Source organism: Nerophis lumbriciformis, linkage group LG21 (assembly GCF_033978685.3).
Source record: "Nerophis lumbriciformis linkage group LG21, RoL_Nlum_v2.1, whole genome shotgun sequence".
Taxonomy (NCBI): Eukaryota; Metazoa; Chordata; class Actinopteri; order Syngnathiformes; family Syngnathidae; genus Nerophis; species Nerophis lumbriciformis.
Genome location: NC_084568.2, coordinates 43,406,046 through 43,550,224, shown reverse-complemented (window position 1 = coordinate 43,550,224; position 144,179 = coordinate 43,406,046). Strand labels below are relative to the sequence as shown.

Below are 144,179 nucleotides of genomic sequence, written 5' to 3'. Positions count from 1 at the left end.
CACGACGCCGCCATCTTCGCCTTCAGCGGGTCCTCCCACGACGCCACCATCTTCAGCGAGTCCTTCCTCGACGCCGCCACTATCGTCTTCAGCGGTCTTTCCACCACGCCACCGACATCCTCTTCAGCGGGTCTTTCCACCACGCCAACATTGTCTTCAGTAGGTCCTCCCATGACGCCACCATCTTTGTCTTCAGCAGGTCTTCACATGACGGCACCATCTTCGTCTTCAGTGGTTCCTCCCACGACACCGCCATCTTCTTCTTCAGTGGTTCCTCCCACGACGCCGCCATCTTCGTCTTCAGCGGGTCCTTCCTCGACGTTGCCACTATTGTATTCAGTAGGTCTTTCCACCACGCCACCGACATTCTCTTCAGCGGGTATTCCCACCACGCCGACACCGTCTTCAGTGGGTCTTTTCACGAGACCGACATCGTCTTCACCATGTCCTCCCACGACGCCGCCATCTTCGCCTTTAGTGAGTCCTCCCGTGACGCCGCCATCTTCGTCTTAAGCGAGTCCTTCCTCGACGCCGCCACTACTGTCTTCAGCGGTCTTACCATCACGCCACCGACATCCTCTTCAGCGGGTCTTTCAACCACGCCGACATCGTCTTCACCCTGTCCTCCCACGACGCCGCCATCTTCGCCTTCAGCGGGTCCTCCCACGACGCCACCATCTTCAGCGAGTCCTTCCTCAACGCCGCCACTATCGTCTTCAGCGGTCTTTCCACCACGCCACCGACATCCTCTTCAGCGGGTTTTTCCACCACGCCAACATTGTCTTCAGTAGGTCCTCCCATGACGCCACCATCTTTGTCTTCAGCAGGTCTTCACATGACGGCACCATCTTCGTCTTCAGTGGTTCCTCCCACGACACCGCCATCTTCTTCTTCAGTGGTTCCTCCCACGACGCCGCCATCTTCGTCTTCAGCGGGTCCTTCCTCGACGTTGCCACTATTGTATTCAGTAGGTCTTTCCACCACGCCACCGACATTCTCTTCAGCGGGTATTCCCACCACGCCGACACCGTCTTCAGTGGGTCTTTTCACGAGACCGATATCGTCTTCACCATGTCCTCTACGACGCTGCCATCTTCGCCTTTAGTGAGTCCGCCCATGACGCTGCCATCTTCGCCTTCAGTGGATCCTCCCACGACGTCGCCATCTTCGCTTTCGGTGGGTCATCCCACGACGCCGCCATCTTCGTCTTCAGTGGGTCCTTCCTCGACGCCGCCACTATCGTCTTCAGCGGTCTTTCCACCATGCCACCGACATCCTCTTCAGCGGGTCTTTCCACCACGCCGACATCGTCTTCAGTGGGTCCTCCCATGACACCACCATGTTCGTCTTCAGCGGGTCCTCACATGACTGCACCATCTTAGTCTTCAGTGGTTCTCCCACGACGCCACCATCTTCGCCTTCGGCGGGTCATCCCACGACACCGCCGACATCGTCTTCAGTGGGTCCTCCCGTGACGCCACCATTTTCGTCTTCAGCGGGTCCTCACATGACTGCGCCATCTTCGTCTTCAGCGGGTCCTCCCACGACGCCACCATCTTCGCCTTCGGCGGGTCATCCCACGACACCGCCGACATCGTCTTCAGTGGGTCCTCCCGTGACGCCACCATTTTCGTCTTCAGCGGGTCCTCACATGACTGCGCCATCTTCGTCTTCAGTGGTTCCTCCCACGACGCCACCATCTTTGCCTTCGGTGGGTCATCCCACGACGCCGCCATCTTCGTCTTCAGCGGGTCCTTCCTCGACGCTGTCACTATCGTCTTCAGCAGGTCTTTCCACCACGCCACCGACATTCTCTTCATTGGGTATTCCCACCACGCCGACACCGTCTTCAGTGGGTCTTTTCACGAGGCCGACATCGTCTTCACCATGTCCTCCCACGACGCCGCCATCTTCGCCTTTAGTGAGTCCTCCCGTGACGCCGCCATCTTCGTCTTAAGCGAGTCCTTCCTCGACGCCGCCACTACTGTCTTCAGCGGTCTTACCATCACGCCACCGACATCCTCTTCAGCGGGTATTCCCATCACGCCGACACCGTCTTCAGTGGGTCTTTTCACGAGACCGACATCGTCTTCACCATGTCCTCTACGACGCTGCCATCTTCGCCTTTAGTGAGTCCGCCCATGACGCTGCCATCTTCGCCTTCAGTGGATCCTTCCACGACGTCGCCATCTACGTCTTCAGCAGGTCTTTCCACCACGCCACCGACATTCTCTTCATTGGGTATTCCCACCACGCCGACACCGTCTTCAGTGGGTCTTTTCACGAGGCCGACATCGTCTTCACCATGTCCTCCCACGACGCCGCCATCTTCGCCTTTAGTGAGTCCTCCCGTGACGCCGCCATCTTCGTCTTAAGCGAGTCCTTCCTCGACGCCGCCACTACTGTCTTCAGCGGTCTTACCATCACGCCACCGACATCCTCTTCAGCGGGTCTTTCAACCACGCCGACATCGTCTTCACCCTGTCCTCCCACGACGCCGCCATCTTCGCCTTCAGCGGGTCCTCCCACGACGCCACCATCTTCAGCGAGTCCTTCCTCGACGCCGCCACTATCGTCTTCAGCGATCTTTCCACCACGCCACCGACATCCTCTTCAGCGGGTCTTTCCACCACGCCAACATTGTCTTCAGTAGGTCCTCCCATGACGCCACCATCTTTGTCTTCAGCAGGTCTTCACATGACGGCACCATCTTCGTCTTCAGTGGTTCCTCCCACGACGCCGCCATCTTCGTCTTCAGCGGGTCCTTCCTCGACGTTGCCACTATTGTATTCAGTAGGTCTTTCCACCACGCCACCGACATTCTCTTCAGCGGGTATTCCCACCACGCCGACACCGTCTTCAGTGGGTCTTTTCACGAGACCGACATCGTCTTCACCATGTCCTCTACGACGCTGCCATCTTCGCCTTTAGTGAGTCCGCCCATGACGCTGCCATCTTCGCCTTCAGTGGATCCTCCCACGACGTCGCCATCTTCGCTTTCAGTGGGTCATCCCACGACGCCGCCATCTTCGTCTTCAGTGGGTCCTTCCTCGACGCCGCCACTATCGTCTTCAGCGGTCTTTCCACCATGCCACCGACATACTCTTCAGCGGGTCTTTCCACCACGCCGACATCGTCTTCAGTGGGTCCTCCCATGACACCACCATGTTCGTCTTCAGCGGGTCCTCACATGACTGCACCATCTTAGTCTTCAGTGGTTCTCCCACGACGCCACCATCTTCGCCTTCGGCGGGTCATCCCACGACACCGCCGACATCGTCTTCAGTGGGTCCTCCCGTGACGCCACCATTTTCGTCTTCAGCGGGTCCTCACATGACTGCGCCATCTTCGTCTTCAGTGGTTCCTCCCACGACGCCACCATCTTTGCCTTCGGTGGGTCATCCCACAACGCCGCCATCTTCGTCTTCAGCGGGTCCTTCCTCGACGCTGTCACTATCGTCTTCAGCAGGTCTTTCCACCACGCCACCGACATTCTCTTCATTGGGTATTCCCACCACGCCGACACCGTCTTCAGTGGGTCTTTTCACGAGGCCGACATCGTCTTCACCATGTCCTCCCACGACGCCGCCATCTTCGCCTTTAGTGAGTCCTCCCGTGACGCCGCCATCTTCGTCTTAAGCGAGTCCTTCCTCGACGCCGCCACTACTGTCTTCAGCGGTCTTACCATCACGCCACCGACATCCTCTTCAGCGGGTCTTTCAACCACGCCGACATCGTCTTCACCCTGTCCTCCCACGACGCCGCCATCTTCGCCTTCAGCGGGTCCTCCCACGATGCCACCATCTTCAGCGAGTCCTTCCTCGACGCCGCCACTATCGTCTTCAGCGGTCTTTCCACCACGCCACCGACATCCTCTTCAGCGGGTCTTTCCACCACGCCAACATTGTCTTCAGTAGGTCCTCCCATGACGCCACTATCTTTGTCTTCAGCAGGTCTTCACATGACGGCACCATCTTCGTCTTCAGTGGTTCCTCCCACGACACCGCCATCTTCTTCTTCAGTGGTTCCTCCCACGACGCCGCCATCTTCGTCTTCAGCGGGTCCTTCCTCGACGTTGCCACTATTGTATTCAGTAGGTCTTTCCACCACGCCACCGACATTCTCTTCAGCAGGTATTCCCACCACGCCGACACTGTCTTCAGTGGGTCTTTTCACGAGACCGACATCGTCTTCACCATGTCCTCTACGACGCTGCCATCTTCGCCTTTAGTGAGTCCGCCCATGACGCTGCCATCTTCGCCTTCAGTGAGTCCTCCCACGACGCCGCCATCTTCGTCTTCAGCAGGTCTTTCCACCACGCCACCGACATTCTCTTCATTGGGTATTCACCATGTCCTCTACGACGCTGCCATCTTCGCCTTTAGTGAGTCCGCCCATGACGCTGCCATCTTCGCTTTCAGTGGGTCATCCCACGACGCCGCCATCTTCGTCTTCAGTGGGTCCTTCCTCGACGCCGCCACTCGTCTTCAGCGGTCTTTCCACCATGCCACCGACATCCTCTTCAGCGGGTCTTTCCACCACGCCGACATCGTCTTCAGTGGGTCCTCCCATGACACCACCATGTTCGTCTTCAGCGGGTCCTCACATGACTGCACCATCTTAGTCTTCAGTGGTTCTCCCACGACGCCACCATCTTCGCCTTCGGTGGGTCATCCCACGACGCCGCCATCTTCGTCTTCAGCGGGTCCTTCCTCGACGCTGCCACTATCGTCTTCAGCAGGTCTTTCCACCACGCCACCGACATTCTCTTCATCGGGTATTCCCACCACGCCGACACCGTCTTCAGTGGGTCTTTTCACGAGGCCGACATCGTCTTCACCATGTTCTCCGACGACGCCGCCATCTTCGCCTTTAGTGAGTCCTCCCATGACGCCGCCATCTTCGCCTTCAGCGGGTCATCCCAGCACGCCGCTGACATCCTCTTCAGTGGGGCTTTCAACGACGCCGACATCGCCTTCAGTGGCTCTTCCCATTACGCCACCACCTTCGTCTTCAGCTGTTTCTCACACAACGCCACCATCTTCGTCTTCAATGTTTCCTCCCACGATGCCACCATCTTCGCCTTCAGTGGATCCTCTCACGACGCCGACATCGTCTTCAGTGGGTCTTTTCACGAGGCCGACATCGTCTTCACCATGTCCTCCCAAGACGCCGCCATCTTCGCCTTCAGTGAGTCCTCCCACGACGCCGCCATCTTCGTCTTCAATGTTTCCTCCCACGATGCCACCATCTTCGCCTTCAGTGGATCCTCCCACGACGCCGCCATCTTCACCTTCAGTGGGTCATCCCACCACGCCGCCGACATCCTCTTCAGTGGGTCTTTACATCAAGCCGACATAGTCTTCATTGGGTCTTTCCGCGACGCGGACGTCGTCTTCAGTGGGTCTTTCCACGACGCCACCATCTTCGTCATCAGCGGGTTCTTCCGCCACACCTCCAGCTTCGTTTTCAGCGGGTCGTCCTACAACGCTGCCATCTTCATCTTCAGCAGGTCCTCCCACCACGCCGCAATCTTCGTTTTCAGCGGGTCATCCCACCACGCCGCTATTTTCGTCTTCAGCGGGTCTTTAAACGACGTCGACAACGTCTTCAGCGGGTCTTTGCACGACTCAACATTGTCTTCAGTAGGTCTTTTCATGACATTGACATCGTCATCAGCGGGTCGTCGCACCGCTACGCCATCTTCGTTTTCAGCAGGTCGTCACACCACGCCGCCATCTTCGCCTTCAGCGGGTAATCCCACCACGCCGCCAGCTTCGTCTTCAGCGTGTCCTCCCTTGACGCAGCCATCTTCATCTTCAGCGGGTCCTCCCACGGCGCTGCCATCTTCGTCTTCAGTGGGTCCCTCCGCCACTATCGTTGCATTACCCTGTAAATGTTTTATTTTTAATTTTTACAGCCACCCACGGCTTGCCTTAGATTGTTCCTCCGTGCTGGTTCCAACTTGGTCACTTTTAGACATATAAGAAGATATTTAACCTCTTTGTAAAAATCAGCATCCGTATAAAGCTCCTTTTTTATGATTGTTGCAACTGTGGACTTCTTTCTTCCGTATTTGCTAACCAATCCGTGCCGCATACTCAGGATGTGATGTTTGGGGGCCGCCCCTTTTCAAAATGGCCGTGCCCGCGTGTACAGGGAGTTAAGTCATGGAAATGACAGCCCCCATGGGCTTCCAGTGGCACACAAAATGAATGAATGAAGCGTTCGTACGCCAAGACATTATTTGCACACAGAGGCATCTAAAAGTTCGTAGATTGAAAAGGTCTCATAGAGGCATTTGCAAATCAAGGTTCCACTCTACTGTATAGTTGAATAGATTTATAAAATGTATTGAGAATATTGATCATTTGTTTTAAAGAAAAATATAACTACTGCTCTATGCAGGTTGTTTTTTTTGTTTTTTTTAGATAGGTTCCAGCACCCCTGCAACCCTGAAAGGGATAATTGGTAGAAAATGGATGGATGCAGCCAGAATTGGGATTAACACAATTGAGGAGCATGACGTGGAGGGTGTGACGTCAGCGACCGCTTCATCAATTCATCTGGAAAGACTACAACCATCTCTTCAAACAGATAAGACAAAAATCCAACTACCCGCAGGGTTTCTCCTAGGTTGCCATGACACCTGTGGCGGTGGGGGCATGACGTCATCACATTTGGTGTGATGCATATATTTTCTCTAAAAAGGCAAAATAAAACGTATACCGTATATTTCGGACTATAAGTCGCAGCTTTTTTCATAGTTTGGCCGGGGGTGCGACTTATACTCAGGAGCGACTTATGTGTGAAATTATTAACACATTACCGTAAAATATCAAATAATATTATTTAGCTCATTCACGTAAGAGACTAGACGTATAAGATTTCATGAGATTTAGCGATTAGGAGTGACAGATTGTTTGGTAAACGTATAGCATGTTCTCTATGTTATAGTTATTTGAATGACTCTTTTTATTTATTTATTTATTAGCCTTTATTTAGCCAGGTAAAATCCCATTGAGATCAAAGATCTCTTTTCCAAGGGAGACCTGGCCAAGAGGGCAGCAGCAAGGTTACATTAAAAACAGTAAACAAATACATAAAACATCACATTTACAACATTAAAACTTGCTCACATGACACATGTGCATACAGACAAGGTAGACTGTAGTCCTTTCACAGAAGCTTTAAACTCATTCAACGTAACTAGGGTTTGAAGTTTAATGTTCGATTGTAGGTTATTCCAAGCCTTCGGTGCTGAAAACCTAAATGCTTTCTTGCCCAGTTCAGTTCTTACTTTGGGGACGACAAATTGCAGAACATTCATTGAACGAAGATTGTGACTTTTACCATATGTTACGTTAACATACCAGTTCAGTTCTTACTTTGGGGACGACAAATTGCAGAACATTCATTGAACGAAGATTGTGACTTTTACCATATGTTACGTTAACATACCAGGCACGTTCTCAGTTGGTTATTTATGCCTCATATAACGTACACTTGTTCAGCCTGTTGTTCACTATTCTTTATTTCAAATTGCCTTTCAAATGTCTATTCTTGGTGTTGGGTTTTATCAAATAAATTTCCCCCAAAAATGCGACTTATACTCCAGTGCAACTTATGTTTTTTTTCCTTCTTTATTATGCATTTTCGGCCGGTGCGACTTATACTCCAAAAAATACGGTACATGCATTTAAAATAATAATTTTTTTTATCATAGTATTAACATATAATATTTTACATACTGTTTTGCTCTTTTGACTAATCTGTACTTTGTTGAGATTATTTTCTTTACTCAAGATTTCTCCAATCTTTTTAGTCATTTGTTCTTTATCAAAAACGATTGGCAACATCTATTTCTGCTGTTATTGTAGACTGTACTTGTTTCGCGGCATGTCCATGACGCGAAGCGAGCTGCTTCGTGGTGCTAGCTGCCTACCTCTCAATAAAAGCCGCCAGTGCCAATAATACACTTTGAAGATCGTAATATATTGTCCATATAGCGAACATGCTGCCTCCAATTCAGACAACCCTGTGCGTATTGCTTACGTCATCACATTTCGTTTCAGCAGCGCTGTTCCGGTGATCAAACTACCGGAAATTTACGGTGCATCATTAGTCAATAGTGCGCAAATAGTAAATATTATATTAGGGATGTCCGATATTTGCCAAAAAATGCGTATCGGCAAGGCATGGGAAAATGCCGATCCAGTTTAAAAAAAAACTCCGGTCCGTGTTTTCCAACACACCTATTTAAATAATACATTCCACTTTTCTGCTGCTCCCTAATTTCCGTTCCGCATTTTCCAGCACACCTTCAACACATCCACAGGTCTGTGGATTCTCACGCAGTTGCTATAAACTGCTGGCATTACACGACAGGCTCTTCTCACTCTTTTCTGTGTCTCCCTCTCACAGACAGCAAGCGCACCTTCTTATACACGTCACATACTGTCACATCATACGTCATATACTGTCACGTCACACGTCACATACTGTCACGTCACACGTCACATACGTATACGCCCTTTCCCAGCAGAGAGGTAGCAGCATGGCTAACGTTAGCTGTGATGGTAGCGCAGCCGTGTGACCAACGTTCCCTCTAAGGTGCGCGCCTGTGCAATTGCGCACTGCTCAAGCGTCCTCTGCGCATAGCAATTATATGCCACGCACAGACTCCATACCGCAGTTGAGGAGCGCAGGGGAGACGTTACTCCAGGGCCTATGTACGTCTTCGGCGCTAACAACCTTCACTTTACCCGGCAGTGGGTCTTTACAGCTGAGGGTGAATGACAAGACCGGCGGTTTGTTGCAACTTTGTGACTTTATTGGACGCAGCCATCCACCAAGCTAGAGCACCTGCACGCACTCACTGTCGCCGGTCCCTCACCTCTCTTGCCCACTCACTCACTGACGTCACTCACCTCATATGCTGTCATATCTTAAAGGGCCACACACACACACATACGCTACTCTCATAACAACTAACAAGACATCATGGCGAAGCCAGAAGTCGAGTTTTTTAACATGGAGACATTCTCAATACTTTTCTTTTGTTGAGCACAAAGAAAATAACATTTTAGTTAAATGTAAGTTGTGTCTTGGATCAAAGATCCTATCTACTTACAGTTAAAGTTAAAGTGCCATTATGTTGCAGCTATTTAAAATAGTTTTGTCAATTTGTTCTGGCCTGAAATAAATTGGCCCTTTGTAACATATCTTTGTCTTTGTGTGTTGTATGTAGACCACATTGCTTTCTGAGTTCAGTGATGCAAATGCATGTCAAGTTGATCAACACATTGTATTATTCTCCAGTGCAATAACAGTACTGAAATGAAGGCTAAAAGGGCATTAATGGGAGCCTTAAAAAAAAGGGGAAAAAAGAAGTTACTAAATAGTTACTTTTCACAGTAACGCATTACTTTTTGGTGTAAGTAACTGAGTTAGTAACTGAGTTACTTTTGAAATAAAGTAACTAGTAACTGTAACTAGTTACTGGTTTTCAGTAACTAACCCAACACTGCATATATATATATTCATACTGTAACTACCTGCTGGTGGTAATGTTTATGTGAACACACACAGAATGAGGAAGTGTTGTGTGTCTAGAAGTGAAGCGCCTAGACGTGTGTGCACGGAGGAAATACTTGTTGGATTTGGTTCCGTTGTTAGCATTAAAAAGAGTGTCGGACTTAGTGTGTCTTTTTCTGGACGCTACAATACATTATATTTGTTTTGTTTTCATATAAAAAAAATTTTTTTTTGGTGTGGCGGCTAATATGTTGCCGAGGTGCACCGCTACTATCAAACACGTACTTAATTCAGTCACTGAGGCTACACAATTATTAACACTTAATTGTTTACAGTTCGATGTGTAAATTATATAAAAATATAAATTATTGTCTATTTTGCTCTGAAATATTTTTGAGGTGTTAGAAATGGTTTTAATATGTATAAATAACAGATGTTAGTGTCTAGGTGTGGTGAAATTTGTCCTCTGCATTTGACCCATCCCCTTGTTCACCCTCTGGGAGGTGAGGAGAGCAGTGGGCAGCAGCGGTGCCGCGCCGGGGACTCATTTTTGGTGATTTAACCCCCAATTCCAACCCTTGATTTTGAGTGCCATGCAGTGAGGTAATGGGTCCCATTTTTATAGTCTTTGGTATGACTCGGCCGGGGTTTGAACTCACAACATACCAATCTCAAGGCGGACACTTTAACCATTAGGCCACTGAGTAGGTTTGGTAATCCTATTGATCATTTTGCCAAACATTTCACCTTTTGGGCTGTTGACCAGGTCACTAAGCGCGTTGATGACGTCATACTACCGCCGTGTAGCTCGTTGGGGGCGGCGTGGCTCAGTTGGGAGAGTGACCGTGCTGGCAACCTGAGGGTTCCTGGTTCGATCCCCGACTCCTACCACCCTAGTCACATCAGTTGTGTCCTTGAGCAAGACACTTATTTGATGGGTTGTGGTTAGCGCCTTGCATGGCAGCTCCCGTCATCAGTGTGTGAATGTGTGTGTGTGAATGGGTAAATGTGGAAATTGTGTCAAAGTGCTTTGAGTGCCTTGAAGGTAGAAAAGCGCTATACAAGTACAACCCATTTACCATGACGTCAAGCCACACAATTTTTTACCCCCTTACCAGAGCGGCAGAGACTGTCGCAGAGGGTCAAGACAAGGACAAGTTTTATCCAACTCATTCTGTCAGCCTCCCTCTAAAGACATCAGGTTATCTATAGCTGACTATCAGGACACTTTTTTTTAAAGACGAGAGCAGCAAGTCAGTCCCAGCCATTTAAATCTCAAGCTTCAGCGGGTCTTCCCACAATGCTGCCGCAATCGTCTTCATTGGGTCTTTCCATGGCTTTGCAGCCATCATAGTCTTCAGTGGGTCCTCCCACGACGCCACTATCTTCGTCTTCAACGGGTCCTCACATGACGGCGCCATCTTCGTCTTTAGTGGTTCCTCCCACGACCCCGCCATCTTCGTCTTCAGCTAAGCATCCCACGACGCCGCCATCTTCGCCTTCAGCGGGTCCTCCCACGACGTCGCCATCTTCGCTCTCAGTGGGTAATCCCGCGACGCCGCCATCTTCGTCTTCAGCGAGTCCTTCTTCGACGCCGCCACTATCGTCTTCAGCGGTCTTTCCACCACTCCACCGACATCCTCTTCAGCGGGTCTTTCCACCACGCCGACATCGTCTTCAGTGGGTCCTCCCATGACGCCATCATCTTCGTCTTCAGCGGGTACTCACATGACGGCACCATCTTCGTCTTCAGTGGTTCCTACTACGACGCCGCCAACTTAATCTTGAGCTGGTCATCCCACGACGCCGCCACCTTCGCCTTCAGCGGGTCCTCCCACGATGTCGCCATCTATCGCTTTCAGTGGAAAATCCCACGACGCCGCCGCCTTCATCTTCAGCAAGTCCTTCCTCGACGCCGCCACTATCGTCATGTGAGGACGATGCCACCATTTTCGTCTTCAGCGGGTCCTCACATGACGGCGCCATCTTCGTCTTCAGTGGTTCCTCCCACGATGTCGCCATCTATCGCTTTCAGTGGAAAATCCCACGACGCCGCCGCCTTCATCTTCAGCAAGTCCTTCCTCGACGCCGCCACTATCGTCATGTGAGGACGATGCCACCATTTTCGTCTTCAGCGGGTCCTCACATGACGGCGCCATCTTCGTCTTCAGTGGTTCCTCCCACGACGCCGCCATCTTCGTCTTCAGTGGGTCCTCACATGACCGTGCCATCTTCGTCTTCAGTGGTTCCTCACACGACGCCGCCATCTTCGCCTTCAGCGGGTCCTCCCACGACGTCGCCATCTTCGTCTTCAGTGGGTCATGCCACGACGCCGCCATCTTCGTCTTTAGCGGGTCCTTCTTCCACGCTGCCACTATCGTCTTTAGCAGGTCTTTCCACCACGCTACCGACATCCTCTTCAGCGGGTCTTTCCACCACGCCGACATTGTCTTCAGTGGGACTTTCCACAACGCCGCCATCTTCGTCTTCAGCGGGTCCTCACACGACGCCACCATTTTCGTCTTCAGCGGGTCCTCACATGGCCATCTTCGTCTTCAGTGGTTCATCCCACGACGCCACCATCTTCGTCTTCAGCTGGTCATCCCACGACGCCCCCATCTTCGTCATTAGCGGGTCCTTCCTCGACGTCGCCACTATCGTCTTCAGCAGGTCTTTCCACCACGCCACCAACATCCTCTTCAGCGGGTCTTTCCACCACACCGACATCGTCTTCAGTGGGTCTTTTCACGACGCCGACATCATCTTCACCCTGTCCTCCGACGACACCACCATCTTCGTCTTCAGCAGGTCCTGTCACGACGCCACCACCTTTGTCTTCAGCAGGTCCTCTCACAATGCCATCATTTTCGTCTACAGTGGTTCCTCCCACGACGCCACCATCTTCGTCTTCAGCTGGTCATCCCACGGCGCCGCCATCTTCGCCTTCAGCGAGTCCTCCCACGACGTCGCCATCTTCGCCTTCAATGGGTCATCCCACGAAGCCGCCATCTTCGTCTTCAGCGGGTCCTTCCTCGACGCCGTTACTATCGTCTTCAGCAGGTCTTTCCACCACGCCACCGACATCCTCTTCAGTGGGTCTTTCCACCACACCAACATCGTCTTCAGTGGGTCTTTTCACGACGCTGACATCGTCTTCACCCTGTCCTCCCACGACGCCGCCATCTTCGTCTCCACTGGGTCCTCCCACGGCGCCACCATCTTCGTCTCCACTGGGTCCTCCCACGATGCCACCATCTTCGTCTTCAGCAGGTTCTCCCACGATGCCACCATCTTCGTCTATAGCGTGTCCTCCCACGACGCCGCCATCTTTGTCTTCAGCAGGTCCTCCCACGACGCCGCCATCTTCGTCTTCAGCTGGTCCCCAAATGACCGTGCCATCTTCGTCTTCAGTGGTTCCTCCCACGATGTCGCCATCTATCGCTTTCAGTGGAAAATCCCACAACGCCGCCATCTTCATCTTCAGCAGGTCCTTCCTCGACGCCGCCACTATCGTCATGTGAGGATGATGCCACCATTTTCGTCTTCAGCGGGTCCTCACATGACGGCGCCATCTTCGTCTTCAGTGGTTCCTCCCACGACACCGCCATCTTAGTCTTCAGCGGGTCCTCACATGACCGTGCCATCTTCGTCTTCAGTGGTTCCTCACACGTCGCCGGCATCTTCGCCTTCAGCGGGTCCTCCCACGACGTCGCCATCTTCGTCTTCAGTGGGTCATGCCACGACGCCGCCATCTTCGTCTTTAGCGGGTCCTTCTTCCACGCTGCCACTATCGTCTTTAGCAGGTCTTTCCACCACCCCACCGACATCCTCTTCAGCGGGTCTTTCACCACGCCGACATTGTCTTCAGTGGGACTTTCCACGACGCCGCCATCTTCGTCTTCAGCGGTCTTCCCACGACGCCACCATCTTCGTCTTCAGCGGGTCCTCCCACGACGCCACCATCTTTGTCTTCAGCGGGTCCTCCTACGACGCCACCATTTTAGTCTTCAGCGGGTCCTCACATGGCCATCTTCGTCTTCAGTGGTTCCTCCCACGACGCCACCATCTTCGTCTTCAGCTGGTTATCCCACGACGCCGCCATCTTCGTCTTCAGCGGGTCCTTCCTCGACGCTGCCACTATTGTTTTCGGCAGGTGTTTTCGGCAGGTGTTTCCACCACGCTACCGACATTCTTTTCAGCGGGTCTTTCCACCACGTCGACATCGTCTTCACCCTGTCCTCCCACGACGCCGCCATCTTCGTCTCCACTGGGTCCTCCCACCACGCCACCATCTTTGTCTCCACTGGGTCCTCCCATGATGCCACCATCTTCGTCTTCAGCAGGTTCTCCGACGATGCCACCATCTTCGTCTATAGCGTGTCCTTCCACGACGCCGCCATCTTTGTCTTCAGCAGGTCCTCCCACGACGCCGCCACTATCGTCATGTGAGGACGATGCCACCATTTTCGTCTTCAGCGGGTCCTCACATGACCGTGCCATCTTCGTTTTCAGTGGTTCCTCCCACGACGTCGCCATCTATCGCTTTCAGTGGAAAATCCCACGACGCCGCCATCTTCATCTTCAGCAGGTCCTTCCTCGACGCCGCCACTATCGTCATGTGAGGACGATGCCACCATTTTCGTCTTCAGCGGGTCCTCACATGATGGCGCCATTTTAGTCTTCAGTGGTTCCTCCCACGACGCCGCCATCTTCGTCTTCAGCGGGTCCTCACATGACCGTGCCATCTTCGTCTTCAGTGGTTCCTCACACGACGCCGCCATCTTCGCCTTCAGCGGGTCCTCCCACGACGTCGCCATCTTCGTCTTCAGTGGGTCATGCCACGACGCCGCCATCTTCATTTTCAGCAGGTCCTCTCACCACGCTGCTATCTTCGTTCTCAGTGGGTCGTCCTACCACATCTCATCACTTCTGAAGTGCTTGTTTTAGGACTGAGCTCCATAGATGAGAAGTTTGTGTCTCGCCGCCACTATTGTTTTCAGCAGGTGTTTCCACCATGCCACCGACATTCTTTTCAGCGGGTCTTTCCACCACGCTGACATCGTCTTCAGTGGGTCTTTCCACGACGCTGCCATCTTCGTCTTCACCCTGTCCTCCCACGACGCCGCCATCTTCGTCTTCAGCGGGTCCTCCCACGACGCCACCATCTTCGTCTTCAGCTGGTCCTCCCAAGACGCCACCATCTTCGTCTTCAACGGGTCCTCCCACGATGCCACCATTTTCGTTTTCTGCGGGTCCTCTAATGACGGCGCCATCTTCGTCTTCAGTGGTTCCTCCCACGACGCCACCATCTTCGTCTTCAACGGGTCCTCCCACGATGCCACCATTTTCGTTTTCTGCGGGTCCTCTAATGACGGCGCCATCTTCGTCTTCAGTGGTTCCTCCCACGACGCCACCATCTTTGTTTTCAATGGGTCCTCCCACGATGCCACCATTTTTGTCTTCAGCGGGTCCTTACATGACGGCGCCATCTTCGTCTTCAGTGGTTCTTCCCACGACGCCACCATCTTCGTCTTCAGCTGGTCATCCCACGACGCCCCCATCTTCGTCATTAGCGGGTCCTTCCTCGACGTCGCCACTATCGTCTTTAGCAGGTCTTTCCACCATGCCACCGACATCCTCTTCAGCAGGTCTTTCCACCACACCGACATCGTCTTCAGTGGGTCTTTTCGCGACGCCGACATCATCTTCACCCTGTCCTCCGACGACACCACCATCTTCGTCTTCAGCAGGTCCTGTCACGACGCCACCACCTTTGTCTTCAGCAGGTCCTCTCACAATGCCATCATTTTCGTCTACAGTGGTTCCTCCCACGACGCCACCATCTTCGTCTTCAGCTGGTCATCCCACGACGCCACCATCTTCGTCTTCAGCTGTTCATCCCACGACGTCGCCATCTTCGCCTTCAGTTGGTCATCCCACGACGCCGCCATCTTCGACTTCAGCGGGTCCTTCCTCGACGCCGTTACTATCGTCTTCAGCAGGTCTTTCCACCACGCCACCGACATCCTCTTCAGCGGGTCTTTCCACCACACCAACATCGTCTTCAGTGGGTCTTTTCACGACGCTGACATCGTCTTCACCCTGTCCTCCCACGACGCCGCCATCTTCGTCTCCACTGGGTCCTCCCACGACGCCACCATCTTCGTCTCCACTGGGTCCTCCCACGATGCCACTATCTTCGTCTTTAGCGTGTCCTCCCATAACACCGCCATCTTCGTCTTCAGCGGGTTCTCCAACGATGCCACCATCTTCGTCTATAGCGTGTCCTCCCACGACGCCGCCATCTTCGTCTTCAGTAGGTCCTTCCGCCACTATCATCTTCAGCGGGCCTTTCCACCACGCCCCCGACATCTTCTGTAGTAGGTCTTAACACGACGCAGACCTCGTCTTCAGTGGGTCTTTCCATGACACCGACATAGACTTAAGTGGGGCTTTCCACGAGGGCGACATATTCTTCAGTGGGTCTTTCTACGACGCGGATATCGTCTTCAGTGGGTCTTTCCACAACGCCGCCATCTTCGTCTTTAGTGGGTCGTCCCACCATGCCGCCATCTTCGTCTTCAGCTGGTCGTCCTACCACGCCGCCATCTTCGTCTTCAGCTGGTCGTCCCACCACGCCGCCATCGTCTCCAGCGGGTCCTCCCACGATGCCGACATCGTCCCCAGCGGGTCCTCCCACGATGCCAACATCGTCTCCAACGGGTCCTCCTACAATGCTGACGTCGTCTCCAGCAGGTCCTCTCACGATGCCGACGTCGTTTTCAGCGGGTCCTCCCACGATGCCGCCAGCTTCGTCTTTAGTGGGTCTTCCCACCACGCCGCCAGCTTCGTCTTCAGCGGGTTGTCCCACCACGCCGCCAGCTTTGTCTTCAGCGGGTTCTTACACCACGCTGCCATCTTCATCTTCAGCAGGTCCTCCCACCATGCCGCGATCTTCGTTTTTAGCGGGTCGTCCCGCCACACTGCCAGCTTCGTCTTCAGCGGGACGTTACACCACGCTGCCATCTTCATCTTCAGCAGGTCCTCCCACCACGCCGTGATTTTGGTTTTTAGCTGGTTTTCCCACCACGCCGCTATTTTCGTCTTCAGCACGTCTTTCCAAGACGCTGACAGCATTGTCTTCAGTGGGTAGGCTCACCACGTCGCCATTATTGTTTTCAGCAGGTCCTCCCACCACGGCGCCATCTTCGTCTTCAGCGTGTCCTCCCACCACACCGCCATCTTCGTTTTCAGCAGGTCCTCCCACCACGCCGCCATCTTCGTCTTCAGCGTGTCCTCCCACCACGCCGCCATCTTCGTTTTCAGCAGGTCCTCCCACCACGCCGCCATCTTCGTTTTCAGCAGGTCCTCTCACCACGCTGCTATCTTCGTTCTCAGTGGGTCGTCCTACCACATCTCATCACCTCTGAAGTGCTTGTTTTAGGACTGAGCTCCATAGATGAGAAGTTTGTGTCTGGCCAAAATAGCCACTACACTCAGGGTTTTCCCTTACATTGCCACGATATCTGTGGTGGTTAGGGGGCGTGGTCACCATGACACCATCGTATGATTTGCATTATTTGCTGTATGAATTTCTTTTAAAAAGGCTCAAAAAATGTATACATACATTTAAAATCATATCTGTGTTAATATTAACATACTGTATATATTCATATTATATCATTTTGCTATTTTTTCAATTGTTGCTGCTTGTTGTAAAATGTGCTTTGTTGAGAATTTTTCAAATGTCTAAGTACTTTATTATTACAAATAACGAGCTAAAAATCTAATATTTTCCTGGTGTCCTGCCGTCCGCCCCAGTGCAGCTGGGATAGGCTCCAGCCTCCTGTGACCTTAAGAGGAACAAGCGGCAGAAAAGACTACTAATATTTAGAGACTCTACTTCTGTCCTTCGATGTCTCAGACAAAAAACGAGTATGACGTTACACACTTTTTCTAGATCGCTTCAATCATATGCATCTTGTTTACGTCATCACAACATCCGGTTTCGGCAGTGTTGTTTTCGGTGATCAAAGTTTTTTTTGACGGTCAAACTTCCACCACCATCAGGTACACCTTATTGTGCTTTATTGTCGAAATAGACGCAATGATATCCTGATGTCATGGTTCCCATTCACTCTATTGTAAGTTAACTTTTATTTACGTCTATCTACAAGTTAGAATTCATCAAAAAAAAAAAGGTGTGTTCTTGTCTCATAGGGATTGGGAATTAAAGGCAACATCCCAAAAAAAGTGCAGTTCCCCTTTAAGAAATATTGCTTTCTAGTAGTCACATTAGAAAGAGGGCAATTGTGGCACAAGGGATAAAAACATCCACTTTTTTGACACATTCAAGAGGAGAATAGAAAATACCTTAAAGTATTTTGTATTCTCACGTGTTCACATTTTGATATTTTTCAGTTTATTATGGGACTACATGTTGAGGGAGGATGAAAGCTGGCCGGTCAGTTTGATGACAGATGGCCTTTCTTTTCTGCCACATTGCATGCTGGGTACCTCTTTAGCCTTCTTACTGAGGGTACCAGACGCTCCTCCAGACTGACGACATGTTTCATAACATACATCTGCCTGCAACCGTCAGCACACTTCCTGTGTAGGCTCACACTCTGCCTAAACATAGCCTGGACCACGCTCACTTTCCTTAGCTACAAAGCTGCTAGAAATAGGCCTCAATGTATTGTCACATTCAAATGTAAACATGTTATTTTAGATAATGTAATGATGTTTGTCTCTTTTGAATGTAGACCTGTTGTGTTTTAGATAATTTAATGGTGTCTGTCACATTTAAATGTAGACATGTTGTGTTTTGGGTCATTTTAGTGCCACGTCAGCTCACAAGGGGATTTAGAGACAATACTGAGCAAAAAAGTGTAACCAAGAACTGTACGCGATGCAGAAAGTTGCCAGAAGTATGTGTGACAGCCTGACCACACATGACATCAGCTTAGATATTTCTAAACTTGAACAGCACTCGCTATAGCACAGAAGTCTGCCAAGGCCAAACAATTCTAATTTGGATTGGTGCGTCCTTCCTGAATATTCCTAAACTTTATCATTATTTCTGCGGTATTTATTTGCTGACAAACATAACACTACATAAGCAGAAGTGATGCAACAGTTGTAACGAACAATACTGCTGATGAGTTTATTGTAAATAATTATACAAAATCAGTTCTATAACAGCAACATTTTAAAGCACATGCAGAGTCAGTTATAGCTGTTGCCTTCTTGTACAGTTATTTACAAAAAAAAACATCAGGAGATTGCCAACAGCCACAGCTGGTAATGTTAAAGATTTTTGACCTCACACTTATTAGATCCCCCACGAGGTTGGCACATTTTATAATGGAAAAAATAAAATGTAATTATTTTGAACGGCCCTTAAACAAGCTGTTAGGTTTGACGACAAACCCTTAATACGAAGTTTCAAACAAGGTGGTGAACATTTAGGGATTCCGCATCAACCATTTCTGTCGCTATGTGTATGCGTAGGTATATGAACTTTGCCTACCTGGGTAGCGCCTGCCTGAACATGATTGATCGAGTCAGAGTGTATTTGTTCTCACTGTGCCTAGACTGTCATTTAAATGGAGCGTGTTTTGACAAGTGTTTGACTGAGCATATTTCTACAGAAACAAGCAGGGATGCGTTTGGCAAGTCTATGCAATTTGCATACTTGGAGTTAATGCACGTCAGATCATGTTTGGACCGCCAGTAGATTGGCGCTGCGCCTCGATTCAGCCAGTCAGTCTATCTTGGGCAAGGGATGGGTGATCATCTTGTGATAGCAGGTCTTTCCACGATGCCACCATCTTCGTCTTAAGCGGGTCCTCCCATGGCCGCCATCGTGTCCAGTCGACCCTCCCACGACATTGCCATCTTCGTCTTCAGCAGGTCCTCCCACGACTCCGCCATCGTCTGCAGCCGGACCTCCCACGCCGCCATCACCTCCAGTCGTCTTTCAATGACTGCCATCTTCGTTTTCAGCTGGTCCTCCCACAACGCTGCCATCTTTGTTTTCAGCTGGTCCTCCCACAACGCTGCCATCTTTGTTTTCAGCGGGTCTTCCCACGACACCACCACTTTCGTCTTCAGCGGGTCTTCCAACGACGCCACTGCCATAATCTTCGGAGGGTTTTGCCAAGACGCCGCCTCGTAGTATTCAGCGGGTCCTCTCACAACACCGCCTTTGTCTCCAATGGGACCTCCCATGACGCTGACATCATTGTCTTCAGCTGGTTTTCCCACCACATCACCATTATTTTCAGTGGGTCCTCCCACGATGCCGCCATCTTAGTCTTCAGGGGGTCCTCCCATGACCCCGCCTTCTTCGTCTTCAGCGGGTCCTCCCACGACGCTGCCATCTTCGTCTTCAGTGGGTCTTTCCACGTTGCCGACATAGTCCCACATCGCTGCCATCTTTGTCTTCAGCGGGTCTTCCCACGACACCACCACCTTCGTCTTCAGCGGGTCTTCCAACGACGCCGCCGCCATAGCCTTCAGAGGGTTTTGCCACAACGCCGCCATCATAGTATTCTCACGACACCGTCATTGTCTCCAATGGGTCCTCCCACGACGCGGCCATCTTAGTCTTCAGGGGGTCCTCCCACCACGTCGCCATCTTCATCGGGTCCTCCCACCACGCCGCCTTTTTCGTCTTCAGCGAGTCCTCCCATGACACCGCCTTTTTCAACTTCAGCGGGTCCTCCCATGACGCTGCCATCTTTGTCTTCAGCGGGTCTTTCCACGTTGCTGACGTCGTCTTTAGCGGGGCGTCCCACCACGCCGCCATCTTCCCAGCGGGTCCTCCCACGACACCGCCATTGCCTCCAGCGCGTCTCTCCATGACTCTGCCATCTTTGTTTTCAACTGGTCCTCCCACAATGCTGCCATCTTCGTCTTCAGCGGGTCCTCCCACAACGCTGCCATCTTCGTCTTCAGCGGGTCTTTCCACGTTGATGACATCGTCTTTAGTGGGTTGTCCCACTGCGCCGCCATCTTCAGCGGGTCCTTCCACGACCGCCATTGTGTCCAGTCGATTCTCCCACATTGCCATCTTCGTCTTCAGCAGGTTCCACCACGGCGCCGCCATTTTTGTCTTCAGCTGGTCCTACCACGACGCAGCCATTGTCTCAAGCGTGTCTTTCCATGACTCTGCCGTCTTCGTTTTCAACTGGTCCTCCCTTAACGCTGCCATCTTTGTCTTCAGCGGGTCCTCCCATGACACCACCACCTTCATCTTCAGCAGGTCTTCCAACGACGCCCCAGCCATAGTCTTCAGAGGGTTTTGCCACGACGCCGCCATCATAGTATTCAGCGGGTCCTCCCACAACACCGCCATTGTGTCCAATGGGTCCTCCCACGATGCTGACATTGTCTTCAGCTGGTTTTCCCACCACGTTGCCATTGTTTTCAGTGGATCCTCCCACGATGCCGCTATCTTAGTCTTCAGGGGGTCCTCCCACCACGCCGCCATCTTCATCTTCAGCGGGTCCTCCCACCATGCTGCCTTTTTCGTCTTCAGCGAGTCCTCCCACCACGCCGCCATCTTCATCTTCAGCGGGTCCTCCCACGACGCTCTCATCTTTGTCTTCAGCAGGTCTTTCCACGTTGCTGACATCGTCTTTAGCAGGTCGTCCCACCACGCCGCCATCTTCCCAGCGGGTCCTCCCACGACGCCACCATTGCCTCCAGCGCGTCTCTCCATGACTCTGCCATCTTTGTTTTCAGCTGGTCCTCCCACAACGCTGCCATCTTCGTCTTCAGCGGGTCCTCCCACGACGCTGCCATCTTCGTCTTCATCGGGTCTTTCCACGTTGATGACATCGTCTTTAGTGGGTTGTCCCACTACGCCGCCATCTTCAGCGGGTCCTTCCACGACCGCCATTGTGTCCAGTCGATTCTCCCACGACATTGCCATCTTCGTCTTCAGCAGGTTCCACCACGGCGCCGCCATCTTTGCCTTCAGCTGGTCCTACCACGACGCAGCCATTGTCTCAAGCGTGTCTTTCCATGACTCTGCCGTCTTCGTTTTCAACTGGTCCTCCCTTAACGCTGCCATCTTTGTCTTCAGCGGGTCCTCCCATGACACCACCACCTTCATCTTCAGCAGGTCTTCCAACGACGCCCCAGCCATACTCTTCAGAGGGTTTTGCCACGACGCCGCCATCATAGTATTCAGCGGGTCCTCCCACAACACCGCCATTGTCTCCAATGGGTCCTCCCACGATGCTGACATTGTCTTCAGCTGGTTTTCCCACCACGTTGCCATTGTTTTCAGTGGATCCTCCCACGATGCCGCTATCTTAGTCTTCAGGGGGTCCTCCCACCACGCCGCCATCTTCATCTTCAGCGGGTCCTCCCACCATGCTGCCTTTTTCGTCTTCAGCGAGTCCTCCCACCACGCTGCCATCTTCATCTTCAGCGGGTCCTCCCACGACGACGCCGCCTTCGTCTTCAGCGGGTCCTCCCACGACGCTCTCATCTTTGTCTTCAGCAGGTCTTTCCACGTTGCTGACGTCGTCTTTAGCAGGTCGTCCCACCACGCCGCCATTATCCCAGCGGGTCCTCCCACGACGCCACCATTGCCTCCAGCGCGTCTCTCCATGACTCTGCCATCTTTGTTTTCAGCTGGTCCTCCCACAACGCTGCCATCTTTGTCTTCAGCGGGTCCTCCCACGACGCTGCCATCTTCGTCTTCAGAGGGTCTTTCCACGTTGATGACATCGTCTTTAGTGGGTTGTACCACTACGCCGCCTTCTTCAGCGGGTCCTTCTACGACTGCCATTGTGTCCAGTCGATTCTCCCACGGCATTGCCATCTTTGTCTTCAGCAGGTCCTCCCACGACGCCGCCATTGTCTCCAGCGCGTCTTTCCATGACTCTGCCGTCTTCGTTTTCAGCTGGTCCTCCCACTACGCTGCCATCTTTGTCTTCAGCGGGTCCTCCTACGACACCACCACCTTCGTCTTCAGCAGGTCTTCCAACGACGCCTCGCCATAGTCTTCAGAGGGTTTTGCCACGACTCCGCTATCATAGTATTCAGCGGGTCCTCCCACAACACTGCCATTGTCTCCAATGGGTCCTCCCACGATGCTGACATCATTGTCTTCAGCTGGTTTTCTCACCACACCGCCATCTTTGTCTTCAGCGGATGCTCCCACCACGTCGCCATCTTCGTCTTCAACGGGCCCTCCCACCAAGCCCCCATCTTCGTCTTCAGCGGGTCTTTCCACGACGCCAACATCGTCTTTATTGAGTTGTCCTACAACGCCACCATCTTCGTCTTAATCTTATTATATACTGTACTCTTGTTTAGATACTCTTAGCTTCTGTCCCTCCATGTCCCTGGCTGGAGAGGTTCACTGCTGTGAGCATGATGTCACACTTGCTTGACGATGTTGCTCCAGTTGGACTTTGTCTTCTTAAAAGATGCCACTGTCCTCTTAATATTTGCACATTTTGTAGATGGCTGTTCACGGGTATATCTGTACTATATATAAAAACTATGTCCACAGCACTCGAGACAGTCACAATGGCGTGCGTTTTATTCACATCTGGTTTTGGTAGTGCGGTTTTTGGTCATCAAAATCTTATATCGGTGGTCAGGTTTTCGGTACATCAATAGTGCGCAAACAATAGGCTATACACAACAATTCATACTGTAACGACCAGCTAATGTTAATATTTTATGTTCATGTGGTTTGGATCTGTCAGTTTACAAACACACCGTCCATGTTTGAAAGGTGATTTGTCGGAAAATGAAGTGTTGTTGTGTGTCCGGGAAGTGCGGACTCACGAGACGAAAGTAAAAAATATCGTTGGACTTTGTGATTTCTTCTGGGGGCTACGAAATATTATATTGCTTAAATTTGTTTTCAAGTAAAAAATAAAACCCTTATTTTCAATGTGTGGCATTAATAAAAATGTTGTGTTACATTAATGGAAACCTTCGATATATTTAATTTGGATCAAATTTTTACTACTCCTGTTTTTTTTGTTTTGTGTTATTTTGATGGTATTTGTTGCAGTTTCATTTTTGTTAACACGTCTCAGCGCCATGTTTTGAATAGCACAATTAAAAACAAATTGCACATGCACATCTAACTTCTGGGTAGTAACTAATCATTGGACACGGCTTTGTCAGACGTATGATAATCCCACCCTCTGTACAATCAATAATCCAAATATACAATTTAGAACCCTTTAATACATCCTATTGGCAAACAAACATCTATACATCTTATGCTGCGCTTTCCGTTGTGCATTGTCTCATGTTACGTTTTACAGGAAAATGGGGTACATACTGTATGATATTTTTGCTTAAAATACGATCATTTTACGCTTCTGGTACAGTCATTTCTCCTTTACCATCTGGCATTTTGGTCTTTAAAATAATACACTGTAGAGGTGCATATTGTGACTCATTTTCAACCTTTATATGTACGTCGGTTGACGAGTAAAACTTTTGCAAGTTTCAGAAATGTATTACATTTTAGGACGGATGCGTCTCTGGTACATTACCTCACGTTTTCGTTATGGTCTTCAATTTCCGTATGTGGATGCTGGCAGCCCTCGCAGAGTAAAAACTGGAGGAGAAAGACAAGACTGTTCACTCTGTGTCTTTCATTCCGCTACAGATAACGCAATAATTTATGGGTGTATGTTCGTTTCACTTTCAGGAAATGTGATTAGATTTTGGGGCTTATTTGATCTCTTCAGTACGTTACCTTACGTTTACTTCTGTGTGCACGCTTGCATTCCGACCTCCACCCACGGAGACGGAGATGTGAATGACTGACAAGAGGGCTAACTCTGTTTCTTACATACCGCTGTACTGTACAGTGGGTCTGGAGGAATTTTTGCCTCATTACTGTGAGAATCCTGCGTGTGACTGAAGCATTAAGGAGTGATGGTGGGTTAATTTATCGAGGACAAGCTGCAGTGTGCTCAAACAACCACCGTGTAGCATCTGTGAGCAGATAATACTGCATCATCTCTCTCTTTTGGACTTAACAGTTCTTTACATTGAGGAAAGGCCATTCTTCACTCATGCTTTAAGTGAGTAATGAGGCAAAAACTAATCCAGACCCACTGTAGATAGCTAAAAAATGTATGAGCACATTTTTATTAAACTTTTAGGACTGTCAGAAATGAGAAGTGATTTAATTTTGGGAATGATCCAGATCAAATCTGCCTTCAGGACTTTTTTCTGTTATTGGGAGGTAGGACCTGGTGGAGGTCTGCGTTCTTTTTCCTCACATTTTTAGAGCCTTTACATTTATAGACACTTACCAAAGTCTGCAAGCGCATCAGGACTGATACAAATCATACAAATGTTTCATGATTCAGGGTTCTTGAACAGGGATCATCAAAAGTCACTCAGTAACACCCCCTTCACATACACCATATTTGATGAAAATAATATTTGTATACAAATGAAAATTATTAAGTTGTAAAACTGGAATGTAGAAAGCAATGCAGATGTTGCGTGTAAAAAAACAATCAGATCTAAAATGGACAGATGCTGTGGTCCGACGGGACAGTACACACTCAGAAATAATGAAACCGAACCCACGGAAGTGCGGACATCTTAAAAGAACACGTTGCACGTTAAGCTGTTCTGTAATCATTTGGCTAACTTAAACACAGGCCTCCTCCGAGAAGTGTGCGGCCCGGCCCTGAAAGGGCGGCGGTTCTGGACGCTTGTGGTTAAAAAGTTCCAGCTTCTCTTTCATGGCGGCTGCAAAGGAGGAGGGGGTGCAGTCAAAGAGGAGGGGACTAAAATATCCTAAAAGTTTGCATCTATAATTGGCACTGCTTTTTATGTGTGAGTGCAGAATGCACCACGAAACCCAACCCCCCACCCACCGCCATCACTGCTGCCACCTTCCCTTGTCCCCTCCTACTGTGTGCAGACCTTCACAAACTGCCTTCAACTCATCTCATCTGCACACTGGATTTTGCACTCTGGACTATTTTCACCCCATGTTGTGCCTCTTTAGAGCAGTTTGGGTGAAGATGCTGAGGAGCTGCTGATACGGGTGCTGATAGGGGCTGGAGGCAGGTGGGCGCCAAACCTCCAGTAGACGCTGATTGACAGGTCATAGAAGTAAGCATCTATTTCTTTTAAAGCAAACGTTATGTACATTTACAGTCAGTCCATCATTAGTTTTTTCATCTGCAAGTTAGTTTTCTCTCATGACGACCTGTTTTCTGCATTTCACCAATTATAAACATGCTTCTGTTAAATGCATCTTCACTGTATTCCCAAGTCTACCCTTGACAGAGAGAGGAAGTGGAATGTTACACAGCAGCAAAACAACTCCATTATGACTTTAGCATATTGTCTGCATGTAAAAAAGGGAGAGTAGCATTTTACTGGGCTGACTTTCTCGGACAAATTGCTGTAATTAGTGACTGCCCACTCCCATGAATAGCACCAGTGAAAGCACAAGGCAGAAATAGTCGAACGAAAGATCAGATAAGAATGTTTTTACTCACAGAAAATAATACAGACTTCACAGTACTGAATAGTCCACTTTGTAGAACATTAATTAAAACTGTCTAGGGAGTAAACTTATTTCCAACCTAATGTCATTAAATACAATCAATACTAATTGTCATGGGATTGTTTTGTATTTAACAAGGTATTAAGTTAGAAAATGTCTGATTTGGTCAACAATTCACACAAGGAGATAAGCTATTAGCATTTCTAGGTTAAATTAGCAGTTTGAAAGCATCATTTGTGTAAAACAAATAAGTTTGGCCTCCTGGTGAAAAAGAATACATGGCTCAGTTTTAAAAATTTAGCACAAAGAGAGATTACAAGTAGTTATTTTCGCCACTGAAGATTAGTTCAGCAGTTAACAGATCATTTATTTCATCAGTTATCAATTTTTTTCCTCCCCACATTTACAAGTTTACACATTTAAAATGCATTAAATGCGGCCTACGGTCAAAGAATGGTTGATATAAATTTCTAGTAATAAATGGCTTAATTTTTAGCTCCTGCAGTTGATTAGCTTAGCAGTTTACTTTTTGTTTTGCATCGGAAATCATTGTTTCCAAGTTTAAAATGGATTAAATGCTGCCTACAGTCAAAAAATGTTGGTAATTTGCTGCTGCTGAGGGTGAAAACATTTTTGTCATCATCTCTACGCTGCTGACCCGTCTCCGCTCGGGATGGTGTCCTGCTGGCCCCACTATGGACTGGACTCTTACTATTATGTTGGATCCACTATGGACTGGACTCTTACTATTATGTTGGATCCACTATGGACTGGACTCTCACAATATTATGTCAGACCCACTCGACATCCATTGCATTCGGTCTCCCCTAGAGGGGGGGGGGGGGTTACCCACATATGCGGTCCTCTCCAAGGTTTCTCATAGTCATTCACATCGACGTCCCACTGGGGTGAGTTTTTCCTTGCCCTTATGTGGGCTCTGTACCGAGGATGTCGTTGTGGCTTGTGCAGCCCTTTGAGACACTTGTGATTTAGGGCTATATAAATAAACATTGATTGATTGTCATTAATTGCTTGATTTTTAGCTTTCACAATTAGCTTAGCTATTGAAGATTAGTTTAGGGGGGTTTAGCAAATAATTGACCTAACCAAGTAAGCATATTCTTCTCAGCAATTCCTTTATTTTGCATTCAAAATCACAATTTGTAAATCCAAACAAAAATGGTAGATTTTGGTACTAAATGGCTCAGTTTTAGCATAACATTAGCTTAGCCGTTGAGGATAATTGTAGCCAATCAGCTTCAGCTAAATTGACTCAAAATGGTTGTGCCTGTTGTGGATCTAAAAACATCAGGTGAAAGATTGTCCTGTAACACCATCTGTTCTGCATGGAAATGTGCTAAGTTATTAGGTGAAATGTTGCAAATTGACAAAACATCATTTTAACAACTTAATGCTTATAGTCAGCCATGTTTGTTTACCTGGGATGTCACAACTAGTAAGCTTCATGAGGGTTATGGCCTACCGTAATTGACCTGCAGTTGGTTCATAAAGTTCATAAATAATATCATGAAGCATTACATTGAAGTCAATGTAACTAGGGCTTGACCGATGAAACGATATATATCGCGATAGACACATAATATCAATATAAAATGTGTTCGATAAAACATTCGATATATATTAATATTTTTTGGTCAAAAGAAACCAGAAATTATAAAGCAAGATGCGTTTCATGAAGTCACTCGCGCTCTGGGACCCCAGGAAACAGGAAGTATCACTTAACAATATTTATTGAACATTCGGAGGGACACGCTAATCGCCAATAACGTAACAGTCTCGACTGCCAGGTGTGGTTGCGCCGTCTTTCTGTCTAGCTGTGGATTCTTTGCATGGAATGAGAAGAGAAACCGTCTTTCTGTCTAGCTGTGGATTCTCTGCATGGAATGAGAAGAGAAACTATAATATTTTGAAATTAACTCAATAACAGAATCTTGTCTAGTTTTTTTTATTTTAATGCAGACAACATCCTGACACTTCCAATGGTCGGTTTAACGAGTAGCTTCCCAAACTACTCTGTGTAGTGTTCAATAGCTTACACACTACTGCCATCTAGTGTCTCAAAACTGCAACTACATTCAAATATTTTAATTATTTCATTACTTTAGCCGCGCTTATCCTACCTGGCTACCAGACACCCTCTCCACTGATAAATAGCACCCTTGGTTAGTTGTAAATTGCTTTACTGTATTTATTGGCATGCTTAAATAAGTCATAAAAAGTACCAATTATTGATATGTATCAATATAAAAAACTTATTGTGATATAGTTTTAAGCTTCATCGCCCTAAACGGCACTCCTGTTATTTTTGTATACCTCCTATTAGGGTTGTACGGTATACACATAGTATAGTATAGTATGGCTGTACTAATGAATCAAAAACGGTACTATACTCTGTTTGAAAAGTACTGGTTCCCGGGCATGACATCACGTGGTGACATTGCTGGTTTTACTAGCAGAGGAGCATGTTTGGCAGCGCACACACACACAGAGTACTTACAAGCAGACACAGTGTCTAGACAGAAAAGGGAGAATGGATGCATTTTGGTGTAAAAAGTAAAGATAAAGGTAAAGTTATAACTCTGAAACACCCTCAGGAAGAGCTGCTTTAAGACATGGCTATCTAGCTAGCAGCTAACATCCCTCCGCTGTCTGCAGTGTTTTAGCTACTTCTAAATCACTAATCCTGGCCTCCATGGCAACAAATAAAGTACATTTCTTACAAGTAGCATTATCACTGGAGGTCGAGGAATAGCTAAACATGCTTCACTACACACCGGAGGAGGATACAATAGCTCACCGGCGTCACAAGGTAAACAAATGCCATGGTTGGATCTACACCTGACACCCACTGTATTGATACCAAGTACAAGAGTGTATCTAGTCGACACTACTATGATTACATATATATTTTTTATCGTCACAAAATCTTTTTTCTTTAAAAAAAAAAAAATAAAAAAATCATATGTTTATAAAGTCAGTAAATATGTCCCTGGACACATGAGGACTTTGAATATGACCAATGTATGATCATGTAACTACTTGGTATCGAATCAATACCTAAATGTGTGGTATCATCCAAAACTAATGTAAAATATCAAACAACAGAAGAATAAGTGATTATTACATTTTAACAGAAGTGTAGATAGAACATGTTGAAACAGAAAATAAGTAGATATTAAAAGTAAATGAACAAGTAGATTAATAAACCATTTTTACAGCTTGTCCCTCATAATGTTGACAACATAATAGAGCGATAAATGACACAATATGTTACTGCATACGTCAGCAGAGTCTTTAATTGTTTACTTACGACGATGTTCACTATTTTATTTAAGGACTAAATTGCAAAAATATGTTTAATGTTCCCTAAGATTTTTTATTAAAATAAAGACAATAATGCCATTTTTTGTGGTCTCCTTTATTTAGAAAAGTATCTAAATAAATTTTGGTACAGGTACCAAAATATTGATATCAAGACAACCCTACCTCCCATAGTGTTTGAGGCACTTTTTCTGTTTAGGTGATGACTGTATATTATGGCTAGGACCGACCAGTCACACAGCCACTTGTGTACAATAAGGCCAAACAAGGTTTTGTGTTACAATAAATAGGCTCCTACTGTATAACAATGATCTCAGCCACTGTGGTTGTCCTCTGGGACCTGTGACTTTTGAGCTGTAGTTCCTCTGCAAAACTTCTTCAAAGACCCTGTTTTGAATCCTACTGTCATTTTGAGAGCATCAATCGAGCCTAAACAACTGCAGTCATATTTTTTATTTATGTAATCATAAAACTAGTTTGGCACATTTTCCCAACCATCTCTGGTGAGTCTCATTTCCTTTCGGAGTGTACTTATTGTATTTTGGTCTATTTTCAGAGAATAGAGGACCTCCATTGCCAAAGTCTATAGTTGAAACCAGATATCTGCCATGGATACCGTTAATTGTTGATCTTTCCGCAGACCGGAGAGTTGGATGGTGGTTTTAAACTAGGAAGAACTGACCCGAACCAAGACCAATATGGAATTCCGACTGGGATTTAGGATCTTCTTGGTCTTGGTCATCCTGACTCTTTCAAGGGAGAATGTGGATGCTCAGAGGGCAGGTAAGACTTAAAGATTTCGATCAAGTCTAAGTCCACATGGGACTACATTCTAATGTCTCATTTTTTCTGTCTAGGGTGCAAAAACGTCCATTATGACCTAGCGTTCATCCTGGATACCTCGTCCAGTGTAGGCAAGGAGAACTTCGAGAAGATCAGGCAATGGGTGGCCAACCTCGTGGAGTCCTTTGACCTGGCGCCAGATAAGACTCGAGTGGCTGTTGTACGCTACAGCGACCGGCCCACCACAGAATTTAACCTGGCGAGATACAGGACCCTGGAAGACGTAAAGCAGGCCGCCAGAAACATACGCTACCTTGGAGGGAATACAATGACCGGGGACGCTATCAGCTACACCACCGACAACATCTTCTTGGAGCAAAACGGGGCCAGGCCATTGGGAGCCAAGGGCATCCAAAGGGTGGCTATTCTGCTCACCGATGGCCGGAGTCAGGATTACGTTCTTGAGCCGTCCAAGTTGGCCGCCAGAGCTGGTATCAGGATGTTTGCAGTGGGCATCGGCGAGGCGCTGAAGGTGGAACTGGAAGAGATCGCGGCGGAACCGAAGAACGCTCACGTCTTTCACGTGACGGACTTTAACGCCATCGATAAGATCCGAGGTCGGCTCAGGAGGAGGCTCTGTGAGAGTAAGTCTGTCTAATTACCTTGTATTATTTGTTCATCGTACGTCTTCACCACACCCCAATTGTGGTCAGGTAGACCAGAGGTGCTCACACTTTTTCAGCAGGCGAGCTATTTATCAAATCACCAAGTCAAGATGATCTGCCATAAGATATACATACACACAGATTATTAAAACAGAAGTTTTTTGTTAACATGTTGAAGGTGTTTAATAAAAATACCAGTATGTTTAAATGCATACAGAAGAGAATAGTATAGGTTGTGTATTATCTTATTGACTTGCATTGATGCAGGATTTACAGTAGTGCTGATAGCCAGGATGGAGCAGCACTTTTATTGTGAAGACAGGGACTGTCTTTACACCTTTGACATCAGCTACGGCGAGAGAGTGTGTTGAAATGAAGTGTTTCACGTTCCTGCCGGTCGCTTTTTTTTTCTTCATACATTAGCTCAGTGCAGCCAGCTTCATCCCACAAGATCCTCGGGTGCTGTGAATTTCAATCAAGTGACAAAAAGATTGATGATCGCTCATTTGTAGGTCTATTTTTTTGTATGCCGAGGAGATGAAAGCCTCTCAAAGGTTAGTTTATTAGCTTTCTCTTTCAGTCCATAAAGTTATAGGTATAGAAATTACGTGGGATTATAATATCTGTCTCCATATTTGAAACAACTATGTACATCCTTGCAAGAATATTGCATTATATGTACCTGTTCATCTCATCTACAGTACATGTAGTGTAGGTAAGCTAATGCTACAAGCTAATATATTATTAATTTAACCAATCTAATGTTATTAGACTTACTGTTTCATTGTATCCGTCGTTGTAATAAATTAGAGAACCTGTCTCCGCAATTAAATTTAGTTTTGTGTAAATCCTTCTGTATTGCTGGAATGTTACCAACATCACGTCCAGCTCACGTCCCACCCAATGAATATGCTTGGTGGTTAAGCTTACTCTGTTTTCAATGGGTGCTGGGGAGCCATTTAGCCTTTCTCAAAAGAAAAAATGCCCTATGCTTGTGTTGTTTTCAGCTTTACGAAGCGTTCAAATCGTGAAAAGGATAAAATTGTTACGTGTACAGGGGAAGAAGACGGCACAGACAGCAGGGACGTTGTTTTAGCTCTATTTTATTTATATATAAAATATGCAATGAGGTGTCTAACTAAACCAAAATGTATATGTGTGCGACTATTTGTCGTGATTATGTGTTGAGTGTTACCGGGAGTTGTTGAAGGTGCGTGTTGAGTGAGAAGCGGAAGTCCAAGAGGGGCAAGGCAGGCTCGGAGGTCCGTGAGCAGGCGTGAAGTCAAGGGCAGGAGAGACACGCGTCTCGTGCCCGTGTCCAGGCGTCATTGCGTCCTAGAAGACGTAAGAGAGCGGGATATATCGCTTAAAATACATTGGAAAGTTAGTGCCCTCTACGTATCTGTGTAAATGTTGCAAACAGCCCCTTTATTCCATTGCCTTTTTCCCTGAATCAGAAAGTGATTTTACACTTTAAAACTAACCAGCCAATATAGACTAGTGATTTAATTGCATATGTTTTTCTAACCTCTATGTCTCATAATCATTACCATTCAAACAGCCTCGTAGGCTTTTCTGGTGCCATTTTTAATTGGCCATTTCCATGGAAAAAACAGTACTAATTAGACCAGGGATGTCCAAAGTGGGGCCCGCGGGCCAACTTTGGCCCGACGTGTCATTTAGTTTGGCCCGCCGAAGGGTGGCTACCAAATGTAATACACATTAATAACTAACTATTTCAAGCTGTAAATATATTGATGGTATGTCTGCAAATTTGCACTGCAGATTTTACTGTAAAAACCTGGCAGCTCAGTCACCAGAGATTTACCGTAAAATCATTAGTGGTACCATTTTTCCATCTACAGTAATACACTACAAAAACAGGGAACATAGCAATTACGGTAAAAAAGTAGCTGCTCAGTCACCAGAATGTTGTGGTAAAAATAACTGGTACTGTTTTTCAATTTACAGTAATACACTGTACAAAAAATGGCTGAAGATTTTATGGAGGAAAAACAACGGGCAGCTCAGTCACCAGAATTTTTACTGTAAAATGTATAGATTTTTTTTTTTCCCAGGTTACCTAGTTGTGTTCGAATTTGAGACCCCTGCTCTACTAAAAAAGTGTCACTTTTTGATACTCCATGGAGAAGCACAATCTTGGTTGCCATGCTTCGCCCACGTCCTGAAAACCTAAACGTTTGGAAATTTAGCATTCTCCATACATCTAATCTGTCTGGGTACATTTTGAAAGCAATCGGATAAAATATCTAGAACGAACTGGTTACAGAACACCTGGAAATTGCGATAATCTGCAGAAAACTATATTTTGGGATTTTTTTTTTAGGTTAAAATTGTACTTAAAAGATGCAGCATGCTAACTGAATTGTGTGACAATTTCTACTACCTCATATTTACACATGGCGGTATGAGGTTATAATTCCTTACTCGTGGTGCTGTTGCATGGTAAAAATCTCTTTGGACTGCGGCCCATTGGCACAGTTTCACTTTGGCCCTTGGAGGCAAAACGTTTGAGAAAACCTGAACTAGACCTTAATGCATATGGAGTCACACAACCAAAGTTATAGTCATGAAAAACGACAAACCAGTCCCAAAGGGTTAGGTTAATTACCAGGAATATGACTCATTAGGTATGTCAAATGTTTTTTAAAGATTGTTGCTGTTTGTTTTATTTGAATACACAGGAGCATGTTCATGGTATGCAGCCTATACCCAAGTGCTTGTGCCATACTATTTTTTCAAGATATAAATACGCCATGAGAATGATGGATGTTCTCAACTCCAACACATGAAAATTCCATCCCAAAATATCTTTGAAGGCAACAAAATGACCCCCTGCATTCGTCATAGACAGGAAATCCGTTGCATATTCTATAGGATGGTGTTACTAACTTATGACTGAAAAAAAAACAGTACATTGGACCTTTGACCTTGTATTACTGACCCCCTGGGTGGTATTGTTCCATAAATGTAAACATCCACTGTCTGAGGAGGCTAAATTTCCCCCTGGAAGGAAAGTTTTTATTTCAGTAATCTCTTGAAGGACCACAAGTGAACCAGTGGTCAACTGAGTGAGCAACTCCGGCTATTTTCACCCGGAAAATTACAGCTCTCATGTTTGAGGTGCGTCCAGTTTAGCCGCTCTGATGTCAGCGTTCAACTATCTTCACCTTTTAATCAATACGTGCACAAATAATAAACAACCTTAAGTGCAATGCTTTCAATAAAAGGTAGTAGAAGCTGAGAAAGTGTCAGTGATCAAATACAACGATGGTAAAATGGATGCAAAAAAGTATTTTTGAAATAATTTTGCTAATATGAAGTGAATTATATTTATAAAGCGTTTTTTTCCCTCCAGACTCAAAGCGCTTCACACAGTGAAACTCATTATCTACATTTAAGCTACATTTACACAACTGCACTGAGTAGATGGCGGAAGCTGGAATCGAACCTGGAACCCTCAAGTTGCTGGCACGGTTGCTCTACCGACTCGGCCACGCCACCCCCTAGAAACAAATGTGTGTTAGTTATTCCTTTCCACAGTGCAGCTTTTTTGCGTCAATTCCATTTTAACTCACAGCCGGATCCCTAAATTATAGACTTGAGGGCCACAAGTGCAGGGAGTAGCTAGGCTACCCAGCATGCCGAGTGTCATGGTAGCGCAAGCTCTTAAAAAAAAAACATGACGCACAGCCGCTGTAATTTCTCCTGGGGTTGTGGTCTTCAAACACAAAGACCGTCTCCCATTATTGTTTAGAAAGAAAATACTTCCGGCTAAAATAGACACAGACTTGAGATTTATGTGGAATTGGCTGAGTAGTCTTGGGTTCAATCCCGGGCTCGGGATCTTTCTGTGTGGAGTTTGCATATTCTCCCCGTGACTGCGTGGGTTCCCTCCGGGTACTCCGGCTTCCTCCCACCTCCAAAGACATGCACCTGGGGATAAGTTGATTGGCAACACTAAATTGGCCCTAGTGTGTGGATGTGAGTGTGAATGTTGTCTGTCTATCTGTGTTGGCCCTGCGATGAGGTGGCGACTTGTCCAGGGTGTACCCCGCCTTCCGCCCGATTGTAGCTGAGATAGGCTCCAGCGCCCCCCGCGACCCCAAAAGGGAATAAGCGGTAGAAAATGGATGGATGGATGGCTGAAAGCATGGTTTAGCTATTGAACACTTTTTAACGGACACAGCTGCCATCTTAATGATTGTTCAGCTGTTTTGGTGGTATTTTATATTGTTATTAAAGGTTATTTTCCTAACTGCAACTGACCAAAAAAGAGCCCTGATTCTATATGGATTTCAGATATCGGTCAGATATCAGCAAAAAAACGTACTTACATGTAAAATGTGATATACTGGGCGATACAAGCAGCACGTTTACTTGTGCAAAGCTGGACAGCCGGTTGACATCTAAATGTCCTCCAAAGGGCACAATATTTCTTCAGTTTTGCTAGTTATTTAGAAAAGGTAAACATGCTCAGCCAGTGATTCTCAAACTGTGGTACGGGTGCAACTAGTGGTATGCTGGCTCCATTTAGTGGTACTCCAAATGATTTTTTCATGAATTATTGTAATGACGTGACCCAGGTGGTTATCAAAGGTTTATTAGCCGTCTGTAGGCCGTAGTCAACGGCAAAATAAGCATTTAAGACACAAACAAAACCGTGTTACTGTCATTTATGTCACTCAACAGGCGTGGGGAGCGAATGTTCTCCACATTCTCCGCTTACGTCTGCCCTTTTCCAGCCTCCCAGCCAATCAACACGCAGAACACATGTAAAGAAAGACGAACATTGGCAGAGAAAGCTGCACGTAACGTTTGTGCATTCAAGGCCATGGGAAACCACAACATCTGTTCAACTTTGACTAAACTACACGTGGACCCAGTCCGTTACAATATAAAAACATATTTAAAACAGGAAATACTATTCAAAATAATCCCAAAATGTTAAGTGTATTTGAGAAAAACCTGCTTTGTTTTGAATGAATACTTAGGCTCACTATGCTAATGTATTTTAATGTTGGTCATTATGGAGGTTCTTGGACAGCCAAGTGTTTTCTGAGGTGGTACTTTGTGAAAAGGGTTTGAGAACCACTGTGCTAGGCTATTGCGTATTGTACTGAAAACAACACGTTGTACTTGTGCAGTGACAAAGAGCCATTCGTCGTGTTCAGTGGGCGGGACGTGACGTCGGTAACATCCCAGCAATTGGCTACTAGGAGCTAGCAGCTACACAACAGCTAAGCCCACAATAGCACAAAAGCTTGACATACGTACAGTACATCTGGGAAATTATTCCCAGCGCTTAATTTTTTCCAGATTTTATTATGTTACAACCTTATTCCAAAATGGAATATATTCATTTTTGTCCTCAAAATGTAAGTCAATGCTCTCAGAATACTAAGGAGAAAAAACTGAACATGTGACCATAACAAACCGAGCGGGTAAGCAGAATACATCTATATTTTTTTAATTCAATAATTGTGCAGATTATAATTATTTTTGTATGGTTTAACTAAAACTATGTTCTAATGCAGTATATCACGTTTGTTGTATGTAATAGATTTGATAAAATAACATAATAAATGTCATTAAATTAAATTAAGATCTGATCATCTTAAGTATAAAACATGCAATCATTTCTGTCCTGTTTTGAATGCTTCCACGTCAAAGTGATGTTGACATCATTTTTTGAAGGGGAAGAACCAACAGGATGTGTTCTTAGTAACACAAACAGCACACTTGATGGTGTTGTCTTTCTTTCTGTCACCACCATCTTTGAAATATGTTAGTGTGGAAATATTAGACTGTTTGCATCTCTGCCTGCTGGAAGAGGCCCATCTCACTTTGGACCAGCGACAAGCCACACGTTGACACACTTTCCCCTGACAACATTTGTTTGTCTTCTTCCCATCCTATTCATGTACAAAACTTTCCACCAGAAAGTCTAATAGTACGCCCAGTCAAGGTCTTTTATTTTGCCTTCTTTTTTCCTCAGATGTGCTGTGTCCAAATATGAAGGTGCAACCTGATCGCTTTCAACCAAGCAGTACCAGCTACGGCCTGCAGCAGGTTCCTGGTATGTGCAAACTCTTTTATGTTTTTTCTTCTCTCAGCACCACACAAAAAATAACTTATTTTATATTTCTTTTTTGTATTAGCACATGGATTAAGTGTTTTTTATTAGGGGGGACGGCGTGGCGGAGTTGGGAGAGTGGCCGTGCCAGCAACCTGAGGGTTCCTGGTTCGATCTCCAGCTTCTACCAATCTAGTCACGTCCGTTGTGTCCTTTAGCAAGGCACTTCACCCTTGCTCCTGATGGTTCGTGGTTAGCACCTTGCATGGCAGCTCCCGCCATCAGTGTGTGAATGTGGAAATAGTGTCAAAGCGCTTTGAGTACCTTGAAGGTAGAAAAGAGCTATACAAGTATAACCCATTTACCATTCGTTTTTTTAGATTTTTATTTTTATTTTGTTTATTTATTTTTCCAATTATAATATTATGCTTCATTTGGGTGGCAAAGGGATAAACAATTCCTGCAAACTTTCCCAAGGAAGTTTAGTGGGTGAATTTGGGAAACATTACAAATGTTATACTTTGAATTGGAATGAATGATATTTATTTTTTTACTCTTTCAATCAATTCACTGCTCGCATGCGTCATTCCAAAAGGTTGTACACTATAGTAAAGGATTTTGTTGGCCTCAACAAAGATCATTTTGAAGTATGTAAGTATAATTTAAGATACATGTACGTCTTCTGCCACAAATCAATTTGCAATTTACACAAATTCTTGCTAAATTATTTTGTTAATTACCCCTTTCTGACAAAGAAATGCTGGAATGTTACAACCCTACAGTTTAATCATCTTCACTATTTAGATATACTATGTTACCATTTTGGTAACAATACATAAAAGTACAGTATCTCGCAAATGATATTTATTGTGTGAATGCTGATAAGTCATTGTTTTATTTAATTCACACATTTCCAGGAATTCCACAATTTCCAGGACATTTTTCCTATTGGAAATTAATGGGCAATTTTTCAAACGTCCCCATTTCTCAACCAATTCAACGCATTTCACTCATATTGAACAAACAATTTTCAGTTTCATATATTCCTGCTTTTTAAAACCACAGTTTCCACCCTTTTTTCTTTTGACTATTTGTCAGAAACATTCTACCTATTCAGAAAATCCAGGTGATCTATTTCTTATGATTTAAAAATCCCAGTCATGTTACCTGACACCATCTGGCTAGTGTGCTAGCTGTTGCATTTTAGTTTGACTTTAGAAATACAACTTTCATATAATAAAAGTAGTCTGCGTTCAGCTTGTTGAGAAGTAAATATTCACTCACCATCGAACATGACTTGAGCGTTAGTGTCTAAATAGCTGCTTTGTCTCCGGTCAAGCATGGTGGCCGTAGAGCGTCATGGCTTAGGGCTGCATGAGTGCTAGTGAGCTGTGGTTCTTTGAAGGGAAACATGAATTACATTCTGTAACACTGTAGCAAACCGTTTGAATATTTTAATGAATGTACCTTATTTTTCAACTGGCAAAATATTAGAAACAGACCCCAGATTACAACCATAGCGATGAACATATTTCTACTTGGCCTAATGCTTCATTAAATTGTGCAGGTGTACCTACAGTAGAGCTGTTAAACGTCACATGGACTTAGACATATCAATCCTCATGTGACCAACTCCACAGTGATTGAGTGCACTTTCCAAACAATGTCATTCATACGCAATTTGGGACTGTAAAGTGGTCTGAGCTTATCCTAAACTATTTTCTTGAACTGGCCTTGTCATTTCCCTTATTCTGTTCACCTTTTCTCAGAAGTCTTGGATAGCGTTTATCCAGACAGTTGGGATGTTGTTACAAGAGCGCCAATCGGGGATCAGAGTTCCTGTCTAGTTCTCCCACCCACACGCATCGCACAGACAGAGAAACCAGATGTGTGTGGACTGTTTGTCCAATCAGAGGCGTCAAGGGCTAAAGTCAGACTTTTTTTCACCACCTTCAGTGTGCTTCCCTTGAATTGCATGAATTGGGATTGGTCATTTAGACTTGTCATTGGCAAACATGACTCCTTTACTTAGAGACTGACTGTGTTTATAGAAGCCAACAAGTTTAATTTACTCCTCTGAAGCACAACCTGAGCAGAACCCTCAGTACAGAGGTGTCCTAAGTGTGGCCTGGGGGCCATTTGTGGCACACAGCTTGAGTTTGTTAGGCCCGCGGTACATTGTTGAAATAACATCAAACGAAACAAATTAAAAAAGAGCAAAAAGACACATTGTAGTGAGAAAAAGCTTAATTGTTGATACTTATAACTCCGGGTGTTTCCATGTGATATTGATATCGGATATTGATCCGATTAAAGCCAAAATATCAAGTATCAGATTAGCGCAAGCTCGACATGCATAATTAGTGTACTTAATTGACGAGAGCTAAGCACACAAGCTTGAAATACAATGCATCTGGAGGAAAGTAGTCACAACGCTTCACATTTTTTATGCTACAGCCTTATTCCAAAATAGAATACATTCATTTTTGTCCTCAACATTCTACACACAATACCCCATAAGGACAATGTGAAAAGGCTTTTTAAATTTTTTTGCAAATGTATTAAAAATAATAAACTAAAAAAATCACATGCATATAAATATTCACAGCATTTGCTCAATACTGTGTTGATGCACCTTTGGCAGAAATTACAGCCTCAAGTCTTTTTCAATACGATGCCACAAGCTTGGTGTCCTCATCACTCCACTTACGATGTCATGAGCCTTATTGTGACCACTAGGTGTCACCAAAACACTATATCCACTCCACTTCAACTTAAAGACAGTAAAAGTCCATTCCAGAAGGTTAATAATAAATGTGTTAGTGTTTTTCATACCAACCATTGTTCTCTGTTTGACTCATTTCACTCGATCAAACCTTTTCTAACATTTCACACTACTAAATAACACAAGTATGTATGATTCCTGCTGATATAGTATTGAATTGATATCAGTATCGGCCAATACTCAGTGCTCAAATATCGGTATTATATAGGAATAATAATGCCACCTAAAATACAAAGCTGACGCTAAGTTCTATATTTAAATGTAATTTCTGTTTTTGTCATTTTTCACAGAATAAAAACATATTCAAATGGCCCCGCTTGCTCTGACTTTTCAGTATGCGGCTCTTGGTAGAAAAAGTTTGGACACCCCTGCTCTAGTTGAAAAATGAACATCAGGACGTGACCGCCAAGACAACTATGCTTTGTTTCACGGTAGCAGCCGGTCTAGTCCTCTAAACACAAATCTGCTGCCATCAAAGGAATCTTGTCGTGGTCGCCATCTCTTACAGTCCTTGAACTCATCTGGTGTTTCACCTCCCCTACTCCTCCACACCATTTTTTTGGAGCGCTCAAAAATAACTTTTGATTATACGCCGCGCATTGCTAGTCTAAATTACAACTCTGGTGCAAAGATGGCCTCCAAACAACCGCATGGTGCACAACACAAGCTGGCGGACCGCGGGGGGAGTCAGCAGAGCTCATAGCACCAGTGTTATGTCTAAACAAATAGGAATGAAGTCAAATTGTAGCGCTCAAGACCTTTATTGCATGTGTATTGTGCCAAATAAGGTTGTATTTGCAAGTACAAATTCATGTGTTTCAAGAAGACAGACAGTTTAGTTTTTTGTGCACAGAACACGAGTCACAGCGGGGTCATGTTAAAATGTAACGTGTATTCAACTACATTTCCTTCTCTCTTCACTAATCCTCTTTTGTACATTCCGACCAATTTGCTGCTTTTAAGGACCTACTGCAAAAAAGTCAAGAGTCAAAGATCATCTATTTGAGAGCGCTTCAGTGTTTTTAGGAATCTGCTGCAAAAATGTTAGTCTTTTCCAAGTTTTTTTCAAACTGAATCTGCAAAAGTTAAGCAAGTCGTGGCGAAGCAACGGTGGGCACGCCAATCAGCTGTGGCTGCCACCACGCCTTGTTTCACATTTGCAATTATATTTTGTTGTGCCGTTTTCTTTTACACGTTTATGTGTATTATGCCACATATTTGGAGGCTCGTCCGGGGACACGCAGCCAGAAGTGGATGCTTTAATTACCCATCTCTTCCTGGTGTACATGGGTTGTCACATAACGGTGCAAGTAACAGTTGTGTTAAATACCTTTAAAGAAGGTAATGTTGTGATCCCTCATTTGTCTTCGTTGTTTGTTACCAAGTCTGCCATGATTAAAACACACAAGCGTTTGTTTCTGGAAGTAGAACACATTTGTTGCTGGAAGTCAGACGTGTGTTGCTATGGAAACGGAAATCAATGCGCAGAAGAAGTCAGTCCCGTAAATGATTAAAATGATCAAAATATGGTAAATATTGTACATATTACATATTGTTATGAAGGTGTCTGTTACTACATTATATAGATATTTACAGTGTGTATATTGTACATATTACATATTGTTATGAAGGTGTCTGTTACTACATTATATATATACTTGCAGTGTGTATATTGTACATATTGTTATGAAGGTGTATGTTACTACATTATATATATATATACTTGCAGTGTGTATATTGTACATATTACATATTGTTATGATGGTGTATGTTACTACATTATATACATACTTGCAGTGTGTATATTGTACATATTACATATTGTTATGAAGGTGTCTGTTACTACATTATATACTGAATACTTGCAGTGTGTATATTTTACATATTGTTATGAAGGTGTATGTTACTACATTATATATAGACTTGCAGTGTGTATATTGTACATATTACATATTGTTATGAAGGTGTCTGTTACTACATTATATACTGAATACTTGCAGTGTGTATATTTTACATATTGTTATGAAGGTGTATGTTACTACATTATATATAGACTTGCAGTGTGTATATTGTACATATTACATAATGTTATGAAGGTTTCTGTGACTACATTTTATATAGTCTTGCAGTGTGTATATTGTACATAATGTTATGAAGATTTCTGTGACTACATTTTATATAGTCTTGCAGTGTGTATATCGTACATATTACATATTGTTATGAAGGTGTATGTTACTACATTATACGTATATATACTTGCAGTGTGTATATTGTACATATTACATATCGTTATGAAGGTGTCTGTTACTACATTATACATATACTTGCAGTATGTATATGAAACGTTAATGGAGGGTTTTAAAGTTGTCTTAGAGGACTTTGAAGACCACAACGGTGACTTTCATTTTCCACATCTTCCAAACACTTTTTTTTAATCATCTTTAAAAAAAAAATCCAATTTCAAAAAAAGGACATATGGGTTCTTGTCTCATAATGATTGTGAATGATGGGCACAATTCCCCCAAAAGTGCAGTTCCCCTTTAAGCCTTTGGGTGTCACACACTCCCTGTTGAAGATTTAGACTGTTCCACTTGGCCAATGTGCGTCCTCTTGCCTCTAAAACGCATCCTGGTCTCTGGTCTTCTCCAAATGAATCTAGGTGGAAGAAGAAGAGTTAAAGATGAGATGACAGCCAGCATTGCGTCATGTGTGCTAGTTGCAGCCTCTCATCTTGGCACCGTCACCATAGCGACTCCATGTGTTTATTGAAGAAGGGAGTGTCACGCCACATATATACAGCACACCACTTCATAGGACTGGCAACATGTGCACTTGACCACTTTTGGGAAGTCTACCAGTGATAGTCACTTGTTTTTTCCTCTCACCAACACATCTTTCAATAGCCCAAATTCGGGCCCAAAAACCATTTTTAACACCTTTTTATTTATGTTGAACAATGGTTATACTTTTATAATACAACTAATTGTATTCATGTTTTGTTCAATCTGCATGGAACCTCCATTTATGAACTTTTCTATTTGCCAACTTTTACATCGAGCCAAATAAGCCTTTGTGTGCGAACCATGTCTCGGTGTACAAATGCATCATTCTTTTTGTGTGAAGAAGCCGCCATTTTGGAGACGTCCTGTCCTGTGCCGTACAGGACACACAGGGTACTGCCGTTTTGGAGAGGCGGAGCCCCCTACGCCAAATCCTGTATACGCAGCCCACTCAGTGCTCCACTTTTGTCTATTTTGCTTACTCAATATGGGTCCAACAAGCCAACCTGGAAAGAAAGAGGGAATTGCTGTGGACTTAGAGAGGAGAGGGTACCCACACACACATCCCTCCTCCCCGCCCACTTCTCTTTCTACCTGCCCTCCCTTCTCTGCCTCGTGTCTCGTGGATGCCACAATCATCAACCTACTCAGTGGCCTAGTGGTTAGAGTGTCCGCCCTGAGATCGGTATGTTGTGGGTTCAAACCCCGGCCGAGTCATACCAAAGACTATAAAAATGGGACCCATTACCTCCCTGCTTGGCACTCAGTATCAAGGGTTGGAATTGGGGGTTAAATCACCAAAAATGATTCCCGGGCGCGGCCACCGCTGCTGCCCACTGCTCCCCTCACCTCCCAGGGGGTGATCAAGGGTGATGGGTTAAATGCAGAGAATAATTTCGCCACACCTAGTGTGTGTGTGACAATCATTGGTACTTTAACTTTAACTTTTTATTTGCCGCCGGCAAGTTAAAAAGGGTTTTATTTTTTCCATTTGTCTTATTACTGTAGCAACATGGTTGTTAATGTTTTTAAGAGCAACAAAGGCATTTGTGTGTGTGCAAGCAATGTCGTTATGTTTTGATAATAATTTTGTTATGTTTGGTTGATATATATTCAAGATTCAAGATTGTTTATTGTCATATGCACAGTTAAACAGACAGTTTGCCGTACAATGAAAATCTTACTTTGCTAGTCCACCCTTCAACAAGTCACACGGTACTTAGCTAAAATAAAAATAAAAATGTATATACAAGGCACAGTAAGTAACATTACATTATTGCACATTCTGATTGACAGTCAGCAGTATAAATATGGAGGTGACCTTGGGTCACAGCAGCAGTTAAAGTGTCTTTAGTGATCAAAGGTGAAAAGTGTCTACAGTGATGGTTCACAGTTCGGGGGTGGTTATGGTAGCTGTCTTTTGTTCAAAAAGATAAAAGTAAAACGGGGTGGGGAGCTAGCATTCACAAGCCTGATCGCCTGTGGGTAGAAACTGTTTGTCAGTCTCGTAGTCCTGGATTTCAGGCTCCTGTATCGTCTGCCTGATGATAGGAGGCTGAAGAGACTGTGTACTGTCCTTTATGATGTTGTGTGCTGTCCTGGTGGCCCTGGTAGAGTACATGTCCTGTAGTGAGGGGAAGGCTGCTCCTGATATGTACTGAGCAGTTTTAATCACTCGCTGGAGTGCCTTCCTGTCCTTAGCAGTGCAGTTTCCATACCAGACCGTGGTTGAGCTGGTAAGGACACTCTCAACCGTACTTCTATAGAAGTTGCTGAGAATTTTGGGTGGCATGCCGAATTTTCTCAGCCTTCTTAGGAAGTACAATCGCTGCTGGGCTTTCTTTATTGTTTGTTGGGTGTTGTGATCCCAGGTGAGGTCCTTGCTGATGTGGGTCCCGAGGAATTTAAAGGTTTTCACCCTGTCCACCTCTGTTCCCCCTATGTACAGAGGTGTGTACTGTGCACTCCTTCTCCGTGGGTCTATATATATATATAATTTATTGTTACGTGTACAGGAGGAGGAGACGGCACAGACAAGGATTTATATATACATAAATACAAAATAATAATATTAAAAAACAAGAGAATGGAGTGTGACTAAATCCAAGAGTGTGTATTAACTGAGTGTTACCGGGAGTGTTGAGTGCAAGGCGGAAGTCCAAGAGAAGAAAGCTAGCTCGGAGATCCGTGAGCAAGCAGGAAGTCGGAGGCTATAGCGAGGCATCGAAGGTCTGTGTCCAGGTGGGAGGTCGAAATCCAAGAGGCAGTCAGGGAAGCAGAGGGAACGTGGGAAGACGAGAGACACAGCTCGTGACGCATGAATGGAGGTCTGCTGTTGGATCGACAAAGAGGACACGAGACAATAAACACGACGGGGGAGAAAACAGAGAGCAAAAGAGTGCGCATAGAGCATGACGTGTCGGCTTGCTGTACTGAACAGGTAGCTACGTTCTGGCCCGGGATAGCAGGTTGTGCAGGCTTATGAAGGCAGGTCCCCTGATCAGCCACAGGTGCACTAATTGCTGGCAATTGATTGCAGCTGCTTGTTTCTTATGGGGAACTGTCACAATCTGAACTTTTCCATTTAAGAACCATATTCACAAACCAATTAAGTCCATAAATCGGTTTCAACTTAAGTCCTAACACGACCTTACTGGAGAGTCCCACCAACCTGGTTTCTTTCTCATGCAGGATTTGACCTGATGGAGTACTTCAGTGTCAGAGACATTCTGGGGAGCAGACTTGATGAGGGCCAAAGTGCCTACGTCCGTCTTGGCACCATGCCAATTGTGCAGCAGACTGAGTAAGTCACACGCCAGACCCTGGTACAGTGTATTGGAAAAATACAATTCATTATTAATTAGATCTATTCTCCCTAAAATAAGTTTATTTTGTCTGAATTATACATTTTGAGGGGAAAAATATATTCCTTTTACGCAGAACACAAATGTCTACTGCAGAGGATGCTAGTTTTCAACAGGATATTAGCTATTAGGCTAATTTGCTTTGTCAGCTATATCACAAAGCTAAGATTAAGACATTTTGTTTACTTAGTTTAGATTATATTGACCTACTGTACATTGGATTGCTTCTAGCATCTTTAATGCACAAACTGTATACGTTTTTTTTTTATACTTAAATGAAATGTACTCCTAATATGTCATTTTTAAAGTTTCCTATGGCCTCATAATTCTGCACAGTAAGGCAAGGCAAGTTTATTTATAGAGCAAAATTTGTGCATAGGGCATTTCAGAATGCTTTACAGAAAATTACAAGAAGGCAAAAATAAAGAAATATTAAATCATAAAAATCATAATTCAAATAAAAGCAATAAAATCATTAAACAATCATAATTCAAATTAAAATCACAATGTAGATAAAATACTGTACTTTGAGTTTTCATATGCACAAATAAAAGTGGATCTGAACATTGCCAACGTTGAGACCTGTCTCACATCTTCTGGAAGACCAACCCAGATTTTAGGAGCATAAAACTGAAATGTGGCCGCACCATGTTTGCTCCTGATTCTGGGCTGTACTGTAACATTTATATTTAATACTTGCATAAAGCAGTTGGAATACTAAAAAGCCTGGCCATTTTTTTCCCAACTGCTTCGGGTGATTTGTTACTTTAATTTAGACGCTTCCTTTAAAACGAGAACACGCCTTTAATAATCCCTCAGGGACTCATTAGACATGTTGGTCAGAAACAGGATCCACCCTCTGAATATATATATTATAGTAGAATTGCAGTATTTAGGTAAGGATTTAGTATCCTTGTTAAAAATCATTTTAATGGGACACGCTGTTGAACTATTTAGTAGTGTAAGCAATTGAAAAACGCCCAGTTGTATACATTGTGGTTATCGACCATCATATATTTGCAGTTTTGATTTTTAGTATTTATAGTATTGAATTTGTTTTGGACATGTTTAACCGCAAACAAAGAAGAGGAAACAAAACAAAGTATTGAAAAGAACAATATACTCTAGTCATGTGTTTTGAACATACAGCTACTGTACAATGTTTACATTTTATCTTTACATTCTAATACGTCTGAGGAGGAGTAGGAAGAAGCAGAGCTTATTTAAATAAACATATTTATTTTGTATATTACAAAATAGCCCTTATTGTAGGCGTGGGGCTTAGATAACGTCTTAATATGCATCAATGAAAAAAATATTGATTCAAAACAAACTATATAAACTAAACGTATACAAATACTACATAAAACAGAGAATATAAAATAACGTAATACAATATGATTTACAACTAACACTTTGATTATATGAGTGTATAGTATGTCATATTTACATTTACAATCAAACATTATCCAAAATATATACAATATATCCTCAAGTTGTGTGGTACATATACAGTATAGGTTTAATTTAAATGCTGTAAAAATAGGACCTTAAGGCAAAGTCTGCTGTCTTTTTTTCCGCAGAGACGTGTTCCCTCAGGGCTTGCCGGATGAATACGCCTTTGTCACCACGTTTAAGTTCAGGAAAACCTCAAGACGAGAAGATTGGTACCTTTGGCAGGTCTTTGACAAATATGGAATACCACAGGTAGGTCAACAATAAATGGAGTTATTTTTAGTTCATCTGCTGCCAAATGAAAAGGTCACTAAAACCTCTTTAATATTTGGCTGTTATCAGGCAGAAGTCACTTTTCATATGGATAAATGAAATGATTTGATGATGTTTTGTATGTGCCTGGTCAGGTGTCCATCAGGCTGGATGGCGAAAACAAGGCGGTGGAGTACAATGCCGTGGGCCTGACCAAGGACGCCGTGCGAGCCGTCTTCAAGAACTCTGAAGTGGACAACCTATTTGACCGCAACTGGCACAAGATTGCTCTGAGCGTGGAGGCCAAGAGCGTGTCTCTCTACCTGGACTGTAAACACATTCAGACGCTGCCCATCGGGGACAGGGAGGACATCGACATCCAGGGGAAGACGGTCATTGGGAAGAGGTTGTATGACAGCGTGCCAATTGATGTGAGTCTTTTTGCAGAGTGTGTGCGATTAGTCTTCAATGTGCACTGCTTGACCAAGTGTGTGTTTGTTTGCCCCACAGTTTGACCTTCAGAGGATGGTGATTTACTGTGACTCCAAACATGCCGAGCTGGAAACCTGCTGTGATATACCCAATGGGCCTGTGAGTACACCTTACATTTACTTTTCACCACTTTTAACTACAACATAGGGGTGTCTAAATCCATTGATATCAGCTACTGTAGCATTCATATCATGTGCGACACAAGCAGTCCTGCAGTGTGTTTACTTGTGTGTGATATCATGTGCGATACAAACAGTCCTGCAGCCTGTTTACTTGTGTGTGATATCATGTGCATACAAACAGTCCTGCAGTGTGTTTACTTGTGTGATATCATGTGCGATACAGTCATGCAGCCTGTTTACTTGTGTGTGATATCATGTGCGATACAAACAGTCCTTCAGTGTGTTTACTTACAGGTATGTGTGATATCATGTGCGATACAAGTAGTCCTGCAGCGTGTTTACTTGGGCATCTGAATAAGCAAACCATTTCTTCTATTTTACTCAAGTCATTTATAAAAGGTTAACATGCTACTAGGAAATAGCAGGTACACAACTGCTAAGCACACAATAGCACACTAGCGAGACATACGTAATAATAATTGAACAATATTTCAGTGTAAAACTGCCCACGTGTCAATATAAACAAGTATCAAATAAGTATACTTGCATATTACACATACAAAGTCTCCAAGGCAGAGGCATATTAGCAAGTATTCAGTAACAAACGTTTCCGTGTCATTCAACTTACTGTGTCATGAGCTTAACTTCATGAATTATTGTGACCACTAGGTGTTGCCAAAAAAAAAACAATAACCCCTCCACTTCCACTTAAAGACAGCATAAATCCATTCCAGATAGTTAACAAAAAAATAGGTTTGTAATTTTCATACCTACTATTGTTCTCTTTTTGACTAATTTCACTTCATCAAACCTTTTCTAGTGTTCCACACTACAAAACAATAAATAAATGTATGCTCCAATATCCGTATTGTATTGGAAATGAAAAGATGTGTGTACACATCTACCAAAAATATTGCATTATATAATATTAAAATATGCAACCATGACTTACATTATTTGAACCTTTTACACGGCACCATTGAATTAAGAAAAGATACAAATATTTTAGTGTATACATTTTTTTTATTTAGTAATGTCTAGAAAAAAATATGAATATTGTAACATTTTGAAAATATTTACTTTTTTTTCCCAATTATGTTTTCAATTATAACTTTAATCAACATTACAGTCGGGGGTGTAGCACCCCACTCTGGTCCCCCATGCACAAGACTCTTAAAGGGCCCTAAACCCAACACACACTTGGTGTGTTTACATGCACTAACACACTCATTAATGCATGAACCATCTTTTTAAAACATATCAAAACCTTATTTAGGTTTTTGACTTTTTAAAGATGGGATTAACATTTATAGATAAACACCTCTTTAAATAATGTGTTAAGTGTTTTTAACCATAAAGTGGCTTAAATATACATTTAAAAACAATTATATAACGTGTGTGTGAATGTGGAAATAGTCTTAAAGTATAACACTTTTATCATTTTTACCTTAGAGTGTAACATGCAGATGATCTGATACATACAGGATTATCATCAGTGACTAATATGTATCATATATAATAGTAATCATTAGCCATTGTGTAGTTACACATAGTATCTTATTCATTATTCCCTCTTATTTTTCGTCCACCTTGTTCGGCTCATCCATGACACACACGCTACCATTTTAGTTAAATGATAAATGATAAATGGGTTGTACTTGTATAGCGCTTTTCTACCTTCAAGGTACTCAAAGCGCTTTGACACTACTTCCACATTTACCCATTCACACACACATTCACACACTGATGGAGGGAGCTGCCATGCAAGGCGCTAACCAGCACCCATCAGGAGCAAGGGTGAAGTGTCTTGCTCAGGACACAACGGACATGACGAGGTTGGTACTAGGAGGGGATTGAACCAGGGACCCTCGGGTCGCGCACGGCCATTCTTCCACTGCGCCATGCCGTCAGTTAACAAAAATCCCACATTTTCCGGGACATTTTTTTTCCATTCAAAATGAATAGCCAATTTTTTCAAAACTTAACATTTTCCATAGTTTTTCAACCCATTCAAATCTTTCCAAAGTCCGAATGCTCCTTGCTAATATTGGTCTATTGCTAGCATACTAACATTATATTTTGGTGCCTGGCGCACGCTAACAGTTAGCATGCAAGCTTTTTCAAGCTTATTTTACAAGTGTCATCATTTTGTACTTGACGCATTCTGCGTGTTGACGTTAGCATGTTAGCTTTTTTAGTTAATTTTGCAGGTATACACCTCAGTCTGATATTTTTGTACTTGACAGATGCTAACTGTTATCGTGTAAACATTCTAAAATTAGCATGCCAGCCTTGTTGGCAATTGTTTAGCTATACACCTCAAAGTCATTTAGTTTGACACATGCTTACTGTTAGCATTTTTTTTGAAAGTATGCACCTCGAGGTTATACATTTCGGTACTTGATGCATGCTAACTCGGGATGTCCGATAATGGCTTTTTTGCCGATATCCGATATTCCGATATTGTCCAACTCTTAATTACCGATACCGATATCAACCGATACCGAAATATACAGTCGTGGAATTAACACATTATTATGCCTAATTTGGACAACCAGGTATGGTGAAGATTTTTTTTTAAATTAATAAAATAAAATAAGATAAATAAATAAAAAACATTTTCTTGAATACAAAAGAAAGTAAAACAATATAAAAACAGTTACATAGAAACTAGTAATGAATGAAAATGAGTCAAATGAAGTGTTAAAGGTTAGTACTATTAGTGGAGCAGCAGCACGCACAATCATGTGTGCTTACGGACTGTATCCCTTGCAGACTGTATTGATATATATTGATATATAATGTAGGAACCAGAATATTAATAACAGAAAGAAACAACCCTTTTGTGTGAATGGGGGAGGGAGTTTTTTTTGGATTGGTGCACTAATTGTAAGTGTATCTTGTGTTTTTTATGTTGATGTAATTTAAAAAAAACAACAACAACAAAAACGGTACCGATATTAAAAAAAAACGATACCGATAATTCCCGATATTACACTTTAAAGCATTTATCGGCCGATAATATCGGCAGGCCAATATTATCGGACATCTCTAATGCTAACTGTTATTTTTTGTTACCTGATGCTATCCGGCTTGCATGCTAACTGTTAGCATTTCAGTTCGGCTTCAGCTTTTCATCATTCACACGCAGATTCTGAGGAAATTGCTAAACATCTGTGATAGCATTGTAAAAGTGCAGTAGACTAGCTGACCTTCTCCATCCATGTGTGCTTGCAGTGCCCCCAGAAGGTGGTGACAGAAGCTCCTCCAGTGCCCATCCCCACCCCCACCCCCACTGTGGCCGAGCAACAGCTGGGCCGCCATACCAACTGCTCCTGCCCTGAAGGAGAAAAGGTGAATGACACCTTCTTCTACACTTTTTTTTTTCCTGCCGGGGCGCCAATCTTCTTCCGTCCTGACTTTTCATTTCCTGGCAGGGAGCGACTGGAGCACCTGGCCTCGCAGGTCTCAAGGGTGAAAAGGTCAACTGACGCTACTTTTAGTTTTGTGAGAGCATAACACAGCTTTTTATGGCGTTGGCTTCATGTGCCGACTGCTTTCACAGGGTGATGCCGGCGCTCGAGGTCTCGCCGGGCTGCAGGGCCTGATGGGAGAAAAAGGAGAAACTGTATGAAAACATTCAAACGTAGAACAACACACAAGTCATTTCAGACTGCATGCTTCCCTTCCATAGAGTCTCTTATGGCTTTCTGCCGGCCTCGATAATAATTAATCCTTGTTGATTAATTATTTGCAGGGCAAAGTAATCTCTGTCAGAGGTGAGAGAGGGGAGAAGGTAAGTAAACCTGTCGCTAACGACGCTGCATTAATTAACCGCTACATACTCACTGTGTGCATATATTCATCAACTGATGCTACTTACTGTTGCTACTACTTAACAGTTATATGGATAGATTGGTCGCTAAATAGCTCACTAGATAGGTAGATGGATTGCTTGCCTGATGGGAAAATAGGCAGCTCAGTTGTTAGCTAGATTGGGAGGTAAAAAGCTAGCTAATTAGATATGTAGGTCAATTGTTAGCTAACGAGATAGGTAGATATAAAGCGTTCCAATTAGATAGCTAGGTAAATTATGAGCTAACCAGATACTTATTTGAAACGTTAGCTAATTAGATAAATAAATTATTTGCTAAATAGGTTGGTAGGTAAAAAGCTAAATATTTAGATGGGTAGGTAAATTGTTAATTAAAGAGTTAGGTGGGTAGATGGTTAGTGAACTACATAAATAGTTAGATTTTTAAATAGCTAGCTAGTTACATAAGTAGGTATACTTGACTAGCTAGATAGTTAGGTAGCTAAATAACTAACTACCGGTAGCTACAGTACTACCCATGCACTGTAAATACTAGAGGTGGGAGAAATAATCGATTATTAGATGAATCGCAATTCGACATGGACAATTGTAAAATCGATTGGTAAACATCGATAATCGATTTATTTATTGTAAATAAAGTATTGCAGACAGTTGTAACATATGGCTGAGTGCAGCATTCAACCTCACTGAGCGATTCGACCGGCTCCTTTAATGTAGGGCACTTATGTTCCAGTTTTGCACACATTTCAATAAATTTAATAAATGTGATGGGAATTTCTTATTAAAAATGCACTGTATTTAAAAGTTGCAAGTGTTAAACACTTATTTAGTGAAAAGAAAATACATTTAAAACTGAATCAATACACAAACATTTAAGATGCATCAATAGTCGATTTGTATTTGAATCGTAATCGATTCGTAAGGTGGCATCTAGTAAATACCCAATGGATACAAATAGCTAGATACTGTATATTGTTAAATAGTTAGCGAGCTACTCTAGATAGTGCGGTGCTAGCGAGCTACTTAGATGGGTAGGTAAATGCTAGCAAGATAAGTAGATAGGTAGGTCAATGATAGCTGGATATAACTTAAATAGTTAAATGTCTATAGCTACATTTCTAGATAGTTTTCTAGGTAATACTAAGCTAGCTAGTTTGATATGTAAGTTGATAGATATAAGTAGCAGCCGATTTAAGCAACGTGATTACGCGGTGGCCGTCTTAGCGGGCACCACACTGAAAATCTTAATTTGCTTATTTCTCTATCAATTTTTATGCAGTTTACTGTATTGACAAGGTAAACACATGACTAGTATTACATGGTTGTTTTGTTTTGTAAAAATAAAGATTCCTATCATTGAAATATTCCCAGTGTCCAAGTTTATGCAGCATTCTTGTTGCTTTGTTGTCTGACGTAACTACCTCGATAGTTTGTCATAATAGTCACTTTTGGAAGACTTCATGTAGCGATAGTTTATTTCTCGCCCACTCATGTTAAAACTGTAATGTTTGTTTGTTTGCATGAATCATCTGTTCATTTGCCAAAGCTGACTGTACAATTTATTGCTTCAACTTGACGCAAAAATTGTGACCTAAGCCAGCAATGCATTGTGGTTTAAAGTGTCAATGCTGTTGCATGAATTCTTCCCTCTAATTGCACCTTCAATGTTTCTGTGTTCTCAGCATCGTTAGCGGTTGCTTTTGCTACGCAAGCATGCTAAGCCTTTATCCTAATCTAAGGATGAAAGAAATGACGTGTGTTGGAACGATCCATGGTGGAATTAGAATAACCAAGTCAACTAAACCTTTTTTGTGACAGCACGGACGTGGTCTCGCCGGCCATCCTGCATGTGTGTGTCGCCGCTCACGTCCAACTAAGTAACACAACTTTGTGTTCACAGGGTGATAGAGGCACAGTGGGGCTGACAGGTGCCCTTGGACAGAAGGGAGAGAAGGTGTGGCACACCTGAACCTGGCGGATTAGTTTTTTCTCTGAATCCAAACAGTTGGCTAATAGTTAGTGAGTGTGTTTTCTTTTCACCAACAGGGAGTGTCTGGTATTCCTGGTATTGATGGGCTATCTGGAGACAGAGGAGACAAAGTAAGAACAAATACTTTTTAATTTTGTGCAATTTTTGTTCTATATCATTGTTTTGTTTTTTTTAATAGGGGGAGGCAGGACGGGCTGGCACTCCTGGACTTACTGGTCTGACTGGATCAAAGGTGGGCAGTGTTTAATTTTTTTTGTACAATAAAAATAGTAGAAATAAAAACACGTTTTCGAATGGAAGAAAAAAAAGATTTCACTCTATTTAAATACATTATTTTAAGATAAAGCAGGAATGTTACAAAATTCAGTCATTTCACTTGCACTAGTTGATGCTAATTGGGGGGTTTTGACTCCGCTATTATTTAGCATTAAGCCAAGCAGCTGTGTGCGCGTCTACGTATTTACATGTTATGTATCTACATGTACACAGCAGGGGAGCTGGTTAACTTGTGAGATTAGTGTGACGTCAGTGAGTGAGTGGGTGAGTAAAGAGAGAGAGATGTAGCGAGTGCACTGCGCAGTAGAGTGATGAACGGGTCCGGTTGTGTCCTGCAAAACTAAAAATAAAGCGATTGTCACGAATCGGCGGCCTCGTCATTCTGACCCAAAAGTGGAGCTTAGCAGACCCATTGTAAAGTGAAGGGTGTTACACCCCCGACGAAAAAATCCGCCCTGGAAGGAACGTCTGCCCTGTGCTCCTCGTCTACGGTCTGCACGGGAGCAGAACTGCAGGACAAGTGTAACAACTACATTACCTGTCCCTCTTTATAACTCCTTGTGCAGATGTGAATGTTCGTTATTTAAATGTTTACTAAATTTGAAGCAAAGGTGCTAATACTAATCGGCACATTTGGCCAGGGTGTTTTAAAGCAACACTTGAAGCGCGGCGCTTCCTTGTTTAAAGTGTCACCTTTATTGTTAGTTTTGAAGTCCAAATACCTCCATATTGTACTTCACATACACTCTTTATTAACCAGTAGAATAGTAGTTTTTATTGTTAGTTTTGAAGTCCAAATACCTCCGTATTGTATTTCACACTCTCTTTATTAACCAGTAGAATTGTAGTTTTTATTGTTAGTTTTGAAGTCCAAATACCTCCATATTGTACTTCACAAACTCTGTATTAACTAGTAGAATTGTAATTTTTATTGTTAGTTTTGGAGTCCAAATACCTCCATATTGTATTTCACACCCTCTATTAACCAGTAGAATTGTAGTTTTTATTGTTAGTTTTGAAGTCCAAATATCTCCATATTGTACTTCACACCCTCTTTATTAACCAGTAGAATTGTTGTTTTTTTCCATTCTTCCTCTCCAAGATGTTATTGTTTGTATGCACTTTGTGTGTGTGTTTTGACACACACAACATCATGCGCCTCGGCTCTGTGGTCACCGCCGCACAGCAGCATTCAGATGAAAGAACGGTACCGGTACTTTTCAAAGGCGGTAGAGTACCGATTTCAATTCATTAGTGTTGCGGTACTTTAGTAGTACCGGTATACAGGTCTTTTGAATCTTTTCACCGGATTGTTACCTCTGCTTAATAAAGAGATTGAATGTGTTTCAATGGCTGTCGTATCTTCTTGTCAACAAATGGGGTATTGTTTGGATGGCAAGTTTCACTTATGACGCTGTCTTGTCGACATAAACCCATCAAAACGTTACATCAAGTTATCGCTAATGGTGTTCTAACGAACCTAAAAGTAATTAATTAGATTACGATGTTATGAACGCAGTTATCATGAACACAGATAATCATAAATGTATGAGTCTTGGCTTATTGTATTGGATCAATATCGGACAATACTCAAGGCTCAAAAATCAGAACCGGAAGGGAAAAAATTTGTATCAGGACATCCTTATTTTATATTTTATGCTCATAATTGTTTTTATAAATGAAAAAACGATGTAATCAGATTTTCACTCACATTTTTTGTGTAGTCTTTAATCACAAGTGCCTCAAAGGGCTTCACAAAGCACAACCACCTCTCCTGATCTGAACCCACATCACGTTTTCTGTGATGGATGGAAAGTTGTTCTAAAATGTACGGAAAAAACTATTTAATTGCAAGTTAACCAAAAATATTACTTTATTAAAGTATATATTTACTGTCATTAGATTTTCTGTCATTTATTTATAGTAATTTGTTACATTTCCTCCAATAAATTGATCCATTGGGTCCAGTAATAAAGGCTCCTGTGACCCTAGTGAGGATAAGGGTAAAGAAAATGGAAGGATGGGTGCAGTAATGACAATAACACATAATCATATAAATATCTCCATTTGTACATTTCAGGGAATTCAAGGTGATACAGGATATGCAGGGTCACCTGGACCAAAAGGTGTCGGTGTGAGTGTCTACTGTACATCCACCCAGTGCTGACTTGGTCGTATTCATTCTTCACTCATTGTTCTCTCCTACAGGGCGACCGGGGAATAAAGGGTGAAAAGGGAACGACGGGACCCAGCGTAAGTGATACCATGACCAAACTTTTGTTTGTATGCAAAATGTCAACATGCTTATTTTATGATGCGTAGCGAAGCCTACTAGTCTTGATTTTTTTTTTTTTCAACTAAAATGTCCTCAGTGAAGTGGTGAGTGTACACACGACCTTATTTATCCAAGGCAGGTCAGAGGTGGTATCATGTCCACAAGGAAGGAGGTTTTTCCTTCATGGAGCTTTAACAGCAAGTATTCAAGCACCTCTTCTCTCAAAAGTCAAGTTATCAAGAGGAAATAATTGGTATTTCTTGTGTTTTGTGCTCATAAACCGCCTCATTTTATTGTTTTATTTGCACACACACAGAAAGAGATAAAAAGAACAATATACAATGTAAATCAATGGTGGCCATTACGCGGATGGCGAGCTAGCGGTGGATGGTGGAGGGTGTGTCAGTCTATCGGCATCCAGGCATTAAAAAAATACACCTAAAAATGAGCGATCATCAATCTTCACTACGACGTCACTTGATTGACATTCACGGCACCCGAGGGTCTTGTGAGAGGACGCTGGCTGCTGCCAGATCATTATTAAGAAAAAATGACCGATAAGAAGGCGAGAAACACTTTTTTTATTTCAACAGACTCTCGTGCCGTGCCTGCCGTCAAAACTCTAAAGACTGACTGCACAGTTCCTGTCTTCACAATAAAAGCGCTGCTTCATCCTGCCTGCGCTGACCGAGTCATACCAAAGACTATAAAAATGGGACCCATTACCTCCCTGCTGACACTCAGCTTCCTAGTGTGTGTGTGACAGTCATTGGTACTTTAACAAAATAAGAGTCTCAGAAAGCCGGCGCTAGCAAGCTCTAACGTATTTCTTGTAAAGTGTATAAAAAGGAGTATGGAAGCTGGACAAACAAAAAGCAAGCACTTTCATGTGGTATTGGACAGAAAGGAGGACTTTTATTCTCCTCCATTTGAAAATGTGGACGTTATTATCACTACTGTCTGATTCCAATCAATGCAAGTCATCACAATCATACCAACTTATATTCTTGTCTTCATGAAAGAAAGGAATGTTAAACATGCTTGTATTATCATTAAACACCTTTAACTTGTTAACCTCTCTTTTATAAATAAATCAGTATAAGTGATATATATGAATGAAGTAGATCCCCTCCACTTGGTCAATTGAGAAGTAGCTCACCTGCAGAAAAAGTGTGGGCCCCCATGATGTAAAGCAAAAATATGTGCAGGACAGGTTAAGAGGACACTAAGGTCTTGCAAAGACACCTGCCCCAAAACGTCACAATTTACACAGCAACAAAAAAATAAAATAAAACATTAATAAGATGAGGTGGTTCGGGCATCAGTATGCCTCCCTAGGGAGGTGTTTAGGGCACGTCCGAGGGGTAAGAGGCGACGGGGAAGACCCAAGACACGTTGGGAAGACTATGTCTCCCGGCTGGCCTGGGAATGCCCCGAGATCCCCCGGGAGGAGCTAGACGAAGTGGCTGGGGAGAGAGAAGTCTGGGCTTCTCTGCTTAGGCTGATGCCCTCGTGACCTCACCTCAGATAAGCGGAAGTAAATGGATAGATGGATAAAATAAAATAGCAAACATCAATATCATAATTCCAAAGTAGGTGTCCTCTGTATTTGAGCGTACAATTCTTAGTTAATGTTCTACATACTGATAGAACAATGTTAAACATTTTTCACGAGGGCAAATTTAACCTCCTGAAACCCCCCCCCAAAAAATGTTGCAATTTTTCTTTGCATCAAATAATTGTTTTTTTGGTGAATACAATATACCACAGTATTTTTTTTTCATAAAATGTTATTATTTCGTTATTTGATGTAATGTCCTTTGCAGTGGACACACGTTTCTAGTGAATAATCATATTTTCTATTACAGTATGAATATCAATCCTATGATGAATAGTATGCAAGTACCGTATTTTCCGCACCATAAGGCGCCCTGGGTTATAAGCCGCGCCTTCAATGAACGGCATATTTCAAAACTTTGTCCACCTATAAGCCGCCCCGTGTTATAAGCCGCATCTAACTGCGCTAAAGGAATGTCAAAAAAACAGTCAGATAGGTCAGTCAAACTTTAATAATATATTAAAAACCAGCGTGATGTGGGCGCGCATGGAGTCGTATATCAACATGGACGGAGCTGCATGAAAAAAGCCACCCGGCCTCTTCGCGTAAACTTACCTTAACCACTCGCTCATCTTTTCTTCATCCATCCATCCTTTCAAGTTAGCTTTTATGATGACGCCGGCTGGAAAGGTCTCTTTTGGCAAGGTCTTCCTTTTGAATATCACCATGGGTGGAAGTTTCTGGCCATTAGCATGGCAAGCTAGAACCACAGTGAAGGATGACTTCTCATTCCCTGTGGTGCGAATATTCACCGTACGTGCTCCCGTTGTATCCACAGTGCGGTTCACAGGAATATCAAAAGTCAGTGGAACCTCGTCCATGTTGATAATGTTCTCTGGCCGGATCTTTTTTTCAGCTATCTTGTTTTTACAATATGCACGGAAAGTAGCCAGCTTTTCTTGAAAGTCTTTAGGCAGTTGCTGTGAAATAGTAGTCCGTGTGCGGATGGAGAGATTGCGTCTTGGAAACCTGTCGCTTAGTAGGAGCCATTTTGTGGTCTTTTCAGATGTAAACACACAAAGGAAATGAAACGTAATATCCGCGCGCTTCTTCTTCTTCTACGCGGGCGGGTGGTTGCTTACAGTAGAAGAAGAAGCGCTTCCTGTTCTATGGGGGCGGGTGCTTACCTTGGCGGTTGCTTGCGTAGAAGAAGAAGCACTTCCTCTTCTACGGGGAAAAAAGATGGCGGCTGTTTACCGTAGTTGCGAGACCGAAACTTTATGAAAATGAATCTTAATATTAATCCATATATAAAGCGCACCGGGTTATAAGCCGCACTGTCAGCTTTTGAGTAAATTTGTGTTTTTTAGGTGCGGCTAATAGTGCGGAAAATACGGTAGTAGTTTCTTTTATTTAACATGTATTTTCACGTTTTAATGCAGGGCCGCCCCTCTCTACAGGCAGATCCCACGCTGTGTGAGGGCCCCGTTTAGTAAATGTCAATGGATACATATTCCTAGCCCCCTCCTGCTCAGTCCCTGATGATAATAATATAATAGCACATTTCCTTTAACGTTGTCATTGTCCCCTGTGACTTGAATGCACTGGTCTTGCAAATACTGGGTTTGATGCCTTAGGCAGGAAGATTTGCTCATTAATTATAGAATAGAACATTTTATTGTCACCATTATTCACTATGAAAATCAAGTTTAGCAGTTCACATAACCTAAAGAGTACAAACAACAATGAATAAAAACACAGAGTTTAACAGTTTGGGTTTTATAATAATGTTACATTTGTTATTGTACATTCAAAATTACTGTTAATTAAGTCCAAAATATGCATCTAATTAACTTCAAGTTTGGGTCAAATAGCCTAAAAATGGCTTCCAAAAAATTCTGCTTATTGCCCCAATTAAGGCAAGGCGGCCATTTCTGTTGAAAAAGTCATTGTAGTAGATCCTTGTGTCTACCTTTTTAAAAACTGCAGAAATTGATGTCATGATGTCCTCCACAACACAACCAATTTTATTTTGTAGTTTTTTGCATTTGAAATAACGCTTACAGAAGACAAAAATGCATTTCTGGTTTTTAATCCTAATTTAATTATATCTCTTCTGAACATCTAATTTCTAAAATGTTTTTCATTACACAAAAACCAAAATCTTGTTGGCACCTAGATCAAGACATGCACCAACATTTGTTCTTCGATGATCCACCCTCCACATTTGTGTCGACCAGTGGTGTCCAAAGTGTGGCTTGGGGGCCATTTGCAGCCCGCGGTTTATTTTTTTACAGTCTGCGGAACATTCTAAAAATACTACTAAAATAAAAACATTAAAAAGTGCAATAAAGAGGCAAACAGGTGAAATGTAACAAGAAAAAGTTGGAATGTTGACTCTAATAATAGTTTGTTTCTGTCATTGCTCAAAAAATAACAATGAATGAAAATCAATGTTATGAATTATTAACCTTTTCAAGGCTCTAATTACTTCACATCCAATATTCCATTTTGACACATTTGGGGGGAAAATATTGTACATATTAGTTTGTTAAATAAAAAACATAGTTTTCTTTGACAAAAAGGGCATAAAAGATAATAAAAACTCAAAGTTGACAGATCTAAAGTTGATATAGGACAGTGGTCCCCAACCACCGGTCCGGGGACCAGCGCCGGTCCGTGACGCATTTTCTACCGGGCCGCACAGAGACATTAAATCATTTATAACAGACCGAATTTCTTCTACTTAACTATCGCCAGTCCCACCAGACACATCAATAAGCTTGTTCATTGATGTATTATAAAACTCCTGATGGGAAGTCACCATTTGCTATATTTGTTACATGAGAAAATGCACATTAATAAACATATAGTATGTAAAGGTGCCAAATTGTAGCCAAAAGCTAGATTCCATCTGCAGTCCACGGCAGGTTGATGACATAAGATCAGGCAGATCATGAACAAAGTGACCAAGGTAGTTAAAGATGGAGAAGTGCTAAATTGTTGCATATAATAATTGTGCTGAAGGAAGTAAATACACATTTCCTTTGGCCTAGTAAGTTAAAGTGATGGTATTATTGCACATAGTCCTATTATATGAGTAGTTAGCAATAACAGATGTATTTACGAAAGGAAAGTAGGACCGAAAAAAGCTAACCGTCTATCTACGTATGAAATATTGCACAAAATATGAATACATAACTTTTAGAATGGAAATAAAAATCCACAGAAATCTATTGTAACTAATGGCAAGTATGTCTAGCTTTATTATATATCCATGGTCTTATCAGATACTTAAGCCAAAAAAATGCTTACTACTAGCAGAAATTAGTAAAAAACAAGTTTATGGAGAACTGTTTTGCAAAAGGAAAAGGCCAGCGGCTCCCACTAATTCAACGTTATGGTGAGTTTTTTCATGTATTCATTTTTCATGCACTTATTTGCTATATTTATCTTCCACACGTAAAAGGCCGGTCCGTGAAAATAATGCCTACATTAAAACCGGTCCCTTGTGCAAAAAAGGTTGGGGACCTCTGATCTAGGAGACTTAAGCATTGAAAGTTAAAAAAATATGTATGACTTATTTTAAACACTTTTATGAGTGGGGTATTTTTTGGATCTCCAAATCTTTTTTTTTTTTAAACTGTCATTGTCACGGTCACTGTTCAGGCACATCAAAATAAAAACCGACTAAAAAGCAGCTTCTAGCCAAGGTCTACAGCCACCATCATTCAGCTGGCAAGAGGACTATGCGATGGACGGTACTTTTACACTGTGCATGTGTCACACTTAGGGTTGTACACTATACCAGTACTGATAAAAAAAAGAAGCTAATTTATTGCTTTTAAAAATAAAAATAAAATATCAAAATGGCTGCCATGTGTTTTGATACTGTATTTCGGTAAGTTTGGACACCCCTGGTATAGACATACATTGAGAAAGGAATTTAAAGCGTAGCAATGCGTTACTTTGTTGTAGGAGAACAAGTTTTCATAGTGGGAACAAGTTTGTGATTCTGCAAAAAGTGTCTGAGAACATTCCTCTTACTGAGGGTCATAATGGTCCAAACAGATGTGACTTCTTTCTTTCTCCTCATTTCCCGTCTGGACTCGTGTGGGGGCTCATTTTGGCAAAAGGAAAGCAGTGGAAGTCTTCTTGACGTCTTGTGAAAGTCATCACCTTTTTTAACCTCCTGAGTTCTCAGCAGTGGACATTTGTGTTTTGCATGTGGACCTCTGACACTGATGTCCACTTCAGAGGACGCTGGTTCTCAGGAGGTTACGTAGATGTGAGGTGAAGGGCAACGTGTCATCTTTCATTTGAACGTGAGCTGTAGTAGCAAAACCATTCATAAAGAAAGAATGATTACTTTGCCACATGTGCAACAGGTCCATGTCATGCTGAAATCTCATCACCGTTCTACACAGCCTGCCTGCCTGCCACTCAAACTGCTAGTCAGCAATTTCCTGCAGGTCACAAGTAGTCAAGTACTTGTGATGAAGTCACCCACATGACCTTTATGCTCCATGAAGGCTGTGAGACATTTGTTGGTAGAGTTCCTTACTGAAAAAGTGACTTGTTTTGAAGGCAAAGTGGAGCTAAGGTGAGGGGTGTCCTAATCCCACATTGATATTGGTCCCATATCAGCAAAGAAAGCAATGTATCAGATGATAGTTGCGTGCATGTAAAATATCATGTCTGATACAAGCATGGAGAATATATATTGTTTCATTTCCATTATTAAGCCTTGCCATGCGTTGTTTAATGGAAAATAAAAACATAAAAAAAATAATTTAAATATTAGCAATACAAGCCAATTAATACAAATACAAAAAAAAGCATGAGCATGAAGAAAAAATGGCAATATGGTTTTTAGTTTGTAATGTGGTTAGTGGTTTCCTAATATCGATATCAGATATTTGTTTAATATCAGACAAAAATCTAATATCAGATAACATGTAAAATGTGTGATATCATGTGCGATACAAGCAGTCCTGCAGCGTGTTTACCTGTGTGATATAATGTGCCACACAAGCAGTCCTGCAGCGGGTTTACTTGTATGTGATATCATGTGCGATACAAGCAGTTCTGCAGTGTGTTTACTTGTGTGTGATATGTGCGATACAAGCAGTCCTGCAGCGTTTTCACTTGTGCTGAGTTGGACAGCCAGTTAACATCTAGTCCTCCAATAAGCACATTATTTATTTCATTTTATTAAAGTGATTTACAGAAGGTAAACATGCTAGGCTATAGGGTACTGGCAGCTACACAACAGCTAAGCACACAATATCACACAAGCTAGACATACATAATCATTGAACTAAATGTCATTATAAACACATTTGTCAATATAAATTAGTATTAAATAATTATAGTTGCATATTACTTACACATACAAAGTCTTTAAGGCAGAAGTGTATTAAAGTATCCAGTAACAAACGTGTCTGCATCATTCAACTTACTGATTTTGTGACCACTAAATGTTGCGAAAAACAATTACCACTCGACATCATTTTCAAAGCGGCATAAGTTAATAATGCAGTGAAACAAGTCAGAGAACAATGATATGGAAAACACTAACTTATTTATTATTTACTGTACTTAACATAGCTTTTCTCCCAGTCACTCACACACAAAAGTGAGCCGTTGTCTTAAATTGGGGTGAAATAAAGTTAAAGTACCAATGATTGTCACACACACACTAGGTGTGGTGAAATGTGTCCTCTGCATTTGACCCATCCCCTTGTTCACCCCCTGGGAGGTGAGGAGAGCAGTGGGCAGCAGCGGTGGCCGCACCCGGGAATAATTTTTGGTGATTTAACCCCCAATTCCAACCTTCGATGCTGAATGCCAAGCAGGGAGGTAATGGGTCCCATTTTTATAGTCTTTGGTATACTGTAAATATATAAATAACAATCTTATGATTAACAGTGCAATTTTGTAGATCTGGCCACAGATAAATATGTATAAATATTCTGGGTTTGGGGATGTATACATGTCAGAGCTTTTCTTATTGTCACTCACACAAACCAGTGACCTAGCGGCACTCTGCAAAAAAAGTGCTCAATAGTTGTTTGTAAGCTAGCAAACATGATGGTGATCAATGAAGCTAAGTATCATCGAATTCAGATGTCCTTAATTGTCTACAAAATATTTCACTGATATTAAAAACATAAATCAATCAATTTACTTTTAAAATACCATAATTGTTTTCCAAAAACGTATAACGACGTGTTTTTATAGTTTGTTCACTCTGATCTGCTGTAAAAATGGCATTGATGGTAAGACTTTAGTGGTCCGTCATTGATGGACACTTCTCCATGTCGTTAACATTAGCATCAATGTAAATATCACAGTTGAGTGCTGTGAGCCGGGCCCGGAGGTGGGGCACGATGGCGAGCGCCTGGTGGCAGGGCCTGTCCCCATGGGGCCCAGCCGGGCACAGCCCGGAGAGGCAACGTGGGTCCCTCCTCCAATGGGCTCACCACCCATAGTAGGGGCCATAGAGGTTGGGTGCAGTGTGAGCTGGGCGGAAGCCGAAGGCAGGGCACTTGGAGGTCCGATCCTCAGCTACATAAGCTAGCTCTTTGGACGTGGAACGTCACCTCGCTGGGGGGGAAGGAGCCTGAGCTAGTGCGTGGGGTGGAGAAGTTCCGGCTGGATATAGTCGGACTCACTTCGACGCACAGCAAGGGCTCTGGAACCAGTTCTCTTGAGAGGGGCTGGACTCTCTTCCACTCTGGCGTTGCCGGCAGTGAGAGGCGACGGGCTGGGGTGGCAATTCTTGTTGCCCCCCGGCTCAGAGCCTGCACGTTGGAGTTCAACCCAGTGGATGAGCTTCCCTCCGCCTTCGGGTGGGGGGGACGGGTCCTGACTGTTGTTTGCGCTTACGTGCCAAGCGGCAGCTCAGAGTACCCACCCTTTTTTGATTCACTCGAGGGAGTACTGGAGAGTGCTCCCCCGGTTGATTCCCTCGTTCTACTGGGGGACTTCAACGCTCATGTTGGCAACGACAGTGAAACCTGGAGAGGCGTGATTGGGAAGAATGGCCGCCCGGATCTGAACCCGAGTGGTGTTTTGTTATTGGACTTTTGTGCTCGTCACAGATTGTCAATAACAAACACCATGTTCGAACATAAGGGTGTCCATATGTGCACTTGGCACCAGGACACCCTAGGCCGCAGTTCCATGATCGACTTTGTAGTTGTGTCATCGGATTTGCGGTCTCATGTTTTGGACACTCGGGTGAAGAGAGGGGCGGAGCTTTCTACCGATCACCACCTGGTGGTGAGTTAGCTGCGATGGTGGGGGAGGATGCCGGACAGACCTGGCAGGCTCAAACGCATTGTGAGGGTTTGCTGGGAACGCCTGGCAGAGTCTCCTGTCAGAGAGAGTTTCAATTCCAGGCGCTGGACATTGAGTCCGAGTGGACCATGTTCCATACCTCTATTGTCAAGGCGGCCGATTGGAGCTGTGGCCGCAAGGTGGTTGGTGCCTGTTGTGGCGGTAATCCTAGAACCCGCTGGTGTCACCAGCGGTAAGGGATGCCGTCAAGCTGAAGAAAGAGTCCTATCGGGCTCTTTTGGCTCATAGGACTCTGGAGGCAGCAGACAGGTACCGACAGGCCAAGCGAAGTGCGGCTTCAGCGGTCGCGGAGGCAAAAACTCGGACATGGGAGGAGTTTGGGGAAGCCATGGAAAACGACTTCTGGACGGCTTCGAAGCGATTCTGGACCACCATCCGCCGCCTCAGGAAGGGGGAGCAGTGCAATGTCAACACCGTGTATGGTGGGGATGGTGTTCTGCTGATTTACCATTTGATCTACGTTCCCATCCTCACCTATGGTCATGAGCTTTGGGTCATGACCGAAAGGACAAGATCACGGGTACAAGCGGCCGAAATGAGTTTCCTCCACCGGGTGGCGGGGCTCTCCCTTAGAGATAGGGTGAGAAGCTCTGTCATTCGGGGGGAGCTCAAAGTAAAACCGCTGCTCCTCCACATCGAGAGGAGCCAGATGAGGTGGTTCGGGCATCTGGTCAGGATGCCACCCGAACGCCTCCCTAGAGAGGTGTTTCGGGCACATCCAGGACACGTTGTGAAGACTATCTCTCCCGGCTGGCCTGGGAACGCCTCGGGATCCCCCCTTTGAGGAGCTGGACGAAGTGGCTGGGGAGAGGGAAGTCTGGGCTTCCCTGCTTAGGCTGCTGCCCCCGCGACCCTACCTCGGATAAGCGGAAGAAGATGGATGGACGAATAAATCTGTCTTTTCACCAGCATGGAGTGCCCTAGAGCAGGTTATTTCAAAGTTTGTCTCTTTTAGGGGACCTCCGGTTTGGATGGATTTCCTGGAAAACCTGGCGTTCCTGGCCAAGATGTAAGTCTTTGATTCATGTTGTAGTGGAAATAAAAATCCAAATAATCATTTTGTTCAGGGTTTGAGGGGACTGACTGGTTTTCCTGGGGCCAGCGGGGTGAAAGGTGACAAGGTATGCCCCCCCCCCCCCCCCCACACACACACATGTTCTTTGTGCAACATACACATTGCATCATTGTACATAATGTAGATATAAATCATAAAGAGGTAGTCTGTAATCATGGTGTACACCCAGACACGCCTCTTTGTAGCATCAAAGCAAACAGACTCGTCTTGTCTGTCTGCAATTAGTGACTTACCACTTTTCACTCTCCACGCTTAAACACGCACGCAATGCACTTCTTCTTTCATGACGTTACAGTAAATACACGCTTTCACCAGCGCCATTGATGATGAAATATGAAATATGTCATTATCGCGTGGCTCGAGGACAATACAATTTGATTAGTAATACTTTACGGGAAGGCGTGGCGCAGTGGAAGAGTGGCCGTGCGCGACCCGAGAGTCCCTGGTTCAATCCCCACCTAGTACCAACCTCGTCATGTCCGTTGTGTCCTGAGCAAGACACTTCACCCTTGCTCCTGATGGGTGCTGGTTAGCGCCTTGCATGGCAGCTCCCTCCATCAGTGTGTGAATGTGTGTGTGAATGGGTAAATGTGGAAGTAGTGTCAAAGCGCTTTGAGTACCTTGAAGGTAGAAAAGCACTATACAAGTACAACCCATTTATCATTTATCATTTACTTTCCTTCTTTCTTGTGGAACTGTGTCACAGGGGGAGCGGGGAATTCCCGGTTTACCTGGTGATGTGGTAAGTGCCTCCGCTCACACAAAAAAAAGCATACATCAAAAATAATCAAAGTTTTTCTGTCTTTTATTTTAGGAATTTAAGTTGTTAAAGATATATATACTGTGTATATATATATATATTTTATTTTTTTCCTTTTAGTATCAAAAAGAGGGCCTGAGAGGAGAAAAGGTGCAGTATTATTATTATTATTATTATAATAAACTTGCTATTACATTTTATTTTGCTGTGAAGTGTGAAGCTTCTTTTAACTTGAACACAGGAACAAAATGAATAATAACAATGGTTCCACTTCCAAAATGTTTAAGCGCAGATGTGTTTGCTGTCACGACTTGTTGACTCTTGAGTCTTCGTACCACAATTGGAGAATAAGGTCTACTGCAGTCGTCCCACCTCAGTTTGTGGCTTCACAATGTGGCAATTTTTTTTCATTTTTAAAGCATATTCTACATATTTGTAGCCTCAATTAGGCATTTTTGAGCGTAAACACATTTTAAATAAACTACAAATACTAATGAGTCGGTAGTATCAACCACTGGATGACACCCTGGCTCCTGAAGTCAGGACAGTACCGTATGTCCTATTTTCTATTATTATGTCAGTTGTATTGGATTAAAAAGGTCTTGATCCAAAGTTAATATCAGTCCAATATCAACAAAAAACCCAGGTTTACAATATATTTGATATAAGAACTGCTATACTCGAAGTCTGTTCTGCCCCCGCTAACATCTTTTCTTGCTAGCTTAGCAGACAGATTACATGTTGTCTCCTTTTGAGAGTCTTTACCTCAAAACACTGAGTAAGGCAAACATACACAAAGTATGTCAGTATTACTTACAGGAAATACAAAACATCTCTGTGACCTACTAACATGAAAGAAATATATTAAAATAAATGCGCTAGCTCAATGCTTAATTAATTTAATTGAAGCTACTGATTAGCAATTTTACATGGCGATTTCACCGCCTCCAAATTTGGTAATGACAATTTCAACTAAGCTGCACAATACAATCAAACAGCTGCTGTGTAGTAAGTAGTAGTACAGTATAAACACTTTGTTGGACTCAACCAAAGACAAGACTAGCACATTCAACCTAATGGCAAAGACTACTTCCTGCAAAGCCTTGATGGTCAAGGCTGCAATACTGGTATCAAATTGGAAGTGAAAAAGTTGATTCATGTTTTTTTAATGTTCTAGCTATGAAAATATTAAATTCATAACTAATTACTCCTTGGCAACGGTCAAACCCGGATCCAATTTAGTGCAATAAGCAATTGTTTAACGAATACACATATTGTCATTTGAATATGCCATCTGTTTTTGTGTTTACAATGACGTCATTAATTTGACCTCCATTAGGGCGTTGGAGGACCTTCTGGGCCGGCAGGAGCTGATGGCCCACCAGGACCACCTGTAAGTATAACCTAACGTGTCCAGCCCTGCATTGTGCGACGCAGCTCTTAAGGCGCCGGGGAGTGAGGTTTACACAACGTGCTATCGCACGGCCACGTTAGCACAGCTAGCTAAAAGGCAAGAGTTGAAGAAGTATTAGTGGCGCAGTGGGAGAGTGGCCGTGCGCGACCCGAGGGTCTCTGGTTCAATCCCCACCTAGTACCAACCTCGTCATGTCCGTTGTGTCCTGAGCAAGACACTTCACCCTTGCTCCTGATGGGTGCTGGTTAGCGCCTTGCATGGCAGCTCCCTCCATCGGTGTGTGAATGTGTGTGAATGGGTAAATGTGGAAGTAGTGTCAAAGCGCTTTGAGTACCTTGAAGGTAGAAAAGCGCTATACAAGTACAACCCATTTATCATTTATTTATTAATTGTTGCTGTTTTACACCTGCAGGGTCCTCCTGGTCTACAGGGTCTACCAGGGGAGCCTGGAGAGTTTGGCCAAAGGGTAAGGATGACATTGTTGTATGAAACTCAGCTCCATCTTCCACAAGATGAATCCATTATTTAAGGCGATTGACTGTTAAAAAAGCATATGTAACAGGAAATGTAAGATCAAAGACAAATGCAAAAGAAAAATGTCAAAAAGACACAATCTCGCATCCACCTGTAAAAACATTGTGGCCATAAAAGTAGTGTCAGCATTTTTCTCGTGCAGATGTTCTCTCACAAACAACATTCCTAATTCCATTTCACAACAGTAGGGGGAGCTCCATTTGAGAGATGTTCTGAATGAAGCAAACATCTGGCCTGGCAGCTTTTCATCTTGTTTACTAAATGGGTTGTAGTCCATTTAAAACATTCAATGTTCATTTTCAAGGCTGATTAGTTGCCACCATGTAGCATCCATATGCATGTTTTTACCCAATGGTGTGCTAGGTTAGTTCTGCTAGTTTCTATGCTACCGGTACTTGATATGAGCAAAACGGTACAACAACAGTTTGAACTGATTTTTAAAGCCATTTCATGCGTAATACTGTAGGTAGGGATGGTGTTGTTTACAACCATACAAGTACCAAACCGCTACTTGAAAAATGCTCCCCAAACTGGCGCTTCAAAAATGGAAAACATGCATGTTTTTTGTAAAAACAACTTTTTTTTAATGATGAATTTCATGCCAATCAAGTAATGAAAATATATAATTTCTATATTTTTACACACCATAGAGTGCAAAAAACGATTTGCTCGAGTTGTAATGTTAGAAGCTCAAAATTTTGGGTTTTCCTGAATGCAACCTCGTCTGGTGTAGTCGTCAGTGGTGCAAAATGAGGAAGTGCTGTGTTGTTGTGGTTGCTGCCTAGCTTGCCTTTTTGGATGTGTAAAGTTGAATAATACATAAATATGATATGATTATAAAATTATAAGTGTTGTTTAATAATAATAATATGAATACAAAAAATTAATAAAAAGTTGTAATAAAGTTTTAGTCTGGTTAGTACCATTAAAGTCAGCACCAGTGCCATTATGGAACTGAGTTTCGGTGCCCATCCCCAATTATGAGTAGTGGTGTCAAATGTTTAAAATATTACATCGAGATTAATCGCATTTTGTCCAAAGTTAACTTGTAATTAATCGCAATTAATTGCAGATAGAAGTTATTTTTATATTTAAGTGTACCCCAGATTAGGGGTTCTTAACCTTTTTGACTCGAGACCCAACTTTTCCACTACAGAGGGGCCTGGGTCCCACTCAAATTTTAACGCTGAATTAGAAATCTTACTCCTGATTTTAATGGTATTCAATAATTATATCTAACATACCGTATTTTCGGAGTATAAGTCGCACCGGAGTATAAGTCGCACCTGCCGAAAATGCATAATAAAAAAGGAAAAAAACATATATAAGTCGCACTGGAGCCCGGCCAAACTATGAAAAAAAACTGCGACTTATAGTCCGAAAAATACGGTACTTACAATTTAACAGGATAAAAAAACATTGCCAAATGATATGAAATGTGTTAATCACAAATATTATTATCAAGGCTTAAGTCAGGCTTATTGCAAAAATATATAATAATTAAATATAATGCCAAACAAGGGATTCATAAAAAACGATGAAAAATGTACATACAATTAAAAATAAATAATGATACATCTTTTTTAAATGAACTAAAATGAACTATCAATAAAACCAAAGTGCAAATTAAAAGGTTTACCAATTTGGTCATAATTTCTGCGCTTAAGAGGCTTGTCTATGACTTTAGCTCCAGCCTGTTTGATATTGTGGTGACTGTGTATTACAACTGAATCCTGTGATGGCCCATACAGACTACAGCTGCCCTACGGTTTAGAAACACTGCCTCGGATCATTTAATTTTCATTACTATCGCCATGGGACTGGACATTTTGTTTGCTAAACATTATGCTTTTATTAAACGGCTCAACACAAAATAGACACAAAGACTTATTGTGCGCACGTGCTCTCTCTCACACAGACAAACCTACTTTCTCACTCATGCTCAGCACTTCCCAAACAAACTTACTATCAATGACAAATAAAAAGGGCTTTGGTCTTGTTGCGAGAGCTGCACTAAGGTCACTCATGAATGAATACATTGGAAAAGAAAAATAGTGGCGTTAAAATAAATGAGCGTTAACTGGTTAGATCAAAATGAAATCATAGTTTTTCTTCATGGTCTGCCCAAGGGAAAGAAAGGTGAAAGTGGATTACCTGGAGTTGATGGACTTCCTGGACCTCCTGTAAGTTCATTTTAAATACACTTAGAATATTTAATTGACTGAGAAACTGTATTTCATATATGAATGTGTCCCTAACAGAAATAATGACATGTCATGATGCTTCATTAAATAACTCTTTCAGGGTCCTTCGGGTCCAGCGGGACCACCAGGGAAGACGGGTAACACCGGACCACCTGTAAGTAAATACCTGGACTAGAAGTGAAGACACTGACAGGTGTGTTTGACACGGTCACCTTCCCTTTATGAAGGGTCTGCCGGGTGAAATTGGATTTTCAGGCAAACCTGGCGAGCCTGGAAAACCTGTGAGTTCCATTTTTTACACACACACAAAAACATTCAGTTCACAAAACAATCTTTTCAATGTCTTGTGCTTTCATTAGGGTGTTCCTGGTAAAGACGGACTGGATGGTCTTCCTGGTAATGATGGACCCATGGTCAGTATAACTTGAAACCTTTTCATCAATAGATTCAAAACATTTCCTTGTGGACCACATGTCAAACTCAAGGCCCAGGCGTGAAAGGAAATAATATGCGTCACTTTATCTTTCTTACTAAACCTATTCTTTCTTTCAGTTTTGACAAATGTTGCATGTCTTTTACATTTGAGAATGATCCGACCATTCAAAAACTTTATGTAAACACTGGGGTGTCCAAAGTGTGGCCCGCAGCTCCAGTTTCTTGGTCTCCCGCATTGTTTAAATAACAACAACAGTAAGAATATGGGAAAAAAGAGCAAAAATGTAGATAATAATTTGATATTAATAACTCAGGGGTGTCCAAACTTTTTCCACAAAGGGTCGCATAGTGAACACTCAAAGTATTTGAGGGTCATTTATAAATTGTTTTATTTTGTAACAAAAAAACAGATATAGATATTTAAGGACAAACATTAGGATCAGCTTTGTGTTATGAGGGACAAAGTGAATTACTATTAGTTATTTGTATCAAAATGTCAGCTTATTCTCATTAAATTACGTCTTTTCTCTTTTTATTTATTTTTTTACCCCTGTAATAATTAATAATAGTACACTTTGTCACCTATAACACAAAGCTTATACAAAGTTTTGTCTTTAAATATATACACTTTTTAATGTCTGTTTTTAGCATTTTTTTTATTTATTTTTTTTTATTTTTTTTTTACAAAAAGAAAGTATATCGAAATGGTCCTGACATACTTTGACTTTTTAGTGTGTGGCCCTTGGTGAAAAAGTTTGGACACCTTTATAGTAACATATATTCCAAAAAATGTTTGTTAGAATAACATGTTTTTTACCCTGCTCTTATGATTTTGAAGTACCTTGTCCATCAATTTGTATTTAAAAAAACAATCAAATGCATAAGGAATTATGTACTAATATCATGAGGAGATGATATATTAAAATTCATAGACTGTATATTCACACTAAAAATTGGTTGTCGGATAGCTATTTGTCCCTGAATGAAAAGGAGTTTGACACCCTGTTGTAGATATTACATATTACTGGTGTAAATGTTGCTCTACATTTGAAACCTACTTGATGAGATTATCTGTTAATGGGTGGTGTGTGGAGGCGTACTCTTGAGATACAAATTAAACCACACCCTACCCTCTCCAAAAGTATCACAATATTCCTTTTGTAAATGTACATTGTTAAATATATTTATTGGAGATGAACATTGTGCCTATTGTCACGGTTGAAAATAAACTTCATAAATAGGATATAGAATAACATAATTAGGTGCACCTTGTGCGGTGAATGTAATGATGCATCAAAAAAAGAACTTTTACCAGAATTCATGTGGCATAGTGTTATTGTGCGCAAGCCACAGTTACACGAAAATAATACTTTACCTTCTCTTGTTTCCTCATACCGTGTCGTAATGTTGCAATGGCACCGTCATTTAAAAAAATCCAACTTTGTATTTACTGGTTTGTGCTGACAAAACAGTCCTGTGTAAAATGTGTATAAATAAAAATGGAAATACTAATTTCATAGATCAGGCGTGAGGGCATAAAAATATAAGGAATGGAAGCAGAAGGAGATTAGGCTGTTAGACAGAATATACTAGAATACATAAATACTTCCGTCAATCTGTGACATCACAAATGGCCCACTGGTAAAAAATGAATGTAACACAAAAGTGTGTGCAAGCACAAGTCCAAATGCATGTGTCCTTATGATTTGATGCTTTTGCATTTTTTAATACGAGTATCCAACACTGAAACATTTTTTTATTCCTCATGTCCCCTGAAAGTGCAAGTAGACACGCCTCACTATTAAGTCTTTAGAATCATGGAACTTGTTCAAGCCAATATGAGAAGACGGGTAATGAAGATAAAAACAACATTTGAAAACTGAAATGTAAGCAAATAGGCATTGACTTTAGCGAGCTACGAACTGTTAGTGTGTGTGTTTAGCTTGTTATTTGGCTTGTAACATATCATGCTTGACTCAACATGAAAGGAGAGCATATTATGATGCATACGCTTTTTCTATACTTGTTTCTTTATGATACAGTAGAGCTCAATCGCTTCCATGACCGAGCTCCTAACTTAAACACTTTTAAATGCAACCAGCTAACATGTAACCTGCCTTCATGCCTTTACACAAACAACACAATAGTATGTAGTACAAACAAGTACAGTAGTTTTATTAAGTAATGCTATAATGTACAGCCTTTACCTTGGAGAGTGAACTTGTACTGTATCTCGTCAAACACACCATCAGCAGCTTCTCTATATTTTCGTGGATAAATGTCCACATTATTGCTGGCACAAAAGCCGTCCTCCTGCTTCAGTATGGTGCAGACTAGCAATTGCTTGGCCAAGTTAGCTAGCTACACGCTCCGTCATGACAACGCTAACGACAGCTTGACTCGCCTGTGAACGTTTCCTTCTTCATCCTTGAGGCCCATTCTTCTTCTTCTTCTCCGAGAAGGAGGTAACTTGTCCCCGCGAAGTAGTCCTCACCGTCACCCTGTCCGTAGATTTTAAGTGGACCTCATTGGGACAGTGTTTACATGTTGTTTTGACCGAGGAGGAGGTTTAGGTGGGAGACTCAAGTGTTAGTGTGGGAGGTACAGAAGGCAGGGTGGGTTATAATTTAAAAAATGTGACGGCTGAAAGACAGATTTTTTTTTTTTTCATAACAAACAGACTCTAGGCCAACAACAGCATTCTGCAGAAGTGAATGCTGACTGATTCTGCCCAGCCTCTTCTCTTGGTTGTGCTTTCTCTGGAAAGGATAGTGGGAATCTCCTTCATCCATTCATGCCCGTTACTAATTAGATGATGAGGCATTTGGCTACATTTTGGGGTACACCGAGCCGTTCTGGGTTTTAACCTGCCTATTTGGTATCATCTGAGGTGCTGCACATGATATGCCCTGTCAGCCATACATGTAGCTGACAATTCACTGAATAGCATCCACTTCATCTCAACCCTGCTTGGAAAACATCTCCAGCTACAAGCTAATTCTAGCAAGTAAGACCAGAGTTTTAGGGGGGATCTCAACTAGCAGTGTGAAAGCTCGTACCTCAGATTTGTGCTAGCACATCAAAGAGACAGCTTGTGTTGAAGTACCACTCTATATTTCTTTATTTGCTAGGCCACTTCTAATGATAATTCACTTATTTTTACACTTGTATGATAGTCAAGAATGTTGAAATACATGAAACATTGTCTTCTGTACAGATAATTTTTTTGTTGGTGGTCTCTTGTGTTTTGTATTGGTCCTGTGCCTTTCTTTTGGTGGCACTTCCTGTTGTGTTTTGTTGAGCGCTTCACACATCTTGCCCAGAGCATTCCCCCTCACCTGTTTTTGCTTCTATTTAAGTTGAGTGTGAGCCACCATTCTTTGTTTGGAATGGATATTATTCATGTGAATGCTAATTCCTCCTGCCGTGAGGTTTGCTGTACTCCAGCATTTCGCACCTGTCAGTTTTAGTTTCGTTTTTGAATAGCCCTCCCTATGCTTCGGTTCCTTCCCAGCGGCACTCATCTTTGTTTGTTTTGAGCATCATTAAATATTTTTACCTGCACGTTGCCTCCTCCATCTTCTGCATCTTAGGAACAAGCCACTAATCGCCGTCATGCGACCCGAGCGTCACAAATACATGCAGTTTGACACTGGAACAGATCATTCCCATTCATTCCAAAGGGAAGACATTGTAATTGAAGTGCTACAAGAATATTAAATGTGGTGCTAAATTACTGACGGTTCACCTGGAACATCTAACTGTAAGTGTGATGTCTCTGAAGGGTCCTAGAGGAGAGCGTGCAACAGATGGTTTTCCTGGCAAGCCTGGACCAAAGGTACATCTCTATCTTAAACACAACATTGTAACTTTTTGAAGTGTTTTCATATGATGTATCCCCTCAGGGTGATGATGGGCCTCCTGGACCAAGAGGACCTCCTGGGGAGCGAGTGAGTGGACAGAAGATGACTTTTCTTTTCTTTTCTGTTTTTGCCGAGTTGAGGAATTGATTATATTTAATAGGGAGAGGCTGGTGCTCCTGGTCAATCAGGTGTTGACGGAGCAAGAGGAGAGAGGGGGACTCCGGTACGTATTACCAACACATAATCACAAATGTCCACATGTCTTCATAGAATTTATTGATTTATTTAAATGATTTACTGTTTTAGGGTGAAAGAGGACAGGAGGGACCATTTGGGCCAAAAGGTGAAAAGGGTGACAAGGTAAAGTATGACAAATCTGGATCTAATTGCACACTGATACTTCTAATATATTCCAATAATTATAATATTTTTGTGTAACTCATTAAAATCAATTCATCATCTGCTGCCTTCAGGGTGAAATAGGAGCCAGGGGGCCACCTGGTATTGCTGGAGATGTAAATATATTTTTGTATAATACAATGAATATAGTTACTGTAAGCACTGATAATAAGAGGGAACGTTTTATTTGGCATATTTTTGTATTTTGTTTTTATAGGTAGCAAGTGTAATCCCTGAGCCGGGAGAACCTGTAAGTTGACTCTTTTTCTTTGGAAAAAATGCAAGCATAAAAAAATATGTATCAGTTGGATTTGATGTCCTTATAGGGTGTCCAAAGTACATCTCACATTTAAATACTATTACTAAAAAAGTTGAAATGTAGACGCTAAAAACACAAAGCTGACATGCAGGCTGTTTTTTTCTTTAAAAATCTATTGTTTTGATTTTGAAAGTGAAAAATATGAAAATGGCCTCCTTTTTTCAGTGTGCAGCCCTCAGTTGAAAACGTTTGGACACCCCTCCCTACACTGTATACATTTTTTTAGTAAAACTCAGATATACTAAATATGTTCTCACTCGTAGGGAAAACCAGGAGAAAAGGGAGAGAAAGGAGAACAAGGACATGCTGGAGAAATGGTGGGATTTATTTTCAATTTCATTATTTTTTTTTTTTAAACATTCTCTTTATTTTTTCTTAAATGTGAGCAAAGCACACCCTGCAGTAGGCAGGAAAGTCCACTAGATGTCAGTAGAGATACAAGAAATATCCTTTCAGTTTTGAAAGGCTTCTTATGTGTGTAATTGTATGGGTAGTTAATAAAGTAAATAAATATATCTAAGTATTATTTATTTGAAGTCTTTATATATTTTATCTAACACTATAACATTCCAAAAATAATATCTATGGACGGAGAAATGGTACAGAAATTGTCCCCACTTTACGAGTGAATACATCAATTCCAACATGTGCTTATTAATATTCTCCCTATGAAGGGCCCTCGAGGATTACCTGGCGAACAAGGCTTCAAGGGTCCACCTGGAGCAGCGGTAAGTCGCTAGGGACTTTCTAGAGCACATGAAAACAACACTTGCAGCAATCAGTCTTACTTTTCTATGACTCAAGGACTGATTTACTTAATGTTTGCATGCAATAAAACACCTGCAAACTTGATAGCACACACAAAGCTGATCTATTAAATGTGTTAAATCTGTTAATTGAGCAGAATAAGGAGCACAATCCATTTTGCGTCTGTCTTCATGAATATGCCGAATAAATGCTATTCATCAAAACATCCACAATACTGGGAGAAGATGCAAATACACAAGGTGATTTATCAACACTCACCAACGTTCTGTCAGCACTTAAGTGTTTTATGGAGCACCTCTGAAGAGTATGTGCAAACTGACGTACAGTCGGTGCTCACGCTGCAAAGATAGACGATGGACAGACGTCGTACGTCTGTGTGTCAACATATTGGCATGGTCTGTCAGAAATAAAAAGTATTTGATGTTAATTTTTTAGCAACATCATTTTATAATTTTATAGCCGCATGATGGGTGACGTAAGGGGCTAAATAAAATTGGTTGGTTGAAATGTATTTTGATCATGTATACAGTATCAATATGATACATCACATATTTTACATATTTTCTAATCCCCCCTTTTTCACTACATAACAATTACTAACACATACTTCCTATTCTCAGTTTGTACTCAATTTACATCAATGTGTTTTAACTACATCAGTTCTTCTCATAAGTAGTTAAATCAGTTATGATTCGCTTGATGAGATTTCATTTTCAATAAATTGATGACGTTTGTCATCATTTTTCTTCTTTATACTTTGTCAACACTTTTAGTTTGAACAGTCTCTTAAACTGGATCATATTAGCACATTGATTTATTTACTCAATCCATTCCATATTTTGATTCCACATACTGAGATGCTAAATGTTTTAAGTGTTGTACGTGCATACAAATGTTTTAAGTTAGATTTTTCTCTAAAGTTATATTTCTCCTCTTTTTGTCGAGAAGAATTGTTGTATATTCTTGGCTAGCAAGTTATAGTTTGCTTTGGACATCATTTTAGATGTTTGCAAATGCACCAAATCATTACATTTCAGTATTTTGATTCAATAAATAAAGTGTGTGTATGTTCTCTATATCCAACATTATGTATTATTATAACTGATCTTTTTTTGTACCAGCGCTAATGAATGAAGTGTAGTTATTTCCCATATTTCTGCACAATAACTCAGATACGTAACACTATTGAGCAGTAGACAATTTGAAGTGAATTTTGGTCCAGAACATATTTTGCTTTATTCATTATAGAAATATTTCTTGCCACCTTGTGTTGTATATTTTTTACATGATATTTCCAGTTCATTTTATCTTCTATTATTACGGTACACCCAAAACAAGATTTAGCTCATTCTTTCAATTCCCACTCCATCTATTTGTATCTGTATGACTTTTTCTTCTACTGTTACCAAATAACATTATTCTACTTTTACTGAGATTCAAAGAGTCTGTTTTTGTCAAACCATCTCTTTAATGTACTCATTCCTCCTGTTATTTGTATTAGCTTGTGTGTGTGTTCTCTCTTGAACAGAACACAGTTGGAATCCAGAGAGGTTCATCAGGTCTTCAGGGAATTATGTAATGTGTTATTCTTCTAGCCAGTCCTGTGTGTTTATTTTCATACCTGACAGTTTTGGCTACAACTGTTGCTCTCCTCAACACAGTTGTGTCGGCAACTAATACTAACTTTAAGTCTTGGGTGACTTTACAAATGTCGTATATGAAGATTTTGGTGTCAGTATTGATCACTGGGGTACACCACAAGATATTTGTAGCTCTGTTGATCTAGTTTCACTTAGCTTCACGTATTGTCTGGCTTCTTGTCCAGTTTAAGACCAACCCTCTGATGCCATATTGTTCTAATTTTGTAAATTAAGATATTATGATTAATTGTGTCTGATGCTTTAGCTGGATCCATAAATACTGCTGCAGCACATTGGTTGGTTATTTTGATGAATTGCATCGATGTTGAAATGTTGGCTCTGTATTCATATTGGTTACACTTTTGATTATGAATTTGTCCAATCTGTTGTTGAATCAGTTTTCAATGATTTTAGAAAACTTTGGAAGTAAAGAAACAGGAATTCAATTGATTTGGTGTCTGCTGCCATGTTTTTTTTAATGCCGTTAAATTTTTCATTCATACTATTTATTGTTAACATACACTATATTGCCAAAAGTATTTGGCCACCTACCTTTACTCACATATGAACTTGAAGTGCCATCCCATGGAATTGTCCAAAATGTTTTGGTATCCTGGAGCATTCAAAGTTCATTTCACTAGAACTAAGAGGCCAAGCCAAACTCTTGAAAAACAACCCCACACCATAATTCCTCCTCCACCAAATTTCACACTCGGCACAATGCAGTCCGAAATGTAGCGTTCTCCTGGCAACCTCCAAACCCAGACTGGTCCATCAGATTGCCAGATGGAAAAGTGTGATTCATCAGTCCAGAGAAGGCGTCTCCACTGCTCTAGAGTCCAGTGGCGACGTGCTTTACAACACTGCATCCCACGCTTTGCATTGGACTTTGTGATGTATGGCTTAGATGCAGCTGCTCGGCCATGGAAACCCATTCCATGAAGCTTTCTGCGTACTGTAGGTGGGCTAATTGGAAGATCACATGAAGTTTGGAGCTCTGTAGCAACTGACTATGCAGAAAATCTTTGCACTATGCACACCAGCATCCGCTGACCCCCCTCTGTCAGTTTACGTGGCCTACCACTTGGTGGCTGAGTTGCTGTTGTTCCCAAACTCTTCACTTTTCTTATGATAAAGTTGACTTTGGAATATTTAGGAGTGAGGAAATTTCACGACTGGATTTGCTGCACAGGTGGCATCCTATGACAGTTCCACGCTGGAAATCACTGAGAGCGGCCCATTCTTTCACAAATGTTTGTAGAAACAGTCTCCATGCCTAAGTGCTTAGGACACCTGATTCTCATCATTTGGATGGGTGGCCAAATACTTTTGGCAATATAGTGTATATCCTAGGGGTGTGGGAAAAATTTGAATCGCGATTCTCACGTTGTGCGATTCAGAATCGATTCTCATTTTAAAAAAATCTATTTTTTTATTTATTTTTATGTATTTTTTTTTATTTTTTTTATTATTTTTTTAAATTAATCAATCCAACAATACAATACACAGCAACCCAGCAACACTCAGAACTGCAATAAACAGAGCAATTGAGAGGAGACACAAACACGGCACAGAACAAACCAAAAGTAGTGAAACAAAAATGAAAATGATCAACAACAGTATCAATATTAGTTACAATTTCAACATAGCAGTGATTAAAAATCCCTCATTGACATTTATCATTAGACATTTATAAAAAAGAACAATTGTGTCACAGTGGCTTACACTTGCATCGCATCTCATAAGCTTGACAACACACTGTGTCCAATATTTTCACAAAGATAAAATAAGTCATATTTTTGGTTCATTTAATAGTTAAAACAAATTTACATTATTGCAATCAGTTGATAAGACATTGTCCTTTACAATTATAAAAGCTTTTTACTCTGCTTGCATGTCAGCAGACTGGGGTAGATCCTGCTGAAATCCTATGTATTGAATGAATAGACAATCCTTTTGAATCAGGAAAAAAAATCGTTTTTTAATAGAGAATCGTGTTGAATTGGAAAAAAAAAATCAATTTTGAATCGAATCGTGACCCAAGAATCGATATTGAATTGAATCGTGGGACACCCAAAGATTCACAGCCCTAGTATTTCCTATATGAAAACTTCTCAAAGTATGCGTTTTTTTGCGTCTTGTCAGTGTCCCATGAGCGCATCTTTGGTACTGGAAAAAAAGTGGATTCAGATGTCGATGCACTTTGCACTGCGTCTAAAATGCCCATAAAAAGTGGTCAATGTCTCCTTCATGTTTGAAAACATAAACGCCACAGGTAGGGGCATGATCACATGAATGTGCAGTCAATGAGTGTCTCTATGGTGATGCCACGTATAGTACACGCAATATTCTCATTTAAGGCAGGTGCTCTGCACTACTTTTCAATCAGTCTTAGTAGATCACACGCAACACGCCCACTAATAGTACATGCTATTTTATAGATTAGCGTGTGGTACTAGGATCTTAGTAAATGTTTTTGCACCCTTCTTCCAGGGTCCTACAGGTGACACAGGACCTCAAGGAGGGACAGGACATGTTGGAGACCCAGTGAGTGTCTACACTTGCTTCATGTCAGCAGATGTCCTGCAATGCAGTGACTGATAAATGTGTTTCCCCTTTAGGGCCCTCCAGGTGTAGCTGGTCCTCAGGGGCTCCGAGGACTACCAGGCCATGCGGTAGGTCTACACAGACCATTAGATATAATAATGTTTATAATAATGATGATTAATGAACATGAGTTTACTATGATGATTAACAGGTTTGTTCTTTTAGGGAATACCAGGCATCATTGGGCCCCCTGGTGTTGCAGGAGAGAGAGGAGACAAGGTTGTTTCAACACTTTTTTATATGTTTGTGGGAAAAATAATCTGTTTCACATTGTGTAAAGCTTTTGTGGGCGGTGAGAGCAAATAAGCCCGCTGACTGTATTGTAAAATACATGAAATGCTCCAGTGGACACATTCAAAAGCTGTTTTTTAAAATTATGCAGAAGTTTTAATATCAAAGGTCACTCCACTGGGTACTCTCTCACCCATTGGTCAGCTGTTCTAAATGCAGAAAAACCAAGAATGTTTGTTGATTCCTTCTATTCTAGACGATCCTTGCAGGTACTGCATTCAAGTATCAAACAACAACTAAGGAGTAATATAAATGATACAATTGAGTATTGACTGAATGAAACTGCCATAAGTCTATTGGACATATTTGGACGCCATGTTTAGTTAGTATTGCTGCGACTTTGTTCTTTTTTAAAAGAAGTAAAAGTAACTTTGTGGCTACAGATAAGTTACTTTGCTAATAGATCATAAATATAGTTTTTATTTGAATGTAGCAATATTTTGTGGATTGGTGTTTTGACAAAAAACTTTTTTGAAGGCAGGAGGCTTAATTTTTTGTTAATGCATTTACCAGTTTTAGAATATGTAGAGATACTAAAACACGGTGAAGATCATGAAATCATATTTTATAGTGTTTGTTGTGTGTACAGAGGGAGTTAACGGCACAGACCACAAGAGGGCGTAGTTGCTCTATGATTTATTATATATATATATACCATATATATAATAACAACCCATAATACTTAAATGAAGGAAATGGAGTGTGACTAAAGAGAGTGGACAAATGTGCATGGAAGCAGGAGGACACTGAACTCGAGAATGCACAAGGAAAGCCAGATACAAGACAGCTTACTGTAACAGGGAACAGAAAATTATGTTCTGGCACCCGATAGCAGGTAGAGCAGGCTTTTGAAGGCAGTCCTGATGATCAGCGTGACAGTGTTCAATCTATTGCATGTTGTCCACCATAGTGGACTTTTCACCAATTCATTTGTAATTGTATAATTAAAAAAATGAAGTTTGAGAGGTTTGTGTTTATTACTGCAAAGTAATAAACACAGATGTAGGCTATCACAAAGTGTTCATTTATTAAATATCTTTTCACAAAGTGTGTAGAATTTGGAGATAATTATGCAGATTTGTTTCACACTTTTTGTCTTTGTGTATTATATTTTTGTTAATGTTTATAATCAATATTATTGCCTCTAACAGGAAGTTATGCAATCGTTAGTCAGTTGGCAACATAACTAAAAAGTTACTGATGGATTTTCATCAAACTTTCAGGAAATGTCAGAAATGGGATAAGAAACAAGTCATTACTCATTCCGATCATTTGTACTACGTTACTCGACGTTTACATTTCTCTACGTGAGTACAAGCGGCCCCACCTACACCCACAGAGACAACGATAGTAGGTGACTGGCAAGAATGTTCACTTTCTTTCATTCCACTTTTGATGGCTCAAAAAATGGTGACCATGTTTGAATGACATGAAATGTCAGAAATGTGATAAAGAACAAGTAATTACATTTCGGAACTGATCCAAATCACCGTCTGGATTCATAACTTTTTTTATTATTAGGTCCTGGCAGAAGTTCATTATTAGAGCAACCCTACTAAAATAGCAGCACTCGTGAAAAAACACTACTTTTACAATACGCATACGTCATAGATATAAATAAGTCTTTGTTTCTGTTTAATGTTTGTTTTTTAAATAGGGAGAACCAGGCAAACCAGGACAAGCAGGTCAACGAGGTTCACCTGGAGAACCTGGTTTGATTGGACCTCCTGGACCCACAGGGAAGGGAAAAGATGGCCTATCAGTAAGAACCGTTATGATACTTTGTTTCAGTTTATCTGCATAATGTTTATGAAAGCTAACTAGTCAACAAATGTGATGTTAAATAAAATGGTTTAGTAAAAAAAAAATTAAAAGGTGAAAATGGTTAAAGTTGAAAACAAAAATCATGTTAATGTACTGCATGCATAATGTATATCATTGACATTTATCAGTCCACCTCAGGGCAATTAAACTAGGAGTTCTGCCACATGTTGTGCTTTTAAACACACATTTTATGTCTGGCAACACAAGTAGAACACAACAAGCCTGAGTCGGCACATTGTGTGCAACATGTTCCACCATCTTTCTTCACCTCAGAGCTGCTGATGAGGCAGGAAGAGTGTTGTTAAGAAATATCACATAAAATAGCACAATGGCTTCACAGCAGTTCTTTTGTTGTTGATGTTTTTTTTACACAAATGCCGAGAGCGATAGCCCTGAGGCCTCACTGACGTTTATATGCAACAAAATGAATGAACTTGTGCACACTTTTGATTTTTATGTGCATAAAGCATGAACTTGTGACCCTTTTTTGGTGTTTACATGCATAAAGCTTAAAGTTGTGCACACTTTTGATGTTTATGTGCATAGGGATGTCACGATATGAACATTTCTTATCACAGTTATTGTGATTGAAAATATCACGGTTATTATTACCGCTGTATTTTTGAATGTGCTCAAAATTTTCAAAAAGTACATATACTGAAATCTTTTAATCAAGTTTTATTTAAAAACACAAACACATTCAAAATTATTTCCTTTGTAGGAGAAACATTGTCGATAAGAACACAGTTTCATGGACCTCAAGTAGAAGTTGAATGTGCATTTGCAACACAAGCATTATAAACAAAGTAATATAGCAGAAACAAAATAATAACATCAATTAATCAAAATAAATGTGAAAATTGTGCAAGATAGCACCTTCTGGACATAAGAGATAAACAAATGTTTGTTTGATTGATTGATTGATTGATAAGTTTATTGACATCTTAAAGAATTTAATCCATGTAAGATTTTTGCAAGATGGCACCTGATGGCCATAAGATGCACTTTTTGTCCATTGTCCATATAGATAAAGATAGTGTTCATATATGAGATCTAGTCTTCTGCATAGGGCTGCATGATGATGGCCAAAATAATAAAGATTATTTCACAATTATTTTTTATATTAGGTAAAACAGTGTTGGGGTGGGAACGTGATGCCTTCATGTCATTTGTAACATCTAATGTACAGGCTAAAGATGAATGTTATCCACATATTTAAAGACAAATACTTGTGTTTTTGTTCATTAATAATATCAACGTGTCAGATTTTGTCTCATTTCATGATGCCTTTATCTTTATTTTTACATTTTGATAGAAGTTTATTTTTTATTTTTTTAAAGTTCCGTACATTCTGTGTACATTGACGTGTCCTAAATGTATGTAGATGCTGTATCGGGACACATCCATTAAGAGTTTGAGCAGATATGTCATATAGGAATTAACTATACACCATAAAATATTAACAAAAGCTATGTCACATGAATGGTTTTCAAATGACTTTGTAGAATTAAAACAAAAAACACCAGTAATATAAAAAAAACATGGTTTACTATTTAATATCATTATAAAACACCATGCAGTTTGGCTAATAAAGATGAAGTCAAATAAAAAAGCTTTGTTCTTCAACAACAACCATGTACTTTAGTCCAACAGTATGGCCAACAAAAATAAACTTGAGTGATACCTCTCACTTCTAACACACAATCGTTGTGCCTCACTGACAACTCAGCATGTTGACACTTCACAGTTTGCGTTCAATTCCATGAGTAGACTGAAACATTTTAGCTAGTATTGATGTTATTTGAACACTGACAGAGTTAGCAGTTAAAGGAAGAGTGAAAATCCCAATAAACAAACGTCAAGACTTCATACACAAGTTCGTTCCCTTCACTCTGCCTGCTGCATGCTAACTCAGTCACAGCAACTAAGTGAAGGACGTATTGAGAAAATTAAAGCAACATCACTTTTTTTTTTTCTCCTATACTTTTTGTGTGGGATAAATGTGTTTGTCTCCAATATTGTCCACACCTGTCTCCATCTAATAACAGCAGTACAGTCTCAAACCTACGCCGAGACTCTATGCTAGTTAAGCAAGTGTAACAAAGCAAGGTTGTGTAGTTGTCGCCATGTTTCCGCTAGTACGCATGCGCTGCTGCGACTTCCTTTCCAGCAAGTGAGCAGTGTTGCCTAAAAGTTTTTATTAGTAAATGGTGGTTTTTCGGTAATTAAAAATGAAAACGATTTTACTAACCGTCTGGAATTTTACTGCGGTTTATCATTACACCGTTTACAGATGCATTCCTGTGCATAAAGAATTAAATTGTGCACACTTGATGTTTGTGTTCATAAGGCATGAGCGCATGCACACTTAATGATCTTTATGTACATAAAGAATTAACTTGTGCACACTTTTGATGTTAATGTGCATAAAGAATGAACTTTTGCACACTTTAGTTTTTGTCCAAAAAAGAATGAACTTGTGCACTTAACGTTTATGTACATAAAGCATACATTTGTGCACACTTTTGATGTTTATGTGCATAAAGAATGAATTCATGAGCACACTTTTCAGCACTTAATGATTCAGCTGAGTGCTGCGAGACCTTTAATTGCTATTGTTTGTTACATGAAGGGTGAACCAGGACCTCGGGGAAATGAAGGACCCCCCGGAACAAAGGTAATGATGGACAATTCCAAATCATTCCATATTTCATATGCAATGCATGTTGGTTGCTAAAATTGCAATTTATATCTGTCTCTTAGGGCCCGCCAGGATCAGTAGGGGAGCCAGGGCCACAAGGGGACAGGGGCTCCCCAGGTGAAGGCAAAGTGGGATCTCAAGTATGTAACCAGCTCCACTACAGCAGATTGTACATTGTTACATTTATATCATATTTCTAAACCACCATCTTTGTCTTTTTGCAGGGGTCTCCTGGAAATAATGGAGATCCTGGAACTCCTGTAAGAATCACTTAAAATGATCATAGTTTTCTTTCCTATACGGTTCTTAACGCATGTTTCTTGGCGCTTTCCAGGGCTTGAGGGGTCTGCCTGGTGTTGCTGGTCCTCAAGGCCCTGCAGGACATAATGTGAGTCTTCTGTGTGGACTAAAGTCTGGAGAGTTTTCTTTGGCTTTCTTGTGTGTTTCGGTGTCGTAGAGAAAGTGTGATGATAACCATAGATCCTGCAACATAGGAAAGAGTCAGAATATGCAGGCATGTGCAATGTTTGCAAAAACGTGGAATTCCACCTTCTTAAACACAATTTTTCCTTCAAAATATCACTTCTGTGGTTTTTTTAATGAAACATAACGTGTAAGGTCAGGATTCAAAGGAGAGTGTCAAAAGATGGAGCTAATTGTCTTGTGAGCACAACAACAAACATGGTAAATGTGTAGAGTGAACACCCGTCAGAGTGGAACTCTCTAACAATAACAAAAGTACTGTGAGTAAATTATGTAAAGCCACCATAATAGGATCCAAAGAAAATGTGTTGAACGCTCATCTCATCCGCAGGTACTCGTTTTTCCTCTTACCTAAAACGCCACACTCATCCCTGCCAACTACTCCGGTTTTCCCGTAATTAGTACGGTTTTCATCAACCTATTCCGGGTTACGGTTGCAGTGATAAAAAAATACGTTTTTTCATTAATTAAAAAAAATATTTTTTTTTTAAGTTTTATTCACGAAATCGCGTAACAAAAATCACAATCGACACTGCTTCCCGTAACTTCCTGTCGAGCCATTCCGAATGCCATGCGCGAGGCTATTTATAGCACCGCTGCCAAGCACGAGGCACCTGTTGCCATTGTTTCCAAACGAGCGAACGATCATGGAATCAGCCGGAGAAAAATCGCAAACGAGTCTTAAACCGAAAAGAAAACTGCAGTCATTCTGTGAAGAATTTTCAAAAGCCTATCCAGGAATAATTATCCGTTCCAAAAAGGGTGAAAACTACGCGAATTGCACCTTGTGCAGACAAGATTTTTCGATCGGACACGGAGGAATTAGCGATGTAAAAGACCACGTTGGGACAAAAAAACACAAGTCTAATGCCGCTGCTAAATTTGGATTTTAGCCACAAAAAGGTAATGACACCAATGTTATCTATTGGAATTGTTTAGTACTGTTATACTGTTAAAAGTGTTTATACTATTTATGCTTTCAAGTCCAAGTTGAAGAAATCTTGTTAAATGTTGACAGCATAACTACCAAAATACAGAAGTATGTCCTTAATATTTTTGCAGTGCTACTTCTGTTGAAAAGTTCAAATGATTACATTAGAGATGTGATGTGCCACTTTTCAAGTGTCTGATGGCTTCAATTAATTTTCATGAATTTTTCATATTTTGAATTCTTTTGAAAGGCTTACAAAAAAACTACATTTGAATTGTAATTCCATGCTATTGACAGGACTATTAATTTTAATGAAGTTAGCTTACCATGTTTACAGTATGATAATTGTGATAGAAATGTGAATTTTAGGCACAGAATATTTTTTTTACAATTGAACAAGGCAGTAGATTATACAAGCTTGGACAGAAAGTTAATAATGACACCAATTTTTTTTTTAATGGAATTGTTTAGTACTGTTTTACCATTTGTTTACTGTAAAAAGTGTTTATACTTTCAATTAACAAATTGAAGTCTTGTGAAAGGTTGACAGGATAACTGGCATTAACTGTCAAAATAATTTCAAACTATTGAAGTTAGCTTACAGAATAAACATGTCAATCAACCCATATGATTTTTGCTGTAATACTTTTGTTTTGAAAAGTCACTGTGACTGATAGAAAAGTGATGGTTTTAGCAACATTTTAACCTGTCTGAATGCAATCAATCATTTTGCGTCGGGGGGCGAACCTGAACCCCCCACCAGGACTTTGTCCTGGACCTACCGGGGCCTGCGGCCCCTGGACCCTGGCTACTAGGTTTTTCTGATTTCAAAAGTTGGCAGGTATGCACACTGCTTTGCTGAACGGGGACACCCTCGCTAGTTAGCATCATCTAGCTAGCTTACTTGTTGTTGCCTGCGTTCGCTCTCTGAGCCACAACTTTCTACTTTGATGCTAATAATATTTGCAACATTACAATCCCAATGCTGTTGTGGTTCTGGTGTATTTATTAGCAGGTATATTTGTGACATGACAGATGTAAACAACACTGGCAGTAGGGCTCGGCGATATATCCAGTTTGTAAGATATATTTTTAAACAAGATATGAATTAAGAAAATATCGTAATATCGATATAATTTATTTCATGTTAAAATGACCAAACACCGCTTAGTTGTGTTCCTTGGTCTCCCTCTACTAAACCCCTCCCCTTCTTCTTTCCAAGACCTGCTTGCACTATAAGAACATTCATGATTAGTTGGTTGTTTACTATGATGAGTCGCCATTGGTTAAGATTAGGGCAAAGCATTCGGGACAGGCCAATCAGAGGCAAGATAGGGCGGGTCATGAAACCAGAAAGTGAAATCACAACAGACATCCCAAATGACGAGGAGAGAGTCGTAGACGAGAAGAGGGAATATTCAAGCGGGCCATTTATGTATTAAAAAAACTAGTGGAAGATGGCAGAGGGATTCTATTCTTTAGATGTTTCTTTTAGTGATGGAGACCACGTCCAGGAAACCCACAATGTTGGCCACATTTGGACAAATGTATGATAAAACATTAATTTGACTTGTAAGCACAAATCAAAACTGCTCTCCAGTTGCCAAGCTGGACATATTTGGCAGGAGAAATGCTGGCAAAAACGTATGTTGAAGTGAGGAAGATCATAGTCGCACAAAGAAGTCAAGTCACTTACTTAGTGCTGAGCAGGACCGTACATGTGTGACAGTCCATTACATCCTCCACTGGGAATTAAAAACATATTTTTTATCTGAGTTTGATACATTATTTGCACAGCTATGTTATTTATTTTACGTAGAAAGAATATTTTTCTGTTTTATTTGTGTTATGTAATTCTGTGCTACTTAAACAATTTATTTTATGTGCTGTTAATACCAATCTTGACTAACTGGTTAATAAGTGTTAATACCCATCTTGACTAACTGGTTAATAAAAGTGTTTACAGTACACTTGTCATTCATTTCAATTTCACTGAATCTCGCTCAAAAATGAATATCTTTATATGTATACTTTCACCGTAACATATATCCAGATATATATCGAATATGGAGTTTAAGTAAAAATATACCCTGATATACTTTTTAGTCCATATCGCCCAGCCCTAACTGCTAGTATATTAAATGAGGGGGCGTGGCTACAGAAGAGAGTTGTCCGTCACTACAGGATGGGTCTACGCATGCGTGAAGCTACGTCACATCCGTCAACTTGTTTTATGGCAGTTATGATCGTGCTCGCTGTCACAGTTACCATGGTTTTCTTTTTTGTAATCTGTATTTGAATCACAAAGTCATTTAAAAGATTACATACAAAACAAAAGTTACTTAAATAAACAGTATTTATTTTGAAACCGTACAGAAACCTGAACAATGTGCTCAGCATCTTTTTTTTTACTACTTTATTTACATCAAATCACAATACTGATCATTTAAAAGTCTACTTTTTTATTAGGCCGCAGACACAGATTTAAATTACAGTAAGTGCTTTGCCAAAAAAAAATGTATGTGATGGGAGTCAATGGCGCCCTCGTGTGTCATTCATTGCAGAGAGAAAAGTGAAAGTGGTTGAAAATGTTGCGATAATACTCTGATTTTGTAAGTTTTTTTAACCTACCCCTTGCTCATGTTTATATTCCTGTTCCCTCTTAATCCTAGGTAAGCTATTTTTGATACAAAACATGAATAAATCATTCAAATATCACACAGCATGACGCCCCAGAATCTCCGTCTTCAAAGATTACACGTCTTGGAAGTGTCTTCACGGTACCGATGGTGTAGTGAAAACTTTTACTGAGTTCTTTGCATGCATGTTATAGAATTTGACATTTTCAATGATAACGATGTTAGTAAATATTTACAAAAGATTATGTGGTACATCAGACATGTAAGAGTCACAAAAACAGCTAAACGAAGTTGGTGCTGGGAATAAATCTCAAGGTCAAATATCGTGTAGGAATACAATTACAGGAAATGTTGTCCTGATTTTCAAAATGTTCTTTTGGGGTTTGCGTGGCAGAACTTTGTGCTGATAGAAATGTTCTTCTTTTTTTTCTCAGATTTCCTCTTTTTCCTCAGAGTGCTAACATGTCTGAATATGATACTATCCATCCATTTTCTATCGCTTATTCCCTTCGGGGTCGCGGGGGGCACTGGAGCCTATCTCAGCTACAATCGGGCGGAAGGCGGGGTACACCCTGGACTATTACAAGATAAATAAAATACACGACTCCATGAAGTTGTGACTCGCTATTCAATTTGACTCTTGGGGTGACCATTCCATTCAGAACCCACTCTCCATTTCAAAGCAATTCTCTCAACACATTTCATATTAGAAAGATAGAAAAAACATTTCTAAAGAGGTTGCGGTTTGCAAAAGTTCTTATTTGGCGGCCGTGTGACTTATACGAATAGCAAGTAAACGCGGTATGGTCTAAATAAAAGTTTTTTGTTTTTTTTTATTCGATTCTTGAACATTTTAATTGAATCAGAATCGTAATGAATAATAACTTGGATGTGAATCCATCTTTGTCAGCACCCTCACTATTAATTCCTACAACCTTTTATATTTGTATTTTAGTTCTATTTAGTTTCCTTCTACCCGTACTCAATTAATGTATGCTTAAAATGTTACTTATAACATAGCTTGCACACTTAAAAGTTTTATTTGACAGTTTAAGTCTGAAACAAATGGGAAAAACTGCTTTGATGTTGTCTCTTGTTATTATAATAATTATGATTTCTTTCAAACAGGGTCTGCCTGGAAGGCCCGGGGAGAAAGGATCAGCTGGAGAGCCTGTAAGTAGTTATTTAATAACAAAGTAGTAGACCACCACAATTTATCCAACAAGGAATCATCCAGTTATTACTGCATATTAGGGATGTCTGTGAATTTTTTATTTTTTTTTACTTGCGATGCAATAATGATGTTGTATCATTTAATCTTGTGGAATGTATGAAAATATTTTTTGAAGTGAAATGAATCAGATAACATTGGTAGGTATGAAAAACACCAACCTGTTTATTATTAACTGTTTGGAATGAATTTTCGCTATGCAGTATTTAAATTGAAGTGGAGTGGTAATCACAATAATAATTCATGAGGTTAAGCTCATGGCACAGTAAGTTGAATGATGCGGACACGTTTGTTACTGCATATTTTCGAATACACTTCTGTCTTGGAGACTTTGAATTGTTTATATTGACACGTGTTGTTTTATTGTTCAATGGTTATTACATATGTCTAGCTGGTGTGCTGTTGTGTGCTTAGCTGTTGTGTAGCTGCTATCTCCTGGTAGCCTGTAGCTTAGCATGTTTACCATTTGTAAATGACTTGACTAAAATATAAGAACTTTTGTGTTTATTTGAGAACATTTAGATGTTAACTAGCTGTCCAGCTTTGCACAAGTAGGGCTGCTTGTATCGCACATGATATCACACACACATGTAAACACGCAGCAGGACTGCCTGTATCGCACATATCATCACACATGTAAACACGCTGCATGACTTCTAGTATCGCTCATGATATCACATACAAGTAAACATGCTGCAGGACTCCTTGTATCGCACATGATATCGCACACAAGTCAACATGCCGCAGGACTCCTTGTATCGCACATGATATCACACACAAGTCAACACGCTGCACGACTGCTTGTATCGCACATGATATCACACACAAGTAAACATGCTGCAGGACTGCTTGTATCGCACATAATATCACACACAAGTAAACATGCCGCAGGACTGCTTGTATCGCACATGATATCACACACAAGTAAACACGCTGCACAACTGCTTGTATCGCACATGATATCACACACAAGTAAACATGCTGCAGGACTGCTGGTATCACACACAACTAAACACGCCACAGGACTGCTTGCATCACACATGATATCACACATTTTACATGCAAGCACATATAATCTGATACTTTTTTTCTGATATTTTTCCAATATCAATATCAGATTGGGACACCAGAACTGTTTATGCTCCATTAAACTTTCTTTTTACTATTTGAAGCACACAGTTCATATTTTTAATCTGTTTTCATTTCCTCTGTAATATAATTAGTTGATGTATTCTCTATCTTTTATCTCAGGGAAAAGCAGTGGACCTTTCTGACTTAAAACTGAAAGTAAGCACAGCCTCGTGTTTAAAAACAATTTCTTCCTTTCATATCTTTAAGTAAATGACTCTGGCATATTTGTAGGACATCTGTTCAGACTGCCCGGCAGGTCCACCTGGACCACCTGGAATCCCGGGACTCCCAGGTGATAAAGGACACCAGGGGGCTCCTGGGAAAAATGGTCAAGACGGCTACCAAGTAGGACAAAGTCATTTATATTCTACATTGTTGTAACATCCCATGTCATCTAATGTCAAGTCAATTAAGGGCTCTTAAGTGTGTGTGTGTGTGTGTGTGTGTGTGTGTGTGTGTGTGTGTGTGTGTGTGTGTGTGTGTGTGTGTGTGTGTGTGTGTGTGTGTGTGTGTGTGTGTGTGTGTGTGTGTGTGTGTGTGTGTGTGTGTGTGTGTGCGTGTGTGTGCGTTATTACCTTAAGTGTGTGTGTGTGCACATTATTAGCCTTTAAACCAAGCGGCTAATTTGTTCTCATCAATCACAGTTGGCATGGCGGATGCTGGAGCTCATTAGCCAGGCCTCCTCTTGGGGCAGTAGTGAGCAATTAGGACTTATTGAGTCCCAGGACAGAGACTTATGGTCTGCTGTGCTTCTTACAGGGCCCGCCGGGACTACCTGGACCGCAAGGGCCTCCTGGAACTGACGGAGGAAAGGCAAGTTGGCTCATTAATGCTTTATTCATCAATATAATTAATGGCTTCTGGCTCAGGGTTATTAGGCATACTCATTTTAATGTCTTACTAGTTTTTAAAAGTATCTTCAGAAAAAAAAAAATACATTTAAACATTTTTTTATCCTAAATATCTATTGATTGATATATTTATTCTAAAATTAAACCACCAAATTATAATTTTTAGCATTTTATTTTTTTACAGGTAAATAAAATGTATCATTTATACAATTCTCACAGGGACTCAAAGGCGACCGTGGAACTCCTGGAGCCCCAGGTGATAAAGGAGAAAAGGTATTTACAGGACGTAAACACACATATTCAATACATTAATACGTCTGTATTTACAGGACATAAACACACATATTCAGTGCGTTAATATGTTTGTATTTACAGGACGTACACACACATATTCAGTATGTTAATATGTTTGTATTTAGAGGATATAAACACACATTCAATACATTAATATGTTTGTATTTACAGGATGTAAACACACATTCAATACATTAATATGTTTGTATTTACAGGATGTAAACACACATATTCAATACATTAATATGTTTGCATTTACAGGACATAAACATACATATTCAGTGCATTGATATGTTTGTATTTACAGGATGTAAACACACACATTTAATACATTAATATATTTGTATTTACAGAGCGTAAACACACATATTCAGTATGTTAATATGTTTGTATTTACAGAATGTAAAGACATATTCAGTACATTGTTTGTATATACAGGATGTAAACACATATTCAGTGCATTAATATGTTTGTATATACAGGACGTATACACACATATTCCGTACATTAATAGGTTTGTATTTACAGGACAGCAGAGACATGTTCATTACATGAATATGTGCGTATGTTGTAAGTTATATTTCAATAATGATTCTTTCTTTCCAGGGTCATTCTGGACCTCCAGGCCACCCTGGTCCTGCTGGAATGATGGGCTCAGCTGTAAATGATGATTTTTACTAATATTATTAAGTACTTACTCAAACATGTAATATGCTTATTTGTTATTTTTTTCTCTGTTCAGGGTAACGATGGACAACCTGGTCCTGCTGGTCTCCCAGGACCCCCTGGAGAAAAGGTCATGTGGTTTCACATTTGTAAAACCTAATTACCCTGCACACTTTCTCTTCGTACCTTGCTGGCACACATACTGTACGTCAGCCAGAGATATGATGTCTTTAATGATTGTCTGATTGTTCTTCACAGGGCAAAGAAGGTCTTAAAGGGATCCAGGGACCTCCTGGTCTTCCTGGCCTGACAGTAAGAAGAACAAATAGAAGCAGCATCATGAATAGGACATACATATACTGTATACATGTATTCCATGCATCTGCAGGGTCCACTTGGCAAGATGGGCAAGGATGGCCAACAAGGTGAAGCAGGAGAACCAGTAAGTAGATTTCAAAACTAAGAAAACCGAAACAAGATAATAAATGTCATGCAGCAACTTGTGTTTATTGTCTTTTAGGGCAAGCAAGGTGAACCTGGACCACCAGGAAACTCTGGACAACGAGGACTTCCAGTAAGTCGCCGCCAGGAAGTTGAAATATGTCAATGGCAGAAAATAATAATACTAATAATAAATAAATATCTCTTCTGTTCAGGGCTTCAAGGGCCACAGGGGAGAACCTGGCAGTCAGGGGTCAAAGGTAAGCACAGCACACATCAGTCAGCATCTAATATTAGTATTATATATTAATTAATTAATTATATTAATATTAATATTAGTATTAGTAAGTTGGTAGAGTGGAGCGTGCCAGCAATCGGAGGGTTGCTGGTTACTGGGGTTCAATCCCCACCTTCTACCATCCTCGTCACGTCCGTTGTGTCCTTGGGCAAGACACTTCACCCTTGCTCCTGATGGGTGCTGGTTAGCGCCTTGCATGGCAGCTCCCGCCATCAGTGTGTGAATGTGTGTGTGAATGGGTGAATGTGGAAATACTGTCAAAGCGCTTTGAGTACCTTGAAGGTAGAAAAGCGCTATACAAGTATAACCCATTTATTATTTATTTATTATAAAATATATTATTATTGTTTTATAATAAAATGGTAATGCAATATTTTGTGGCAGCATGAGTACCTCCCTGTACGTGTGAAGAAGAGCATGTCAAATGTCAATGAGAAAACGACAGTATGTTTCATACAAAGTTTTACTGCAACTTATACCTAGCCCCTTCCTGCTCTGTCACTGATACAAATATACTGTAATGGCAAATTTCCCTTGACATTGTCACTCTCCCCCTTTGGCGCGCAACGTTCATGCTGGCCTCGTAGGGCAGTCGTTCTGGGTTCCATCCCCCGTCCAAGTTCTGTCACAAAGCAATTTATGTTTTTAACATTTTCACAAAAAAGTCCATTTTAGATCAAATTCGTTTTCTTTTTTCGTACAAAACATGCATCCAAATTACAAATTTTCACAAAAATTATAATGTTTGGGGTAGATCTTTCTTTTTTTAATCAAATGATAAGGAAGGAAGGGTCTTTATTGTCATTGCACAAGTACAACAAAATGTCATTTTCAGCACTAATCCGTTCAAACAGCACATAATGACACACATAAATACTCCATCCATCTTCTTCCGCTTATCCGAGGTTGGGTCGCGGGGGCAGCAGCCTAAGCAGAGAAGCCCAGACTTTTCTCTCCCCAGCCACTTGGTCCAGCTCCTCCCGGGGATCCCGAGGCATTCCCAGGCCAGCCGGGAGACATAGTCTTCCCAACGTGTCCTGGGTCTTCCCCGTGGCCTCCTACCGGTCGGACGTGCCCCAAACAACACAGCAGCGGCTTTAGTTTGAGCTCCTCCCGGATGGCAGAGGTTCTCACCCTATCTCTAAGGGAGAGCCCTGCCACCCGGCGGAGGAAACTCATTTGGTCCGCTTGTACCCGTGATCTTGTCCTTTTAGTCATAACCCAAAGCTCATGACCATAGGTGAGGATGGGAACGTAGATCGACCGGTAAATTGAGAGCTTTGCCTTCCGGCTCAGCTCCTTCTTCACCACAACGGATCGATACAGCGTCCGCATTACTGAAGACGCCGCACCGATCCGCCTGTCCATCTCACCATCCACTCTTCCCTCACTTGTGAACAAGACTCAGAGGTACTTGAACTCCTCCACTTGGGGCAGGGTCTCCTCCCCAACCCGGAGATGGCACTCCACCCTTTTCTGGGCGAGAACCATGGACTCGGACTTGGAGGTGCTGATTGTCATCCCAGTCGCCTCTCACTGCGTGCAACGCCAGTGTGGAAGAGAGTCCAGCCCCTCTCGAGAGAACTGATTCCAGAGTCCTTGTTGTGCGTTAAAGTGAGTCCGACTATATCCAGCCGGAACTTCTCCACCTCGCGCACTAGCTCAGGCTCCTTCCCCCTCCCAGCGAGGTGACATTCCACGTGCCAAGAGCTAGATTATGTAGCCGAGGATCGGACCGCCAAGTGCCCTGCCTTCGGCTGCCGCCCAGCTCACAACGCCCACGACCTCTATGGCCCCTCCCATGGGTGGTGAGCCCATTGGAGGGGGGACCCACATTGCCTCTTTAGGCTGTGCCCGGCCGGGCCCCATGGGGACAGGACCGGCCACCAGGCGCTCGCCATCGTGCCCCAACTCCGGGCCTGGCTCCAGAGGGGGGCCCCGGTGACCCACGTCCGGGCGAGGGAAATCGGAGTCTCGGTTTTTGTATTTCCATAGAAGTCTGTAGTAAATACTGTATGTATGAAATAATCACACAAAGCCAAATAAAATAAAAAAAACGTGTTGCTTGGTATAAAATACAAGAACTCAAACTCCTGGAACACATTTACTTTATTTTTTTAAATGTTAATCCTTTAATTGCAATCAATCTTTCATTTCCACCCTCATTTTGGAGGAGCTTATTTCCTAAGAGATTGTTCTCGACATACTCCATATTATGATTTGTTAATATGATTCATAGTTTTGAGGCTTACATGAGTTTTTTGTCATATCCCAAAAAAGGGAGAAGATGGAAAGCCTGGACCACCTGGGCGGGAAGGCAAACCCGGAAAGGAGGTATGATATACTTCATATTTTTCAACAAAGACTTCTGTATTATATTCATTTTTTAAACAATGCCTGGAGCATTATTTCCAGGACAAATTGTTCAATAAAGTACATACTCTCAGGGAGGAAGAAGCTTGTAATAAACTTATAAATACTCAGTAAATCTTCCTGCGGCCTTGCGATAAAAACTGCAGCACAGCAAATCCTTGCCTGTTTCAAGTACATGAAATATTCTTCATCATGGAACATTTCTTCTCAGTCTTTTCTGGAATTCAGCCCAGTGATGATTAAAAGAAGCTCGGGGGCAGAGCGCCAAAAAAACCTTTAATCATGTGGTTATTTTAATGCTGCTTTCTGAGAAACGACTCTTTTGTCCCATTTCATTGCATCCCACATTTAAATATGGCTGCATTGTAGGGATAGTACTTTTTTGTCCCCCGACCAAATCCTGCCGGTCCTACCCATTCACGTCAAATCTAACGGTGACGTCACGTCCAATGGCAGACTCTCTAACTCGAGATGTAGCGATAAACTGTATTAATGATAAACTATTATTGATAACCGCAGTAAAACTCCTAACAGTTAGTATTCCCGTATTAAATTAAGTTGATCGAAAAGCCATGACTGCACTTTAAATAAACTCACAGACTGACTGGTGCTAGCTCGCTATCTTAAATGCTAACATGAAAACAAGAGGCATTAACTACTTTCCCCATTAAGAAACAACATACCTCACTCTAAACTCATATAAACGTTTTTATTACTGTTTGAACACCTAAGATTGTGCACATTAAACCTACAAGCTGTGCTCTCTGAGAACAGAGTGATTGATCGGGCAAATACGAGACGGAGGTGGTTTTATGGTGCATTCAAGGTCCACTGAAATAATAAATATTAATGGATTTTATTTTCAAGGCACTTTTCATAGAAATAAATGTGCTACAGTTAAAATCAATATTGAAAACAATACAAGTTTAGCAATTAAATCAGATAAAATACTTAGACTGAAACACTGTCAGTGAGGCATAAGAAACATAAAACATGCAAAATAGTGTTTTTTTCTCACACTGATTATTTTAGTTATTAAAAACAACCTTAGCATTTCAGTGTGTGTATAAATACTTTTTAAGCACATTCAACACTATTGCCAATAGAATAATAGTTCTGGTCACGATAGCCGTGTCATAAAATGTTCATATGGTAATAACCGAACACTCTCCAGCAGCACTGAGAGCACTGCCTCTAAGTAATGTTGCAATTTTCAACAAAGAAATTGACTCAGAAATGTAATAATAAAGCATAACAACTGGTCATTATATACTGTATATCATATTCAGCTCATTTTATATGTTCCAATAAAAAACAAGATTTTATTATTAAAAGCAATTCATCTTTATCAACACACACAAAAGCACCGAAAATTGCTACCAGTATCGATTCCCATGTACTGGGACCTTACTGCTTTGTGATGGCAGGGTCTAAAGGGGCCTCCAGGACCAGAAGGTCTTCTTGGACCAAGAGGAGAGCCAGTGAGTAAGACTTCTCATGTCCCCGTTCAAAGACGAAATATGGCAATAACATGTTCTCTCAGGGCAAACAAGGAGAACCAGGGCCATCAGGCAAAGGAGGACTCCCTGGAACACCCGTAAGTCAACACATTTTTAACACCATTTGTCACGATAACAATGTTGACGGATAGTCGTGCTGCTCGATGCACGCTGATAAATAGGAGGAGACTGGAACGGGCTGGAAGTGGTATTTGCCACAGTGACAAGAGCATTGTCGTATGTTCAGTGGAAATGAAAATGATGGTCAAGAAAGACTTTGAATGGCACACACCACAGGTTTTATTTAACCATAAAGGCATTTATTTATTTCCTGAGGTGCAGGTGGGATGACCATAACATTGTTTTCTGGGTCAAAACACTCAATCAGTGGTTTTGTTAGTTCTCTAAGTAAAAGAACAACAAAATACTGACTAACAAAGTCAACTCCTTGGCTGATTGATTGCCAAAACGACAAAAAAATGTAATACTTTACTGACCATTTTGTCAGTTTGCTGTTTTTTAACAAACTACTAATTTATTAGTGTAACTATACTAACTACGAAATAAAATTTCAGTAGAAATGACATGCTATAAAGCATCAAGTAACAAAATATACGACTATTGGGTGCACGCCTACAAAATTAGCAAAAGGAAATACCATACTAACATGCGAATGTTATTAGCATGTTAAAAGTTAGCTTGCGTGAAATAACAAAATATTTCACTGCAAAAGCATCTTAATGTTAGCATGCTAGCAATCGACAAACATGATCAAGTAGCAGTTTGACTTGGCATCCATATGTAGAATTAGAAACACTTTTAATGTAGAATAAGTTTTAGGGGAAACCGGGACGGTACAGATAAATGTCCTGAATAAGAGGAATGTTGTGGTGGTAGAATGGTTGAAAAATGTGGGACTAGTCATTGATAGAAAAAAGGTTAGAGAATGTGGGATTGAAAAGTTGGAATTTTTGTAACTTTAAAAATTGTTAGTTTGAATTCCCAGGATGAGTGGAATGTGTTGATGTTGAAATGTTTGAAGTTAAAGTTAACTAAGTAACTCGTCAGTATTTATGTACAATATCTATGGAAGTAGAATTGTCTCACATCAACTTATATATATCAATATGATATTAATACATATCCATATATTAATAAATATACAAATACAAATATGATATACAAACAAATAAATAATTTGTATAAATAAACATGTATTTGTAAATATATTTTTGAGATTTGAAAATATATACAAATACAATTTATAAATATAAAAATGTGACATACAAATAAATCCAGAATTTGTATAAATAAACATGTATTTGTAAATATATTTTTGAGATTTGAATATAAATTAATATAAATTTGTATTTGTATTGGATTTGCATATGTGGATCGCTTTTTTGCTTTTGTGTCGATGAAACATTCCTCCCACAAACCAGATGCACAAATAAATGTGACTTACACACTCCCCTGAACAACCAGCAGAGGGCACTGCAGACAGAGCGGTCTCCGTCACAGAGCATTATATGCATTATATGCAAAATGCCTGAGCTAGCTAACGTTAGCCTTGTATTAGCTAATGCTAATTCATCCAGTTAATCTGAAAGACCGTGCTAGCTGCTTATTTTATTGTATCAATGCCGTTTAATGACCTTGTCCCGATGTAGATACTGATCTCTTATCAGAGCAATGTGTGTCAAATCATCATCATATATCTAACTACCAAACTAAGTTTTTAGCTAATTAGATTTAAATGTAACCAACTAGTACACTGGCTATGAATAAACTGATTAACTATCAAGCTAATAATCAACAAGTTAAAAATTGTACTCATTAGCTAGCCAACCAGTTAAGCAGCTATAACTAACCAATCAAATGACCTGTTTGGGAGCTTACTGACTAACTTGCCCTGGATATAAACAAACAACTAGCTGACTGACCAGCAATGTTATTCACTTTTTACCTGGTTGCATATTTAGCTAGCTAGGTGGTAAATGAACAAACCAATGGGCTTGGCAGAGGTAAAAGAAACCCCACAAAGGGATCCTTGATGCTGAACAAAAAAAGAATGGTAATCCATGTCTAATTTCACACTTAGATTCTCACCATTAGTTTTTACAAGCAGCTCAATAATGGAGACAAATGACTACTTGGTGACTCAAAGTGTCACAAGAAGAACCTCTGCTCTGCACATCCTAATGGAGTGATTTCACACTCAAACCATGGCCGTCATGGAGCTTAGCCAGGAAGATGTGATGGATGTGTCATGGCTGCACGCTGAAAGCTACATCAGTCTGCAAGAAGACGTCACAGGAGGAAGGGGGAAAGTGGAAGATGCAAAAGGTAGAAGATGCAAAAGGTAGAAGATGCAGAAAGGTAGACAATGCAAAAGGTAGAAGATGCAGAAAGGTGGAAGATGCAAAAGGTAGAAGATGCAGAAAGGTGGAAGATGCAAAAGGTAGAAGATGCAAAAGGTGGAAGACGCAAAAGGTATACTATGCAAAATGTATACTATGCAGAAAGGTGGAAGATGCCGAAAGGTAGAAGATGCCGAAAGGTGGAAGATGCCGAAAGGTAGAAGGTGCAGAAAGGTAGAAGGTGCAGAAAGGTAGAAGATGCAGAAAGGTGGAAGATGCAGAAAGGTATAAGATGCAGAAAGGTAGAAGATTCAGAAAGGTAGAAGGTGTAGAAATTTGGAACATGCAGAAAGGTAGAAGATGCAAAAGGTAGAAGATGCAGAAAGGTAGACAATGCAAAAGGTAGAAGATGCAAAAGGTAGAAGATGCAGAAAGGTAGAAGATGCAGAAAAGTAGAAGGTGCAGAAAAGTAGAAGGTGCAGAAAGGTAGAAGATGCAGAAAGGTAGAAGATGCAGAAAGGTAGAAGATGCAAAAGGTAGAAGATGCAGAAAGGTGGAAGATGCCGAAAGGTAGAAGATGCCGAAAGGTGGAAGATGCCAAAAGGTGGAAGATGCAGAAAGGTATAAGATGCAGAAAGGTAGAAGATGCAGAAAGGTAGAAGATGCAAAAGGTAGAAGATGCAAAAGGTAGAAGATGCAAAAGGTAGAAGATGCTAAGGTAGAAGATGCAAAAGGTAGAACATGCAAAAGGTGAAAGATACAAAAAGTAAAACATGCAAAAGGTGAAAGATACAAAAGGTGGAAGATGGAAATGATAGAAGATGGGAAAAAAAGTGGAAGATGGCGAAAGGTGGAAGATGCAAAAGGTGAAATGAGAACGTCGAGTTAAAATCTTGGAAAATGTTTGCAGTTTTTTCTAGCAAGCAAACCTCAAAGAACAATAATGTCATCTGTGTGGATCAGACAATAAGTGCAGTGTGAACATGTAGTGCGAAATCACCTCTTTGCTGCCCACAGGGTCTTCGGGGGGACAAGGGAGAACCGGGCAACCCTGGATTACCAGGATTCAGTGGGCCTAAAGGTCCTGCAGTAAGTGTTTGCTTTGAAGGATCACCACATCTCTTTATATTGTCAATGATCATAATGTGAATATTTTCACCATCTGCAGGGTCCACCTGGTCCAGTTGGTCCTGAAGGGAAACAGGTAGGAAACAATCTGATAATCCACATATTGATCTACACTAAACAGGGGTGTAGGACTTCTCCCCATGTTAGGGCCCTATCATTATTGAGTGTCTTTGTTCATACAACTTCTTCTGACGAAGAAATACAATGATTGATCGCTTTATAGAAGTGGAAAACATTTCAATTGATATAGATAGTGTTTATTGCGATATATTGATATTGTTTTATTGCCAAGCTCTGAAACACAAAAACAATCAGTGTGAAGATTGGCATTGAAAACAAGTCATGATACCAAGAAATATCCACCAAAATGATTTTATTTTTCAATGCCGAAACTTCTTTCAGTTTTTTACAATGCCCTTTTTCTTTCAGTACCAAAACTTACTGGCAGTGTTTTGTCTCCACAGTGGAACAGTTTTCCCATCGTTACTTACCTTTTGTGTTGGATGTTCTTTAGATAAAACTACTTTTATACCCAACATAATTGTAACCGATTTTCCTGGTGCCGTCCCTGCCTGAAAATGTGTTAGCATGTCTCAGGCAACTTATTTATTTATGTAATGACTCATTTGAGTAACAGCTCTGTTATTTTCCAGTAAGGATGTCCTGCACAAATAGTATAGTAATAGTATAGCAGGATGTGTGTCAAGGTACAGTTACTAGTTCAACATATCATTTATAGCCTGCTTATGAAGGTCATTTTCACACTCATCTGGTTTTAGTGTGGAATTATCAATGCCATGAAATATAACAGCATTGTATTTATGATAATACCAACCTGAGACTAAACACAAATATATATAAATAACATGAGGACTGTTAATAAGAACAAGTTACTTACTGGAAGGCTCATTTCCGTAACAAGTCCGTTTTTGTGGACGTGGTGAAGTGATAGTGGCAAGTGTGTGTGTGTTGAGCTGCTACACATTTCCATAAAGGAAAAAAAAAGACACTACAGTTAAATTAATACGACTCAAAACTTGAAAATAATCTGTCTTAAGTACACTTTTTGTAGAAAAAAAATCCTTCTACAATTAATTATGAGTTAACTATAGACAAAATGTGATTAATCACGATTATAACTGACTAATTATACTTTTTATTATATTTAAAAAACATGACTTTAATGTGAGTAACAGGACTGAGTTGGACACTTTGCTGAATTAAAAAGTATTCAGGGTGTACACCGCCTTCCGCCCGAGTGCAGCTGGGATAGGCTCCAGCACCCCCCCGCAACCCAGAGAGGTACAAGCGGTAGAAATGGATGGATGGATACTTCTAATTCACTTTAGCAAGCATTTATACATTGTATTCCCTGTGGATACACCTATTCTGCCTCATGGTCCTTAAATTGACTCCAATATATGGTAATATTTTTTATTCTCTACGTCATACAAGCAAACCAGTAAGTCTGAGCGTTTCTTCCTGTCACTCACACACACTAGCGACACACTATGATATTATATTGACGGGTGGTCCTAAACTGGTCAGTGTAGTACGTCTAACAATGTTTGGGGTCTTGCAGGGAATGCCAGGCAGGGTGGGCGACCGTGGCCTGAAAGGAGAGAAGGTGAGTACCAAGAACCAACACTTTTAGCATATAAAACCTTTTCCAGGCCAAGGATCCCGACCTGATGGAAGATGAGCATAAATCTATAAAGTTGTTTCAAATTGTACTGGATCCTGAAATTACCATGTTGCAATGTGAAGATATTCAAATTATACAGTATGTCACCGCTATTTGCAAGCTACCAGCTAGTCCCATTAATTGATAGCTGTCAACAAACATGTTAATCGCTAGCTAGCAACTAGTACGCTAATCATTAGCTGGAAGTTAGTGCCGCCGATCGGTAGCTGGCAACTAGAAGCGTTCATTACTAGCTGGCAACTGAGATACTTAGAGCTAGTACGCTAACATTTCACTGGCAACTAGCCCGCTCTTAGCTAGTGTGCTATTCTATAGCTAAAAACTAGCATATTAAGAGCGAGCTGGCCACTAACGCGCTAATAGTTGTGCCCGAAGCGTGTTAGCACTTGGCATGTTAAATGCTAATGGGCTAATCTCAGGCTGGAAAGTATCACTAATTATTAGCTGGTAACAAGCGCGTTACCCACTATCTGACAACGAGCACACGAATATCTTACCGGCAATTAGTATTTTATATTTAACGTGCTAATCTATAGCTAAAAACTAGCACACAAATAGCTAGCTGGCTACTAGTATGCTAATTGTTAACTAGCAACTAGGATGGTAATAGTTAGCTGGCAACTAGCGCACTAATAACTTGCTGGCAATGAACATGTTAATACAGTAGGTAACGTGCTAATCCCTATCTGGCAGCCAGCGCTGGCAATCCCTTGCTAGGAATTATTGCCGCTAATTGCTAGCTGGAAACTAGAACGCAACTTGCTAACTATCGTAAATGCTAGCATGATTATCATAATGATCTAATCATTTCATGTCACCAAAGACGTTTACAATTGTGGGAAACTTGCAGAGGGAATATAAAGAAATATATTTGAAAAAGTCAACTATTGAACCACCTCCTGCAGTACCTCTGCGGGCCCTCTAGGGGTCGCGGACCCCGTTGAAGACCTCTGAGCTAGAACATCAACAATCTTGTTTGCTGCTGGACTAGTAGGAGGTTCCTAAAACATCAGAGCGCTCCTGTCACATATATGATCTTTGGCTGGTGCATCCTCTCATCCAGGGCGACACAGGCATCAAAGGAGACAAAGGACAATCAGGAGAACCAGGTATGCCAGGAAATCCGGGACCACCTGGCCGAAAGGGACACACTGGAATGATGGGCATGTCAGGACCACCAGGAGAATTAGGATCTCCTGGTCCTCAAGGACCTTCTGGAAACCCCGGAATGCCAGGACCGAGGGTGAGCAGACAAAGATGATGATTGGTTGATGGGACACAAGAAGGTGATGATCTTGTGTGTTCTCAGGGCGAGTCTGCTTCAGTGGAGCTGATGAGACGTCTCATTCAGGAGGAACTCAGTAAACAACTGGATGGTGAGGAAACATTTCATCTTCTCCTGGAGAACACAAGCAGATGTTCACATCTCTCTTGTAGCCAAGCTGGCCTACATCACAGCTCAGATGCAGCCAGCGCACGTCAAAAGTTCAGCAGGACGTCCGGGACCACCGGGTGCCTCCGGTAAGGACGGCAGTCCTGGACGACCTGGGCCACCTGGAGAACCTGGTATGCCGGGACTGAACGGCGGAGAAGGATCACGAGGACCCATGGGACCTAAAGGTAGAAGACATTATTCTATACATAACAACATTTGTTAGCTAGGTCAAAATAGCTGTGTGTTTTAAAATGTGTATGAAGGAGAAATGTGAACTGTAAACTGCTCAGTCAGCAATAAAACACCTGATGAGTTGATCCAAAACAACAACAGATAAGTAGAAACATTTTATAGCGCATACAGAGTTGGATGAAATGCAGCTACTGTCCTCTTTCAAAGTTACCTGAAAACTGCATCAAGAGGTGGCCTACAGCCACAGCTGCGAATGTCTGGTTTTTTTTAGAAATCCTGGATTGCTCCTGCCATCCACAGCAGACACTTTTCAAACAGTTTTAATAATTCCACCATGAAACATTCTACTTATTCAGGTTACCTATGTTTGATGTCCAAAAATTCCCAGATTTCCCATAATTCCATAACACATTTTCTATTAAAAACTTAGTACTTCCACATTTCCAAAGTCAAAATGTTACTTGTTATACTAGTTCATGTTAGTTATAATGTTAGTTCATGTTAGTTAATTACTCGCATGCTGTTTTCATTCATGATTTATTTTAATATTATGTTTTTTTTTGTTTTTTTTACTTTAATGAATGAAATAAAAACAAAAATGGAAATGAAAATTGTTAGTGTGCCAATATTAGCATGCAAGTACCGGTATACACCTCAGTCAATTATTTTGTTTCTTGATACAGGCTAACTGTTAAAATGCTAGCTTTTTCACTACAAGTATACACCTTGGAGTCAAATATTTTGTTACTTCACGCATGCTAACTGTTAGCATGGTAGCTGTTTTTCAGCAAGTTCTGCAGGTTTACTTAAGTCAAATATTCCTATATTTGACGATGCTAACTGTTGACATGCTAATGTAAGCATGCTAGCTTTTTATAGTAAATTCCACAGCTCACAGTCAAATATTGTGTTACTTGATACATGCTGCTAGCTTTTTAGCTATTTGTACAAGTATACTCATTATTCAGTTGTTACTTGACACATGCTAACTGATAGCATGTTAACTGTTAGCACGCTAACAATTAGCATGCTACCTTTTTGGCAAGTTTGCAAGAATACACCTTGGAATCAAATAATTTGTTGCTTCTGGCATGCTAACTGTTAGTATGCTGGCTTTCTTTTTAGCATATTCTACAGGTATACACCACACAGTCAAACTTTGATGATTTTACTTGATTCATGTTGTTAGCATGCTGGGTGTTTTTGGCTATGTTTGCAGTTATTTACTTAATGGGGCTGTTTGCAACATTTACACAGATGCTTAGAGGGTGCTAACTTTACAATGTATTTTACACGGTATGTCCCCGTCCTCTTAAGGCTTCTTGTACGTAATGATGTAATTACCGTAGTTTCCGGACTATAAGGCGCACTTAAAATCCTTTTTTTTCCTCAAAACTCGATAGTGCGCCTTATAACCCGGTGCGCTTTATGTACAGAATAAGTTTGGTTGAGCTTAGTAAGTAAGTAAATGTTATTTATAAAGTGCTTTTCACAGATAAAATCACAAAGTGCTGAACAATGCATAGGTGAAGTAAAACAATTAAATGAAAACATCATCATCATAAAAAGGATACAAAGGTGATTAAAAATGATACCGGTAGTTAAAAGGTGCATTAACTAAAAGCATTACTAAAAAGAGAAGTTTTCAAATGTTTCTTAAAAGTGTCAACACAGTCAAGATCACGGAGGGACTGGTGCAAGTTGTTCCAGAGTCTGGGAGATATAGCTTGGAATGCCATGTCTCCACAGGTTTTAAAATGAGTTTTTGGGATCTTTAGAAGACCCTGGCCTGAAGACCCTGAAGAGTAGGGGCATAACAGGTCAGTGATGTACTGAGGGGCCCCACCATGCAACTGAAGAGTATGGGCATAAGAAGTCAGTGATGTACTGAGAGGCCCCACCATGCAACGCACGGAATGTCAGGACTAAAATCTTAAACTCCGTGTGGAATTTGACTGGAAGCCAATAAAGACTGGATCAAATGGGGGTGATATGGACTGTTCTAGGTGCACCGGTCTAAAGTCTGGCAGCTGCATTTAGTACCGTCTGAAGTCTCTTTGGCGTTGACTTGTTGAAAAGAGTGAGAAGAGAATTGCAATAGTCAATACGAGACGAAATGAACACGTGAATGATCATTTCCAGATCCAATTTTGACAACAAATTTCTCACTTTAGAAATATTTCTGAGATGATAAAACCCTCCAAAGACATTGACTGATCCAACACAAGCCCAAGGTTTCTGAGGCTGCCTTGAACAGATGCACCCAGAGCACCAAGGGAGTTGTTGATCAAGGGGATCTTTTTATCCAGAGCAATTATCAGAGTTTCCCTTTTGTTAGAACGTATCTGGACGATATTTGAGGAAAAGCAGTTTTTAATACAGGATACTCACTCCAAGAACTGAGATAAAAAGTAAAAGTCTGAAGTTGAATATCATCTGCATAGAAATAATAAGAAACATTTTTAAAACTACTGATCAACCTCCCAAGCGGCATCAGCAAAATAAAACATACCCCAGAACAGAGCCCTGGGCCACACCACATGACAGGTTGGACACATTGCATATTGGACATTACATCATTAAATCAACATTTAAAGTTATTCCATTTATATAAGAAGTAAACCACTGGAGAACTGCACCAGAAAACCCCATCTCAGATTTGAGGCGATCTATCCTGTGATCTACAGTATGCAGATGTCAAACCGAGTAAAACCAAAACTGTGTAGCGACCAGCGTCAGCAGCCATCATCACGTCACTGGAAACTTTCAAAAGAGCAGTTTCGGTGGAGTGAAATAACCCAATGTCAGATTGGTATTTATCATTAAAATCATGCTTTTCCAAAAATGAGGTTAGCTGCTTAGCTACCACTTTTTCGATGATTTTTGACATGAAGGGAAGTTTTGATATGGGCCGGTTATTTATAGGCTCAACCGGATCAAGATTAAGTTTTTTAAGGATGGGATTCGCCACAGCGTGTTTAAAAAAGCTGGGTATCCAGCCAGAGTGAAGTGAAAGGTTTATCAATTTTACCACCCAAGGACCAACAACATCAAAAACATTTACGAACAGTAGAGTAGGAACAATGTCCACAGGGCTCGATGTAGGTTTAATTTTGCCCACTAAAACCTGAACATCCTGTAGGCTGACAGGAGTAAAGGAAGGCCATGATGAGCAGACAGGGGTTGATGTCGTGCACAAACGATCCAAGGGAGAACTAATACAGGCGCTTATTTCTTGCACTTTGTTCACAAAAAAGTTTAAAAATCTATTACAGTCATCCTGTGTGTACACAGGCACCTGATGAGATGGAGGTGCAACAAGATTGTCAATATTGTCCAATATGACTTTAGGCTCTTAGCTCCACCTCGAAGCAATTTCATTTGGTACATGGTGTAATAAATGTGACCAGTAGATGGCAGTCAAACATAAGCGATAAGTGTAGGCTGCACCGTTTAATGTGCTTCAACATAGGAGTATTATTATGGTGTGTGTATAAGGTAAGACATATTATCTGGCGTTTTGTTTCACAATATTATGCAAAACCAACTTTTCTTACCTTCTGGTACCTGCTGATCTGTATTTGGGATCTGTATGAGTCCTGAAAAAATTGTGCGTGTTCGCCTTTGTAGTCCGTGCCGACACCGTAGTGGATAAGCTTCTTCTTTTTCTCTATCTTCTTCTTATGTGACATTCATCCTCCACTGTTGCCATTTCTAATATAAAGTAGTGTAAAGTTCTTACTTATATCTGTCAGTAAATTCACCATGAAAGCACTAAAAAATACCGGTGTAGTGAGTTTACATTATTCAATTCAAGGAACTTTAGTTATTAGAGAGTTCCGGTCGGACGGTTTTTCACGGACACATTTCGGGTGTTGTTGTTGCACTAGTGAGCCACGGATGAGGAGATGCTGCTCCGTTATTGATTGAAGTAAAGTGTGAATGTCATTAAAACAGTTAGCTCCATCTTTTGACACTTCTTCCACCCCCGTCCTTGCACGCTACACCGCTACAACAAAGATGACGATGTCCAAGTGGAGGCACGTAAATAAGACCGCCCAAAAAACGGCACTTTCTGAAGCGATTGTCAGAAAGTGACTTGAAGATGATGTGTAAAACATCATCTATGCAACATTTTGAGCAAAGAACCACCATCACATGTTATGTAGACCACAAGGAAGTCTTTTATAGTTAGAAAAAAATCATAATATGACTACTTTAATGTGCCCAATTATCCGATCAAAAATAGAGCATTCATCGGCAGTGCGCCTTATAATCCGGTGCGCCCTATGGTCCAGAAAATCTGGTATGTACATACGAATGCAACACATGCACGCACATTAGCTTTAGGTTTTGTTAGCTAGCATTAGCTGTCATTAAATGTATATTCTATCATGACTGCTCATGTGCATGTTGACAAGACAGGTGAGTGACAGCCGTAAACACCAATCATGTCATTTGGGCCAGTAAACATTGTAAGTGTGAAAAATATAGACAATTGTCAAACCTATGTGTTGTGCTAACCCACTAATGGTGACATACGCTAGCCGCCGGTGTACTTGTAGTATTTTTTGCTTTGAAAAATGTTACTGTGAGAAAGTTGCAAACTGCTCCTTTAATTTCATGTATTTTGTGCTAACTTAGCATTTTAGTCCGGCTTCCGTTTTTTGGCATTCACACGCAATTTCTTTAGAAATTGCATTTTGTAGTTGAATAGAAGTGTTAAGTAGGAGATGATAAAGTTTGATGTTCCTCCTAGGTGAAAAGGGGACTGCGGGAGAAAAGGGAGAAGCAGGTGTCGGTGAAAGAGGCGAACATGGTGCTCCCGGTCCAATAGGTAACAGCCACAAACAACATGGCCACCCTCGCCAACATCTTCAAGCTTTAAAGAAATGTCGTCCTCTGCAGGTCCAGCCGGTATTCCAGGCTACGGTAAAGACGGAAGCCCGGGACAAGCCGGAGCCCAAGGAGAACCAGGTAACCCCGGTCCTCACGGTCAACCAGGACCTCCAGGACCTCCTGGCCAGTGTGACCCCTCACAGTGTGCCTACTATGCCAGCCTGGCCAACAGACCTCACACCAAGAACGTCAAAGGGACTTAAAGAGTTGTATTTATGAACAATGTCTCAATCCAGGACTTTTTTTTTTTTTTTGAGGACTGACGGTCATTCTTTTTGTTTTCTGCTATGAAGCTTTTTGGATCTGACTTTTTCAGGAGAGCAGCTAAGTATTTCTTCCTGACTTGCATGCTTGCTGTACAACTCATGGGAGAGAAGGCGCTCCCTCCAGGTAAACTCAAGCATATTTTACCTAGTGCAATTATTTCAGGCAAGTGATGTTGATTAGATTTGTGCTTCTCGTGCTCTTATTGGCCAAAAACTTTGAAATATCATTTTAATTAGAGAATAAACCAAAGTAGCTCACCTCTCCTCCCAACTCCTTGATTTGAGCTTTTCTACCTCAAAAAGTCCTTAAAAAAAAAAATCAATTTAAAATAAATACCTGTTGCACAGAATTGAAGATGAATGACTTGCCTTGTGTGCATCAAGTCATTTAGATTGTCGTATAGAAGCTATTTTTATAGTATTTTATTAGGACTTTGAAGTGTTCTCACTATAATACAAAGTTAAGAGCCACCCTTTCCTCACACGCTGTGCGTAAATAGGGCCCCGCCATCTGTGGGAGCCCCCGTTTTGCTTGTATAATGTCAATGAATGACAAAATGACATTTTACCTTAAACATATTCCCAGCCCCTTCCTGCTCAGTCACTGATAAAATGGCAAAACGTCCCTAAATGTTCTCATTGTCCCCTACAGTGCTGTTACTGGTCCAATTTCAGGAAGGTTTCAAATTGATGTTTTAATTGTTTATTTTGCATAAATTATTGGACAATGTATTTCCTATGAATTATTATATTACACAACCTGCATAAAGTTAAAGTCAAGTTTAATCATGATTCCCGAGCGCGTCCACTGCTGCTGCTCACTGCTCCCCTCACCTCCTAGGGGGTGAACATGGGGATGTGTCAAATGCAGAGGATAATTTCACCACAACTCGTTGGGACTTTAACTTTTAATCAAAAACATATTCAAATAATTTCACAAATAGAAATGTGAATTTTTTTCTTTTTTGGTCCCCAATTTCTGCTAAGATCCCCGATTTAGAAAGAAAATAATCGCCAATAAGTCAATCCTATACAAACTGTCAGTATACATTCTGTAAAGCTATTACTTTTATCAGTATAAATACGAATTATTCATGAAGTTTAGTTACCTTGGCTGGTTAGGTCCTGATTGTCAAACTGTGGTACGCGGGAACATACCATATCATCCCAAAAATACAAATGTACGATTGCTAAAATAGGAACGTTTAACTCCGCTGCAACACCTTTTGCAAGCTAATTTGAGGTAGCAAACATGGTGGTACATGCCGTACCATGGTCTTATCGAATTGTTTCCACAGTCCCCTTATTCCTGACTAATGTACGATCAAATGGTGCTAAAGTGTGTGCGTATTGTCAAGTATGTACTGTAACTATAAAGACTGGAATAAATCCATCTCAAACCACAACTTTATTACGTTGAACATGAAAAGTTGTTTGTCATATTGTCCTTGATGTGCATGTTTCTTCTTTATTGACTTCTTCTTGTATCCAGGCAACAGCCAGTTGTTTCCAGGTGAAACATCTTCATATGTGAGGTATGTGACACCTTAAAAAACATGTCTTTATTGTGTGTGTGGAAGAACAACATTTAAACTCCATCACACTTCAGCTTGTAATTTGAAGTTGTTCTCCTTTCCTGCTAAGTGGCTCAGTTAGTATTCTGATATTAATGAGGATTGTATTTAGTTTTAGTTCAGTCATGTTGCTGCAAGGCACTGCCAGCTGCTTCTTGTCTCTTTGTGGCGCTTGGATCTGATGTTTTATTTGTGGTGGTAAGCAGCGGACTTCTGGCCGCCATAAACGTAGAGAGGTGCTGGGAGTCGGTTTGTACAAGTGGAGGGATCACAAAGACCTGCTGGACCAGGGCGACCCCTCGGACCAGCCGCACCCGGGACGCCGGGGCTTCCCTGTTCTCCCCGCTGCCCGTCCTTGCCGTCCTTGCCCACGCCGGGAGCGCCTGTTGCACCTGAAGGTGGGCGTGACAAACATCATTGTCATAACACAGTCTGGACATTTTCTTAAAGGTTTTATTCCTTTTTATTTTAGTTGTAGTTTTGTTTAAAATATCTAATAATGTTAATAATTAAAATAAATATTATATTTCAAGGAAATCTATTGTTTTCCCACCAGTCGTGCTTTCAAAGAGTAAAAATTTGCTTGAATAAAAAAACAAAATTTTCTATTAAATTATTTAAAATGGTAATTTTAAGGGTTTTTACTTTTTTAGAGGACTGGGAGTCGTTGTATTATCGTCAAATCGAATAATTATATACATTTTTGTATTTTACAATTATGTTAGTAATTTTATTTGAGAATTTAGGTCATTTTTATTTCTAAACATATTACAAATTTCATAACAATGTCCTGATACAACTTTTCATTTTGTATACGATACTGTGCTGTAGTGGTTATTTCTACTGGTTACTCACTTCCTGTCACGGAGCATAGTTCTTAAATAACCACTATACTAAGTAGAACAACCTTGTTGCTCCCAGGTAAACATCAACTTCAGCTCACCTACAAACCTTCAAATTAAAGTACTGTTACAATAACACAGTATGAATAATGCCTTTTGTAGCAAATGGCACTCACACGCTACCAACATTAGAAACCCTGTCTGTGGCCCAAAAGCGATATTTATCTGATCCAATATCAGCAGGACTTGTACATACATTTATTATTTTGTTGTGTGGAATGTTAAAGAAGGTTTGACCAAGTGAAATTAGTCAAAGTTGTCTGTAGCCTAGCATGTTTGTTTACCTTTTGTAAATGACTTTAGTCAAATAGAAGAAATTGTTTGCTTATTGGAGGACATTTAGATGTTAACTGTCTGTCCAACTTTGTACAGGTAAGCAGTCGGCAGGACTGCTTGTATCGCACATGATATCACACACAAGGAAACACCCTCCAGGAATGCTTGTATCGCAAAAGATATCACACACAAGTAAACACGCTGCAGGACTATTAGTATCGCACATGATATCACACACAAGTAAACACGCTGCAGGAATGCTTGTATCGCACATGATATCACACACAAGTAAACACACTGCAGGACTGCTTGTATCGCACATGATATCACACACAAGTAAACACGCTGCAGGACTGCTTGTATCGCACATGATATCACACACAAGTAAACACGCTGCAGGACTGCTTGTATCGCACATGATATCACACACAAGTAAACACGCTGCAGGACTGCTTGTATCGCACATGATATCACACACAAGTAAACACGCTGCAGGACTGCTTGTATCGCACATGATATCACACAAGTAAACACGCTGCAGGACTGCTTGTATCGTACATGATATCACACATTTTCCATGCAAGCTGGCACATATCTGATACTTGTGTTTTGCTGATACTAGACTAACATCAGATATCAATATCAGATTGGTACATTTCAATGTAATCAATAGTTGTATTTAATAAGTCTTCAGACAGGAGTGCTTGCGTACTGGAATAACATTTCAGTGGATGTGAAATCTGTTTTTGCTCATAATTTACCTAAAATTGTAAAATCATTTCCTATAATTATGAAATATTTGTTTCATACTTGTATTGATTGTGCCAATGTATTTAATGTAAATTTAAAGGAGTGTTACTTTATTAAGGATCACCTGTTATGTTATATTATAATAATTGTTGTCATTGTGAGGCTTGATAAGATCATTTAATGCAGAGGTTCTTAACCTAACGTTTCTACAAAAGAGGGGCGCAGGGCCCACTCAAATTTAAACACCGAATTAGTAATCTTACTCTTGATTTTAATTGTATTCGATAATTATATGTGACCTACTTACAGTTTAATAGGATAAACTTTGTCAAATGACATGAGAGCCTGTGATTATTATTATTTCTTTAACAAATATACCTTAGACTTAGGTCAGGCTGGGAAGAAAAATAAATACTAACCAAATATACTGCATAAGGAGAGACTCAAATAACTGACAACAAATAGATTTATACACAATTCTAAGTGCCAAAATAAATATAATTGATAATACAGATGTTTCTTAACTAAACTGTCAATAAAATAGTGTAAATGAAAATAAAGCTTCACCACTTTAGTCATAATTTTTGCACTTAAGAAACTGTTGTATGACTTTAGCTCCAGACTTCTTCTGCCACAAGTGAATTACAACTTGAGTGCGGTCCACACCTGTGTTAGTAAATATGGTTTCTTGGGCAATTAAATATTATTTTAGAAAAACAAAAAAACCTTACAAGTTAGTTGTGTAAATCTTGTTACCTGTTGCACCAGGTGGGCCTGCACTTCCTTTAAGTCCAACACCATCTTCTCCCTTTTCTCCTTTATCTCCTTTGTGTCCAGGATCACCTGCACATGTATTTCTTCATGTTTACACTTTTAACTGCATACAGATTTCATACTGACCCTTCTTTCCTGCTGCGCCTGGAAGTCCATAGAACCCCGGATGACCTTTAGGGCCCATCACCCCTGGAGCCCCTGGAGCTCCTGCAGCTCCTTCTGCTCCAGCAGGTCCCGGTGGTCCTGCTGGTCCTGCAATACCGGGAGCACCGATGGCAGCCGGCCTCTTCAGGAAATCTTTCATCAACTCAGCCAGTCGTTCTATGAAAAGGAAATCAAGTGTTTGCATGGGAAGTCCAACAAAGTAAGCAAGGTCTGATGTACAAGTTGTACCTTCAACTACCGCTGAACACATTTCACGAATATTCTCGTCGCTAACCTTCGGACCCTGTGAGTGTTGTAACGTGTTGATATGGTCACACCACTTCAAAAGTATTTCAGAGGAGGTGTTGGAGTGAAGACTTACAGGCAGACCTCGGGGCCCTGTTGCTCCTGGTAGACCTGGTTCTCCTTCCAGTCCTCTTGCTCCCATTGGACCAGACACACCTTCATGGCCCGGTTGACCCGGTCTGCCTTCTGCTCCCGTAGATCCTCTGACTCCCTTGTCGCCAAGCTGAGGATGATAATGTAAGTCCACATCTAGCCCCTGACCGTATGTCCATGCAGGGACGTCATCTGGACATGTCCCCTGCACTTTTTCAAAAGGCTATAATGGATGTGACCTTCCTCAATGAATCAAATCTTTTTTAACGGTAAAACAGATTTGACCAAATCAAAACGAAGTGAACCGATTCATAGCTGCGAGTCGTTCTTCTGAGAGCAGTTTACTATGCACATGCAGACACAGCATCACTCGACAGTCAGAGTCAAACGAAATCTAGCAGCATTTGGATTCACCTTTTATTTAATTGTATTATTTTTTCTGGTTTATTGTAGTGATATGTAAAGCAATTCAAGCATACACACACCATGTACAGTAATACTGTACAACTTAGTGTTTACATTCATCTTACTTTGTATTCTAGTACTATTTAAACTTTTTTAGAAACATTTTATTCTTGCTTAATATCTCTGTATTTTTATTGATAAAATGCTCTCACTGTCAAAGAATAGGGATACGGGAATGGAATGTTTAAAAAATAAAATTATAGACAATATATTTCAGAGTAATTCCCACAAATACAGTAATATTTGCATGAATTTAAAATATTGTTGTTAAAAAAAGTAAAAGATAAAACTAATTTCGATCCAGTTCTCAAGATCCGACTCCTTTCAAAGAGCCATAAATCCCAAATCCAGCCCACAGCACTTTTCACCCTCCAAAATAAAGTGACTATATTAAATAGAGACAAGTCAAACACTCGCGTTCTACGGAAAAAGACTAATCAGGCTACCTATTTTAATTAAGACCACCCATAAGCTGACTAATTGGCTCCTGATTGGCTGTGTTCTGCTGACCCCGCCCTGCACTGCAATGATTGACAGAAGGTGAAGAGAGGAGTTGGCCTCCAAAGCCAGTAAAATCATCAATGAAATGAATAACTACGTTATAGTCTGTCACTGATATCTTATACCAGGCAAACATTCAACTCAATCATGCAATCTTCATGTTTTCTTGGAGACAAAATAAATGATTGGTATTACTCCAAATGATCGATGATTGAATGAATCCCTTGTTGTTTGAAAATGGCAACATTACTTAGAGAGTTTGGCTGAGTGCTGCTTGTCAGATTGTATTTGTGAGCCCGTGTTTAGTCTGATACCTGGTAGTACCGACTGAAAATTATTGAATTTGATACCCATCCCTATATACGTACTACATGTATGATGTATATACTGCATGTATGATGTATATACATGTATATACTGCATGTATGATGTTTTTTTCCTGAGGGAACTCTCCTGAAGGAATCAATAAAGTACTATCTAGCTATACTGCATGTATGATGTATACACCTTTCGGATATGTTGATGTAGATAGGGTACCAATTCTTGGTAACTGGGAATCAATACTTTCTTAGTACTTTTTCTGTGTGTTCAAATGTGTTGATAAATGTTAATTGTTAAAAATTTGTTTTTAACGTATTTAACATTTGACAATGACAGTTTTCTTGTCTCCTTACACTTGTGTGTGTTTCATTACAAGTACTGCACTGTTCTCTATTATATAGTAGACTTTGTACACGGTTACAATTCCAAAGGGTTGGATGGCAGGAGTGTGTAAACTACACACTGGTCAGGAAGTAGTCTTTGCCATTAAGATGAGTGTGCCAGTCTTGTCTTTGAGTGTTTATACTGTAAGTATTGTACACATCATACAGCACCTGTTTGATTGTAATGTGCATCTTTGTTGTAGTCCATCCATCCATCCATCTTCTTCCGCTTATCCGAGGTCGGGTCGCGGGGGCAGCAGCCTAAGCAGGGAAGCCCAGACTTCCCTCTCCCCAGCCACTTCGTCCAGCTCTTCCTGTGGGACCCCGAGGCGTTCCCAGGCAAGCCGGGAGACATAGTCTTCCCAACGTGTCCTGGGTCTTCCCCGCGGCCTCCTACCGGTCGGACGTGCCCTAAACACCTCCCTAGGGAGGCGTTCGGGTGGCATCCTGACCAGATGCCCGAACCACCTCATCTGGCTCCTCTCCATGTGGAGGAGCAGCGGCTTTACTTTTGAGCTCCTCCCGGATGACAGAGCTTCTCACCCTATCTCTAAGGGAGAGCCCCGCCACCCGGCGGAGGAAACTCATTTCGGCCGCTTGTACCCGTGATCTTGTCCTTTCGGTCATAACCCAAAGCTCATGACCATAGGTGAGGATGGGAACGTAGATCGACCGGTAAATTGAGAGCTATGCCTTCCGGCTCAGCTCCTTCTTCACCACAACGGATCGATACAGCGTCCGCATTACTGAAGACGCCGCACCGATCCACCTGTCGATCTCACCATCCACTCTTCCCTCACTCGTGAACAAGACTCCGAGGTACTTGAACTCCTCCACTTGGGGCAAGATCTCCTCCCCAACCCGGAGATGGCACTCCACCCTTTTCCGGGCGAGAACCATGGACTCGGACTTGGAGGTGCTGATTCTTATCCCAGTCGGTTCACACTCGGCTGCGAACCGATCCAGTGAGAGCTGAAGATCTTGGCCAGATGAAGCCATCAGGACCACATCATCTGCAAAAAGCAGAGACCTAATCCTGCAGCCATCAAACCAGATCCCCTCAACGCCTTGACTGCGCCTAGAAATTCTGTCCATAAAAGTTATGAACAGAATCGGTGACAAAGGGCAGCCTTGGCGGAGTCCAACCCTCACTGGAAACGTGTCCGACTTACTGCCGGCAATGCGGACCAAGCTCTGACACTGATCATACAGGGAGCGGACCGCCACAATCAGACAGTCCGATACCCCATACTCTCTGAGCACTCCCCACAGGACTTCCCGAGGGACACGGTCCAATGCCTTCTCCAAGTCCACAAAGCACATGTAGACAGGTTGGGCAAACTCCCATGCACCCTCAAGGACCCTGCCCAGAGTATAGAGCTGGTCCACAGTTCCACGACCAGGACGAAAACCACACTGTTCCTCCTGAATCCGAGGTTCGACTAACCGGCGTAGCGTCCTCTCCAGTACACCTGAATAGACCTTATCGGGAAGGCTGAGGAGTGTGATCCCACGATAGTTAGAACACACCCTCCGGTTCCCCTTCTTAAAGAGAGGAACCACCACCCCGGTCTGCCAATCCAGTGGTACCGCCCCCGATGTCCACGCGATGTTGTAGTTGTCATTACAAATTTGGAGGTGTTGAAATTGCCGTATAGAATCACCAATGCATGTGTATGGCATATTCAATGTAAATTAGTATCGAGCCAGTGTATTTTCGAAAGTGGAATCTTATTTTTGAGGGCCTTCTCGTAAAATTGTAACATTACTTCAAGGTATGCATGCATATATATATATATATATATATATATATATATTTACTTGTGTTTTAAAGTGTACTTGCTAAAATGAGCGAAACAATAAACATTCTTACCTCTCCTTTATTTCCAGGAATCCCAGGTGGGCCCTAAAACACAAAAAGTAGAAGAAAGACTTTTGGAAAAAGTTATTGGTAAAGAAAGGCAACATGAGTTGAACATACTTGGTCTCCCTTGACTCCAGGATCTCCAGCAGCACCAGAATCTCCCTACTCATGAGACAACAAGTAAGTATTGTGTTGAGTCATGAAATATTAATCTGCAGCAGACTCACCAAGCTTCCTTTTGGTCCTGTTGGTCCCATTAGACCCTGAAAATAATTGTTTTGTGACGTCTGCATGTTGACATGGTGATGTTTAAAGATGAACACACACCACTAACCTCATCACCTTTGTGTCCTGTGTGTCCCTTCATTCCTGGGGAACCACTGTTGCCTTTTTCTCCCTTTTGTCCCTGTCAGGACCGTCAATAATATAATCACAGCTTTGCCACAAATATAGTGGGTCAGTTTTTGCCTCATCACCCACTTAAAGTGTGAGGAAGAAAGACCCTGATAAGTCCGAAAGAGTTGCCACAGTAGCATCTGCTCACAGATGCCCTCTAGTGGTTGTTTGAGCACATTGCAGCTAGCCTTGGATAGTCCCACTCTTAATGCTTCAGACAGGAATGTGGCCCAGAACCACTGTAGAAATATCTCACCTCTATTCCTGGGGGACCGGCAGGACCCACTGGCCCTTGTTTCCCACTTTCACCCTAAAAATATAATGTGGGTCAATAAAACATTTGAATTGTTCAAAATAATATTATATAAGACTAAACTACTGAATAGAAGGACTCTCCTATCCTTTAATCGTGTTTTAAAAACAAGTGATATTTTATTGATTGTCTTTTGGTGCTCCTAGTTTTCGGTCACTGTTGTGTGTCCGTGTGAGTGACAAGAAGAAAAGCTCTGACTCGCAGAAGTCGCCACGTTTTAGTATGCATGTACAGGCGGTCATTGTGTTCTCACGTGACACGGTTGCGTACACACTGCCAGAAATTGTTAATATTTGACAAAAATAAACGTTTGTGTGGCACAAGAATACATAGGCGAAAAATACCATGGATCACTTTGTGAAAGGAAAATGAAAGTTAGGGGGTTCCAATTAGGGGTGGGGGGAAAAAAAGTTTTTCGAATGAAATGCAAAACTTGTTTGTAACTATTCTTAATCGATTAAAAAAATATAGATTTTTTTTAAATTATTATTTTTGATCTGTCCTGTCCAGCCACTTTAAAACATGTCTAGGTAGACCTTTTTTTAAACAAAACCAGTTTTCTTTAAGATAGTATGGACATTGATCAGAGCTGTTCATTTATTTTATGGAGGCATGAAGTTAATCATAGAACTGGCACCCAATGTTGTTAGAAAAGTATTGATTTTGAATCGAGAATCGATTCTGAATCATTTTCTGCCAGAATCGAATCAAATGGTGTGGTGCGGAAAGAGTCACAGCCCTAGTTCCAATACAACTGTTTTACTTTAATATTGGAGCCAATATTGGCACAATGCGATATCAGCAAGAATCACACATACTTTTATTTTGTAGTGTGGAATGTTGATCAAGTGAAATGAGTCAGAACTATGAAACACACTGACCTTATGACAGACTTGTGCTGTCTTTAAGTTGAAGTGGAGTGGTAATTAGTTTTTTTGGCAAGGCTGTGTGGGCACAATAGTTTCTGAAGTAAAGCTGATAAGTTGATGTTGTTACACCCCTGGTAAAACATGAAGTGAAATTAGACGTAATGTGCCCGAGTGCAGCTGGGATAGGCTCCAGTTCAAGCACTCAAACGCTGCGACCATCATTAAGGATAGAGATGGTTTCCATTTGAATGGATCTGCTCCTACAACATCAACAGTGACCACTGACTGCCAGCAACTTGAGTGTTGCAGGATCGATCCCCGCTTCTGCTATTCTAGTCGCTGCCGTTTTGTCTTTGGGCAAGATACTTGACCCCCCTGCTCCCAGTGCTGCCCACACTGCTTTAAATGTAACTTGGATCATTAGTTTCACTATGTGAAGCGCCTTGAGTGACTAACGAAAAGCGCTATGTAAATATAATTCACTTCACTACCACTAATGAGTTGTTAATTTATTTTATTCATTTAGGTGTAAGTTAGGACTGACTAGGATTTGATTTTGTACGACCATCGTATGAAATGGAAGTGATATGTTGGACTGAGGGGACGTCCTGTATAATCTCTAGACCCCAAACACATGCAATTTAAATAATACCTAATAATATTTGGATCAATATGAGTTGGTACATACTGTTGAACCTTTATCTCCTGCTATTCCATCTTCTCCAGGTGTGCCAGCCTCCCCCTGTTTAAAACACAGACTTCTAGTTGATGTTTATACATGAATAAACAAACTACTACCTTACAGTTTTGCCCGGAAACCCAATTGGTCCGACTGCTCCCTCAGCACCAATGTCACCCTAGATGATATCAATCAAATATATCATGATTCTTTTGGTCATGCAGCTTTAGGAGAAATATATTTTTCATTCAAATGATACCTTTTCACCAGGAGGTCCTACCACTCCCTGCTTGCCGGGAAGCCCCTGTAGCCAAAACACATACTTTATATATTTGGAAATGTATATGCAGATTATGTTTACAGGAAAAAGTCAACATTTTATGAATCTGCTCTAATTCAATGCTGTTTCCTGGCATAAATAGTGTAAAAGTTACATTTTCTGGCCATACACATGAAGTTGACTTACAGGAATACCCACAATCCCCCGGACACCGACTGCTCCGACCGTACCAGGCTCTCCCTGTTGAGTGATGCGGCAGAATGATCATTGTGTTCTCAAGAGTCACTATATCACTTCATGTTTTGGTGACAAATAATTATTGACTAGTATAATAACTAGTAATATTACTTATTAGTATCACTAGTAAAACTAGTATAATAACTTGTATGATTGTGTGACCTTGGCACCATCCTCCCCAGGAATGCCATCCATGCCATCTTTGCCTGCGTTTCCCTGTCATCAAACACAAACACATTAAAGATGTTTTGGCAGAAAGTAGAAACCATCCAATACTTACAACTTCTCCCTTTTCTCCTTGAGGACCGACTGCTCCTTGAGGCCCTATTGCTCCCTAGTGACAATCAATCAATACTTCATACTTTATCATTGTTTAAAATGTCCTATAAGTGAAATACTCACTTCATCACCTTTTGGTCCCTCCAAACCTTGACGGCCACGCAGTCCCTCCACACCCTGGTGACACAAAGTCACTTGGAAACATTTCTATGGATCTTTTCATTCATTCAGGTTCTGGTACACTCAGGACCTTCAGTCCATCGCGACTAAACTGTTTGGTTGTTTTGGAAGACGTGGGCCTCTCATCTAATTAGGCTTCATCACTCGGGCGGAATCTATCGGACCAATCTAAATCTAAGAGGAGATGTGAACAATCTAAGTCTAAGAGGAGATGTGAACAATCTAAGTCTATGATCATGAACTGATGACATCTACTTGAATCAGAGGCCAAAGTCTAGTTGTGATGGACTGAAGGCCTGCCATGATTTTTTTGCTCATAAAAAGCTGCTTACTGGAGCTCCAGGTGGGCCTGTGGGTCCTGGGTTGCCATTGAAACCAGGAGCACCCTAGGACACATGGAACACAACCTTTAACTTTGTAAATGCAAGCAGGCTCGATAGGAACTTACTATGTCTCCTTTCTCTCCTGGTGTACCAGAAAATCCAATAGGCCCTCGTTGGCCCTGATAGACATATTTGGTAGTTATAAATCATATCTACATATTGTGAGGATAGCAAAATAGCCTACGTCGTCTCCCATGCGACCTGGCAGACCCTGAGGACCCTGAAGTCCACTCTCTCCCTGTGGAGAGGATTCAACAAGTCACATGAACACATTCCAAGTTTCTTTCACCACTTGATTTTTACCTTTTCTCCAGGTGTGCCGTCTTTACCATTGTCACCTGCCAAACCTGTGTGTCCCTGAGACAACAATCCCATAATTAGTTCAGATTTTACACACTTTCCAAGATTTTGCCATCTCAAATGTCTCCATTTGCAGAAGCTTTTTCAGAAAATTGCAGCAAAAGTTTCGATGTTTTGAGACATTGAATCAACTTGAGATTTCATGAATTTGTCATCGTTTTAAGTGTTCCTTGTAACCTCAAAGTACAAGATTTCAACAAAAATTGCAAAACAAATACTTTATTGATGTTTTACTCCTTTTATACAACAGCCCTAAAAGTAGACACTAGATAGCAGTACAAGCACACTCAGACCTCATTGTCCAATTACTGGACTGTTTTCATTCATTATAACTAATAATAGTAATAATTTTAATTGTAAAAAGAAACACCACCAAAGCCTTCCTTATTGTCCGCACATTGCAGACATTCTTTGGGTATGTTTTAAACTTCCATCTTAAACACGTTAAGAGCATTTGTCAACTGTTGAGAGTGATCTATAGCGCTAATGTTTGTTCAACATCTCTAACATGTAAAATACTGCTTATTTGCTAGGTCAGCATTGCAAATGAAAATAATTGTCTTGCCCTGGATGAGTAAATGTTAAATGAATAAATACATGTCAACTTGGAAGTAAATGTTAACGTACTACATTACCCAGAAGGCTTAGTGGTGTAGACAGGAACAGGTCGAGGCTACGTGGGTACAATTGTGTTTGATCAATAGTTGATAGATTGTTACACGTTGTTGTTCCTACAAACATTAGTGTTGATTAGACAGTTGACGTGTGTGTTTAAGCTCCGCTAAGAAACAAATTAGATAAGTGAAAATTTGCAGTTATTGGTTAATAGCTGGGTTGCATATGACGTCACATCCGTTTTTCTTTTTGGTGGCCTAATACACACAACGGTCAAGCAGCTTGAGCGCAGCATTAAAACGAGAGAGTGAGTGTAGAGTTTGAGCAGAAAATGTTGTATTGCTGTTCTGTTCTTCGGTGTTCCAGTCGTTCAAATAGAGGGATAGGAAAAAGCTTTCATAGATTCCTGAAATGAGTGGTTCATAGAGGTAAAAAAGTCAGGAAAAACAAAAGTATGTCAGGAATTGGCTTATAAAAATATAACTTTCATCACATTTGAATTTTCCTGAGGGAACTCTCCTGAAGGAATCAATAAAGTGCTATCTATCCATCTATCTATCTATCTATATTATGAAATACAATCGGACCATGCTCGTGTCTGCAGTTATCACTTTGTAAAATGTTTGTCTGAACATTTGATTTGTTTGGGAAACTTTCTATGGTGCAATGGAGTTAATTCTCTACTATATTAGTAGTGTTTGACAGCAGAACTAAACGTTTAGAAAGGACAGGAGATGGCATTAGTTTGTGTTCTTTTGTGGTTGCTATGCCTAAAGATAACTAGAAGACCTACTTGTGCAAATAAACTAACGTCATGTAATAAATATTGTGATTGTTGGTCCAATCCACCGTATTTCTGTTGTCCATTTTCATAACAGAAACTAAAAGCTTAGTTGTTGTGCAGGAAAGACAAGTGCTTTGTTCCACACGGATGACCACATTATAGCATCTTTGGTGATATTTGTTAGCATCAAAAAAATATATATATAGTATTAATAAAGTAGATGAATAAATCTCAACAGCATCTTGATATCGCTAACAAACATTGCTGAACAACAGGGACATCTATAGCTAAATAATGAGACAAAATATCAACTTCACACCATCAAAACAACTGCAGACATGAATTATAGACGAGACTAATATTTGTAGCAGGAAATCAACTGCAAACAAATGTATCCTTTCTCTCATTAGCATCACGATCACAGCTGCAGAATACTCTTTATGTCAATCAAATGCGTAACTTAATGATGGTTGAATGCATCCACTTTGTCTTTCATGATTAATGTTTAATTTGTGGACCCTTCAGATGTAAAGACATGATGTGCCTCCAATCTTTTCTTCTCTAAATACCCAGAGTGTCTAATGAAGTGAGGTCGTAGTGAGCAGTAACGTCTTGGTGATGATAAATGGTTTAAACCTTTAAAAAAAAAGAACATTCTTAAGAGTGTAAAAATCCACTCCATCCCATTTGAAATATTGTTTTCATGATTGGTTATATATTTGCCTTTAAACCTTTCAAAATACTCCCAAATCTGCACTGATTCAGGTAAATAAACAGCAGCCTTGTGGGACTTGAGGTCATGTGATTGCAACCCAGCTTTCGGTGCGGTCACAACATTGCCAATTCCTGGGGGGGGTCTGCATTTTATTGCTCAATCAGGAGCTCACCTTCATGCCTGGTAGTCCAGCAAGGCCTTGAGGTCCAGCAGGGCAGGCTGCAGGACACTAGAAGTATGTATTAAACATACATAGTGTAATAAATACAGCAGAGGTCACAGTCATGCATGCAGAACAACACTCACAGCTTCCCCACTCCCCTCACCAGCGGCACCAGGCGGCCCCTACAAACACAGTCACATCCACAGGAGCTTTAGTTGTTTTTGCTACGCAGATCCCACACCAGAAAGAGATTCAGATGGCAAAGAGAAGCCGGAAGCATCAGCAACCCAGGTTATAAGCTTCAATGAAGCAGTCATTCCACAAGAAAAGGCCCTTTGTGTATTGACCCGAATATAAGACAACTCATCTTTATTTAAAATATCACTTCAAGGGGTTGTTTGGTGACACTTATTGTTAAACAAGTCAGTTCACTGCAGGTCATGGTGTGTGAGTGATAGCAAGAAAAGCTCAGACTCACTCAAGGCAGAAGTGCTGGTTTGCATGTTTTCATCTCCGGAATATAAAAGGTAGCAATGGCGTCTTATATTTGGGTCAGTACGGTACTACTTACAGCTGAACACTCCCAAAAAGGTCTGATCTGGAACTTCTTACCAATGGACCCGGAGGACCAGGAGGCCCAGGAGGTCCTGGGTTTCCATTCTCTCCTCTGGTTCCAGGTGAGCCCTGCAAATGCCAGACAAGTTTGAGCCGCACAGTAACTCTGGATACAATACTTGCGTGATATTGATAGTGTGACGATACAGGGACTGATAATGGATATATTTCTAAAGTATCGCAGCGTCAAGCATATCTATGACTAGTATCTAAAATGGTGATTTTTCATTTCAAATCTCACCTCAGGTCCGATGTTGCCTTCATCTCCTGGGATCCCTGGTTTCCCTGGTGGTCCCTGTAGGAAAGAGACGCAGTGTCAGCCCCAGACGGCGTTAAGAAGCTCCAACATTGCGGTGGATACACGTACAGCAGGTCCTTCACTCGCTGGGCCCTGTCAAGACACAACATTAAAGACCTTTGAGTCACTCCACTTCTCGTGCTGCTTTTAAAGAAAGTTGTCCACTCACTTGAGGACCCGCAGGCCCAGGAAAACCAGGAAGTCCCTAAGAGAATAAGGCAGACAGGTTAGTGCCTACAACACGACTTTGTCAATAATCCAAGTGTCTTACTCTCTCGCCCACTGCTCCTCTTGGACCCATGGGACCAGGAGAACCCTGCAGACCACAAAGACTGGTGAAGTCCACATGGTGCATTAGATGGTCATAAAGAGCAGATTGTAATAAAGGCTGTTGCTTACAGCAGATCCTGGAAGACCTGGTAGACCTCGATGCCCAGGAAGTCCAATTTCCCCCTGCTCGCCTTTGCTGCCCTGACAAGCAGACAACAGATTTATCTTCTTGGCAAAGGTAGAGACAGCCAACATCAATCTTTTTCAATTCTCTGCTGCTTGAAGGCTAGAGAGATGAGTAGTTTCTATTGCAGGCTCTTTAAAGCAATTGTTCTTTGGAGACACCTTTGGTCTGAGGGCTCCAACTTCCTCATTATTCTCATTTTGTATCAAATGTCAATGCAAGGCTCTGCCATGTTTAAAGTAGGAGTGTGAATCTTAACCATTTCATCCAATCCCGATTCCTGGGGTGATGATTCGATTCAGAATTGATTCTTGATTCAACAAGAATTTCTATTCAAACCAGTTTTCGCCATGTATTATTTGGTATAATAATTGTAATGAAACTTTTTCAAAACAAGTTCCAGGTTAGAAAAGCTCTGCCTGGTTGAATGGAGATTGCTAAAAATGTATTTTTAAAAACATATTAATATTAATAATATTAATTTAAATCACTTTTGGAAAATTATGAATTGATTAATTTATAGTACCACAGCAATAGATAGAAGGGATGCTAGAAGAAGCAATGTTTCATATACAAATCACGATTGTTATTCATCCCGATTCCAAAATCATTTCATAAATGACAAAAAATATATATATATATATTTCTTTTTTTTATTAGGCCATCTCCACGCAACCAGAAGGAGCTTTTCTAACCTCTAACCTGTTTTGAAAAAGTTTCATTATAATTATTATACAAAACAATACATTTCAAGAATCAATTCTGAATGGAATCATCACCCCAGGAATCAGAATCGCATCAAATGATTAAATGTCGGAAGATTCACACCCCTATTAGTTGGTATAGCAATACTGTTTAGGGCCAAATAAGTACTCAATCGTGTGTACAACTGTGTGTACTGTTAGTGAGCATGTTGTGGTGATCTACTAAGACATATATTCTTACATGTATATATTACATGTTATTATGAATGTTACTACATGACATATATTCTTACATCATGTATATATGACATGTTATTATGAATGTTACTACATGACATATATACTTACATCATGTATATATGACATGTTATTATGAATGTTACTACATGACATATATACTTACATCATGTATATATTACATGTTATTATGAATGTTGCTACATGACATATATACTTACATCATGTATATATTACATGTTATTATGAATGTTACTACATGACATATATACTTACATCATGTATATATTACATGTTATTATGAATGTTACTACATGACATATATACTTACATCATGTATATATTACATGTTATTATGAATGTTACTACATGACATATATACTTACATCATGTATATATTACATGTTATTATGAATGTTACTACATGACATATATACTTACATCATGTATATATTACATGTTATTATGAATGTTGCTACATGACATATATACTTACATCATGTATATATTACATGTTATTATGAATGTTACTACATGACATATATACTTACATCATGTATATATTACATATTATGAATGTTACTACATGACATATATACTTACATCATGTATATATTACATGTTATTATGAATGTTGCTACATTACATATATACTTACATCATGTATATATTACATGTTATTATGAATGTTGCTACATTACATATATACCTACAGCGTGTATATAAAACCTTAATGGAGGTGTTTGGAGGTTTTTAGAGCGAGTCTCATTGACTCCATTGTTAGCTGACTTTTGATCGCATTTATTTAATATTTAGAATGTATAAAAAAAGATTTGCTTGTCTTGTAATAAGGATTGTGAATGATAGGCAAAAAAGAGCAGTTCTTTTTAAGTCATTCACCAGCACAAAGGCAGAATTGCTGGACAGGTGTGTCTAATTTGTTTTATTTCTGAGAGAAAAGATTGCCGACACCAGCATGGAAGATTCTCTCCATCTCTCCATCTTATTGCAAAGATCTCCTCCTTGTCGTTTATGCAGAACTTCCCACATTTCAGACGTGCTAAATATAGACGCAAAACACTTTCAAGTGTGAATAATCACAATGTGAGCGCTAAACGATTAAATGTACATTTCCTTAGTGCAACAAGTGTGTTCAAGATCCTTTCTAGTGGAACCCACCTATGTTGCCATCATGCCTACGTCCTTCCTGGTCCACGCTGTTATTAGAATTACTCAAAGGTGAAGTCCACGCTTCTCTGGCCAATTGAAAAATGTGTCCATATATTGACATATATTCAGGTGAAACTCCAAAAAATGTGATCTTGTGCAAAGTTTGTCTATTCCAGCAATTAGATGTACAAGTGAAAGTAATATTTGACATAACATGCAAGTCACCATATTACAAGACTTCTTCTGATATCGTTTTCATGATTATTGCTTACAGCTTATGAAAATCTCAGAACATTTCAAAAACTGTAAACCATGATTATCAAAATATAAAAAACTTGACATTTCTCACTTTGCAATTCATTATCTCAGTGGCCTAGGGTTAGGGTGTCGCCCTGAGATGGGTAGATTGTGAGTTCAAACCCCGCCCGAGTCATACCAAAGACTATAAAAATGGGAGCCATTACCTCCCTGCTTGGCACTCAGCATCAAGGCTTGGAATTGGGGGTTAAATAACCAAAATGATTCCCGGGCACGGCCACCGCTGCTACTCACTGCTCCCCTCACCTCCTAGGGGGTGATCAAGGGTGATGGCTCAAATGCAGAAGATAATTTCGCCACACCTAGTGTGTGTGTGTGTGCAGGCCCGGCCCTAACCAATCTGGCGCCCTAGGCAAGATTTTAGGTGGCGCCCCCCCACATCGGCAGTGAAGTGTATATACTCACAAGAAACCGAATAGCTTTGTCTTTGACCTTTTTTTTTACTTACAACTATACCTAATATATAAAGGGGTGGAAAAGTGACTATTACCTGCAGGGCAAACATTAGCTAACCAGAAGGCAATAACAATGTAAACAAAAAACACCTGCTTAAAAGATCTAATACAAATGTCCCTGAGGAATGTAAGGTGGGAGTACTGTAATTACCTAACGTTACATTATTATTTTCCATAACAATTTAGCCCCCTCCACAATATTAACCCGACGTTAAAACAGAACTAGCTATTTATTGATTAGCAATTGCCGAATCATGTAACATTAGCTTAATGCTAAAAAGCCAGGTTACTATCACATTCTGTAACAGACAAATAATTTCATGTAGGCTAACGTTACCTACCTGCTACCTCTGTCTTTTCTCCTTTCTCCTCCTCTTCTTTTCTCTTTTTTCTTCCCTGGGCACCTGACAGTTTTGGCCGTTTTGACATCTTGTGTTGATTTTTTGATGTGGTGACGTCCAAAAAGAGTCATGATACGGAAAGGGAGGGGGCGCACCGTGCGGGGGGAGGGGAGGGGGGGCGTAATGTTGTAACAAATAATATTTCTATTAAATAGGCTTTAATTTGCATTTTAATTAACGTGGGATTATTTTTTGTATTTAGAAATAATAGTACCAACTTTTTTTTTTTTTTTTTTCTCCAACATTTGTGGCACTGGCGTGGCGCCCCCTGATGGGCGGCGCCCTTAGCATTTGCCTATACGGCCTATGCCACGGGCCGGCCCTGTGTGTGTGACTATCATTGCTACTTTAACATTAACTTAATTATTTATATCAAATATTAGCTTCACATTTGAAGTTGAATTGCTGACATGAATGAACTTTTGCACAATGATATAATGATTAAATCTGCATTCTTCTCCTTTTGGTTTCCACAGCCTCCTCCCCCTGCCTACTCTGTTCTAATTGGACCAGGGTCAGGGTCAAGTTCCCTGAGTCGTTGCTGCAGTTTCCCCAGCAGGCATTGTGGTGAGTTTCATGGACTATTACTGCCATATATCAGTCAGAGCCCGCCATCACCACACTTGACGCTGGCATGGTTGAACAACTGATGCAGCGCTTAGCCTTCTGAGGGGGACTATTCTGATCCCACGTCAAACGACCAAGGTTTAGGGCTGAGAGGCGGAAGGACGTGCCTATTTTTGTGTTTATTTATTTCATACTTACAGGAGTACCTGGGGTGCCAGGAGACCCAGGAAGACCCTACAGAGGAAATACAACAGTCAATGGAAAGGAGTAAGACTTGAAATATAGGTTAGATTTATAGGGGTTCTAAACCGTTTTGGCCTCAGGGCCCAATTTATCCACTACAGACGGCCAAGCCCGGAGCCCTCTCAACACTAACTTACTCTTGATTTTAATCATAGTCACTAATTAGACCTACTTACAACCTTATTAAATGATATGTAAACACGTGTTCATCACAAAGATTAATGTCAGGTTGATTACAGAAACTAATATACTGCAAAATAAGGAACTTGTTAAAAGAATAGAAAGCTACATACAATTTTGCAGTGCTATAGTAAATTCTGAGGAAATTAAATTAATGATTAACTATAACAATTGTTTCTTAAATAAACAGAGCCCACTCAAATTTGAACACTGAATTAGTAATCTTACTCTTGATTTTAATCGTATTCAATAATTATATGTAACCTACTTACAGTTTAACAGGATAACTTTGTCAAATGACATGAGAGCATGTGATCATTATTATTATTATTTCTTTAACAAATAAACCTTAGACTTAGGTCAGGCTGGGAAGAAAAATAAATACTAACCAAATATACTGCATGAGAAGAGACTCAAATAACTGGCAAAAAATAGATTTATACACAATTCTAAGTGCCAAAATAAATATTATTAATACAGATGTTTCTTAACTAACCCGTCAATAAAATACAAGTGTAAATGAAAATACAGCTTCACCACTTTAGTCATAATTTTTGCACTTAAGAACCTTTTCTGTGACTTTAGCTCCAGACTTCTTCTGTGTGTTTGAAATTGTCATTACTGCCACAAGTGGTGGAAAAGGGTATTACAACTGGGTCATACACACCACAGCTGTGAAATCACATAGTTTTTTTGGCGGCCCTCCAGGTGGTTAATAAACACGCTTACATCTCTGCCATCTCTGCCGTTTTCTCCTGCGAAGCCCCGAGGACCCTCAGGGCCGGGGGCTCCAGGGGGACCTTGGACTGATTTGTCAGGCTGCGAAAGAAAGGGACAGTCAGTAGTGGAAATAAGTTCATTTCCATGTGACACAATATAGTATATTTATTGTCAAAACAAAGCCACCACACCTGAATTAGATATTGAATAAGCAAATGAGGCAACAAAGCAATTCAAGCGGATTGTTAGCTCAAAAAAAAAAGAGTAGGTAAAGCGATAAATACCTCAGCATTGGCATACATCTGAAGGAGTCAGAGAAATGAGAACACAATGTCAGCGTTAGTGAAAGTAGTCACCACAAGCACACCTGCTGATAGAGTTGGCCTCATGCTGTGCCTTCAATACCACTCCCATGCTAACAGCCCACTCCCATGCTAACAGCACACTCCCATGCTAACAGCCCACTCCCATGCTAACAGCCCACCCCCATGCTAACAGCCCACTCCCATGCTAATACCCCCTCCCATGCTAACAGCCCAATCCCATGCTAACACCCCCCCGCCCCCATGCTAACAGCCCACTCCCATGCTAATACGCCCTCCCATGCTAACAGCCCACTCCCATGCTAATACGCCCTCCCATGCTAACACCTCCTCCCATGCTAACAGCCCAATCCCATGCTAACATCCCCTCCCATGCTAACAGCCCACTCCCATGCTAACACTCCCAGTCTTAGCATGTTAGCCTACAGCATCCAGCAAGTCCACCCCGGTCAACCACTGGTCTTGTTTGCGCCTAACATGCACGCTAGGATGGAAAGTGAAGTGCAATATTTGTCAGGGCAGACATGCTGTTCAAAAACTTGTTGTAAAAATAGCTTTTTATTACTAAAAAAATCCATCATGGAAAATTAAGGCTTTTACCATAAGGTTACAATATGTCCCTTTTATACTCTATTGCTAACTTTTCACAACTTTTTTACCTTTGAAACCATATCAGCTAGAATCATACATCATTGTATTATTTAGTAGTGTGGAATGTGAGAAAAGGTTTGATCAAATGAAATGAGTCAAACAGAGAACAATGGCATGTATGAAAAACACTTACCTATTTATTATTAACCATCTGGAATGGAGTTATGCTGTCTTTAAGTTGAAGTGGAGTGGTCAGTAATTGTTTTTCCACAATAATTCATGAAGTCCAAACATGAAGTTAAGTGTATCCATTGTGTTCACAGAAGCCGAGCAAATTGAAGTAAGAGTGGATCAATACTTGGCAAATGTTAAAGTTGATTTTATCAAGAACCTGATTAGATGTTAGCCACATTTGTTAAGCCATTTGGACATAAAGTACTGTACATTCCACAATATAAGTCACTACTTTTTTCCCACACCAAAGAATATAAAAATGGGAGCCATTACCTCCCTGCTTTGCACTCAGCATCAAGGGTTGGAATTGGGGGTTAAATCACCAAAAAGATTCCTGGGCGCTGCCACCGCTGCTGCTCACTGCTCCCCTCACCTCCCAGGGGGTGATCAAGGGTGATGGGTCAAATGCAAAGAATAATTTTGCCACACCTCGTGTGTGTGTGACAATCATTGGTACTTTAACTTTGACTTTAAATAGCTGCTGGCTGCAGTGGCTGCTGGTTGTAGCGGCTGCTGGTTGTAGCGGCTGCTGGTTGTAGCGGCTGCTGGTTGTAGCAACTGTTGGTTGTAGCGGCCGCTGGTTGTAGCGGCTGCTGGCTGCAGCGGCTGCTGGTTGCAGGAGCTCTGTGCTTTCCTCCTTTGTGTTCTTGATGTTTCCTTCTTGTTTTCATGGCCTTTTGCTTGCGCTGCTTCTCGGTGCTTCATTGTCAACTTTTGGATGCACTCCGGGGGAGCCTTTTGGCCACGTTTGCACCAGCTGCTGGTTTCCTGCCACACCGGAGTCTACGTGGAGAGACCGGAGGCAATGCGGAGCGAGCGTCGGGATGGACGAGCTTCATTTATCGGACACTTCGGTCTACCTGAACAAATTGTCATTGATCCACGCAACTGAATATTTGCTGAGAGCCAGTGGGCAGCCTAGGATGAAGTTGTCTCTCTTTGTTGCTTTGTTGGGTCCTGTTTCTGCCTCTGGAACCCCAGCATACGATGGCACATGTGTATGTATGGTGTTTTTGATGTCTATGCATGCTGCGATCGTATGTACGCAATCTGCTTGTATTGCTAAGTTTTTAGTTTTTCAATGTTTTCTTTTTTTAGCTGTATGAAACGCAGCTGAAGTGGCAGCTGGTTGCATCGGCTGTGTGCCTTTTTAATGTCGTTTATGTTCTTTGTGTTCTTGTTCATGCTAGCTTATTTCTGGTGTACTTTTTGTGTCAGCACTGCAAGCACAATATGTCAACATTGTGGGAGGAAGCAAGTCTGTTCTATCTTCTCCCTGTGAGAGTTAGACTTGTCCACCCAGCATGCAACAGTCTCACCGTGTACCTCGGTGGCAGGCAGCTCGTTGCAACTCTCTCTCTGGGCTCTCTTGGGGTCACAGTGAATCAGCATCCACTGTAGCTCAAACTGACAAAAGACCAGGTTATCCAAAGACTTGCCACCAGTTCCACACTCGGTCTGCGCCGCTTACCACCACGGACGCTTCCGAATCAGCATCCAGCCGTCCAATCAGAGTGTCTCCCTCTGTGTTGATGGCACCTTTGCCCTTGATGGGCTTCTGGTCCACAGGCTGGCAGTCCACGTAGAGCGTGACCATGTCTCGCTCCACGCCGATCATCACCTTGTGCCACCTGGTGTTGAAGAGCACGGACAGGCCGGCGAAGGTGACGGTCTGCAGGCTGCCGTCGGGCCCCGTCAGGAAGTACTCCAGGGCCTGCTGGTCGCCGTTCAGCCTCATGCCGGCTTGTTTGCCGCCATTCTCGTCCACGATCTGCCAGACGTTCCACACCTTGCTCACAGTGTTCTTGATCATGCGGAAAGTCACCATGAAGGAGTACTCGTCTGGGAACCCACGGGGAAAGTTCAGCCTAAAGGATCAGAGAATTAGCTGGAGTCATATTAGCTCACATGTGACCTTCGCCGACCAATCAAGTATTTAGAACGGCTCGTTTAAGTGCCGATTCTTAGTTTGGAAGTCGTTTTTTGTGCGTTGGCTGTTCACCCTTCTTTTCAGCCGCCAGAGTTCAATAAAAGCTGGTAACACCTCTCCCACTTGACAATGAGTAAGAATGATCTGCTAATGTGGACAACACTAATGCATTGTGGGAAATGTAGAACAAACCCAAAGCCCTCTATTGCCCACCCAACTGGCGACTGGACTAGAAGATCAGTCAAAGGAAACTGTAGACTTGGATTTACTTTTTTTTTCATTTAAAAAGCATTTATAAATGTATAATTTCTCTATTGGTTTACTTGTATTTGTTTTATTTTGATTCACTTTTCCAATTGATTGTTCTGATACGTAAAGTAGTTCAAGCGTGCACACTTTTTTATTCCACTTGTATTTTATACTTTTTATATACATACAAAAAGTATTCTTACTAATTATTTGTGTCTTTTTGCAATTCCTAAAATGCTCTTGTATTTTTTAGGTGAGAGAAAATTCCAAATAGTGATGTCAGTATATGATACGGCACCATCTTGTGGAATGTTTACACAAAAAACCCCCGAAAAAATTACATTCAATATTTCAGCACACACTAATTCCCACCAATAACGTGGTATTTCAGTAAATGCAAAACATTCAGATCCACATCTTGTCCTATAACTGCTACCTTTGATTGTTTTATTGACTAAAAGGACAATAATAATGAGGCAGTTTTTTGAAGAGCTCTTTGAAAGGAAAGGCTCCTAAAGAGCTGACTCCCTTCAAAGATAAATCCCATCTTAATTGCTACTAGAACTGTCCAATGAATAAAATATGTAATTGCCGTTAATTGCATATTTTCCATAGTTAACACCTAATTAATTGTGATTAATTACAGATAATTTTCAGTCCTAAATAGGAATTACACAGATCATTATCGTTACTATAGTTATTTTTTAACCGTAGCAATCGTACCATAAGGTGCGGATCAGAATCATTTAATTCACACAAATAATACTGTATTGGTGGAAATTATTATGAAATATTGGTAATCAGGAATTTTTGGTTGTGTTTTCATTACAAACATAAGTGCCATATTTCCATGCTTTAACAGTGCACTCCTTTGAATATTCCCTCACTTCAAAACTGTGTAACAATATAGAAAAAAATACACAAATAAAAATAAAACAATGCTTTAATGGATTTAAAAATATAAATAAAACTACAATAAAAATTTGGAAATAATAAAATGTGAGTACGAAATTATATTACCATGCCTGATGTGTGTACAGTAGAACTACTACACTTTAGAATAATGAACCCAAAAAGTGGTAAATAAAAGTAAAAAAATAATTATTTTGAATAGAAAAATTATATATATATATATATATATATACACACACACACACAATTTCACCCAAATGCTGCTAAGTTTCCATGAACTCATGTTCTCCTGCTGTTGCCAGTCAGGTTGCAGCATGTTAGTGGGAAATTGTCCACGCTAAATTTACATGTTCATAAAAAACTGCTCCCAAACAAACTGCTCACAACTGGGAATCGTTTCTCACTGCAAACGAATCGAGTCTTTTGAATGACTTTTAAAGGACTTGTTTTGTTTTAATGTCACCCATCCGTCACATTTCTATTATTTGCTTGATCTAGCCAACTAAAGGCTCTTGTACTTGAGATCATCATCTAGTTCAGGTGTACCTGCAGGTATTATACTATTATTTTATTATTCAGGTCGTGGTAAAGATGTTGCCTTCCTTTGTGTAATTCAATCTTTCAATTCCGCCAACAGCGACTCGGTGTGTTTTTAACGAGCCAGATTCGCGCTAGGCGGTGAATTCACAGATGGGCGCTGTGGCCCCTTTTTGTGTATTTTTTATCGTCTTGTAAACAACAAAGGTGAGGCAATAAAAGACTTTCCTGTAAGCCACTAAAACAAGCAGAGGCCTTTCTAGCTCAGCCCCAGGGTTAGAAAGTCTGTGCTGCCTTTGTCCTGCAGCAAGAAAAGGTGAAGAAGCAGCAGAAGCACCTTGGCCACTTTGAAAAAACAGTATTAGCATTCAGGCGTTACATAACTTCTGACCAGGATGGCCTTGCTGCACAAGCTTTGATGATGTAAAGTGCAATCACCTACACCAAATGTGTTCTCTTACGTCCCCCCAAGAAAGAACATCTTTTCTTAAATCACCATTTATATATATATATACAGGTAAAAGCCAGTAAATTAGAATATTTTGAAAAACTTGATTTATTTCAGTAATTGCATTCAAAAGGTGTAACTTGTACATTATATTTATTCATTGCACACAGACTGATGCATTCAAATGTTTATTTCATTTAATTTTGATGATTTGAAGTGGCAACAAATGAAAATCCAAAATTCCGTGTGTCACAAAATTAGAATATTACTTAAGGCTAATACAAAAAAGGGATTTTTAGAAATGTTGGCCAACTGAAAAGTATGAAAATGAAAAATATGAGCATGTACAATACTCAATACTTGGTTGGAGCTCCTTTTGCCTCAATTACTGCGTTAATGCGGCGTGGCATGGAGTCGATGAGTTTCTGGCACTGCTCAGGTGTTATGAGAGCCCAGGTTGCTCTGATAGTGGCCTTCAACTCTTCTGCGTTTTTGGGTCTGGCATTCTGCATCTTCCTTTTCACAATACCCCACAGATTTTCTATGGGGCTAAGGTCAGGGGAGTTGGCGGGCCAATTTAGAACAGAAATACCATGGTCCGTAAACCAGGCACGGGTAGATTTTGCGCTGTGTGCAGGCGCCAAGTCCTGTTGGAACTTGAAATCTCCATCTCCATAGAGCAGGTCAGCAGCAGGAAGCATGAAGTGCTCTAAAACTTGCTGGTAGACGGCTGCGTTGACCCTGGATCTCAGGAAACAGAGTGGACCGACACCAGCAGATGACATGGCACCCCAAACCATCACTGATGGTGGAAACTTTACACTAGACTTCAGGCAACGTGGATCCTGTGCCTCTCCTGTCTTCCTCCAGACTCTGGGACCTCGATTTCCAAAGGAAATGCAAAATTTGCATGGTTGGGTGATGGTGTGGGGTGCCATGTCATCTGCTGGTGTCGGTCCACTCTGTTTCCTGAGATCCAGGGTCAACGCAGCCGTCTACCAGCAAGTTTTAGAGCACTTCATGCTTCCTGCTGCTGACCTGCTCTATGGAGATGGAGATTTCAAGTTCCAACAGGACTTGGCGCCTGCACACAGCGCAAAATCTACCCGTGCCTGGTTTACGGACCATGGTATTTCTGTTCTAAATTGGCCCGCCAACTCCCCTGACCTTAGCCCCATAGAAAATCTGTGGGGTATTGTGAAAAGGAAGATGCAGAATGCCAGACCCAAAAACGCAGAAGAGTTGAAGGCCACTATCAGAGCAACCTGGGCTCTCATAACACCTGAGCAGTGCCAGAAACTCATCGACTCCATGCCACGCCGCATTAACGCAGTAATTGAGGCAAAAGGAGCTCCAACCAAGTATTGAGTATTGTACATGCTCATATTTTTCATTTTCATACTTTTCAGTTGGCCAACATTTCTAAAAATCCCTTTTTTGTATTAGCCTTAAGTAATATTCTAATTTTGTGACACACGGAATTTTGGATTTTCATTTGTTGCCACTTCAAATCATCAAAATTAAATGAAATAAACATTTGAATGCATCAGTCTGTGTGCAATGAATAAATATAATGTACAAGTTACACCTTTTGAATGCAATTACTGAAATAAATCAAGTTTTTCAAAATATTCTAATTTACTGGCTTTTACCTGTATATACACAGTATATATACCGTATATAAAAAATAGGTTAATGTTTTTCATACCTGTTTGACTCATTTCACTTGATCAAAAATTGCCTATTATTTCACACTTTTTTTTCTTGACCTGATGTGGGATCTGAGCCGAGGATGTCATTGTGGCTTGTGCAGCCCTTTTAGACACTTGTGATTAAGGGCTACATAAATAAACTTTGATTGAAAATACTAAACGCTGATATATCGGATCAATATCGGTATCGTCCAATACTCACGGTTCCATTATCAGCATTGTATAAAAGTTGAAAGAGCTGAATTGCGACAGCCCTTTAGAATGCCATCCATCCATCCATTTTCTACAGCTTGTCCCTTTCGGGGTCGCTGGAGCCTATCTAATCTGCATTTGGGCGGAAGGCGGGGTACACCCTGGACAAGTCACCACCTCATCGCAGGGCCAACACAGATAGACAGACAACATCCACACACTAGGGACCATTTTAGTGTTGCCAATCAACCTATCCCCAGGTGCATGTCTTTGGAGGTGGGAGGAAGCGGGAGAACCCGGAGGGAACCCACGCAGTCACGGGGAGAACATGCAAACTCCACACAGAAAGATCCCGAGCGCAAGATCGAACCCCGGACCTTCGTATTGTGAGGCAGACGCACCAACCCCTCTTCCACCGTGCTGCCCACCTTTAGGATGATTCATTAAAATCCAACCCTAAATTGTGTTAATTTCTGCTAATTGCATTAAATCCTTAAATGAAAAAAATCCTACTACATTCGGCTCAGAACAAGCTAGCGCGCATAAATGTCTCGCTTTTGCCGAAAAAAAATCGCACATGATATCACACAAGTTATATTGAAGAAAAAACTCCAGTTTTTCTAATGGGTCTTAGTATTGGGCTCATGTTTTATTTGTTTAAGCCCTGAGGCACAGAGGAGTTAAACTGGACACGCTGCCAAGCCCACAACTTTTAATTACCCACTCCTCAGTTTTTTACAGGAAACCTCTGACGCTGTCAGCATTTACTATTTGACTTTTGTTTCACAGCTTGGAAGGAGACACGAAGCAGAGGAGAACCAGACATGTTCAACATTGGTCTGCAGGAACTTGACTATTGTAGTGTTTTCTACCAATACTTACTGGTAGTAAACTTTCTTGACATGTCATGAGTATTGATTTCATGAAGAACATTTGGAATTTCTCACACTCAACTTGGCATTTTTCCCACATTAACACTTACATTGCAATCTACTACTGTCTTTAAGTTGAAGTCAGGTCCTAACTGTTTTTCTGGTGACACCCAGTGATCATGATAATTCATTAAGTTAAGCTCATGACACAGTCAGTTGAATGATGCGGACACGATTGTTACTGGATACTTTCAAATACACTTCTGCCTTGGAGACTTTGTATGTGTAAGTAATGTGCAACTATAATTAATACTTGTTTATATTGACTCATGCTGTTTTAATTCAATGATTATTACGTATGTCTAGCTTGTGTGCTTAGTTGTTGTGTAGCTGCTAATAGCCTCTAGCCTAGCATGTTTACCTTTTGTAAATGACTTTAGCAAAATAGAATAAATTGTGTGCTTATTGGAGGACATTGAAATGTTAACTGGCTGTCCAGCTTTGCACATCGCTGCAGGACGGCTTGTATCGCACATGATATAATTTACAAGTAAACACGCTTTAGGACTGCTTGTATCGCACATGATATCACACTCAAGGATACGCACTGCAGAATGACTTGTATCGCACATGACATCACAAACAAGTAAACGTGCTGCAGGACTGCTTGTATCGCACATGATATCACACAAGTATACGCGCTGCAGGACTGCTTGTATCGCACATGATATCACAAACAAGTAGATACGATACAGGACTGCTTGTATCGCACATAATATCACACAATTTAAATGCAAGCCGATATCATCCCATACTTGGTCTTTTGCTAATATCGGACTGATAGCCGATATGGAAATGGGATCGGGATACTGTACTAGGTCATATGGAGAAAGGTAGCTCAGCATGTTTTTCTTTATTTTCACCTTCCCAGAATGCCTCTTCCTTTTTAAACCGAGCTGCTTTGAAACAAGTAAAAGTAGCATTTTCAGCCACATAAGCCCTACAAAGTGTTTGTTTTCTCCAAGTCCTTGAATGCATCACCTGTGTGGATGGCAAATATGTTCAGACAGGTTTTGATGATGATGTGCAGCCACTCACATGGTGGGGATCTGGAAGTTGGCCTCGCGGTCCAGGCGGTACGCCACCTGCAGAGGAGTGGAGCCGTCCACCTTCCTCACGCCCTTCAGTGGGATGACGTCCAGCTGGAACTGTGTGATCAGATCAAAACCTGCTGGAGTCATGAGAGGATGAGTGCAAGTTGCCATGGTAACACCTTGATGTGAGACAAGACTTGTGTGCATCACCTGGAAGATCATCCTGTCCCCTTCTCATGGGGGGGCAGACGGTGTCGCCATCTAGTCGGTTAAAATCCAGTTCTGGTAGGACACAAGTCAAACACTATGTTTTATATATGTAGATACTGTCGTATATTGTAGCCATTTTAGTATATGATATCAACATACATTTCATGTATCACAACTGGGGTGTCCACTTCCAATATTGGAGTCTTGACTATTGGCTGATACCAATATTGATTTGATATGATATAATCATACATACATTTATTATTTAGTATTGTGGAATGTTAAAAATTGTTTGGTGAAGTGAAATAAGACCAATGGTAGGCTTGAAAAACACTAACCTATTCATTACATTTATGCTGTCTTTAAGTTGAAGTGGAGTGGTCATTGGTTTTTCAGTGACACCTAGTGGTCTTTATAATTAAGATAAGCTCATGGTGCAGCAAAATCAATGATGCGGACACGCTTGTTACTGGATACTTTCTAACACTTCTGCTTTGGAGACTTTTTATGTGTAAGTAATATGCAACTATAATTATTATTTATATTGACACGTTACACTGCAGTATTGTTTGTTTATATGTTTAGGGTCAAGGCGGGTGCATTGTCTTGCCCAAGGACACAACGGCAGTGACGAGGATTGCGGAAGCTGAATTTGAACTAGGACTGCTCATGTTTGACATGATATCACACAAGTAAACACCCTGCATGACTGCTCATATCGCACATGATATCACGCACAAGTAAAGACGCTGCAGGACTGCTTGTATCGAACATGATATCACACAAGTTATATTAACAAAAGAAATGATGAAATACAAGACATGATATCACACATTTCATATACAAGCACATATCTGATATTTGTGTTTTTCACTGGTATCAGACTAATACTGATATCAACATTGGGAAAATCCGAGCTCACTGAGGCTTCACGTTGGAAATTGAATATTAAAATGTTTTTGTCGTTTTAATCCAATTCACTACTCAGGATTTGCATCAGTCTGATGTGTCCATGTTGTGCATGCTGCTTTACATTGCTGCAAAGTGCAGACAAATACATTATTTGTAGTTAATAAAAACTACTTTTGGCAGAAGTTGAGTCCTTCAGACAATCGCACATGAATATCACTGATAGCATATGAGTCAACTAGCCTAGCTTTTGTCTATAAAATGTATGTTTTTAATTGCATTAATATGTTTTTAAGATTGCATAATTCCCTCATGTTGCACTTGACAGGTCTTACTTCTGTTTTGGTTCCACTTTGTTTTCCATTCTTTCTTGAAAATATGGACAGCACATAGTAATAAACATGAATAATATGTCAGGTTTTAGCCTGCAGACCCCAGGTATAATGCAATGAAATAATAAAAACATTAACATTAAAAACAGAAAAGCCAGGATCACAGACTCTGTAACATTCAGGTCATGAAAGAAGAGTTAAAACAGGTCATTACTTAAAAAAAAAAAAAAAGAAATACAAACAAATGTATTACATTGCACACAGCCCGAATAAAACATCAGGGTGTAAATATACTGATGTGTAAGTGATGTCTAAGCTCTCATATTGATTTCATTACAATTGTCTTTATTTGTGTCGTCACTCAGTGGGGGCGGGGCTAGGTGACTGTCGACATTGATGTGCTCGACAGGCATTTGTACATTTAAAAAAATATCAATGCATTTGGAAAGATTACTACAGTGATTTTAAGTAAACGGTTTTTTGCAGAGTGATGTTATCGCTTTTAGATTTGTTTCACCTGTTCATCATCCGTTCCCGTTTGAGACTCTTATTTTGTATGTGTTTCCTGTTTGGCACCGGATGCCGCGAGTTGAATTTGCTGGCGGCTCACCTGTTTGTTTGCAATTAGCGCGCTGCGAGCTGTTTTATGTTTTTATGTCTTTTCCTCGGTGTTTCCTGGGTCTTTTCTACCAACATTGTCTTTGCGGCATTTGGGTGAGCATTGTCTCCGCAGCACTTTTATTTTGGGACTGTTAACTTGCATGGTCTTTGAGTCGCTAGCTTGTTTGCTAGCTCTTCTTCGGCACAATAACATAATTAGTTTGAATAAGCAGCTAGTATTTCCCCCATCCTCCGTTAACGCTGCAAACTTTGTGACATAATCAATAAAATATGTATACATCAAATATAAACGACATACAGTATCTGTGCATGGACTCAAGTGTTTGGAGATACGAGCTCGCCCTTGCTTTAGTAATGCTTGCACTCGTACATTTGAGTTACGAGCATCCCCACAGCTAATTACATTTGAGTTACGAGCCTCCCAACTGCTTACTACAGTAAGATCTGATCTTACTCGCTAGCATTAGCTTTGTTTTTGCAACCATTGGAAACCCTTAGCAGCAAATACTGTTTTTGGTTGGTTAAGTTAATTTAGAAGATGTATACAGTTACAATATGATACATCACATATATTGTACACCATTTAATTTGTCTTCTTGTCATGTGGAGTAGGAAGAAGCAGAAATGATTTCATCCTAACCCATGTCCACTTCTTAGCAAATGCTAACACGTTCGCTTCCTGTTGTCAGTTTATAAGACAATGAATGCTAAATACAACAGTTATTGTCATAAATATAACAGTTATCGTCATAAATACAACAGTTATCTTCATAAATACAAGTTATCGTCATAAATTGAACAATTGTCATAAATTTAACAGTTATTGTCATAAATATAACAGTTATTATTACCATGAATTGATTTACGACTTAAACAAGTGTAAAAACTTATTGGGGTGTTACCATTTAGTGGTCAATTGTACGGAATATGTACTGTACTGTGCAATCTACTAATACAAGTTTCAATCAATAAATACAACAGTAATCTTCATAAATACAACAGTTATCTTCATAGATACAACAGTTATCTTCATAAATACAACAGTTATCATAAATACAACAGTAATCTTCATAAATACAACAGTAATCTTCATAAATACAACAGTTATCTTCATAAATACAACAGTCATTGTCATAAATACAACAGTTATCGTCATAGATACAACAGTTATCTTCATAAATACAACAGTAATCTTCATAAATACAACAGTTATCTTCATAAATACAACAGTAATCTTCATAAATACAACAGTTATCTTCATAAATACAACAGTTATCATAGATACAACAGTTATCTTCATAAATACAACAGTTATAGATACAACAGTTATCTTCATAAATACAACAGTTATCTTCATAAATACAACAGTTATCATAGATACAACA

At 41.3% G+C, this 144,179-nt stretch overlaps 2 protein-coding genes across 2 annotated transcripts; one reads left to right on the top strand and one right to left on the bottom strand.

The window, feature by feature from the left end:
• The first annotated feature begins 22,649 nt into the window (after window positions 1-22,649).
• Window positions 22,650-111,548, top strand: col22a1 (collagen, type XXII, alpha 1). Its single transcript, XM_072915632.1, is given in 67 exon segments — window positions 22,650-22,663; window positions 22,708-22,840; window positions 25,562-25,623; window positions 30,051-30,193; window positions 30,268-30,837; window positions 36,878-36,958; window positions 45,212-45,323; window positions 46,968-47,091; window positions 47,247-47,522; window positions 47,602-47,682; window positions 50,943-51,059; window positions 51,143-51,187; window positions 51,271-51,333; window positions 51,463-51,501; window positions 53,441-53,494; window positions 53,587-53,640; window positions 53,709-53,762; window positions 55,887-55,940; window positions 56,015-56,059; window positions 65,960-66,013; window positions 66,072-66,125; window positions 66,786-66,821; window positions 66,960-66,989; window positions 68,179-68,232; window positions 68,666-68,719; window positions 70,917-70,970; window positions 71,092-71,145; window positions 71,219-71,272; window positions 71,351-71,404; window positions 75,211-75,264; window positions 75,332-75,376; window positions 75,450-75,512; window positions 75,596-75,649; window positions 75,763-75,804; window positions 75,906-75,938; window positions 76,271-76,324; window positions 76,682-76,735; window positions 80,909-80,962; window positions 81,037-81,090; window positions 81,188-81,241; window positions 82,971-83,075; window positions 85,770-85,814; window positions 85,901-85,978; window positions 86,063-86,098; window positions 86,173-86,226; window positions 91,020-91,064; window positions 92,374-92,409; window positions 92,485-92,598; window positions 93,013-93,066; window positions 93,324-93,377; window positions 94,005-94,058; window positions 94,141-94,194; window positions 94,323-94,376; window positions 94,453-94,506; window positions 94,585-94,638; window positions 94,721-94,765; window positions 97,084-97,137; window positions 98,604-98,657; window positions 98,720-98,773; window positions 102,053-102,124; window positions 102,204-102,239; window positions 103,746-103,790; window positions 104,932-105,111; window positions 105,178-105,244; window positions 105,306-105,488; window positions 110,255-110,332; window positions 110,404-111,548. Coding segments are annotated over 67 exon segments (5,133 nt in total). The 3' UTR covers window positions 110,598-111,548.
• Window positions 111,549-112,199: 651 nt separating this feature from the next.
• On the bottom strand, window positions 112,200-141,068 carry LOC133621436 (uncharacterized). The gene is made up of 37 exons (XM_072915631.1): window positions 141,050-141,068; window positions 140,933-141,004; window positions 140,727-140,856; window positions 134,248-134,644; window positions 134,103-134,183; window positions 131,913-131,930; window positions 131,638-131,727; window positions 130,684-130,719; window positions 126,579-126,650; window positions 126,451-126,495; window positions 126,349-126,384; window positions 126,249-126,272; window positions 126,123-126,176; window positions 125,879-125,950; window positions 125,410-125,448; window positions 125,276-125,332; window positions 122,933-122,986; window positions 122,814-122,867; window positions 122,695-122,748; window positions 122,579-122,632; window positions 122,190-122,243; window positions 122,068-122,121; window positions 121,950-122,003; window positions 121,737-121,790; window positions 121,530-121,574; window positions 121,395-121,448; window positions 121,280-121,333; window positions 119,666-119,719; window positions 119,348-119,419; window positions 119,241-119,276; window positions 119,131-119,175; window positions 119,023-119,055; window positions 115,463-115,609; window positions 115,330-115,384; window positions 115,063-115,257; window positions 114,919-115,005; window positions 112,200-112,626 (listed from the first exon to the last, which is right to left on the bottom strand). The coding sequence occupies exons 1-37, from the start codon at window positions 141,066-141,068 to the stop codon at window positions 112,421-112,423; spliced, it is 2,757 nt and encodes a 918-aa protein (XP_072771732.1). The 3' UTR covers window positions 112,200-112,420.
• Between the last annotated feature and the right edge of the window lie 3,111 nt (window positions 141,069-144,179).

Excerpts from the sequence above, each read along its gene's own strand:
- LOC133621436 (XM_072915631.1), bottom strand. Across the intron at positions 122,868-122,932 it reads ACGGCACACCTGGAGAAAAG|GGAGAGAGTGGACTTCAGGG; the intron begins GTAAAAATCAAG and ends TCCTCTCCACAG. Across the intron at positions 122,122-122,189 it reads AGGGACCAAAAGGTGATGAA|GGAGCAATAGGGCCTCAAGG; the intron begins GTGAGTATTTCA and ends GATTGTCACTAG.